The 144,179-nt window shown below is 37.8% G+C and overlaps 4 protein-coding genes across 12 annotated transcripts; 1 reads left to right on the forward strand and 3 right to left on the reverse strand.

Annotated features, from left to right (window-relative positions):
* Positions 1-502: 502 nt before the first annotated feature.
* Positions 503-76,039, reverse strand: LOC106093274 (ninjurin-A). 7 transcript variants are annotated; one of them, XM_013260326.2, is made up of 5 exons: positions 75,900-76,025; positions 53,131-53,753; positions 1,442-1,511; positions 950-1,275; positions 503-879 (listed from the first exon to the last, which is right to left on the reverse strand). In XM_013260326.2, the coding sequence occupies exons 2-5, from the start codon at positions 53,221-53,223 to the stop codon at positions 697-699; spliced, it is 672 nt and encodes a 223-aa protein (XP_013115780.2). In that variant the 5' UTR covers positions 53,224-53,753; positions 75,900-76,025; the 3' UTR covers positions 503-696. The 7 variants fall into 7 exon arrangements, with proteins under 7 accessions (XP_013115780.2, XP_013115775.2, XP_013115776.2 ...); XM_013260321.2 differs by having other exon boundaries at positions 504-879; positions 950-1,323; positions 75,942-76,039; XM_013260322.2 differs by having other exon boundaries at positions 504-879; positions 950-1,323; positions 75,950-76,033.
* A 10,659-nt stretch (positions 76,040-86,698) lies between these two features.
* On the reverse strand, positions 86,699-89,062 carry LOC106093275 (RNA exonuclease 5). Of its 2 annotated transcripts, none has more exons than XM_013260327.2 (3): positions 89,005-89,062; positions 88,719-88,934; positions 86,699-88,646 (listed from the first exon to the last, which is right to left on the reverse strand). In XM_013260327.2, the coding sequence occupies exons 2-3, from the start codon at positions 88,893-88,895 to the stop codon at positions 86,817-86,819; spliced, it is 2,007 nt and encodes a 668-aa protein (XP_013115781.2). In that variant the 5' UTR covers positions 88,896-88,934; positions 89,005-89,062; the 3' UTR covers positions 86,699-86,816. The 2 variants fall into 2 exon arrangements, with proteins under 2 accessions (XP_013115781.2, XP_059216799.1); XM_059360816.1 differs by having other exon boundaries at positions 88,994-89,011.
* A 5,106-nt stretch (positions 89,063-94,168) lies between these two features.
* On the forward strand, positions 94,169-95,157 carry LOC106093273 (mitochondrial assembly of ribosomal large subunit protein 1). The gene is made up of 2 exons (XM_013260319.2): positions 94,169-94,554; positions 94,610-95,157. Exons 1-2 carry the CDS (start codon positions 94,233-94,235, stop codon positions 95,047-95,049), a joined length of 762 nt encoding a protein of 253 aa, XP_013115773.2. The 5' UTR covers positions 94,169-94,232; the 3' UTR covers positions 95,050-95,157.
* LOC106093272 (rhythmically expressed gene 2 protein) lies at positions 95,053-114,518 on the reverse strand. 2 transcript variants are annotated; one of them, XM_013260318.2, is made up of 3 exons: positions 114,130-114,518; positions 96,453-96,538; positions 95,053-95,722 (listed from the first exon to the last, which is right to left on the reverse strand). In XM_013260318.2, exons 1-3 carry the CDS (start codon positions 114,285-114,287, stop codon positions 95,157-95,159), a joined length of 810 nt encoding a protein of 269 aa, XP_013115772.1. In that variant the 5' UTR covers positions 114,288-114,518; the 3' UTR covers positions 95,053-95,156. The 2 variants fall into 2 exon arrangements, with proteins under 2 accessions (XP_013115772.1, XP_059216330.1); XM_059360347.1 differs by lacking the exon at positions 114,130-114,518 and adding an exon at positions 96,674-96,777.
* Between the last annotated feature and the right edge of the window lie 29,661 nt (positions 114,519-144,179).

Consider the following 144,179-nt stretch of genomic DNA (forward strand, 5'->3'; position numbering starts at 1 on the left):
AAATTTGATATATGGAGGTCCACTGACCCCCAAAAATACCCCTATTCCGGACATATTTAAGGCCGTACTAGCACCTCTAAACAGGACTTATTTCCTGGTCATGCCAGCATAGGTCTAAAAATAAATAAGAGAGTGAAAGAAGGCGCAGCGGAGCGGGCCCCGTAGTAGATATATAAATTAAAAAACAATTCAATTAGGGATTTTGTAAGTAGCACTTAGATTTTCTTTGTCGTGGTTATTTTTTAATATTGTGAGCGCAGAACAAGCCAATTACTGGTCTAGGAGTATGTCCACAGTGGCATGGGTCGGATTAATAGCCGCTCCCTCTTATCAACATAACCTAACCGATTTCCATATTTGATTTCTGAAGCCCATATTTTTAAAGTACATACTATTTTCTTTTTTTTTGTTTCAGACAAATGCTGTAATAACTTTATTTAAAAGTACTTACTTAATATATTTATGAACTACACTCTAAGTAAGCAAATATTATATTGCTTTTACTCTTTTGTGTAAATTATTTCGAAATGTTCTGCGAAATATCGTTGGGATTTTTAATTCTATTACAAAAAAGTTTTATAAGTATATATAACATATATATCCTATTCTACGATTCGAAATGCATATTTCACTATGAATCTTAAATGTAAGACAACATACAATATTTATGAATGTACTATAGAATTCTTAAAAATTTCAATTTTGGGTATTTTGTTGCGCTGGTTCGGCAACGCCAAACGATGAAATGAAAACGTTTACCACGGTCACAATAAAAATGCCTATGACTGTATAATTGTTGACTTTGTTTGCGTGACAAATGTCCTTTTCATTTTTGATGTTGTATCGGCTGTTCATTATGAGACCAACTCCTACAGCAATCTAGAGGGTAGAAGGACATACCAACAAAATTATGGTTTTTCCTTGTAATCTTCATAGTTTCAGAACTCACCTGAAATATAATACTTATGGAAATAAATATCAAGCTTGGATAGTAGTAGGGATGTCGTCCGTATGATTCCAAAACGTAACGCAATTGGTTGGCATTCGCTGAGAGTAGAGCCAAATCCATCATACCTTGGGCCAATGTTTTTTTATGCTGATATGCATTTACGTCTGGTATTGGCGTCTCTACTCCGTTAATGGTTACCACACCTGGTCCATTGTAACCAGGAAAACTAAAGCTAGGACGTCTAGATGGTTTCGGAGGAATGTGCTCTTCAACATCTGGTACTCCACCGTTGGGCAATAATCCATCATCTACACCCATGCGGGGACCTACAGCAAAAGGACGATCATCATATTCATCTTCATCAGCTTCGGAAACTAGCAAATCAAGAGCAGAGGCAAACAATATAAAGCAAACAGAAAATGAAGGAAAGCTAGCGTTACTACCATACAAATCAAGTAATTAATAGGTTGCGAAAGATGAAAAATGACTCACTGGATTTGGGTATTCTCGGTACACGGCCATCGATAAAGTCTATATCATCCAATGAAAATGGATGCGTAGCCTGGAATAGGAAAAGTTATATCAAATTAATTAAAGTCTAAAAGTGGAAAAATTTTGATTTGATTTTTAATGTTATTTCGTTTATTGTTTATATGATGGAAATAATGAACTATAGGATTAAACAATATACATAGGAAGGTTTATTTTAAGGTCTGTGAATGTATGTTTTGCACATAATAATTAATTTTTTTGGGCCCAACGCACAGTGGGAGAAATCGAAAAAAAAACTAGCAAAAAATATGCTGTGTGAGAGCGGGTAGAGATATCTTTTTATACCCACCTCCATAAGATAGGGGTATACTAAGCAAGTCTTTCCATATGTAACACCTCGAAATATCCGTCTATGACCCCATAAAGTATATATATACTTGATCGTCTCGTCGTTCTGAATTGATCTAGCCATGTTCGTCCATCCTTTCGTCTGTCGAAATCAAGTTAGAGGTCGAACACGTAAAGCTACTTTTCTCCGATTTGGCTGAAATTGTGCATGTAATGTTTTGTTATGACTTTCAAAAACTGTACCAAGAACGGCCAAAATCAGTCTATAACCTGATATAGCTCCCATGTATACCGGTCTCTCGATCATCCTTGTTCGGTTCCTAGAAACTTTAATTTTGTCTAAATTTATTTTGTATACATTTTTAGCATAATCCATGGTGGTGGGTTCATATTCATTCGGCCCGGCCGGACTTAGCACGCTTTTACTTTTTATACCCTCCACCATAGCATGGGGGTATACTAATTTCGTCATTCTGTTTGTAACACCTCGAAATATGCGTCAGAGTCCCCATAAAGTATATTCTTGATATGTATATATTATTATATATATATTCTTGATCGTCATGTCTTTAAAGTCTATCTTGTCATTTCCGACGGTCAGTCCGTAAGTCCGTCCGTCCATCTGTCTGTCGAAAGCACGCTAACTTTCGAAGGAGTAAAGCTAACCGCTTGAAATTTGACACAAATATTGCTCTATTTTCTGTTTCTATTTTTCTATTTTTTTTTCTATTTCTCCCACAGTGCAACCTTTTGTCAATCTTTGTTGACGTCTTCAGGGGATACATATGCATTTTTTTTTCTTCTTTATATTGCAGCTCGGGAATTTATGCTGATTTTGTTCGTATCCTCTTTCCTTTTCATTGCCCATGCAACTACAGACTCCCATGGTATATATGTATATATATATATATATATATATATATATATATATATATATATATATATATATATATATATATATATATATATATATATATATATATATATATATATATTTGAATTATTCAATGGTATTACACCTACAGTGAATTCAAAGAAAATCGGTTCAGGCCAATAGCATAGCAATTCTTATCCATTATTGTAAAGAAATAACGTGTAAAAAAATGACAAATGTGATCCATGGTGGCGAGAATATACTCTGAAAAAAAGTTGGATCAACATTTAAAATTTTTCCTTATTCGCACGATTTTAGCAATGAAAACGAGCAAAAGAACCAAAAGTTACAAATAATGATCGGAGATTGATTCTTATTCTACTTCATTAATGACTGTCCAGTTATAATTTTTAAATTTTTTTTTTTATAAATTTAGTATCTTTCCCAAAAAAAAATTTTTAAAGACGCTCCTATTTGTAAGGTTTATTGTACGCCTTTAACTACGATTCACAGTCGCCTCGTCCTAAGGTCAATTTTCTAACCATCGATATTGCGACCTTAATTTAAATTTTTGTCTTTAATAACAAGATCTATTAATCTACCATTTAAAATAAAAAATTCTTAATATTGTGGAAAAATTTTTTGCGCATTTTTTGGTCTTAAAATCTTATTTAGATTCCATTGCAGGATATTGTCCGGCTATAGACCATTTCGTTCAATGTTTTCTATTCAAAGAATAGCACAGCAAAGAACTCTTAAAAGTAAGGCCAAATGTTTGATGTTGCTCAAAAACATTTATCCGGCTTTCTGTATCGCGACTTGATTCATAAGCGCAACAGAAAACAATTAAAATATTACTTCCCTCATTCAAATCCGACTTACGCAACAATGCCAATAGCAACAAACAAACTCAATTTTGCGAACATATTTGTTCTCTGCACTGAGAGTGCTGTTTTGTGTATAGGCAGTGATACCTACACCACATGCGACGTGCCTTGTTTGTTGCTATTGGCTTTGTTAGATAAGTTGGATTTGAATTAGGGGAGTAAGATTTTACTTGTTTTCTTGTTGCGCTTGTGAATCAAGTCTTCATAAAGAGCCCTGTTCAGATGTGTGTTTTGAAACCTACTCTAGGTGGGTTGGTTTGCAAAGTACCGTGTTTTTTTGCAGATAAAAGCCAGAAGTTCTATGAGCGTGGAATACTAAATTCGCCAGGAAGATGGCAAAAGGTTATCGAACAAAATGGCAATTATATATTTGATTAAAGTTCATTCAAAGTTTTAGTAAAAATGCATTTACTTTCTTTGAAAGAATCCGCAATTAGTTTTTAGGCAACCCAATATATATATATATATTTCGGTTCATATGACAGCTATATCAGGTTATGTACCAATTTGGACCATACTTGGCACAGTTGTTGGATATCACGACAAAACAAGTCGTGCAAAATGTCAATCCAATCGGATAAGAATTGCGCACTCTAGAGGCTCAAGAAGTCAAGACCCAAGATCAGTTTATATGACAGCTATATGAGGTTATGTACCAATTTAAACCATACTTGGCACAGTTGTTGTATTTCATAACAAAACACGTCGTGCCAAAATTCATTCAAATCGGATAAGAATTGCGCCCTCTAGAGGCTTAAGAAGTCAAGACCCAAGATCGGTTTATATGGCAGCTATATCAAGACATGGATCGATATGGCCCATTTAACATAATAACCGACATACACTGATAGGAAGAATTTGTGCAAAATTTCAAGCGGCTAGGTTTACTCCTTCGGAAGTTAGCGTGCTTTCGACAGACAGACGGACGGACGGAAGGACGGACATGGCTAGATCGACATAAAATGTCTCGACGATCAAGAATATATATACTTTATGGGGTATCAGACGAATATTTGGAGTAGTTACAAACAGAATGACGAAATTAGTATACCCCCCATCCTATGGTGGAGGGTATAAAAATTATCTTTTAGTAGCTATTTATATCTAAAAATAAACTGATCCAAACCATATACGACACGAATATCGAAAAGCCTAACATAAACCACTGACCTAAATTTCGGCGAAATCGAATTATAAATGCGCCTATTATGGCCCCAAAACCTTAAATCGAGAGATCGTTCTATATAGCAGCTATATTCATATCTGCACCGATCTAAGCCAAATTGGAGAAGAATGTCGAAAGGCCCAACACAACTCACTGTCCCAAAATTTTGGCGACATCGTACAATAAATGCGCTTTTTATTGGCCCGAAACCTGAAATCTAGAGATCGATCTGTATGGCAGCTATATCCAAATCTGGACCGATCTAGGCCAAATTGAAAAAGGATGTTGATAGTCCCAACGCAACTCACTGTCCCAAATTTCTGCCACATCGGACAATAAATGTGCCTTTTATGGGCTCAAAACTATATGGCAGCTTTATCCAAATCTGGACCGATCTGTGCCATATTGCAGAAGTATGTCGAGGGGGTTTACTTAACTCACTGGCCCAATATATATATATATATATATATATATATATATATATATATATATATATATATATATATATATATATATATATATATATATATATATATATATATATATATATATATATATATATATATATATATATATATATATGTATATATATGTATGTATATATATATATATATATAGGGTGATTTTTTTGAGGTTAGGATTTTCATGCATTAGTATTTGACAGATCACGTGGGATTTCAGACATGGTGTCAAAGAGAAAGATGCTCAGTATGCTTTGACATTTCACCATGAATAGACTTACTAACGAGCAACGCTTGCAAATCATTGAATTTTATTACCAAAATCAGTGTTCGGTTCGAAATGTTTCTGTCGAAAGCACGCTAACTTCCGAAGGAGTAAAGCTAGCCGCTTGAAATTTTGCACAAATACTTCTTATTAGTGTAGGTCGGTTGGTATTGTAAATGGGCCATATCGGTCCATGTTTTGATATAGCTGCCATATAAACCGATCTTGGGTCTTGACTTCTTGAGCCTCTAGAGTGCGCAATTCTTATCCGATTGAAATGAAATTTTGCACGAAGTGTTTTGTTATGATATCCAACAACTGTGCCAAGTATGGTTTAAATCGGTCCATAACCTGATATAGCTGCCTGATATAGATGCCATATATCTATAGCCCGATACAGATCCCATATAAATCGTTCTCTCTATTTTACTTCGTGAGCTCCAATGGGCGCAATTCTTATACGAATTGGCTGAAATTTTACACAGGTCTCCAACACATAATTTAATTGTGGTCCAAACCGGACCATATCTTGATATCGTTTTAATAGCAGAGCAACTCTTTTCTCATATCCTTTTTTGCCCAAGAAGAGATGCCGTGACAAGAACTTGACAAATGCGATCCATGGTGGAGGGTACATAAGATTGGGCCCGGCCGAACTTAGCACGCTTTTACTTGTTTAATATAATATCAGCAGACAGTGTTTGCTGATATGAGCAGACTAATTTTTCTGGGTGTACTGTGCGCCGCACACTGTTGCCCTTTAGTTTATTCGTTAAACGAATTTAGTTAGAGTTAACAAAGAGCTCAAATATTTTGTAGAGAGGTATATTTTAATGTAATATAGAAGAAAGTGGAGTATGGTCCAAATCGGTCTATAAGCTGATATAGCTCCCATATAAACCGTTCTCCCGATTTAACATCTTTATCCTCCAGAGGGTGCAATTATTATCCGATTTGGCTGAAATTTTACACAATGTCTTCCGTCATGACTCTCAAAAACTCCGCCAAGTATGGTTCAAATTGGTATATAATCTGATATAGCAGCCATATAAACCAATCTCTTGATTTGAGTTTTCAAGCCCATAGAAACCGTTAACTTTAACTAACGACTTTATCCCTGAATTGTGTTTTTCGTTTTACTGATTTCCGGTCAGGCGACTATAGTAGAATTTTCCGGCGAACGTTTTTGTAGAATATTTTGACATTCTACAATCCCAATTTAAATGTGTTTTTAACCCTGTTTCCCAAAAAGGGACTGAAAAAACATTTTTTGCAAAATAATCCAAAATATTGAATTGAAGCAAGTTTGTGCAGCTAAAATTAAACTTTTTTGATTCAGTACACTTTATTGAAGAACACGGAAAAAATAAGGGCGTCCCAAATTGGCCCTTTTAGATTCACTTTGCTGAAAAGTTTAATTTAGATAGTTATTGTTTTAGTTTTGCCTCTTATTTAGAACTGAGGGTACTAACCATATTTTCAAGTCTGCGACACCTGTCGTTGACAAATGAGCTTAAAGTTATGTCCTCTTTAAGATCATACTTTATTTTGGGCCCCACTTCATTAGTTAAAAAAACCTGCGTAGGAAAACATTGATTAGTTGAAAGGGACCTACAATATAAACATTTTAATCCTCATATTTGAAGAGTTTTTTAAAAGATTTGTAAAAAATTCATAACAATTTTCGATTTTTGTCCACCGGGGCAACACTGTGCACCATTGCGACACGTGTTAACGTTAACCGATCGTTATAATATTTCATTTCGCCTATTGGGATCAATGTTGGCACTCAAGAGAATTATTTTCTATCAAAATTTATGAAAATCCTTCCAAACCAGACAAAAACCTACTAAATTTTCTACAAGCCAGAAATGTGGTATAGTGTGTATTTTTAGCCCCCGCCGAACAGTATTCTCTACAAAGTATTAGATCGTCGTTTCATAGAGGATCTTGACGTACCCTTCGTCAGATTGTTGAAATCACTGTACAGCCTTATGTTCAACAAGTTAAGTTCGGCGGGGCCGAATCTTGCGAACCCACCACCATGGATTCTGCTAAAAATTTACACATAATAAATTTAGTTGAAGGCCATAATTTTATTCTACATACACAAATTTCTGTCAAACCAGCAAAAATTAAAGCTTTCAGGGACCGAACAACGATGATCGAGAGACCGGTTAACCTAATAGACTGATTTGCACCGTATTTGGCACAGTTATTGAAAGTCGAAACAGAACACCGCGTTCAAAATTTCAGCCAAATCGGACAAAACTTGCTGCTATTAAGGGCTCAAGAAGTCAAATCGGAAGATCGGTTTATATGGGTGCTATATCTAAATCTGAATCGATATGCCCCATTTGCAATCACCAACGACCTATATCAATATTAAGTATCTGTGCAAAATTTCAAGCGGCTAGCCTTACGCGTTCGATCGCTATCGGGATTTCGACAAGAATATATTTCGAATATTTCTAGGTGTTAGAAACGGAATGACTAGATGAGTATACCCCCATCATATGGTGGTGAGTATAATGAGGATCAACTAGTTGAAACCCCGAATAACATGTCCTATATATCAAGAATGAAAGGTGTTGTCAGAGTAGAATAAACTGTATTATTGTCACAAACTCTTGCAAGAATCCATCACAAGAACATGTATTTTTATTGTAAACAAAGTCCAACGTTTTTTTGAAAAGAAGTTTACTTGGCGAAAATTTTCTTTATGTCAAACGAATTATTTTTTGCGTGTATGCAGTTTTCCGACTAAAGGCATTGAATGCACAAAACCCGCATTTCCTACCCAGATTTACGAAATTTAGAAGAGATCCCTTAACACTCGTACCAGTCATAGTCAATATCAAAACTTGCGCAATCCCATAAAACCCATGCGGTTGGGGCGCTGGTCCAGTAACCCGCCCCGCCGAGAACTACTATGAGAAACAAAGGAATAGTAAAAACGTACCCCCCCAACGTTGACGACTCCAGTAACCCGTCCCGCCGAGAACTACTATGAGAAACAAAGGAATAGTAAAAACGTACCCCCCCAACGTTGACGACTCACGTAAACGAAAAAAGCACCATGATTTGCGGATCTGCACCTGGAATGTCCGCACTCTTTATAGAGAAGGTGCAGTATACGCGCTGGCGGATGTATTGGAGAAGTACAAGGCAGATATTACCGCCTTACAGGAAGTGCGATGGACTGGGAATAGCGTCACTACAACACCAAACTGTGATGAACTATACTATAGCTGCCATAACACGAGGCATGATTTGGCTGTGGATTTATGGTTAGTCAGAGACTGAAACACCTTGTTTCCAGCTTTACTCCGGTGGATAAGAGGCTAGCCACAATCCGCATAAAAGCCAAATTCTTTAACATCAGCCTTATTCGTGCCCATGCCCCGACGGAAGACAAAGACGAGCAGACCAAGGATATTTTCTACGCCTAGAGAGAGAATGACCGCTGCCCCGCCCATGATATTAAAATCGTTCTGGGAGATTTTAATGCGAAAATAGGGAAGGAAGAAATTTTGGGTCCAACAGTCGGAAAGTTTAGCCTCCACGAGATAACGTCCAGTAATGGGTTGAGGCTGATAGATTTCGCCGCGGCAAAAAACATGGTAGTTAGTAGCACCAGATTTCAACATAAAAATATCCACAAATCCACATGGCTGTCACCCGATCAAAACACGAGAAACTAAATTGATCGCGTTGTGATAGATGGAAGGCATTCATCCAGCGTGTTGGATGTACGATCGATCCGTGGAGCGAATATAGATTCGGATCATTACCTTGTTGCAGCAAAGGTTCGCACCCGTTTGAACATGGCGAGGAAAGTACGATCTGACACTGCACGGAAGCTGGACATTGAAAAGCTGCAGACACAACAAATGGCAGCGGCATACTCCACTCGACTGACCCAACTGCTTGATGAAAGCACTACTTGATCCGATGATATAATGGCGCAGTGGCAAATTATTGTCCACTCCATGGAAAATGCCGCGAAATCCAAAATCCTCCTCCAAAAAAACCATGGTACGACCAAGAGTGTCGAGATGCTACTGAAGCCAAGAATGCGGTATATAGAGAAACCCTGCAATCAGTAACAACGCGCCAGATGAAGGAGAGGTATCGGGAGAAAAGGAGAGAGGAGAAACGTCTATTCCGCAGAAAGAAAAAGGAAATGGAAAGACGTGAGTGCGAGCAAATTGAGATGTACAGGAGTCAGAATGAAGTCCGGAAATTCTACCAAAGAATTAAACACCAAACCGATGGCTTTCTTGCAGGTACATCCTCCTGCAGAGACAAAGAAGAAAATCTGCTAACTGACACAGACAACATGCTGAGGATATGGAAAGAACATTTTACCCAACTGCTAGTGTCCGATGTTGGAGGCGAAGAGGATACCGCAGAACCAATCCCTGATGATGGTATTGAATGTTTACCTCCTAGTCAGAATGAGGTCCAAGTAGCAGTAACCCGACTAATGAACAACAAGGCAGCAGGAGCCGACGGATTACCCGCTGAACTATTTAAGACCGGAGGCGACACGCTGATAAGGCGTATGCATCAGCTTATCTGCGCAATCTGGCTAGAAGAACGCATACCCGATGATTGGAACCTCAGCATACTATGTCCCGTCCGCAAGAAAGGAGACAAGACGGAATGTGCCAACTACAGAGGAATATGTCTCCTCCCCATCGCATACAAGATACTCTCGAGCGTACTGTGTGAAAGATTAAAACCTAAACTCAATGAGATAATTGGGCCCTATCAATGCGGCTTTAGACCAGGTAAATCCACCCTAGACCAGATATTCACACTGCGCCAAATCCTGAAGGACAAATCAACACCTACCACCTCTTTGTTGACTACAAAGCCGCCTTCGATATTCCTTTACATTCAAAGGTATTTCAAGCCATGTTTGAGTTTGGTATCCCTGCAAAATTAATAAGACTCTGCAGGATGACACTTGCTGATACGCGTTCCTCAGTAAGAATAGGAAAGAATCTCTCCGAACCATTTAATACCAAACGAGGTTTCAGACAAGGAGACAGCCTATCGTGCGATCTCTTTAATATCCTGCTGGAGAAGATTATACGAGATGCAGAAGTAAATAGATATGGCACATTTATCACAAAGGAGCACATGCTACTTGCCTATGCCGACGATATTGATATCATAGGTCGGTCACCGGAAGTTGTAACTGCAGCCTTTGAAAGAATCGAAAGAGAGTCAGTGAAAATGGGTCTGGCAGTAAATGGAGATAAGACGAAATGGATGGTTTCCACTCCCAAAAAGCGTTGCACAACCGAGCAGATAAAGAACATGGAGAAAGTTGGGAACCACAACTTTGAGATAGTCAGTAACTTTATCTACCTTGGCACCGCCGTAACCGAAACGAATGACACCAGTTTTGATATAAAGCGAAGAATAATACTGGCAAACAGATGCTACTTTGGATTAAGTAAGCAGTTTAGAAACAAGGCCACCTTTCGACAGACGAAGACTACACTTTACAAGACACTGATACTACCCGTGCTGTTATATGTTCCTGAAGCATGGGTACTTGTGAAAGCAGATGAGGCAGTGCTTGGAGTATTTGAGAGAAAGATTCTTCGTAAAATTAAATATATGGACCAGTTTGCGTTAATGGAGAATATAGGCGTCGTATGTCGACGATAGCATAGTTACAAGTATCAAAATACAACGACTGCGTTGGCTAGGTCATGTTGTGAGAATGGAGGATGAAGCTTCAGCAGAGAAGTCTTTTGAAGGCAAACAAGGCGGCACACGCAAACCGGGAAGACCAAAAGCCCGATGGAAAGATCAAGTTGTGGGAGACATTTCGATACTTGGTGTCAGAGATTTTAGAATGAGCGCAAAAGATCGAGGCGCTTGGAACGCAATTCTACGTTCGGCTAGTGGAAGAAATATTCTGTCATAGCCAATTAAAGAAAAGAAGACAGATGCTACTCGCCTATGCCGACGACATCGATATCATAGGTCGGTCACCGGAAGTAGTAACTGCAGCCTTTGAAAGAATCGAAAGAGAGTCAGTGAAAATGGGTCTGGCAGTAAATGGAGATAAGACGAAATGGATGGTTTCAACTCCCAAAAAGCCTTGCACAACCGAGCAGATAAAGAAAATGGAGAAAGTTGGGAACCACAACTTTGAGACAGTCAGTAATTTTATCTACCTCGGCACCGCCGTAACCGAAACGAATGACACCAATTTTGAGATTAAGCGAAGGATAAAACCGGCAAACAGATGTTACTTTGGACAAAGTAAACAGTTTAGAAACAAGGCCACCTCTCGACAGACGAAGATTACACTATACAAGACACTGATGCTACCCGTGCTGTTATATGGTTCTGAAGCATGGGTACTTGTGAAAGCAGATGAAGCAGTGCTTGGAGTATTTGAGAGAAAGATTCTTCGTAAAATATATGGACCAGTTTGCGTTAACGGAGAATATAGGCGACGTATGAACCACTAGCTGTATGAGCTGTAAGACGACATTGGCGTTGGCTAGGTCATGGCAAACACGGTGGTACACGCAAACCGGGAAGACCAAAAGCCCGATGGATAGATCAAGTTGTGGGAGACACCTCGAAACTTGGTGTCAGAGATTTTAGAATGACCGCAGAAGATTGAGGCGCTTGGAACGCTATTATACGTTCGGCTAGTGGAACAAATATTCTGTCATAGCCAATTAAAGTAAAATAAGTTGCTACAAAAGAATATATAATGAAAAGCCAGATTAGGTACCGTTGAAAAGAGGGTAATGATATTAATCCGCCCCATACCACTATGGACATACACCTAAGCCAGTAGTCGGTTTGTTGTGCGCTCTAAATACTAAAAAATTACCTCGAAATAGACTATCTTAGTCAGAAATTCCGTGCCACTTACAAAATCCTTAGTTGGTTTCCATACCACGCCCCTAAGTTGGTTCATGTGTGGTACTGTGTCCTCATCTAAGTACGGATGTCTATTAGCCGCGAAAGCCGGACAATAACATGGGAAATGCTACAACGTCTCCTCATCTTCCCCACATGCCCTACACATGCTATCACTTGTCGCAACGATTTTGCATAGAGCTCGTGGTCCTATGTGTCGCGTTATGATACCGAAAAATATACTGACCTGCTCCTTCTTCTTTCAGTAATAGCCTCGTCTTCTCACGATCCAGATCTCTCCCATATTAAACATAACAAAATGTTTTATTTATCTGATGGCATTATTTGGTCAATGAAATTTCTTATTCATCACAAATTTTTGCATGATTTTATCATAAAAGTTCCTTTTATCGTAAGAAAGCATCAAAATTTTCACAGAAGTAGTTTACTTGTCGAAATTTTCATTCGTGTCTAATGATTTTCTTTTCCTTTGGTATCACAATGGACTAAAATGCAGGCTGCAACTTAAACCTTACATTGTCACCTTTTTTCTAGTTTTTCTCCGGTGGATAAAAGGCTTTGTGGGAAGTATGTAGAGATAAAGCGTAAAACCCAGTTTACCGATCTTTTAATGATATACAGATTAACAACCGTATTCACAAAACTTAATGCTGCTTTAAAATGGGTTTATTATACCCTCCACCATAGGATGGGGGTAAAATAATTTCGTCATTCTGTTTGTAACTACTCGAAATATTCGTCTGAGACCCCATAAAGTATATTCTTGATCGTCATGACATTTTATGTCCATCTAACCATGTCCGTCCGCCCGTCTGTCTACCGAAAGCACGCTAACTTTCGAAAGAGTGAAGCTAGTCACTTGAAATTTTGCACAAATACTTCTTATAGGAGTAGGTCGGTTGGGATTTTAAATGGGCCATATCGGTCCATGTTTTGAAATAGCTGCCATATAAACCGATCGTGGATCTTGACTTTTTTAACCACTAGAGGGCGCAATCTTTATCCGATTTGCCTCAAATTTTGCATGAGGTGTTTTGTTATGGTTTTCAATTACTGTGCTAAGTATGGTTCAAATCGATTCATAACCTGATATAGCTGTCATATAAACCGATCTGGGGTCCTGATTTCTTGAACTTCTAGAGGGCGCAACTTCTATCCGATTTGGTTGAAATTTTGCATGACATGTTTTGCTATGACTTCCATCAACTGTGCTAAGTATGATTCAAATCGGTCCACAACCTGATATAGCTGCCATAAGCCGATCTTGAATCTTGACTGCTTGAGCCACTAGAGAGCGCAATTCTTATCCGATTTGGCTGAAATTTAGCATGACGTATTTTGTTATGATTTCCAACAATGGTGTCAAATATGGTTCAAATTAGTCTATAACCTGATATGGCTGTCATATAAACCGATCTGGGATCTTGACTTCTTGAACCTCTAGAGGTCGCAATTATCATTCGATTTGTCCGACGACGTGTTTTGCTGTGACTTCCTACAACTATGCTAAGTATGGTTCAAAGCGGTCTGTAGCCTGATACAGCTCCCATATAAACCGATCTCTCTATTTTACTTCTTGAGCCTCCAGAGGGCGCAATTTTGGCTGAAATTTTACACAGGTCGCCAACATATAATTTAATTATGGTCCGACTCGGAACATAATTTGGTATATCTGCAACAGCATAGCAATTATTTTCTTTTATTCTTTCCTTTCCTTTGTTTGCCTAAAAAGAGACACCGGGAAAAGAACTCGACAAATGCGATCCATGGTGGAGATTCGGCCCGGCCGAACTTAGCACGCTTTTACTTGTTTGACAGTTATAAAAGGGAAATCTGTCAAATGAATCTACTTTAAAACAGTAATAATTTTTTTTTTTTTTCAAATATTCCCTCCTTAACATTTCATATTATAAATATACTAGCTTACCCGGGCCCGCTCTGCTGCGCTTTCTTTTACTTTATATGGCACAAAAGTTTTCTTGGAATATTTATTTTCGACAATTAAAGAGCTTTTAGGGAAATACCATGCTACGAAAATAATATACCGCTTGACTAGCAGTTTAACAAAATAGGTGCTTTTATCTGAATCCCATATGATCTTTATTGGTCTACGAATTTAAGTTTGGATGTAAGGTGTACTTTGTTCTTAAAATACTTTATTTCAATCCTATATTCTCATGATATCTGATTTAGAGGTGTTTTCGGGGGTGAGGTGGTTCCCCAGACACTTGGCCCTGAAAAAATATCAGCATCGTGCTCTTCTTTTAAATACCATTTATTTAAACCCCTATTGCCATTGGTTTAGGGGAGGTTACACGATGAGCAACACATGGCGCTAAAATAGATTATCAAATTCGTTTTCTAATCCCAAATATTTCATTTGAGCTATATTTGGCATGGTCGAACAATTTTTACCCTTTGGCGGGTGTTTGGGGAAGCGGTGATGCCCTAAATACATGGTCCTACATTTGTATATCAAATTCGTATTCTACTCCCAAATACCTTTATTTGAGCCACATATTGCGATCGTCAGTAAAAAATTGCTGTTTGTGGGTATTTTGGGAAAGGAGTAACCCACAGAAAATTGGTCCGCAAAGTGGGTATCAATTCTGGCTCTACCTTCCAATACCTTTCATTTAAGCTCCATATTGACATGGTCGGTAAATATGCCCGATTTAGGGGTGTTTTGGGGAGTGGGGTGGTCCCCCAAACACTAAGCCCAACAGCAACGTGCTCTATTCTCAGATATCTATATATAATTTATTTGAACCCCATATTGCCATTGGCGTCAAAAATGGATATCAAAATCGTTTTCTAATCTCATTTAAACTCCTTATTGCAAAAGTCAGCAAATATGTCCGGTTTGGGGCATTGGCCCTAAAAACTAAAAATATTTAGTCCCACTCTCTTTAAGACCCAAATTGTCTTGGTGAGCAAATACGTCCTATATGGGGGTTGTTATGGTGGTGGCACGTCACCTAGACGGTTGGTTGCTAATATTGATGTCAGATACGTGGTCTACTCCCAAATACCTTTAATTTGAGCCCCATATTTCCATAGTTAGTAAACATGACCGCCTTGGGGGGTGCTTTGGTGAATGGGCGGCAACTCAGCGAGTTGGCGTTGAAAATATATATCGGATTCGTGTTCTACTCTAAAAACCCTCTTATTTGAGCGTAATATTGCAATGGTCAGAAAATACTTCCTATTTGGGGAGTGTTTTAGAGGATGGGGCGGCCACTCAGTGAGTTGGCTTTGAAAATATACATCAGATTCGTGTTATATTCTAAAAACCTCTTATTTGAGCCTCATATTGCAATGGTCAGAAAATACTTCCTGTTTGGGTGGTGTTGTGGGGATGGGGTAGCCCCATACACACTTTTCCCAAATATTGATATCAGTATCGTGCTTTACTCCCAAAGACCTTTCATTTGAGCCTCATATTGCTATGGTCGTAAAGTTGTCCCCTTTGGGGATGCTTTTGGGGAGAGGCGGTCCCCCAAATACTTTGTCCCATATTTGGGTATCAGATTTGTATTCTACATTCAAATAACTTTTATTTAAGCCTCATATTCTCATAGTCAGTAAATAAGTCCTGTTTGGGGGGTGTTTTGGGAAAGGGGTAGACCCCCAAAAACGTGGTCCAACATTTGGATACCAGATTCGTATTCTACTCGCAAATGCCTTTCATTTGAGTCCCATATTGCCATAGTCGGTTAATATGTCCGTTTTAGGGGTGTTTTAGGGTTGGGGTGGTCCCCCTAACACTTCCGATATGCTAAATACCTTTCATTTGAGTCTCATATTGTTGTGATTGGTCTAAATATATTGGGTTGCCTAAAAAGTAATTGCGGATTTTTTTAAAAGAAATAAATGCATTTTTAATAAGACTTAGAATGAAGTTTAATCAAATATATAATTGCCATTTTGTTCGATAACCTTTTGCCATCTTCCTGGCAAATTTAGTTTTCCACGCTCATAGACCTTCTGGCCTTTATCTGCAAAAAACTGAACCAAGTGCGATTTTATAGCCTCACCATTGCCGAAAGTTTAACCATTTAAGGAGTTCTGCAAAGACCGAAATAAATGGTAGTCTGATGGGAAGCAGCTCAAAATATACCACACCCTTCTAATCCCACGAAACAGACAGCATATCCTTCTTTTGGTGGATATCAGCCTTTGAAGTGGTTTGAGCTGGTTCACCATGCTTGGACCATGATCGTTTTCGACTAACGTTGTTGTTAACAATCCATTTTTCATCTCCAGTTATGATTCGTTTTAAAAACGGATCGAATTCATTGCGTTTAAGGTGCATAGAACATGCGTTGATTCGGTTTGTTAAATGAATTTCTTTCAATACATGTGGTACCCATATTAAAATTGAAGCCAAACAAACAAATGTAAACAAAATTTCGCGCACTTTTTTCTAAAGCAAGCTAAAAGTAACAGCTGATAACTGACAGAAGAAAGAATGCAATTACAGAGTCACAAGCCGTTGAAAAAATTTGTCAACGCCGACTATATTACTACTATATTACCGACAATTACTTTTTGCGCAACCCAATATGTTTGGTAGGTTTTAGGATCTAGGTACCCCATCCGAAATTTGGGTACCAAATTTTTATTTTTGGGGTATATGAGAGCACACAAAATGTCGCTTAAATCGCACCACCCATCTCCGAGATCTGGTGTTTCTGAAATTATGGTAAGGGGAGGGTCCGACCCCTTTCAGGTATCAAAAAATGTAGTACCCTATTTTCATCATCATGCACCATCTGTGAAAATTTCAAGAAAATCGGTTCAGCCGTTTCTGAGTCTATGAGGAACACACAAACAAACACAAATTGATTTTTATACCCTCCACCATAGGATGGGGGTATTTCGTCATTCTGATTGTAACTACTCGAAGTATTCGTCGGTTGGGATTGTAAATGGGTCGGTTGGGATTGTAAATGAGCAATATCGGTGCATGTTTTGATATAGCTGCCATATAAACCGATCTTAGGTCTTGACTTCTTGATCCTCTAGAAGGCGCAATTCCTATCCGATTGGAATGAAATTTTGCACGACGTGTTTTCTTATGATGTCCAACAACTGCGTCGAGTATGGTCCAAATCGGTCCATAACCTGATATAGCTGCCATGTAAACCGATCTTGGGTCTTGACTTCTTGAGCCTCTTGAGGGCGGAATTCTTATCCGATTGGAATGAAATTTACCATGACGTGTTTTGTTATGATATCCTACAACTGTTTCAAGTATGGTTCAAATTGGTCATCAACCTGAGCCTTCAGAGGGCGCAATTCTTATCCGATTTGAATGAAATTTTGCACGACTTGTTTCGCTATGACTTCCAACAACTATGCTAAATAAGATTCAAATCGATTCATAATCTGATATGGGTGCCATATAAACCGATCTGGGATCTTTACTTCTTGAGACTCTAAAGGTCGCAACTATTACCCGATTTGCCTGTAATTTTTACGACGGATCCTCTCATGACCATCAACATACGTGTTTATTATGGTCTGAATCGGTCTATAGCCTGATACAGCTCCCATATAAATCGATCTCTCTATTTAATTTCTTGAGCCCCCAAAGGGCGCAATTCTTATTCGAATTGGCTAACATTTTACACAGGTCTCCAACATATAATTTAATTGTGGTCCGAACCGGACCATGTCTTGATATGGCTCTAATAGCAGAAAAAATATTTTCTTTTATCCTTTTTTTGCCTAAGAAGAGATACCGGGAAAAGAACTCGACAAATGGGATCCATGGTGGAGGGTATATAATGTTCGGCCCGGCCGACCTTAGCACGCTTTTACTTGTTATATATAAGATGGGATGGTCTTTTAGTTCCTTTGTAAAAAATTGTGTGCAATTCTTCTCCAAAATTTTCATTATAGGTTTATCAATTTTATTTTTGGGTTCTGAATGAGTTTTGGTGCTCACACAATACACAAATGAATGTACAGATTTTTAATCCCACTGTTTACAAACATCTTTCAGTTTTTATCGCTTTCCAGAAATTGAGTTTTACGCCATGTGCTACATTTTTTAAATACTTTCTGAGAAGTCTATACATGCATTTGATTATTATAGAAGATTAAAACTGTTTCTTGAGTAAAATAATTTTTTAAACCCACCACTGAAAGATGGGGGTATATTCATTTTTCATTCCATTTGTAACACTTTTGCATATGTATTTCGATTTCCGACCTTGAAAAAAATTGGACAACATAACACATGTATTTAAAATATTTTAAAGGTAATAAATAATCATAAATTAAATAATTAAAACAAGAAAATATACCACCAAAACTTATAACTAATATCACAAACTAAATGCTTTAATGATTCAGTTGCAAAACTTTAAAGCGTTCAGTTCTACGATAGTAGTTACAAGTTTATGGGCAAAGCTGCAATTATAGCTATTTAACACATAACATATGGTTTCAAGGTCTTATTCCGTCTCTTATCTCTTTATTTACCAAAGCGGCTCCTATAGCGGACCCTATTTGCAAAACCCTATTCGATATTTAATTTGCCATTTTTATACCCACCACAGAAGGATGGGGGTATATTCATTTTGTCATTCCGTTTGCAACACATCGAAATATGCATTTCTAACCATATAAAGTATTTATATACTTAATCGTTATACAAATCTGAGACGATCTAGCCATGTCTGTCCGTCTGTCTGTAAAAAGCACGCTACAAACTTTCAAAACTGAGAGAAAGCAGATTCCTTTTTTGTCCATAGACAGATTAAGTTCGAAGATGGGCTATAGCAGACAATATCTCGATATAGCCCCCATATCGACCGATCTGCCGATACACCACCACTGTGGTACAGGGTATTATAGATTGGTGCATTTGTTTGCAACGCTAAGAAGGAGAAGAACTAGACCTATTGATAAGTATACCGATCGACTCAGAATCACTTTCTGATTCGATTTAGCCATGTCCGTCTGTGAGTCCATGTATTTTTGTAATCAAAGTGCAGGTCGTATTTGTTGTCCGATTGTCACGAAATTTTGCACATGTAATTTTTTTGGCCCAAGGACAAACGCTATTGATTTTGATCGGTTCAGATTTAGATATAGCCCCCATATATGTCTTTCATCCGATATGGCTTTTTAAGGCTGTAGAAGCCACAATTTTCGTCCGATCTTCACAAAATCTGGCATTGGGTATTCTATTTGAGGTCTACATATGTGTGCAAAATTTCATAAAAATCGGTTCAGATTTAGATATAGCTCCCGTATATATCTTTTATCCGACATGGACTTTTATGGCGGTAGAAGCCACAGTTTTAGTCCGATCTTTAAAATATTTTGCACGAGGTGTTTTATTTAACGTCCTAATATGTGTGGAAAATTTCATAAAAATCGGTTCAGATTTAGATATAGCTCCCACATATATCTTTCATCCGATTTGGCTTTTTAAGGCTGCAGAAGCCACATTTTTGGTCCGATCTTTACAAAATTTTGCATGAGGTGCTTTATTTGACGTCTTCATATGTGTGCAAAATTTCAGAAAAATCGGTTTAGATTTAGATATAGCTACCTTATATATCTTTCATCCGATATGGCCTTTTAAGGCTGTAGAATCCACAATTTTCGTCCGATTTTGCATGAGACGTTTAAATTGAAGATCCAATACGTGCGCAAAATTTCATTCAAATCTGTCCTAATTTAGATATAACTCCAATGTGTATATTTCATCCGATATAGACTTTTATGGCAGTAAAAACCACAATTTTGGTCAAATCTCTACAATCTAGGGCGTAAAATGCTCTATTTGACGTCCCAGTATGTGCCATTAAAATTGGCACAGGATTCGATATAACTCCCATATAATCGTTTATCCGATATGGCCTTTTCAAGATGTGGAAATCCAAATCTTTTGTCCTATGGTAGGAAAATCCTACAAGGTTCTAAATTGCTATTTCAATTGGTATCCAAATTAAAGTCTGACTAGATTTCGAGATAAGTTCTACATATAAAAAGTACTACATGCACTAGGTGGTGTAGGGTATTATATAGTCGGCACCGCCCGACTTTTGCCTTTCCTTACTGGTTTCAATTTGCTTCAGATCGGTCCAGATTTGGATTTAGCTTCGAAATATACCGATCTGCCGATTAAAGGTCTTGGGCCCATAAATGGCGAATTTATTGTCCGATTTCGCTGAAATTTGAGACAGTGAATTGTGTTAAGCTCTTCGACAACCTTTTTTAATTTGGCCCAGATCGGTCCAGATTTGCGTATGGCTGCCATATAAACCGACCTCTCTATTTAAAGTCCATAAAAGACGCATTTATTTTCCGATTTCTCTGAAATTTGATATAGTGACTTATGTTAGGCTTTTCGGCCTCCGTATCCTAAATGGTTCAGATCGGTCTTTATTTAGATATTGAACAGTGACTTGTATTTATTAGACCACCCAATGTCCGTGCCAAATTTGGTCAAAATTCGATATAGCTGTAAACTTTTTACTTGTTCTGATCGATTTATCAACTTCTTCGAACCAATAACCACTTTCAGCCTCTAGAGGGCACAATTCTAATACGATTTGGCTGTAATTTTGCTATTGGATTTGCTATTGGCTATATCGTGTTATGGACCGTTAAGAATTTCGCCTTTTATATGGCAGCTATCAAAACATGGGCCGATATGTCCCATTTACTATCCGAACTGACCTTCACTAGCGCCTAACTTTATTCCTTCGAAAGTTTGCGTGACTCGACAGACGGACGGACATGGTTAAATCAACTGTCAAGATTATCAAGAATATATACCCTTTGTTGGGTCTCATATCAATATTTGGATGTGTTACAAACGGAATGACGAAATTAGTATACCCCATCCTATGGTGAAGGCTACAAAATGATTTTTTACAATTTGAGAGAATCAACAAGTAACAAGTAAAAACGTACTAAGTTCGGCCGGGTCGAAACTTGGAAAGCCACTAACATGAATTCCGCTAAAAATTTACGCTTATTAACTCATTTTGTATTTTAATTATTTCCTAATCCATCAAAATGTGTGTTAATCGAAGCTTGTAGGGTCATAAGAAGTCAAATCCGTGAATTGGTTTGTATAGGTGCTATTTCATTTTATAGATCGATTCAGATCCTACTCGGCACAGATATTGGAAGTCAGAACCGAATCCAATTTTGCGCCAAATCAGATGCGGCCAAGGGGCTCAAAAAGTCAAAACGGGGAATCGGTTTATATGGATGCTATATCCAAATCTGAGCCGATATGATACATTAGCAATCTCCAGTGACCTACATCAATAAGAAGTACATATCTGTACAAAATTAAAAAAAAACTAGTAAAAGCGTGCTAAGTTCGGCCGGGCCGAATCTTATATACCCTCCACCATGGACCACAAAGAATAATGGATAAGAACTATTGGAGCTATATCAAGTTATAGTCCGATTCGGACCATAAATTAATTGAATTATGAACATTGTAGATCATTGTGTAATATTTCAGGTAATTCGGATAAGAAATGCACCTTGTAGGGGCTCAAGTAGCAAAATCGGGAGATCGGTTTATATGGGTGCTGTATCAAGCCATACTTAGCAAAGTAATTGGAAGTCATAACTAAACACCTCATGCGAAATTTCAGCCAAATCGGATGAGAATTGCGCGCTCTATTGGCTCAAGAAGTCAAGATCCAAGATCGGTTTATATGACAGCTATATCAGTTTATCAACCGATTTGAATCATACTTACTACACTTGTTGAAAGTGATACCAACACACTACGTAAAAAATTTCTCAAGAAGTCAAGACCCAAGGTCGGTTTATATGGCAGCTGTATCAAAACATGGACCGATTTGAACCATACTTAGCGCAGTTATTGGAAGTGATACCAAAACACCACGTGCAAAATTTCAAATGGGACGAAAATTGCGCGCTCTAGTGGCTAAAGAAGTCAAGATCGTTTTATATGGCTTCTGCATCAAAACGTGGACTGATTTGGCATTTACAATACCAACCGACCTAGCTTTACTCCTTCGAAAGTTAGCGTGCTTTCGACAGACAGACGGACGGACATGGCTAGATCGACTTAAAATGACATGACGATCAAGAATATATATATTTTATGGGGTCTCAGACGCATATTTCGAGGTGTTACAAACAGAATGACGAAATACGTATACCCCCATCCTATGGTGGAGGGTATAAAAAAGTTAATATGTCCCTCTCCTATGTGACTCCGATTTAGAGTCACGGACCAAAAACAAAACTGAAAGCCTATGTCTACTCGTATCTCTACAAACATTGCTCAAAAGGTGCAATTTTTTTACTTTTTGGGCTTATGGAGGCCTGTGCGTAGGAGGGTCTAATATATCCCACTGTTTGAAGTTTCATTGAAATCGGAGCCCTAACTACATCAAGGATTAATTGGCAGTTTCGATTTTTTAATAGTACGACTAAGGTGCGGTTTTCCATTCACCATAATGAGCAGAACTTTTTCAGTGAGTTTAGGGCATTCTCATTATTAATGGACCAGTTCGGTACTTGTTCATAGACATAGCCCCCATTTAAAACGGTGCAGCCGATTTGACTTTTTGACCGCATGCGAAAAGCAATTCTTATCTAATTTGGGTAAAGTTTTACATATTAAGTTTCGTGCTAACTTTCAAGATTAGTGAAAAGTATGATCAGAATTGATTTATACTCTGATATAGAAACCGGTCGTCCGTTTTGATTTCTTGAAATCCTGAAGTGTAGAATCATTTCGCGATATGGCTTGAATTTTTATTGTTAATTTCTATTGTTGCTGTTCTAATTATCAATATCCATGCCAGCTGCAGTCCATGGCCCAAAGCGGTGTAATTACCATATAAACCGATTTCCATTTTGTCCTCTTGAACGCCTATAGACAGCAGTTCGTATTCAAATTAGACGAAATTATACATTTGAACCTCTTTCTGCATTCCTACATCCTTTTAAAGGGTAGTAGGTCCAAGTGAAGAAATTCATCTTGAAACTAGGGGCCAGAAATTTGAGATTAATGCAGAGTGTCGAATCGCTTGGAAATCTATTCTGAGTTCGACTAGTGGAACAAACCTTCTTTTATAACCAATTAAAGTAAAGCATAGTAAGGTCTTAACGATTTCATTTAGAAAGAAAACACTGAAAAAAAGTTGTCACACAATTTAGGATTTTCCTTATTCGTAGGATTTTAGCAATGAAAGCGAGCCAAAAACCGAAACTTTAAATTAAAATTCTGTCATTAAATTTAATTTAATTTAAACTTAGCGTCTTAACTTAAATATACTTTTATATATATTATACTTTTAAAGCCACTCCTATTTGTAAGGATATTTTGCGTCTTTAACTACGGTTCACTGTTGCCTTGTCTTAGGGTCAATTTCCTAACTTTCAACGATATTTCTACCTTCATTTTAGAATGTTGTCTGACGTAAATAAACTGCTCTGAGCTCTGAAAGACTTGGTGCGAATGATCAAAAGAGAGAGCTCCCTTAATTGGGCTCGAAGATTCACTGAACAGGCTACCCCAAAGCTACACGCCTAGAATGCATCCCCAAAATAACTAAGGCGACCAATAGTAATATACATTTGCTAATGTCGCTTAGGACAGTTTGGTGATGGTAATTGTCGACAGGGGAGGAGAACAGCGCTGCATACCTAGAAACACTTGGTAGTCAATGGACTGTCCTCTGTATACTTCGATGTCCTTGCAGATTTGACAGGACCTTCTCCAGTTGGTGACGATGCAGGCTGGTCTCGTAGACCTAGAAGAAGTTGTATCCACGGATAAGTGGTGTGCACGTGAGAGATTTTTCACTCGAAAAGTAGGAAAAAAATAGACGAAAAATTAGTACTCTGATTATGGTGAGGAAAATGGCAAAACAAATTATAGTGGCAACCCTTGAAGTCATTATGGCTACCATTGCCGGCAACGTTTTCGTTTATTTTATCGGTTTAAATGGTTAGTTTTCTTTATTTCTTTCCAAAAATAAATTAAATATAGTGCAGATTAAAAAAAAACGTGTTTTGGTACGAAAAAAATTTGATTGTAGTAAAATTTTTTTCTCGATTCAATTAAAAATGTTAGCTACTCAAGTGCATACCTCAACTACGGATTCAACAAGTTGAAGCAGAATTGGTAGAGAAGCGGTGGGGCTGGGGACTGTGTAGACGACTCAGCAGTTGTTGATTAATACATGTCTGAGGAACTATTGGGTTGCTCAAAAAGTAATTGCGGATTTTTTAAAAGAAAGTAAATGCATTTTTAATCAAACTTAGAATGAACTTTAATCAAATATACTTTTTTTACACTTTTTTTCTAAAGCAAGCTAAAAGTAACAGCAGATAACTGACAGAAGAAAGAATGCAATTACAGAGTCACAAGCTGTGAAAAAAATTGTCAACGCCGACTATATGAAAAATCCGCAATTACTTTTTGGGCATCCCAATATTAATTATATTTCTAAAGTCTGGTGGATTGCAGGACACTAAAAATCCCCCCGCCACGATCAAAAGAGGAAGCGAAGGCGTCGAGACGGGACATGACAAGTCCTGTGTGGGTGGGTCATCCGCTTGGACTGGGCTCAAGGTGTGCGCCTGCGCGGAAAGCAGGAACACAAAAGGTACTTCGATAAAGCTACTAATGAATCATCTAAGGTGTAATCGTCCACACCGTATCCAGGGTCTTGAGGATGTGTGACTCCACAGCTTTCTCAACCTATATTCGTAAGAAAACTCATCATGGCAGACGCAGACGGCGAGGCTAACGCAACAGTGGTCGAAATTCTGAGTCCTAACTATGGTTCGGTTCCTGCACATAAATCTCCAACATTGTAAATCAGCTTTGGTGGCACTACATGTCCTACTAATGGCAGGAGGATTTGACGTTGATCTCATCCAGGAACAATGGAAGTTCGGAGTAATGATTCGTGTACTAAGAATTCCTGGATTTGACTACTCATGAGCGGGAAATGGGAGACACAAGGGTGGAGAGACCCTCGACCAAACAGAAGAAAGGCGAATTGGGATAAATTTCGGCACACATTATGAACGACTTCCCCCTCTTGACCCGAAAAGGAAATAGAAATTGCGGAGGATATAGATATATTGGGTTGCCCAAAAAGTAATTGCTGATTTTTTTAAAGAAAGTAAATGCATTTTTAATAAAACTCAGAATGAACTTTAATCAAATATACTTTTTTTACTCATTTTTTCTAAAGCAAGCTAAAAGTAACAGCTGATAACTGACAGAAGAAAGAATGCAATAACAGAGTCACAAGCTGTGAAAAAAATTGTCAACGCCGACTATATGAAAAATCCACAATTACTTTTTGGGCAACCCAATAATAGTCAAGAGAAACACGATAAAAAATGTTGACTCCTTTAAATCGCCAGGCCCTGATGATATATTACCGGTTGAATTACAGGCTGTTCCAAGAGACTGACTTATTGGCTTAGGGAGATATACTCTGCTTGTATCAGCATATACCTGTGTGATGGAGGGACGCACAGGTCATTTTAATTCCAAAAGCAGGAAAACCATTCCACACGCAAGCGAAAGATGTTCGTCCTATTAGTCTGTCATCCTTAATGCTGAAGACTCTTGAGAGTTTAATAGAAACATATCTTAGGGCAGAAATTCCTAGAGATCGCCTGTCTCGGCTACAGCATGAATTTAGTAGGGACAAGTCCACTGAAACAGTCCTTCACGACCTAGTCGGCTACAAAGAGGGATCTCTCGCTGTCAAGGTATGAGGGTACTTTCTTACGATGCTACAACCAACGTCAATCATGAAGGAGCTGCAGTTTCTTGGCATCAATTCTACCGTAAGAAAGTTTATTGATAACTTACATACTAAAAGATCCATTACTGCAGGCTGGGGATCTGAAGATCTACAAAGAAAGAGGCACAACTCTAGAGGGTGTACTTTCTCCTCCACTTTGGAATATAGCCATTAACAATATGTTATTGTCTCAAAAAGAAAAAGGTGTAAAAGTGGTCACGTATGCTGATGATGTGGCTATTGCGGTTAGAGGAAAGTTGCCCAGCACTCTTAGAATATACTTCAGAAAGCCCTAGGTTTGACGGCAAAGTAGGCTACCGAAAATGATCTACGCATAAATCCGTCTAAAACTGAAGTTGTTCTTTGCAGTAGTATATACAAATTACCCACAGACGCTGCCATTGCCACTTTTTGATAAAACAAGTAAAAGCGTGCTAAGTTCGGCCGGGCCGAATTTTATATACCCTCCACCATGGATCGCATTTGTCGAGTTCTTTTCCCGGCATCTCTTCTTAGGTAAAAAGGATATAAGAAAAGATTTGCTCTGCTATTAGAGCGATATCAATATATGGTCCGGCTTGGACAACAATTAAATTATATGTTGGAGACCTGTGTAAAATGTAAGCCAATTCGAATAAGAATTGCACCCTTTGGGGGCTCAAGAAGTAAAATAGAGAGATCGATTTATATGGAAGCTGTATCGGGCTATAGACCGATTCAGACCATAATAAACACGTATGTTGATGGTCATGAGAGAATCCGTCGTACAACATTTCAGGCAAATCGGATAATAATTGCGACCTCTAGAGTCCCAAGAAGTCAAGATCCCAGATCGGTTTTTATGGCAGCTATATCAGGTTATGAACCGATTTGAACCTTATTTGATACAGTTGTTGAAAGTAAGAATAAAATACGTCATGCAAAATTTCAGCCAAATCGGATAGGAATTGCGCCCTCTAGAAGCTCAAGAAGTCAAGTACCCAGATCTGTTTATATGGCGCTATATCAGGTTATGAACCGATTTGAGTCATGCTTGGCACAGTTATTGGAAGTCATAACAAAACACGTCGTGCAAAATTTCATTCCAATCGCATAAGAATTGCGCACTCTGGAGGCTCAAGAAGTCAAGACCCAAGATCGGTTTATATGACAGCTATATCAGGTTATGAACCTATTTCCACCATACTTGGCACAGTTATTGGATATCATAACAAAACACGTCGTGCTAAATTTCATCCCAATCGGATAAGAATTGCGCACTCTAGAGACCCAAGAAGTCAAGACCCAAGATCAGTTTATATGGCAGCTATATCAAAACATGGAGCGATATGGCTCATTTACAATACCAACCGACCTACACTAATAAGATGTATTTGTGCAAAATTTCAAGCGGCTAGCTTTACTCCTTCGGAAGTTAGCGTGCGACAGACAGACGGATGGACGGACGGACGGACAGACGGGCGGACATGCCTAGATCGACATAAAATGTCGCGACGATCAAGAATATATATAGTTTATGGGGTCTCAGACAAATATTTCGAGTAGTTACAAACAGAATGACGAAATTAGTATACCCCCTATCCTATGGTGAAGGGTATAAAAAAGACACTGTAGCACTATTCTTGATAGAACCGATTGGAACTGCAATATCCCTGATAAAAGAAGTTACATAGACTTCTATGGATGGTTCCAAACTAAACGCCCAGGTGAGCTTTTGGATGTACTCTGAACTGGGACTGGTCACATCGAGAAGGTTAGCCGACCGCTGTGGTGTGTATCAAAGAAAATCCCGGATCCCGGTGTATCAAGGAAGTAGTGGAATGGCTAGGATATATGTCTAAGATATATAGCAGCCATTAAATCTCTGAGGAACATATTTCTGAGTGACAACCTCCATCGCCTGTCGAATATTTCTCAACGAAATGACTGAATAGTTCAAAATTCACCTGTTCTGTGTGCCGGGCCACAGAGATATCCCAAGGAAATATGATTATATATATATACCTGATATAGCTCCCATATAAACCGATCTTTTGATTTGACTTCTTGAATCCTTATAAGCCGCAATTTTTCTCCCATTTGGCTGAAATTTTACATCCGGTGTTCCGTTATGACTTTCAACGACTATGTCAAGTATGGTGCAAATCGGTTTATAACCTGAAATAGCTCCCATATAACTGATCTCCCGATTGGACTTCTTGAGCTCTTACAAGCCGCAATTTTAGTCCGATTTGGATCAAATTGAGTATGTAGTGTTTTGTTTTGACTTCCAACCACTGTGCCATGTACGGTCCGAATCGGTCTATAACCTGATATAGCTCCCATGTAAACCGATTTGAATTCTTGAGGCCTTAAAAGCCCCATTTTTATCAGATTTGGCTGAAATTGAGCATCCGCCAGAATGAACTCCTTGCGGACTCAGACAACGATGCTAACGCAACATATGTGGAAATTCTGAATCCTATCGCCCAGTTTCTACAGAAAAATCTCCAAGATTGTAAAGCCAATTCGGCAGAAATAAAGGTTCTTATCAATGAACGAAGGGCGTGTGGAAAAGGGATACCAGGGAACCATGGAGTAGACGTGCTCGCAAGACTAGGAACAACCTTACACATTCTAGAGGATCTGGTATTCTGTGGGAATGTCTCTAGTGTTATCTAAGCGTAGTCTTCAGGATCAGGTACAAATAACAGATGGTCACAAAGGGGGGTTGTGAAGATTCCTAATTTATGTGACCCAATCAAGACTTGACGAGGTCTACCGCTTTGCAGTCTCTCGACGTCTCAGTTATTATGTCCGTTATGACAGGTCACTGTGTGAACGTTAAACATGCTGACGGACTAAAGGTTACCAGTAACGATTTCTCCAGAAGCTGTAACAATGTCGAGGAAGAACAGCATTTGCTTTGAAAACATGTCTTAATTAGCGTGTGTGAACTTTCGCAAGTTGTTGGGCTTTTTAAAGCAACTTCCCCTGTTCTTGTGCTATCATAATGGACAAAAACGTCTAAGTGAGTCTGATGGCAAACTGCCACTTAAACCTTACCTATATAAGATTCGGTCTGGCCGAATATATCTTCTTTCGTCTGAGATAAAACTAATTGCAGAAATAATGTCGTACGTCTAAAGTTTTTTAGAATATAACTCAGAGCGAATTCTAATAATAAATTTTAAAAAGTATACACAAATAACCTGAATTTAATCATTAAAATCCAATGTTCTTGTTATTTATTGCAATATATTGGGCATGAATCATACGCAGTTGCAGTCGAAAATTGCTTAGAAAAATAAGTAATATTTTTACGTAATATATTGATGTAAAAAGATTTTAAAAACTTTTAAACATTATGAAACGTACTTTAGCCGTATTTTTAGGTAGGCCTTCGATTTTTTTATGTTTTAAAATTGCGAACTCAAAATAGTGCCAATGTAATTACTAGATTGTCTTAGGAACATCACAATCTTTATACCCTCCACCATAGGATGGCGGGTGTGTACTAATTTCTTAATTATGTTTGTAACACATCGAAATATTAATCTGAGACCCAACAATGTATATATATTCTTGATCGTCTTGACATTCTAAGTCGATTTAGCCCTATCCGTTCGTCTGCCAAAAGCACGCTAACTTTCGAAGGAATAAAGCTAGGCACTTGAAATTTTGCACGAATACTTCCTATCATTGTGAGTCGGTTGGGATTGTAAATGAGCTATATCGGCCTGGATATTGACTTCCTGAGCATATAGAGGGCGCAATTCTTATCCGATTTGACTGAAATTTTGCTATGTATGGTTCACAATCTGATCAAAATCCCATATAAACCGATCTCGGATCTTCAATCCTGGAACCGCTAGAGGGCGCAACTATTCAATGATTTGACTTAAATTTTGTGGTTGGTTTTGACCTTCAACAACTGCGCCAAGTATGGTACAAAACGGTTCACCACCTGATACAATATCCCATATAAATCGATCTCCCGATTTTATTTCTTAAGCCCCTGTAGGGCGCACTTCTTATCCGATTTGGCTAATATTTTGCACAATTAATTTCACTTTAGTCGTTAATAGCCAAACCAAGTATGGCCCCAATCGGTTCATAGTTTGGGATAGCTCAAATAGCATGGCAATTCTTATCCATTATCTTTTGTTTCCTATATCAGCCAAATAATCGACAAATGCGATCCATGATGGAGGTTATATAAGATTTGGCCCAGCCGAACTTAGCACGCTTTTACTTGTTTTTAAGAATGTTTGATGAAGGGAAAATTGCCCAAGAATCTTCAATGAATGTTTATCTTCTTATGGATATTCTTTAACATTATAATTTTCATTTAAAATAAGTATCATCTAAAAAACGCGTAAAATTAAACAAGTAAGGGCGTGTTAAGTTGTAATGGTATTTTCTGTATTAGAGAAATAAAATTTCCAAGTTTATGATGACATGAGAAACAGCACGTTATTTGGCTAGGACTCGCCGGTATGGGTAGGGTTCTTTTTCTCATTCTCATCTAAAGGACCATTTACAGGAAAAATTTAAACGTGCAACCTAAAAGCGGACGGACTTTTGACCACTGAAACTTAAAACAAACAAAAATAGGGTCGTAGCATTGCTTGAGATCATCCGGTGTTACAGATCTCTAAGCCCACTCACACCAATGTTCCTTGACTCCATAATATCTTTTAAAGATATTATGAGATTTCAATAAGTTTTCTACTCCATTTTAATACTTAGATGTTCGTAATAGTTTATTTTAAACAACAATCATATTCGTAGGAAAAATGTATATGCTTATACCATGGTTTATATAAAGAAAAATAGATCAGGTAAAAATATGAAAAAGTGAAAAAAAATAACAACAAAAAAATATAGTAACGAAAATTATCAAGCTAATGGCCGTAAATAATTATTTCGAAATTCAAAACCACAATTCGTACTTAATTTAATCATATGTCTTACATACTAGGACTTACCCATTCACTAAGCGCTGCATAGGCCTCTGCAATCACCAACGATGAATGGAAACTTAGTTTAATAAATATAAATGGTAATGGGTGTATACTACGAAATAAATATATAGACCAACACTCAAATAAAAACAAATTATGGACAAAAAAAAGTCGTCAAATTACAACAAGATTTACAAATGGTAACAAATTATTTCTTAATTATTTGATAATTAAAGGAAATTAATTAGAAAAATTAAGAATAAAAAAAATATGGATGAAAGTTGAGTAATAACACGATACAACACACGTGGGGTGGAATAACCCAAACGTGTACAAGACAAAAATGTAAACGATCAATTGCTTCGCTTTCAACTTTGTTTTTCGGCACAAAGTTTGTAGCACATCTAAATCCCAAAAATGTCAAGGTGGTTGATATCAATTTTACCGGGAGTATTTAGAGTTGATGGCATGAAATTACAAAGGGGGTAAATCAAAGGCCCATCATGCCTCAAATCTACATGAGAAATTAAAATAGTCATTATCACAACCACAAACAGATTTTAATTCGCATTAAATACCTTTCTCAGTGTACTAGCTGGACAAATAAAAAAAATCTCACAAAAATCCAAGAATTCATAAAACCCACTTGGGTAGACCTCAATAGAAAAATTGCTCAATCGCAAATATTATTCCGCCTTGATTTGAAATAAATGTGACTAGACACCGATCTAGACTGTTACTCGGAGTAAACTTCTCCCTCCTTTTGTCTATTAGCAAACAATTTACGTATGTCCGTCACACAACCTTTTAACTCAAAACCACCTTGATAAATAATTGTATGATTAAGCCTTGAGTTTCATCACCAGTCTCGTTCCCTTAACAGAAACTCTTCTTTAATTGTCATTAATAGTCTTTAATAAAAACGCAAGAAGAAAGAGAAGTGAAAAGAAAAAAAAACAAGAGGAATGTTATAGAAATGAATCTTGTCTTAAATATCAGCCTATCATTCGCATTAGACTACTCCCACTCCCCATTCATCAAAGCATACACAAGAGACTAACAAACAAAAACAAGAACATTAAACAGATCGAATCATCGGACTCTCTTCCTCAACTATTGAAATAAAGTGGGTGGCAAAGAGGGGGGGGGGGGGGGGGGATGCAATGGTTGAGTACAGAATAAATTCCAAAACAATGGAAAGTGGAGAGCGGAGACCAAAGTTGATTGTTTTTATCATGCTATTATTGCAGAATTCAATTACCTACAGCGGTCAAAAAAAGTATTCATCATTAGCAAAATTGATAATAAATTCACTTATTTTGGGTAATTGAAGAAAATTTAAAGTAAACAAATAATGCAGTTTTATGCAATAGTTTATTTTTCGTAATATGTTTTAAAATAAATTCAAAAAATAAATTTAATTAGCGCAAAAAATGCAATTTTTATATAATAACACCAAAAACAGAACAAAAAAAGTATTCATCATTGATGTGCTATCATCAAAGTCAAATTCAAATATTATTTGGGAATCCCCCTTTTCTGTTTTATTTAGTAAAGGAGGCTTTGCCCTTGACAGCAAATATTTAATTTCATTGAAAATATAGTTTTTGTCAAAATGGGTCGTAAGCAAAACGAGGTTTCTGATGAGGTAAAAGTTTTGATAATAAAACACCACAGGAATGGTTTAACTCAAAAAACTATCAGTGAAATATTAAATAGACCACGATCTACTATACAATCCATCATCAGAAAGTGGACAGAAACGAAAACTGTTGACAATAAACCAAGATCTGGTCGACCAAAAGCACTTTCAGTTGGAGATGTGCGTTGGCTAGTGCGGCAAGTTCAGAAAACTCTGAAGACAAATGCGACCATTCTTCGTAAAAACACTATGGAATATTTAGGGAAGGAAGTTACTACACAAACAATTCGAAATACACTCAAAAGGCATAGTTACAGAGGAAGAACTGCACGTAAGAAGCCCTTTATAAATAAAATAAACCGAGTGAAAAGGCTAAACTTCGCAAAAATGTATGTAAAACAGCCCGAATCATTTTGGAAAACAGTCATTTTTGCAGACGAGAGCAAGTTTAATCTTTTTGGGTGCGATGGAAAGGTCATAGTGTACAGAAAACCAAATACAGAGCTTGAAGAACGAAACACAGTTGCTACTGTAAAACATGGTGGAGGTGGTTTAATGGTTTGGGGGTGTATGGCGGCTTCAGGAGCGGGAAATCTTGAAATTATTAATGGAGGAATGGATCATAAGTATTACATTGACATTTTAAAGAGGAATTTAAAAGATAGTGCTGTAAAACTTGGGCTTGGTAAAAACTTTCAATATTATCAAGATAATGACCCCAAACATTCTGCTTTAAATACCAAGATGTGGATGCTGTATAACTACCCCAAAGTCATTAAAACTCCTCCTCAAAGTCCCGACTTGAACCCAATTGAACATCTTTGGGAACATCTCGAACGCAAATTGAGAACGCGCAATTTTTCGAGCAAGAGTCAAATGCAACAGGTGATAATGGAGGAATGGACTAATATAGACCAAAATATAACCGCTAAATTAGTCCAATCGATGTCAAACCGTTTAAAAGAAGTTATAAGACGCGGTGGTCGAATAACAAAGTATTAATTTTTTTAAATTATGTTATTTATTTTTTTGTTTTTTTGCAATGATGAATACTTTTTTTGTTTAATTTTTTGTGTTCAGCTGTAAAATGGCCCTTTTTGTTCCAATAAATACTATTTTTTTCTTTAAAAACAATGAAATTGTGTACATATATATCACACAAGCACTACTGCATCATTAGTTTAATATGTTTTTATTCCAATTGTCTTTTGTAGACTTATTAAAAAAAAAAAACATTGAATGATGAATACTTTTTTTGACCGCTGTATTTATAATCCGAAAAATGCATAGGGAAGGAACCCATCACAAAGCAGTCAATCTTCCTTTATTAAAGGCCGTCAAACCGCGCCAGAAATACCCACATATATAATAAACATAAGGCCTATATAAACGGTTCTTAATAAAGAAGGGTTGACTGGAAAGGGTGATTTAACTATGCTCGCTTGGTTTCAAATCTTTTCCATGGTATGTACCAATTACGTTGCCCTCCAAATCGGATATCTTATAATAGCAGTTACCTACTTTCTTAATTATTCTACATCTAAGAAACTTCGGCGCTAATTTCGCATTATATTTCTCCGATTTCTTACTTAAAGTAAAATTCCGTCTATACACCTCATCACCTTCCTTATATTCGATAGGGCGGGATCTCAAATTGTAATGCCTGCTATAATTGTCGTATGCGTCTCTCATATGTTGCCCTACTTTCTGCCGAATTATCTGCAATTTATCTGAATGTTCCATGTTCTCACCTATTTCCAAATTTCCTAAATTCCGTAATAAATCGTAGGATTTAGCATGAGTCACCATCTGATTGCCAAATAATACATAAAATGGTGAGAATCCTATGCTTGTGTGAACCATACTGCGCAGAGCAACAGCCATATCGCCAAGGTGATTGTCCCAGTCACGTTGATCACATTTCAGGTACGATCGAATACCAGCCAGTATTGAACGGTTGAGTCTCTCCGCTGAGTTCGATTGAGGGCTGTAAACGGCCGTAAAAATATGCTTTATGCCATACTTGGACATCAGGTTTGAAAAAAGAATGGATTTGAATTGTGACCCATTATCTGTCACAACAAATTCGGGGACACCGAAAGTGTTAAAAATCTGGGTCTCCAAAAACTCGTATATCTCACCAGCGGTAAATTTCCGTATCGGCCTCACAAAGGGATATTTCGTAAAATGATCAAGCACCACAAAAATGCCGATGTTCCCATTTCTTGACCTTGGATATGGTCCCAAAAAATCCATATACAGCCTTTGAAATGGACGTTCCGATTTAATTTGGTCCCCTATCAAAGGTCTAAGAATTACGTTTGGTGATTTGGACTGACTACAGATTTCACATTTCGAAATGAAGGCCTTTACTTGAAGGGCCATCTTTGGCCAAAAAAAATTACGACGAAGCTTGTGCAGCGTCTTCCCAACTCCTCCATGCATCGATGTTGGTGGGCAGTGAGCTCTTCGAATAACATCCTCTGTAAGACTCTCAGGCACCCATAGTTTCCATTGGGAAATTTCGTCAAAAGGTTCCGTGGGCGAGAATTGTGTCCTCCTATAAATGTACTTATCCACCACTTGTAAATCTGGTGTAGAGTTACTCCCTTGGACTCTAGCTCGAAGACTACTATATTGCTCATCATCGAAAGCCGGAGAACCTAAATCAAGCTCGGGTTCCACCAAGTCCTTGGTGATAGCATCGACGGACATTCTCGACAAAACATCAGGAACAGTATTTAGTGAGCCTCTACGGTGCTCAATCGTAAAGTCGAAACGTTGAAGCTTTAGAGACCAACGCGCGAGTCTTCCGTTTAAGTCGGCTTGACGCATAAGCCATCGAAGACTCGCGTGGTCGGTAACAATCTTAAACGGCAAACCTTCAACGTACTCTCTAAACTTCTCAACACATTTAACCGCTGCCAAGCACTCAAGCTCTGTGATGGAATAATTTCTTTGAGCTCTGTTAAGCTTGAACGAGTAGAAAGCGATAGGTCTTTCGATACCCTCTTCGTTCTCCTGTGCCAATACCCCTCCAATGCCCACTGTCGAGGCATCACACTGAATTACAAACGGCTTGGTGAAATCAGGTGTAATTAATACGGGCGCTGAAGTTAAGCACTCCTTCACAGCATCAAAGGACCGCTGGGCCTCCATTGTCCAAGTAAATTTGACCTTCTTCCCTGTCAAATCTGAAAGAGGTGCCGTCAGAGTCGAAAAATTATCGATAAATCGCCTATACCAACTCGCAAGGCCAAGAAATCGGCGAACTTCGCGAACTGATCTTGGGGCCTGTAAATCTCTAATCGCAGATACCTTGCTGGGGTCCGTCTTTATCACACCATTCCCAATAACATACCCGAGATATCTCACCTCCCTAAGGCACCATTTACACTTAGCTATATTAAGTGTTAATCCTGCCTTACGAAGAAGAAATGCAACATCAGCAAGCAGTTTCATGTGATCTTCAAAGTTCTGGGAAAACAATAACAAGTCATCCAGGTAGATGAAGACGCGATTCCTTAGATCTGCAGGTATCGCCAGGTCCATAAGCCGGCTCATTGTCTGAGGGGCGTTCGTCAAACCAAAAGGCATTACCTTAAACCTGTAGAGGGGCCGGTTCGGAACAGTAAAGGCTGTCATATCGCGAGATTCCAGAGACAGGGGAATTTGCCAAAAGGCGTTTTTTTAGGTCCAACGATGTGATAAATTCCGCCTTCGGTAGTCGTGATAAGATGTTATCAATTTTGGGTTGAGGGTAAGCGTCTCGAATGGTGACGGCATTCAGTTTCCGAGAGTCTAAACAAAGACGCACCTTCCCGTCCTTCCTCACTAGCGTCACGGGACTACTCCAGGGACAATTCAGAGGAGCCTGCTCAATTACCCCCAAGTCCAACATGCGGTCTACCTCGTCATGTATCAGTTTCTCTATCGCCGGGGAAACTGAGAAATACCTTTGCTTTACTGCCCTTGCATCCCTTTCAACCTCTATAACATGTTCTATCAAAGTGGTCCTTCCGAGGCCATCATGTTCAAATGAAGGAAATAATGCAATGGTACGTCTTAATTTATCCGCCTCCTGAGAAATGAAATCATGAGTCAAATGCCCCCCTGTTTCAGGTGTAGCTCTCACATCCACCTGAGATATTTCCATATTCAAAAGTCCAAAGGCCCTCACAAAATCAATGCCGAGGTACAGATCGTCCTTCAAGTCTGGTATAATATAAATCCTAAGATCTCGATATATGTCACGGAAAAATACTTTGGTGTCCACATAGCCAAAAATTCTATATTTAGAACCTCCTGCAGCCGAGACCCATTCATTCAAGCGTTTATATACAAAATCGGTGTTCAGCAAAGTCTTCGCAGCATTTCCTGATATACAGGTAATCGTAGCGCCGGTATCGACAAGTCCTACCAATTTCATATCAAATAAGTTCAGTCTTACATACGGTCTAGTGTCACTATCAACAGAATTGAATGCGGCTACTGATCTCAAAAGACGTTTTCTATCAACCATGACCCGTTTCCAAAAATTCCGGAGGCGCAAAGTATTCCGTGCCGGGCGTTGCCTGATGTAACTATAAACCGATGGTGTCTCGGGGGACTCACCGAAAATCCTACTACGTACCTGTTGGTATCTCAAAAGTCTTTCGTGGTAAGGTAAAATAGGTCTTAATGTCGGTAGTTCATTATCAAGATAATTGCGGTTGTCACAAGTCTGGGTAGATTTAAATAAGGTCGGATGGGAAGAGTCTATTTTTTCGAGCGGTATCCGCTCGCAAATCCGTTTCCCGAACCCTTACAATTGTCACAGTTAGGCTTCACAACGTTCTCGGCACCACAGCCGTAACAGAAGAGCGTTCTCTCTTCTACACAATCTATGAAACGGTGGCCGATCTTCCTGCAGTTCCAACATATCACTTCTTTGACCTTACTAATCTCCTGCACGGATGAAGGCATGGAATCGAAATCAATATCACATTCAACCTCTTTCACCTGTTTCTGAAACTGACGCGTACTCCTATCCTGCTCAGTAAGAAGAACTTCGCGTCTCAACACAAGCGACCTCAAGTGATCTACAGAGGAAATAGTAACATAGAACAACTCCTTTCTTAATTGCGGCCTTAAATTACGGACTAACATTTCGGTCATCTCTGTCTCAGAAAGTGGTTTTCTCAATCTATCACACAACTGGAGGATAGAGGTGTAGTAACTCTCAAAACTTTCACCTAATTGCTGTTTGCGGTCACGTATCATCTCTAAAATATCACTATCAGACAAATGGTCTGCAAAATGCATTCTAAGTGCTCTGCAAAGGGGGCCCCAAGTCACATGAGGTACGATCGCCCTATACCGCCAATACCATTCTCTTGCACGACCTACCAACAAAATGTGAAAGTAGTCACACACTGGCTGAAAATCTCCACCCAAATTATCACAAGTCAGAGTTTGGATTATAAACAAAAATTTCCCAACCGGAAATGTCGAGGAATCCCCATCGAACCTAATATTCCACCCGTTAAGTATGGCAGATATTTTGCTGCTATTCGTCAGCAATGCCGGGGGTTGAAGTGAAGGCACACCATAATGTGGATTTTGAAAATTCAGACCAACTGAAGCCGTAGGCTGGGGTTGAATGGGATGAATCGTCTGCCTAGGCCAATCCGGTTCATTATTTAAGCTAAGCTCGTATAATTTCTGCGAAAAACGTTCAATCATTTCACGTATAGCCGATATCTCCCCACGTAATTCCTCTGTCGCCGACGCATTTGGCGATGTATCGTTTCTATTAACAACGGTAGAGTGTCGAATCTCACTTTCATTTGGACCAAAATGAGAATTTGGAGGAGCATTCCTCCTCATATTTCGGGTTTGTACACCCGTATTACCACTATGCAAATTATAATCTGGTACGTTGTAAATTGAAAGTGAACTATTGTTCACGTGAATTAGATAACCTGATTAATTATGTTTATTAAAAAAAAAACAATTGTTTTTTTTTTTTTCTTTCTTTTATTTATTTATTCGTCGACTTGCGACTAAGAGGATGGAACTAAGACTAACTTTTACATTTTTAATTTACTTATTCTACAGGTATTATTTGTTAATTAATTATTGCAGTGTTAGCATAAGTTTATTTTAAATGAAATTTGATTAACACACTTTTGTAAATAATTGTATACTCAGCTCCAGACAGTTTTAACTGGAAAAATAAAATAAAGTCAAACTAAAGAATGTCAAATTCACTTATGCTTACAGTGCAATAATTGTACACGTTTTATTAGCTAATTGTTTCCAAGAACTTATCAATTTTATCAGGGGTAGTATGATTATACGTAACTACTCCCCCCTTTAGACTAGAATTCTCCTGAATTCTTTTATTTAATTTTACAGTTATATATTTATGTTTTGTTATGATTATGAAAATTAAAATAATTATTACAATTACTATAGAAATATTACATACATATGTTATTTTAGTGTGGTATTTTAATTTTCCGATATTTCTTACATTGTATTGATGTTCTTTTTCAATTTGTTCGAACGATATCTTATGTTTAAAATTTTGAGTTTTGTTTGTATTTTCAATTATTTGTCTTTCTTTTGTAATTTCTGCAATATTTGAAAAATAATAATCTTTTATCCTAACTGAACAATTATTAAAATTAATTAAATAATTTCCATTTAACAAAATTTTTTCAAAGTTACAAGTTTGATTTACAGTCGTGTTTATTGCATTTTTAATTATAATTGTGTCTATATCTAACTGTATAATTTCAAAGTCTTTATTTTTTATCAATTGACAATTATTCTTTATTAAACAATGATGACTTAACTTTAAATCTTTTAAATGTTTATTCTCTTCAAATTTATAAGTTTTATTTTGAAATTCAAAAAATCTTTCCATATTAGATTCTATTTCATTATTTTCATTATCTGGTATTGGTACAATAAATCTTAATTTTACTGTTATAAATTGTTTAGGTATTTTTATTCCAAACACAAGATAAGAGTTGTTAAGAAATGTTGTTCCAAACTGAATATATTTAAGTTTGTTATAATCTATTTCATATTTTCTTATTTCTCTACTTGTTAAAATACTTGGGTGTACAATCCCGTATTTTGCAGAAATTACATTGTCTTGCAAATGCTCTATCTTATTCTTAATTAATTGTATATTAGTCAATTGTTCTAAGTATAAACTTTTATTATTTTCTTCCTCTAAAAATTTGTTTATAGAGTTTAATTCTTGTTCTATTTTCTTTCTATCATTCTTAATTACCATCTTTAAATGACTTAAAGTTATATTGAAATAATCATTAATTACAATCTGTTGATTATTATTTTCCTTAATTTCATTAATATTAAGAAGATGTTCTTGTATGTTCCGTCTGTCTTCATCGTCCATCGTCCCAAATAACCATTTGGTCATACTTCCTATACCGTTAATTAGTCCACGTCTTTTTCTATTTTGTTTGGGTATCAACGTCATTAATTTATTTCTGGCATCTAATAGTTCTAACTCAAGTAATTCTTTGTTTTCGATTTTCATTAGAATAATGTTATCTGTTATGTCATCTAAAATTGTTTCAATTTCGTGAAGATTGATTATATGTAAAATTATGTCCGATTCATTAACAATTTTCTGATTTCCCATGCAAATGTCCATATATCCTCTTTGTTCTGTCAGAAATTTTGTAGTAATTATCCCTCTAGTCTGTGGTATCCATATTAGTATCATCAGTATTGTCCAAATCTGCAAATTTCAAAGGTCTTTTAATATTGCACGGATGTATTCGCTCCAGTTTTGTCTTTTTATATTTCGGTTGTTCCTTATGTCGGACGGCCTTATAATTTTTTATAAACCCTTCTTTTCTATTTTCCTTATAATCTTCTCTAGAGTTATTTATTTTATCTATTATTTTTCTTTTACTGTCCTCTAAATACTTTCTAACTTTATTTTCATCCATTTTTCCTTGTTGAACCTCTTTAGGAGTACATTTAATAGTTGAGTGATATCGTTCGTTGTAATTTCTAATTGATCTCTGAATTAATTGTTTCACCGGTATTTCCTTATTTGCTTTATACATTATCCTAAACTTTTCCGCAATTGTGTTGTGAAATCGTTCTATGTCGGCGTTTCCCGTGTGACTATTAGGTTTGGTCAGATGCAATTCTATATTTTCATTGTCTAAGAATTCCTTTAGTCTAGTGGCTTTAAATTCATTATCGGCTATTATTTTCCTTGGTTTCCCTACCTTTGTAAAATGATCATCTAATTGCTCCATTATTGTTAAATGATTTCTATCATTCAATGGATACGCTGCACCGAATTTAGAAAATTTATCAATTATTGTCAAAAAATGAAATCTTTTAATCACATATGTGTCAATATGTATTATTTCGTTTTTCGTCGACGGTGTTTCTGTGTATGAGAATTTCAATTTAATTGGATTTCTATCATATTTTATCTCCTGACAAACTTCACATTGATTTATAACTAATTGAATTAGTTCCATTAATCTTGGGTAATAAATTTTATTTTTTATTTGGTTATAGGTTTCCTGTATGCCCGAGTGCATACTTTCTTTTACATGATATAATGATATCTGTTTCACCGCCTCCACTTCTGTTTCTATATCTTGAGCCCTGATAGTGCATTTAATAAATTCCACTTGTTTCTCATTAGAGTACATTTCTATTAGTTTTTCCTGAACAGTATTATAGCTTCTCTCCGATACTTCCGAAAATATACCTATTTTTCCTTTGGTAATATACTTTCTAAATATTTCCCCCATTTCGTGAAAATCACTTTCCGCTATGAAAATTATCCTTTTATTATGTAAATGTTTTATTTCCTGAACTTTATCATTTGTAAGTATAATCTGTGTCCTGTACTTATTCACTATTTCTTCTTTTATAAAGAAATGATCTTGTAAATTTTCATCAGCTGAATGAATTGTAATCATTGATACATCATCATCATCCTCAATATTATTTATTATTCTCAATTCTGAATTATTCTCCGAATTTTGTACCTTATCTGAAATGGTATCATCTTCATTATCTTTCTCAATTCTACTTAGAAAATCTGCCACCTTGTTTTCCTTGCCTTTTATGTATTCTATATTAAAATCGTATTCTCCTAATTTCAAAAACCATCGCTGGTGCCTGGGTGACATGTCTTTCCCTCTATATTTTGTGTGTAAAAATCTGATGGGTTGGTGATCCGTAAATATTTTAAATTTTCGACCATAGAGGTATGGTCTCAAATAATTAACGCTCCATAATATTGCTAGAAATTCTTTGTCCGTTGCCGAATAATTTCTTTCGTGATTGTTAAGCGTTCTTGATGCAAAACAAATTGGATGTCCCTCCTGTGACAGGACAGCACCGATTGCGTAATTCGACGCATCTGTAGTTAATGTAAATTGTCTTTCATAATTTGGGTATCTTAAAATTGGATGAGAGCTAATTAAAGATTTTAATTTTTCAAAAGCTTCTATGTATGTAGGGTCCCTTAAATTTATTTTTACACCTTTCTTTAAGTATTTTGTTATTGGCTGTGCGACTTTAGCATAATCTCTCACAAATTTTCTATAATATCCCGTTAATCCCAGGAAACTTTTGATTTGTTTTTCTGTTTTAGGTAAATCTAATTCTTGAATAACCTTAATTTTATTGGGGTTTGGTTTTAGTCCTTCCTTTGTCAGAATATGCCCCAAAAATTCCGTCTCTCTTTTCATGAAATTACATTTGTCGATTTGTATTTTTAAATTTGCCCGTTCCAATACCGTGAAAATGTCCGTTATGGCTTTAACGTGTTCCTTAAGAGAAGTACTAAAAATAAGTATATCGTCCAGATAAACTACACATGTTTTATTAATGAAATCTCTTAGTGTTTCATTCATTAATCGTTGGAATGTCGCTGGGGCATTTTTTAACCCAAACGGCATTCTTATGAATTCATATAATCCGTGAGGTGTCACAAAAGCTGTTTTCTCTCTGTCCTGTTCTCTTATTAGAATTTGATGGTATCCCTTGGCTAGATCCAAGGTAGTAAAATATTGTGCTCGTCCTAGTTTATCTAAAATTGAATCTATGTTCGGTAGTGGATATTTATCATCGATCGTCACTTCATTAAGCTTCCTATAATCTACCACTAATCTATATTTACGCTCTCCAGAATTATCTATTTTCTTGGGTACTACTATTAATGGGCTTGAATATCTTGAACAACTTTTCCTAATTATGCCCTGTTCCTCCATTTCCCTGATCTGTCGTCGTACTTCTTCTTCATGTTGTGGCGGATATCTGTATAATTTGGAATTTATCTGTTCATTTGTTGTCGTTCTTATTTCATGTTTTATTGTCATTGTACTTGTCAATTGGTCCCCTTCTTTAAAAAATATTTTGTCGAATCTTCTTAAAATTCTCGTAACTTCTAAATGCTCCTCTGCATTTAAATGATTCAACTGAATTCTGTCCAAGTCAACTTCCAGTTTTTCCAATGAACATATTTCCAAATCCCTATATGGATTAATTAAAAATTTTGTAATCTCGTTATTAAATGTTATGTGTCCGTCTATTAAATTTATCATCGTGTTAAAATGGTTTAGTAAATCAACTCCTATAATAAAATTGTACTTTCTTCCTTTTAACTCTTGCATTTTCCACTTAATTTTTGTATAATTTGGTAAGTTAAATTCCATAGGTGCGTCAGTTATAACTTCAAATTTAATTATGTCCTTCCTAGTTATGGTGCTAAATTCTATAGGTTGTTTTAGTAAAACTCGTTCAAAATCTTTTACCTTACTGTCAATCAGGCTTAAGTTTGCGCCTGTATCAATCAAAGCTTTATATTTCCTTTTATTAATCGTAATGGTTATGGTAGGTAAACAATCGGAGGTTGTTTCCGAAAAAAATTATTTTGTCTTTGGTCTTGTCCGTTATCCTGATGTAAATTTGGTTCAGAGTTTCCTACTACTCGATAATTATCTACTTCTATATTGTCTATTTCCATAGGTTCCTGCTGGTCTTGCCTAGGTTGATTCAAGCGATTTTGGCTGAAATTTGGTCTAGGGTTTCCTACCTGTTGCTGAAACCTTCTGAAATTTCCCGACATATTATTATAGTTACTTTGTTGGACTCTATACTGTCCTGAATGATTAAAATTTCCATTTTGATTCCTATTATTATAGTTATTATTATAACTGTTATTTTGTTGGACTCTATACTGTCCTGAATGATTAAAGTTTCTATTCCTATTATAGTTATCGTTATTATTATTATTATAGGTTTTATTATTATCATTATTATTTCGTTCTTGTCTAATATCCGACCTAAAATTATTTTGTCCTAACCAATTCCGTTGATTATATCCCTGGTTATTACTGTTAATCTGCGGATTAAAATTATTCCTATTTTGCGACCGATTTTGTCTAAATGTTACGTCGTCTTTAGTCCTAAACTTCCTATATTCTGGCCTAATGCATGTGTCTTCAAATCTCCTTCTTGTCAATATTTTTAATATATCATTAATGTTTCTTTCTTCATAAATTTTGTCTAACAGTGTACCTTGTGTCATTTCCTTAACTGTATTTACTAAAAGACTGTCCACGTTTGATAAGTCAATATAGTGGTCATTTCGGTAATAAACTATTAACTCATCTGCCTTATATTTTAGATTCTGCAACTCTATTATTAATTCACTTACCGAATTTACTTTTAAGTTGGCTATCATCCTATATATATTGTGTGGTTCCACGTTCGGTCTATACCTTAGTTTTAAAGTCTCCTTGATTAGTTGCCAGTTGTCCGGTGTGGGTATGTTTATTATGACGTTTTTAGCTTGTCCCTGGATTATTTTATAGAATATTGTTCTTATGGCCTCTTTCTTAATATTTTCATCTTGTATAGTTGACAGCAAGTACTCAGTGCTACTAAAAAAGCTGTTCACCGTTACTTCTCCGGTGCCGGTGAAAATGGGTAGATGATTTATCGTTTTTAAAATGTTGTCTTTTGCATTATTTGATTGTGTATCATATAACACCGGGTTACGCTGTTGTTGTTGTAGTTCTTGTGTTTGCTGTTGCAATTCTAGATATGCTTGGCGTAACCGTTCCAATTGTTGATCCTTTCTGGCTAGTTCTTCTGCCACATTTACGGATGCGATGTGAGCTTGTTCCTCCATTCTTCTTCGTTTGTCGAAGACTTTTTGCCTTTGCGAATACACTTTTAAAAGAAAAAAAAAAAAAGGATTGACTTCCTTTATCTAGTGGTGTCCACTTAACTTAAATGTTCACTGCACTATTGTTTATTTTAGTGGTGTTCAATTTTTTGAATTATTCACTGCACTATTGTTTATTTTAGTGGTGTTCAATTTTTTGAATTATTCACTGCACTATTGTTTATTTTATAATCCTGGAGGGTCCCGTAGGATTCGCAGAATTTATTTAATTATTTATAATTTAGGTACGTTTCACTGGATCCTTTTTAATTCCTAAAGGATCCTACCGACTGCGCCAATTAGATAACCTGATTAATTATGTTTATTAAAAAAAAAACAATTGTTTTTTTTTTTTTCTTTCTTTTATTTATTTATTCGTCGACTTGCGACTAAGAGGATGGAACTAAGACTAACTTTTACATTTTTAATTTACTTATTCTACAGGTATTATTTGTTAATTAATTATTGCAGTGTTAGCATAAGTTTATTTTAAATGAAATTTGATTAACACACTTTTGTAAATAATTGTATACTCAGCTCCAGACAGTTTTAACTGGAAAAATAAAATAAAGTCAAACTAAAGAATGTCAAATTCACTTATGCTTACAGTGCAATAATTGTACACGTTTTATTAGCTAATTGTTTCCAAGAACTTATCAATTTTATCAGGGGTAGTATGATTATACGTAACTCGTGTGCCTGACATGCAGGGCATTCAGGTCTAGTCTCCAAATACTTAATTAAACATTCCTGGTGAAAATGATGTCTGCATCTGGTAGATAACATTGGCCTCAAATTATCTAAGGCATTAGAACAGATTTTGCAAATTGATTGATTCATTTTCCTTTTTTGATTATTAAATAGTTCATAAATCGATTCGAAATCTTTGAGAAGCCATAAGGGGATGGAAATGGAAAGGTATACACATATATACGTTTCTTTGTTTTGGCAATGCTATAACTCTAAATGTAATTAAATGGCTGATTGCTTGCAATCATTATACCTCTTTCATAATCGAGTTGGATATTCGTAGCCTTCTTAGAAATGCTATGGTATTCTCCGAACCAAACCGGAAGAGATAACAGATGAGAAATCAGAATGGGCTATTGTAGCTAATCAAAACAATAGAAATCGGACTAGTATAAAAGGCTTGCAAAGGTCTAGGTAAACAGTTATCTATAAAACTTTTATCCAGCAATTCTCTAAGAAAGTTCAAATATACGGTCCAAATTTCTAAAGAGGGAAAAAAAACCGGACAGAACAACAGGTAACAAGGTAGAGTTATAGAGTTTACAGATTTTATTGTCCTATCACGGCCCCACGTTGGGCGCCATTTCTGTAATGGTATTTTCTGTATTACAGAAAAAAAATTTCCAAGTTTATGATGACATGAGAAACAGCACGTTATTTGGCTAGGACTCGCCGGTATGGGTAGGGTTCTTTTTCTCATTCTCATCTAAAGGACCATTTACAGGAAAAATTTAAACGTGCAACCTAAAGTCTAAGAAAGTTCAAATATACGGTCCAAATTTCTAAAGAGGGAAAAAAAACCGGACAGAACAACAGGTAACAAGGTGGAGTTATAGAGTTTACAGATTTTATTGTCCTATCACGGCCCCACGTTGGGCGCCATTTCTGTAATGGTATTTTCTGTATTACAGAAATAAAATTTCCAAGTTTATGATGACATGAGAAACAGCACGTTATTTGGCTAGGACTCGCCGGTATGGGTAGGGTTCTTTTTCTCATTCTCATCTAAAGGACCATTTACAGGAAAAATTTAAACGTGCAACCTAAAAGCGGACGGACTTTTGACCACTGAAACTAAAAACAAACAAAAATAGGGTCGTAGCATTGCTTGAGATCATCCGGTGTTACAGATCTCTAAGCCCACTCACACCAATGTTCCTTGACTCCATAATATCTTTTAAAGGAACCCCGAAAATTCTATCCCTTATGGCTCTCTTTAGATTTCAATAAGTTTTCTACTCCATTTTAATACTTAGATGTTCGTAATAGTTTATTTTAAACAACAATCATATTCGTAGGAAAAATGTATATGCTTATACCATGGTTTATATAAAGAAAAATAGATCAGGTAAAAATATGAAAAAGTGAAAAAAAATAACAACAAAAAAATATAGTAACGAAAATTATCAAGCTAATGGCCGTAAATAATTATTTCGAAATTCAAAACCACAATTCGTACTTAATTTAATCATATGTCTTACATACTAGGACTTACCCATTCACTAAGCGCTGCATAGGCCTCTGCAATCACCAACGATGAATGGAAACTTAGTTTAATAAATATAAATGGTAATGGGTGTATACTACGAAATAAATATATAGACCAACACTCAAATAAAAACAAATTATGGACAAAAAAAGTCGTCAAATTACAACAAGATTTACAAATGGTAACAAATTATTTCTTAATTATTTGATAATTAAAGGAAATTAATTAGAAAAATTAAGAATAAAAAAAATATGGATGAAAGTTGAGTAATAACACGATACAACACACGTGGGGTGGAATAACCCAAACGTGTACAAGACAAAAATGTAAACGATCAATTGCTTCGCTTTCAACTTTGTTTTTCGGCACAAAGTTTGTAGCACATCTAAATCCCAAAAATGTCAAGGTGGTTGATATCAATTTTACCGGGAGTATTTAGAGTTGATGGCATGAAATTACAAAGGGGGTAAATCAAAGGCCCATCATGCCTCAAATCTACATGAGAAATTAAAATAGTCATTATCACAACCACAAACAGATTTTAATTCGCATTAAATACCTTTCTCAGTGTACTAGCTGGACAAATAAAAAAAATCTCACAAAAATCCAAGAATTCATAAAACCCACTTGGGTAGACCTCAATAGAAAAATTGCTCAATCGCAAATATTATTCCGCCTTGATTTGAAATAAATGTGACTAGACACCGATCTAGACCGTTACTCGGAGTAAACTTCTCCCTCCTTTTGTCTATTAGCAAACAATTTACGTATGTCCGTCACACAACCTTTTAACTCAAAACCACCTTGATAAATAATTGTATGATTAAGCCTTGAGTTTCATCACCAGTCTCGTTCCCTTAACAGAAACTCTTCTTTAATTGTCATTAATAGTCTTTAATAAAAACGCAAGAAGAAAGAGAAGTGAAAAGAAAAAAAAACAAGAGGAATGTTATAGAAATGAATCTTGTCTTAAATATCAGCCTATCATTCGCATTAGACTACTCCCACTCCCCATTCATCAAAGCATACACAAGAGACTAACAAACAAAAACAAGAACATTAAACAGATCGAATCATCGGACTCTCTTCCTCAACTATTGAAATAAAGTGGGTGGCAAAGAGGGGGGGGGGGGGATGCAATGGTTGAGTACAGAATAAATTCCAAAACAATGGAAAGTGGAGAGCGGAGACCAAAGTTGATTGTTTTTATCATGCTATTATTGCAGAATTCAATTACCTATTTATAATCCGAAAAATGCATAGGGAAGGAACCCATCACAAAGTTCGGCCGGGCCGAATCTTATATACCCTCCACCATGGATCACATTTGTCAAGTTCTATGCGCAGTATCTCTTTTTAGGCAAACAAAGAATATTGAATAAGAACTGTTATGCTATTGGAGCTATATCAAATTATAGTCTGATTCGGACCATAAATGAATGCTGAGCATTGGAGAAGTCATTGTGTAATATTTCAGTTCAATCGGATAAGAATTGCGCCTTGTAGGGGCTCAATAAGCAAAATCGGGATATTGGTTTATATGGGAGCTGTATCAAGCTATTGATCGATTCAACCATATTAGACACGCATGTTGAAGGTCATAAGAGAAGCCGTTGTACAAAATGTCTGCCAAATCGGATGAGAATTGCGCCCTGTAGAGGCTCAAGAAGTCAAGATCCCAGATCGGTTTATATGGCAGCTATATCAGGTTATGTACCTATTTGCGTCATACTTAGCACAGTCATTGGAAGTTATAACAAAACACCTTATGCGAAATTTCAGCCAAATCGGAAGAGAAATGCGCGCTCTATTGGCTCAAGAAGTCAAGATCTAAGATCGGTTTATATGACAGCTATACCAAATTATAAACCGATTTGAATCATACTTGGCACAGTTGTGGAAGTGATACCAAAACACTACGAGCAAAATTTCAGTCAAGTCAGAGAATTGCGCCCTCTAGAGGCTTAACAAGTCAAGACCTAAGATCGGTTTATATGGCAGCTATATCAAAACATGGACCGATTTGAATCATAATTAGCGCAGTTTTTGGAAGTGATACCAAAACACCACGTGCAAAAAAATCGGATAAAATCTGAACCGATTTGGCCAATTTACATGGACCGATTTGGCCAATTTATAATCCCAACCGACCTACACTTATAAAAAGTATTTGTGCAAAATTTCAAGCGGCTAGATTCACTCCTTCGAAAGTTAGCGTGCTTTCGACAGACAGACGGTCGGACGGATGAAGATGGCTAGATCGACTTAAAATGACATGACGATCAAGAATATATATACTTTATGGGGTCTCAGACGCATATTTCGAGGTGTTACAAACAGAATGACGAAATTAGTATACTCCCATTCTAAGGTGGAGGGTATAAAAAATACAATGGTATTAACTTCGTTATTCCTTAATTACTCTATAAAAGATCTTGTTCTACAACACTGCGCAAATTGATCCCACTGTGTCGCTTTAACTGTAAGTCCGATATTTATAAAATTTTACACATTTGAATTGGTGTAGGAAAAAAAACGTATCATTTGCTACATGTGCTTTGCAATTTAAGATAAATTTAATATGCAATTTAGTTTTTTCTTAATATTTGTGGCAGATTAGGATCAGTTTTCTATTTTTAACATCAGAAAATATAAATTGTTAGGCTGCTAAAAGATTTTTTTGAGTGTAGTAAAGCTATCTTTTGGAAAATTAATGATTTACACTTTTTATGCGTATTATGCTTTCTTGGTTCGGAAATCTATATTTCGGCATGTTGCAATAGCAATTAATATATCTCTATCGTACGGTTTTGGATAAAACATGGCATTTTGTAACTTCACAGTGAACCAAATTTCCGATGTCAGACCTTTCTGTAAAAATTCTGAACTGCGACAAGATCTTACTGAAAACGTTCAGAATTGAATGCTTGTCTGAAGGATTTTTTTTAATAGTTCTAAAGGAAAAAAAAATTAACGATATCTGGTAGTCTTGCTGTAAATTTTTTTTTAATTTCTTCTTCCGACACATCGAAAAGACTTCTGAACGATTTCTGGACTTTTCTTCTTTGGGAACTTTTTTTCGACTGTTCTGAAGAATTCTGAACGATGTCTGAACTTCCTATCGTATGGTTTTTTATTTCTTTTCTTCCGACAGTTCGGTAGAAATTCTAAACGATGTCTGAACTCTGTGTCGGATGTTTTTGTCTTTTTTGTGCGTGTTCTACACATATTAATTTGTTTGAACCGTTAGGAATCTTTATTCCATGCTGGAGACATTTCTTCTTCTTCTCCCGTTCGAACTCGACTATATAAAGGAGATTCTTTAGGGAATGTTCAAGAGCAAATTTGCAATTTAAACCGTCGGAAATCACATTCAAATGATGTAGATTTTTTCAGAATTCGATAATTTGGAAAAAAACACCGGAATTCTACAAATTTTTACACCAGAATTCGGTCAGAAATCGATACGACGAGTCGGAAAACAAATCCGTATTCATTAAGACTCATCATCAGAATTCTGTCTGAAGTCTTAACGACAAATCTAAGTTTCCTTCCGAATTTCCCATAATTTTGTTTCAGGATTTGGTGCGAAGTGTCGGCAAAAATATCAGATTTGCCTCCGACATTTCGTTCCGAAGTCGTTACAACCACTCCATATGTTTTTCGTTAAGAATTCCGACAGACTTCGGAACCGAACTCGGGTGAATTTGCTGCATTTTCGTACAGACTTCTGACCGAATTCTGAACGCTTGGTTCACTGGGTTCCCCGCTAACACTATGATCCCACTATGTCTAACGTCCGACATTTACGGCGTGTCGGAGGAATGTTTTGTTTAGTTTATTTTTATTTTTGCATAGACACATTTCGTTACCACGTGTTTGGAATCTACACAAGTGGTGAAGGGAGGATATTTTCTTTTTTTTGGAATTGCGTGTGGTGCCACTAACTGTTGCCTTGGAATTTTTGCTTTGTTTGATCAGTTGTAAGACATTCGTCTTAAGGCGATGGGAGAATGGATTGAGGATAGGAACAGCTCATACCATCGGGGTATAAGCGACGATAGGAAACCTGGAAAGAAGGGAAGGGGTTTCCGATCGGATACCTGAGATGAACCTTGAAGTCAAGTGCGATGCAATGCTGCCATCGGCACAGCCTTGGATTGACTTAACCCTAGTATTGCCATCCGGAAGATCATGTTACATGGATGGATCAAAGCTAGAGGACAGAGTGGCCCTGGGGCTTACATGGAAAACCCAGGGATTGAGATCTGTTTTAGACTGCCTGACCATAATACGTTCCTGCAGGCGGAGATCCGGGCGATCACGGAATGCGTGAAGTGGTGTGGTGCTAACACGAGGACGTCGAGTGTAAACATCTTTACCAACATTAAAATTGCCATAAGGGCAATAACAACCAGGACAGTAAGGTCGCGTACAGTCTTGCAGTGTAAGAAGGAGATTAACACCATCTCTGAGGATGGGAAAATCCACATCGTTTGGGTGCCGGGCCATAACGGAGTAAGGGGAAATGAAATGGCAGAAGATTTGGCGGTGAAGGCCAGAGGACTGCCGTCAATAAACTTCGTTAACCCGAAGCCTTTCGGGTCGACGCAGTCAGAGTTAAGGGAGTGGGCGACGAATGCGCATGCAACATTGTGGAACAGCGAAGCGGTCGGTAGGACGGGATCCAGATCGCGGGGATCCAGATCGTGAGAAGACGAGGCTATTACTGATAGCTATTGGTATCATAACCGAACATATAGGACTACGAGCTCACTTATGTAAAATCGGTGCGGCAAGTGATAGCATGTGTAGGGCATGCGGGGAAGTTGATGAGACTTTGGAACATTTCCTTTGTCATTGCCCGGCTTCCACGTCCAACAGATACCGGTACTTAGATGTAGACACAATATCAGACATGAACCAACTTAAGAACTTAGGGGAGTGGTATTGAAAACAATTAAGGGTTTTGTAAGTAGCACGGAATTCCTAACTTAAAATTTTCATTTTTGAGGTTACTTTATAGTTTTTAGAGCGCACAACAAGCCGATTTCTTGCTTAGGTGTATGTCCATAGTGGCATGGGGCGGATTAATATCTGCCACCTCTTTTCAACCTAACCAAGCCTAACCTAAGACACCCGGCGGCAAAATCGTTCTGAAATCGGATCGATTCGTCGGCAAAATCTTCCGCATTTTGTAAGACATTCGTCAAGAAATCGGTCCCAATTCGGTACGACGTAAAACTTCCCATCCGAATTGTCGAAAATTTGCTCCCACATCGGTCCTATATCGGTACGATATAGCGGTAAATATATCAGATTTCCCTCAGCCATGTCGACCCGACAACATGACAACCACTTCTCACGTTTTTAAACACGATGTCAGTAAGACATCGGATTCGATATCGGACGATTAATCAGTTTGTCGGACCAAATTCGACAAATTTTGTTAGCTGGGTTATTATGTTCTACTAATACACTGACGAAAATTCACTTGTCAACCTTTTCAAAAACTCGAAGAAACACTGGTAGATCAGTTTCTATTATTTCGATGGACCAACGTTCAAAGATCAATTTGCCAGAACTTTTTCTACATCATAATCATTTAATCTCGTAAAGATGTAATGCAATAACTTCAAAGATTCATAGTTCAATCTTACCGCCCATATGGTCGGATGCGCTAATGAGTTTGATGTTTTATTCATTGCACTGTGTATTGATATTCTACTTTGTGAATCAATTTTAAAAAATTTTTAGAATGTAAAAAAAATAACTTTGCATCGAATGTTAATTGATACCATTAAAATACATTATTGATGAAACAATTTGTAATGCACATACATCATACAAAGCTGTTGTCTTGATTTTTTTATGTAGTAAATAAAAGTTTTAAACGCTTACATGAGGATCGATATTGGTGTCTGTTGGACTAGCAACTTCGTGACTTGATTTGGTGTCGTTCATCTCCAAAGTAGTATGAGGTTGAATCGCCATTTAAAACACCGGCGGCGAAGTTTGTTCTATTGATTTTAAATATTAGACACTCACAAGATTTTATCATCCAACACAAAATTTCTCCAAAAAACCAATATCCAAAGATAGAAAATAAAATTCACAATTCTTTCGTATGTGTTAATAATTATGAGACTTTGGTGGAGAATACATTATCACAGGTTTTCTTCTTTTATTGTTTTTTTTTTTTTTTTTATTTTGTCTTGCTTTTTTTATTTAAGACGCCAGATTATTTGCTTATTTTCTATTAACCGTATAGTATTGTCGTATTTTAAACAGCATTGCTGCTTGTGGCTGTAGTGAATGTTTTTGTTCTTTTTATATTTTTGCTTCTTGACTTACGACTCGCCAATTGAAAAAAAAAAACAAATACTGAACAGCCGTTGTTGTTCTCGATGGTAGGCAACTTTCACAACTGATCGACAGTGTTGCGATCTTACAGATGCTTGCTAGCCGGTGTTTACTTTTAAGATTTGCAATGGGGGATTCACTGGTTCTGTGGAGATCATTTGCTAAAAGAGAGGTTAAACTGTTGTGACTTAAGTTGAAAGCTATGAGATTGTAAGAATCTCTTAAAAATGTAGCCATCATGACGAAAGAAGAAGGAGCTCTCTTTTGGTTTATTTTACTTATAAAAAGTACATATCCAAGAAACGATGCATGTGCCGAAAAGGGGATATTTTTCGTAATATATGTTTTTTTTTTTTGAGAAAAGATAACTAACAATACATACACACGTATGTATATTTGTGGTCAAATTAATTTTGTCAATGATTAATCCCAAAACTAAATGAGTAAATGCAAATTTTGCCCATGAACATTCCACTAAGGAACAGGGGCAAACTTCTCACATATCAATGAGTGCAGTCCGATTTAAGTTCAAGCTCAATGATAAGGGGCCTCCTTTTTATAGCCGAGTCCGAACGGCATGTCACAGTGCGACACCTCTTTGGAGAGAAGTTTAACATGGCATAGTACCTTACAAATGTTGCCAGCATTAGGAGGGGAAAACCACCGCTGAAAAAAATTTTTTTTTTAATGGTCTCGCCAGGATTCGAACCCAGGCGTTCAGCGTCATAGGCGGACATGCTAACCTCTGCGCTACGGTGGCCTCCGACTTAATGAGTAAATACCCATAAATATTAAATAAAGTAACAAATTTAGACACTCGTAGAAAAAAGAGAAGTACAAGGCAGATATTACCGCCTTACAAGAAGTTCGATGGACTGGGAATGGCGTCACTACAACACCAAACGGTGACGAACTATACAATAGCTGCCATAACACGAGGCATGAATTTGGCTGTGGATTTGTGGTTAGTCGAAGACTGAAACACCTTGTCTCCAGCTTTACTCCGGTGGATAAGAGGCTAGCCACAATTCGCATAAAAGACAAATTCTTCGACATCAGCCTTATTTGTGCCCATGCCCGGACGGAAGACAAAGACAAGTAGACCAAGGATATTTTCTACGAGCGCCTAGAGAGAGAATATGACCGCTGCCCCGCCCATGATATTAAAATCGTTCTGGGAGATTTTAATGCGAAGATTTGGAAGGAAGACATTTTTGGTCCAACAGTCGGAAAGTTTAGCCTCCACGAGATAACGTCCAGTAATGGGTTGAGGCTGATAGATTTCGCCTCGGCAAAAAACATGGTAGTTAGTAGCATCAGATTTCAACATAAAAATATTCACAAAGCCACTGGCTGTCACCCGATCAAAACACGGGAAACCAAATTGATCACGTTGTGATAGATGGAAGGCATTCATCCAGCGTGTTAGATGTACGATCGATCTGTGGAGCGAATATAGATTCGGATCCTTACCTTGTGGCAGCAAAGGTTCGCACCCGTTTGAACATGGCAAGGAAAGTACCATCTGACACTGCACTGAAGCTGGATATTGAAAAGCTGCAAACACAACAAATAGCAGCGGCATACTCCACTCGACTGACCCAACTGCTTGATGAAAACACTCCTTGTTACGATAATATAATGGCGCAGTGGCAAACTATTGCCCACTCCATGGAAAATGCCGCGAAATCCGTACTTGGGTACCGGAAGCCTCCTCCAAAAAAGCCATGGTACGACCAAGAGTGTCGAGATGCTACTGAAACCAAGAAAGCGGCACATAGAGCAACCCTGCAATCAGTAGCAACGCGCCAGATGAAGGAGAGGTATCGGGAGAAAAAGAGAGAGGAGAAACGTCTATTCCGCAGAAAGAAAAAGGAAATATAAAGACGTGAGTGCGAGCGAATTGAGATGTACAGGAGTCAGAATGAAGTCCGGAAATTCTACCAAAGAATTAAACACCAAACCGATGGCTTTGGTGCAGGCACATCCTCCTGCAGAGACAAAGAAGGAAATCTGGTAACTGACACAGACAACATGCTGAGGATATGGAAAGAACATTTTACCCAACTGCTAGTGTCCGATGTTGGAGGCGAAGAGGATACCGCAGAACCAATCCCTGATGATGGTATTGAATGTTTACCTCCTAGTCAGAATGAGGTCCAAGTAGCAGTGACACGACTAAAGAACAACAAGGCAGCAGGAGGTGACGGTTTACCGCTGAACTATTTAAGACGGGAGTCGACACGCTGATAAGGCGTATGCATCAGCTTATCTGCGCAATCTGGCTAGAAGAACGCATACCCGATGATTGAATCCTCAGCATACTATGTCCCGTACACAAGAAAGGAGACAAGACGGAATGTGCCAACTACAGAGGAATAAGTCTCCTCCCCATCGCCTAAAAGATACTCTAGAGTACTGTGTGAAAGATTAAAACCTAAAGTCAGTGAGATAATTAGGCCCTTCTGTGCGGCTTTAGACCTGGTAAATCCACCAAATCACGTATAAGGCAGTTACATCTATATCTGGACTGATCTGGACCGTAGTGAACAAACATGTAGAGGCGCCTTACATAACTCGCTGTAAAAAATTTCTGTGAATTTGGATAATAAATAATACCTTAATTCGGCAGATCTGTCTCTATGGGGGCTATATCAGGGTATAGTCCGATATAGCCCATCTTCGAACTTTACCTGCTTATGGACATTAAAAGAATATGTGCAAAGTTTCAGCTCACCAACTTTATTTTTCAAGGCTGTGGCGCGATTTCAACAGACAGACGGACGGACATGGCTAGATCGTCTTAGATTTTTACGACGAATATATATATTTCGATGTGTTGCAAACAAAATGACGAAATGTATGGTGTATGTAATGGTGGGTATTAAAATAATTAAAATAAACTTCTTTAATTTTTCAGAAAATGGATTCAAACCAAATCTTAATGGACAAACCTTTGGGATCTTAACAAAAAGAACATAAGTTTATCATCCTATGGTGATAGCACTGCAAATGCAAATTTGCCCATGAACATTTCATTTAGGAACAGGGGTAAACTTTTCACATATCAATGAGTGCTGTCCGATTCAAGTTTAAGCTCAATATTGAGGGGCCCCCTTTTAATAGCCGAGTCCGGACGGCGTGCGACACCTCTTTTTGGAGCAGTTTTTACATGTCTGCCATACCAAATGATACGAGAGTTGCCTTTTATATTTCGAGATTAGAGAACAAAAACAAGTATTAATCATCGAAAATTGCTTTATTGTTTTTGAAATATTCCCCATTGAGATCTATACACTTCTGCATGCGTCTGAACCAATTGTCGAAGCACTTTTACCACTCTGATTGAGGTATCTCCAAAACACGAATTCTGAACGCATCAACCCCTTCTTCAGGTGTTCTTCAGGTGTCGAAAAACGTTGACCTAAGTTTTTACGTACGGGAATAAAGAGAGGTCATTCGATGCCAAGTCAGGACTATACGGCGGATGACTCATCGAATCGACATTTTAGTGCTCAAAAATGCAGTTGCTTGAGCCAATGTGTGAGAGCTCGCATTGTCGTGGTGAGGAGTCATCCGTCTTAAGCGGTTGGTTTTCCTGATTTCATGGAAGACAACTGTAAATCAAATGGTTGTGTACCACTTAGAATTGACTGTTATGCGTTGTTCTAGAGGTACGATTGCGACATGTCCCGATTTCCCTAAAAAACAGCAAAACGATCATTTGCTTGAAAGTGCTTCGTGCGCGAGCAACTTTGTAGGATTTGGCTCATCTTGAAACACCCATACAGTTTGCATACAGACTGCTGTTTACTTTCGGGCTCATATGCGTAAATCCACGATTCATCACCTGTCACGATGTTATAGACGTGTTTCGAACCACCGCGATCTTTGGAGCATTTCTTTCAACCAATCGACACGACCCTTCTTTTGAGCGATTGACAAATTGTGTGGGATCCAACGCGAATAATTTTTTGACGTTCAAATGTTCGTGCAATATTGAATGTATACTGGTCCCACTAATGTCTTAAACTCACGAAGGTCACATGACAATCTTGCAATATCAGTTGACGCACAGCATCAATGGCTTTTGGAACAACAACTAATTTTGGAGGACCTTCACGAAAATCGTCTTGGAGTGAACTACTACCTCGGTTAAATTCACCATACCATCGATAAACACTAGTCCTTGATGGAGCTTCATCGCCAAAAATGGAATTAAGTTCATCGATGCACTGTTGTTAAGTTAATCCACGTCGAAAGTTGTAAAAAATAATCGCACGAAAATGTTCGGGATGAATCTTTTGAGTTACTGTAAACAACACAAATAGCGCTCGTATGTCAAAAATTCAAGCTTTACGATAGAGTTGTCAGTAGGCAGATTGCAACACAAGGGTTGTCCAATCCTGAAATATACGGGCAACGTCTGCGCTACCATGGCCTCCTGATAGGTTATGCATTAGGTTCCGCCGGGCCGAATCTTATACAGCCTTCAAAATGGATCGAATTTTTAAATGGACAAATCTTTGGGATTCTAGCAAAAACAACATAAATCCACCGCCCTATGGTAATAGGTATAAACAAGTTAAAATGCGTCAGATTCTGCCGAGCCGAATCTTATACACCCTTTAAAATGGAAAGAATTTCCAAATGGACAAACCTTTGGGATGTAAGCAAAAATAACATAGGTCTACCGCCCTATGGTGATAGGTATAAACAATTTAAAATGCTTCAGGTTCCGCCGGCCCGAATAATATACCCCCTCCAAAATCGATCGAACAACCGAATAGACAAATAAAGTGATTGGTTTATGCCAGGGATCTCGAGCGAGTACCTTGTTTTCGATCGGCTCCAGCAACAATTTTTTCGTCCGCTCTTTTTTATTTAAATTGATTTTATATTTTTCAATGTTCTTCTTAACCCATACTCGTAAGACAAGTGGTACATTAATTTTGTCATTTTATTTGAAGTACATAGCAATCTATTTTCACCTCCGAACATATGTATTCTTGATTATATTGTAGCATATATCGGGCTTTATCCTTTTATAACCCCACATACTCACATCTCCCGATTAACCGTCTCAAGTTCATAAAATCCGCCTTTTTTAAAATCGCCAGCATAAGATCGGATTTAGATTGTAATTCTTGAGATCATAGAGGGCGCATTTCTTATCCGGTTTAGATGAAATTTTCCATAACAGCTTCTTCTATGACCTCTAATATCGTTGACAAGTATGGTCTGAATATATCTATAACTTGATCTAGCTTCCATATAAACCGATTTCCCGGTTGTACTTCCTGCACAGTAACTTCTGCTATCACTTCCCACATTCATGCTAAGTGTAATTTAAATCTGTCCGCAAAGAGATATAGCTTTCATACAAACCGATCACACGATTTGACTCCATAAGCATATGGTAGGTGGAATTTTAAACTAAATTTTTTCATATGGTATTTCGTTATGACTTGTATAACCTACACCTCTACTGTGGTACAGGGTATAATAACTCAATAAAATTGCCTGTAACATCTAAAAGGAGAAAATACAAACCCATTGTTAAGCGTACCGATAGACACGGAATCATTTGCTGATTCGATTTAGCCATTTCTGTCTGTCCATGTTTATTTTCGTACAAAGTGGGGAATGCATTTATGATCTGATTTTCTTGCAATTTGGCTTTTAGAGCCTAGAGACGAAGACCATTGAAATTGAAAGGAATCGATTCAGATATATCGCAAACACATATGTACAATATATCCCATTTATGTATGTATCTCCCGATTACCTCTTTAAGATTCAAAACCGATTTAGATTTAGATATAACGGGTGGATTTGCACAAACTTGTTTAATGACCTGTCTTTAAACCTTTGCGGAAATCCTTTAAAGTCGGTTAAAATTTAGATCTTTTTTATACCCACCACCGAAGGATGGGGGTATATTCATTTTGTCATTCCGTTTGCAACACATCGAAATATCCATTTCCGACCCTATAAAGTATATATATTCTTGATCAGCGTAAAAATCTAAGACGATCTAGACATGTCCGTCCGTCTGTCTGTTGAAATCACGCTAGAGTCTTTAAAAATAGAGATATTGAGCTGAAATTTTGCACAGATTCTTTTTTTGTCCATAAGCAGGTTAAATTCGAAGATGGGCTATATCGGACTATATCTTGATATAGCCCCCATATAGACCGATCCGCCGATTTAGGGTCTTAGGCCCATAAAAGCCACATTTATTATCCGATTTTGTTGAAATTTGGGGTAGTGGGTTGTGTTAGGCCCTTCGACATCCTTCGTCAATTTGGCTCAGATCGGTCCAAATTTGAATATAGCTGCCATATAGACCGATCCTCCGATTTAGGGTCTTAGGCCCATAAAAGCCGCATTTTTTATCCGATTTCGCTGAAATTTGGGACAGTGAGTTGTCTTAGGCCCTTCGACTTCCTTAGTTAAATTTGCTCAGATCGGTTCAGATTTGGATATAGCTGCCATGTAGACCGATCCTCCGGTTAAGGGTCTTAGGCCCACAAAAGGCCCACATTTATTATCCGATTTTGATGAAATTCGGGACAGTGAATTGTGTAAGGCCCATCGACATCCTTCGTTAAGTTGGCTCAAATCGGTCCAGATTTGGATATAGCTGCCATATAGATCGATCCTCCGATTTATGGTGTAAGGCCCATAAAAGCCACATTCATTATCCGATTTTGCTGAAATTTGGGACAGTGAGTTGTGTTAGGCCCTTTGACATATTTCTTCAATTTGGTCCAGATCGGTTCAGATTTAGATATAGCTGCCATATAGACCGAATTCTTGATTTATGGTTTTGGGCCCATAAAATGCTCATTTATTGTCTGATGTCGCCGAAATTTGGAACAGTGAATTAAGTTAAGCCCCTTGACATACTTCTGCAATATCGCACAGATCGGTCCAGATTTGGATATAGCTGCCATATAGACCGATATCTAGGTTTTAGGTTTTGGGGCGATAAAAGATGCATTTATTGTCCGATGTCGCTGAAATTTGACAAAGTGAGTTTGGTTAGGCTCTTCGACGTCCTTCTTCAATTTTGCCCAGATCGGTCCAGATTTGCATATAGCTGCCATATAGACCGATCTCTCGATTTAAAGTTTAGGGCCCATAAAAGAGGCATTTATTGTCCGATTTCGCCGAAAGTTGGGACTGTGCTTTGTGTTAGGCTTTTCGACATGTTTATGCAACTTGGCCCAAATCGGCCCAGATTTGGATATAGGTGCCATGTAGGCCGATATCTCGATTTAAAGTCTTGGCCCCATAAAAGGCGCATTTATAATCCGATTTCACTGAAATTTGACACAGTGACTTAAGTTCGGCTTTTCGACATCGTGTCGTATATAGTTCAGATCGGTATGAGGTATATGAGTATAAGATATGAAATTTTCACCGAATTTTGATGAAAGGTGGTTTACATATATACCCGAGGTGATATCCAAAGTTCGGCCCGGCCGAACTTAACGCCTTTTTAGTTGTTTTCCTTACTGGTTCATCTCTGCCACATTTATCCCATAACTTGATATAGCTCCCACTTCCGATTGGACATCTAAAGAGCCCACAAGCTCAGTTCTAATCCGAATGCAAAAAAAAAATCCATTCGAACTTTTACTAAGACCATCAATTATTTAATTTTTCAATGCGATTCGAGAACATCAATAATCGATCAATGGTTTAGGATTGGGCTGGCCTAACTCAACATGCTTTTTGTTTTAAGAATTTAATTTAGATTTCTCTCCGATTAACGCAATTGTATCATTTACTACTATTGTGATATAGTCTGGTACATTACAGATTTCTAAATACAAATCCAAGTACATCTATCAGTCCATCTTTTTTTATACCCACCACCGAAGGATGGGGGTATACTCATTTTGTCATTCCGTTTGCAACACATATCGATTTCCGACACTATGAAGAATATATTTTCTTGATCCTCGTAAAAATCTAAGACGATCTAATCATTTCCGTCCGTCTGTCTGTTGAAATCACGCTACAGTCCTTAAAAATAGAGATATTGAGTTGAAACTTCTGAAGATGGGCTCTATCGGACTATATCTTGATATAGCCCCCATATAGACCGATCCGCCGACCTAAGGCCTTAGGCCAATAAAAGCCACATTTATCATCTGAATTTGCTGACATTTGGGACAGTGGGTTGTGTAAGACCAGTCGACATCCTTACCTATTTTGGCCCATATCGGTTCAGATTTGGATATAGCTACCATATAGACTGATCTCTCGATTTAAGCTTTTTGGGCCATAAAAGGCGCATTTTTCATTTCACCGGATTACGACGAAAGGTGGTTTGCATATATACCGAGGTGGTGGGTATCTAAAGTTCGGCACGGTCAAGTTTAACGCCTTTTTACTTGTTTTGACTCAAAGATGAAACCTTTCATAATTGGAAGAAATCGGTTCTCTAATATGTTTTGTACAATGGAGATTTAGCTTCGACGAAAGCTAACTTTAGAAAAAAATTGACTCCCGCTCCGGCAAATATAGCCCACTATGCTCGCTTTCGCTCGGCTTCGAATTCCTGTTTAATACTAAACTAGCCGAACCGGGCCCGCTCCGCTGCGCCTTCTTTAACGCTCTAATATCTTTTTAGGATAGGGACACTTCGCCCCGAATGCGGATATAGAATTCGTGGCATTGTAGCCTATGATGCAGAACGTGTTCGAATCCTGACGAGAACATTGGACAAAGCGGTGTTATCTCCTCTTAATGTTGGCGACATTTGCGAGGTACAATACCATACATGGTCATTTAAAACATTTTCAGCAAAGAGGTTTCGCACTGCGGACTCGGCTATAAAAAAGGTCCCTTTGAACTTGAATCGGAAAGCACTCATTGACGTATGAGAATTTGCCCTTTCTTGATTCCTGGTGGTAATGTTCTTCCATTGGGTAATGTTCTCATTAGGGGTGGGATGGCACCTCAGACATTTCGACTCAAATATGGATATAAAATTCGTGCTGCACTTCCAAATCCCTTTAATTTGAGCCCCATATTGCCATGACCGGTATATATGAACCGTTTGGAGGATGTTTTGGTGCTGGCACTTTACACTGCAAATAGATATCAAATTCGTTCTTTATTCCCAAGGGGAATGAAGTTTAATTTAGGGGGTGCTTTACGGCGTAACCCAAAACACTTGGCTCCAAAATTGGATACCAAATTCGTTTTCTACTCTCAAATACCTTTGCTTTGAGTCCCATATTGTCATATTGTGTCAAATAACCCATTTGACGTATCTTTAGGAGGAAAAGCGCCACCTAGACTTGAACGCAAATTTTAATGTCATATTCGTAATCTACTCCCTAATACCTTTCATTTGTGTCCCATATAGCCATGGTCGGCTAATATGCCCATTTGGGGGTGGGCGACCTCTCATTACCTAATGTTTTATGCCATATTTGTAATCTACTGCCTTATACTGTTCATTTGAGTCCCATATTGACATGAACTTCGAATATATCTGTTTAGAGAAGTTTTGGGATTGGGGGGGGGGGGGCGCTGGATACCTTCACTATTGATTTTGGGTTGGGTTATTGGCATAATGGGGGAGGGATCCCCTTCCGATATCGAAAAATTATATAGCCTATGTTTCATTCCAGACCAACCAACACAATATGCAAAATTTTTGAGATAATCAGTTCTGCCGTTTTTCAGTCTATACGCAACAAACAAACCGAGTCCCATATAACCGTGATTGGTTATATGGGACCAAAATGGACGTTTTATGGGGGTGGAGTGACCCCCTATACTTAGACATGAATTTGTATGCTAGATTCGTTTCTACTCCTGCATACTTTTCATTTGATACCCATATTGTTCTTATCGGTCCACTTTTGATTTTGGGAGGTGTTTTTGGGGTAACGGTGGAGGGTCCGCCCCCTTCCGTTATCAATAAATTATAAAGCCTTTTCCCGACTTCCTGACCACATTCGTAATCTGAGTCCCATATTGTCATGATCGTCAAATATACCTATTTAAGGGTTTTTGGGGCTGGGGCGGCCACCCAGGTACTTGGACCCAATTTTTGGGATAAGGGGGAGGGTTCACCCCTATCCCGATATCAAAAAATTATATAGCCAACCTACACAATCTGTGAAAATTTCAAGGTAATCGGTTCAGCCGTTTTTGAGTCTTTACGGAACAAACAAACAAGCGTACAAACAAACACAAATTGAATTTTTTATATAAGATTTTGATATTGCATTGAAATCCGTTGTCCATTCCTAACAATACATCATAATCAAATGTTCAAAGAAATAAAAACATTGCATCCTCCACATACTGAAGAATACAAATCGGGACATCCCTTTATAAAGTTTCTATTTTATATCAATCATAATTCATATCTATTTCACTGACTTACGACACCAATCGACCTACACTCGTAAGAAGTATTTCTTTATGCGTTCGTTTGAAGAAGTGGGCTTTCAATATTTATAATTTTAAGTGCAATACCATAATCCAAAGGTATCAGGCCTGTTCCGGTTTTCAAATTCGCAAAACGAAAAATTTTTCTTCTTTTAATATTTGTTATCACTTGAGGTTCTATGTTGAAATTTTATATGGTTTGCAAGATATGAGGCTAAGAAAATCATTCGTTTTCGAAAACTGGAACAGACCTATATATATGAATGCTAAATAACTTTACTTTTAAATATTTTTATTTGAAATCCCCAATTGTCATGATTGTACATATATTACATATTTGGAGGAGGGGCATCGGCAAGACATTGGCTGTCACATTTAAGACATATCATTTGATTTCTTTATTAGCAGATTTCTCGATTAGTTTAAATGGAGGAAAATTCTTATTAGATGGCATGGTTTATCCCCGCTTATTATCGTCGTTTATTAAAACATATGGTGTCATCATTCAATCGGAGGGACAAAACTAAAGAGGAAGAACGCAACATATTAATTCAGTGATTAAACGCCTGGTTGCAAAATTTGCTTGGTATTTTAATAAAATCACATATGTGAACCCCGAGAAACATTTGCAAATGCAAATTTTGCCCATGAACATTCCACTAAGGAACAGGGGCAAACTTCTCACATATCAATGAGTGCTATCCGATTCACTTTTAAGCTCAATGATAAGGGGCCTCCTTTTTATAGCCGAGTCCGAACGGCGTGCCGCAGTGCGACACCTCTTTGGAGAGAAGTTTTACATGGCATAGTACCTCACAAATGTTGCCAGCATTAGGAGGGGAAAGCCACCGCTGAAAATTTTTTCTGATGGTCTCGCCAGGATTCAAACTCAGGCGTTCAGCGTCATAGGCGGACATGCTAACCTCTGCGCTACGGTGGCCTTCGAGAAACATTTATTTATGATTAAAATCACTTTTTTGTTTTGTTGATATTTGATTTTTCGGATGAGTGTTGTTGTTGGTCAACCTTAAAATACAAAGCATTTATCGGGTACATTTTCACATAAAGGTAGGTACTAAGATCCCTCACTGGGCAAGTTTTCACAAAAAATTGTTTCCTTATTGTTGAAATCCCCAAAAAAGCGTTTTTTCTAATAAAAAGGCATATAGCCAACACGCCCATCATATGTTTTACCGCCAGCATTATTTTGGTAAATTATGTTGTTTGCGTTGTGTTATCCCGAAAAATAAAAGGGAAAGGGCTTTATTTGCACACAATTGTTATTTATTTAAAAGAAAATTAACGATAATGCAACGCGAATGCTACAAAAACTTCTTTTTTTATAATGTTGGCCCAAGTTGAAAAACGTTTCGTCCACGCATTCATTAAGAATGCCAAATTTTCACTCAGTAAAGAAGTTAGTACCACAAATGAAATTGTTTTCATAGATTTTTTTCACTATTTTTTATATGGAGTTTCACTGTGAAAACTGAAGTTAATACCCACCTTAAGGTAGCAAATCCGCAAGGTACAACAAACCTATTGTATGGTATAACAAGAGTATGATACCAGATTTTCATATTATAAATAATTCCACATTAAGACACGCTATTCAGATTAGAGATACTGTTTCGTAGTCCGTGGGCTAGTTCTCAAAATCCATTTGTGGTAGTTCACACCAGTACAAACAGTTTGAGAGAGGAATTAAAACAAGTAAAAGCGTGCTAAGTTCGGCCGGGCCGAATCTTATATACCCTCCACCATGGATCGCATTTGTCGAGTTCCTTTCCCTGCATCTCTTCTTAGGCAAAAAAAGGATAAAAGAAAAGATTTGCTTTGCTATTAGAGCGATATCAAGATATGGTCCGATTTGGACCACAATTAAATTATATTTTGGAGATCTGTGTAAAATGTCAGCCAATTCGAATTAGAATTGCGTACTTTCGGGGCTCAAGAAGTTAAATAGAGAGATCGATTTATATGCGAGCTGTATCGGGCTACAGACCGATTTAGACCATAATAAACACGTATGTTGATGGTCATGAGAGAAATCAAATCGGATAATAATTGCGACCTCTAGAGGCTCAAGAAGTCAAGATCCCAGATCGGTTTACATGGCTGCTATATCAGGTTATGATCCGATTGGAACCTTATTTGACACAGTTGTTGAAAGTAAGAATAAAACAAGTCTTGCAAAATTTCAGCCAAATCAGATATGAATTGCGCCCTCTAGAAGCTCAAGAAGTCAAGTCCCCAGATCTGTTTATATGACAGCTATATCAGGTTATGAACTGATTTGAACCATACTTGGCACAGTTGTTGGATATCATAACAAAATACAACGTGCAAATTTTCATTCAAATCGGATAAGAATTGCTCACCTTAGAGGCTCTAGAAGTCAAGACCCAAGATCGGTTTATATGACAGCTATATCAGGTTATGGACCGATTTGAGCCATACTTGGCACAATTATTGGATATCATAACAAAACACGTCGTACAAAATTTCATTCCAATCGGATAAGAATTGCGCCCTCTAGAGGTTCAAGAAGTCAAGACCCAAGATCGGTTTATATGGTAGCTATATCAAAACATGGACCGATATGGCCCATTTACAATACCAACTGACCTACACTAATAAGATGTATTTGTGCAAAATTCCAAGCGGCTAGCTTTACTCCTTCGGAAGTTAGCTTGGTTTCGACAGACAGACGGACGGACGGACGGACGGACATGGCTAGATCGACATAAAATGTCGTGACGATCAAGAATATATATACTTTATGGGGTCTCAGACGAATATTTCGAGTAGTTACACAGAATGACGAAATTAGTATACCCCCACCCTATGGTGGAGGGTATAAACATAAGCGTTCTCACAAAAACTATCGTTTCCTGTAAGAAAAACCGCGATCCAACAGTTCAACCTGACAACTTTAAAAAGTTAGTAGGTTAGGTTAAGTTTGAAAGAGGGTGCGGATGTTAATCCGCCCCATTTCACTATGGACATACACCTAAGCCTGTAATTTAGTAAGTCAGAAAAATTTAACATATCTCTGTCCGTTTAACAGAGATGTTACTTCTGGCTTTTATGCGGGCAATAGAAGTTGCATAGACTTCTATACGAATGGTTCCAAACAAGACTATCACGTGAACTTTGGGGTGTATTCTGAAGAATTAGGACTGGTCATATCGAGAAGGTTACTCGGTTCTTATTTCTTTTAGAACTTGTGTGATTTTGCGGATGTGAACATTCGCAAGTTGTTGGGCTTTTTATAGCGATCTGGAAGGTTATTTCCAATTAAATCGTCCCGTTATATTATCGCGACAAGGAGTACTTTCATCAAGCAGTTGGGAAAGTCAAGTGGAGTACACCGTTGCCATCTGTTGTGTTTGCAGCTTTTCAATGTCCAGCTTCCGTGCAGCGTCAGATCGTACTTTTCTTGCCATACTCAAACGGGTGCGAACCTTGTCTTCAACAAGGTAATGATCCGAATCTATATTCGCAACACGGCTCGAACGTACATCTAACACGCTGGATAATTGCCTTCCATGTGGCTTTGGGAATTTTTTATGTTGAAATCTGGTGCTGTTAACTATCATGTTTTAATAAAATCTAATTCTTTACCTTATTTGCCATTGAAGTAAGCCTTTAATTTTGTAGAACTCATCGTTATGATAAATTTTCCTCCTATAGATTAAGGACTATTTGTCGTGAGAAACTTCAAAACACTTCAAACAAAAGTATCCAGGATTTTTTTTTAGGTTTATCAGTCGAATTCTAACGTGCTGACCTTTGCTTCACGGTGGCCTCTCTTACTTTTCTACAGAAACATGTCGAGCTATACGTGTAAATAGTGCAATGAATATGAGGGCTGCTATATAAATTCCTGACCTAATAATGAAAATGCAATTTTTTATCATGAAAAATGGTTTTATTTTTTTGAAGTATCCTCTAGCATGATTTATACACTTTTACATGCGCTCATACTAATTGTTGAAGTTCCTTTTCCTCTCCTGTAGGGGCACCTCCAAAATAGTGTTATTAAACGCTGCAACAGCATTTTCGGGCCTGTTCTCAAAATCCATTTGTGCTAATTCCCTAAAGGCGTTAAATCGCACTATCTAGGCGGCCAATTGAACGGTCCGAACGTGAAATAAAATGTTCACCGAACTCGCCTCTCAGTAAGTCCATGGTTACGCGTGCTGTGTTCAAACCACATATCATGCAAATCAAACTCTTGCATTTTGGGCAAAAAAAACGTTGGATATCATCTTACGATAGCGCTCACCACTCACAGTTACATTACGATTCGGATTATCTTTGAAGAAGTACCACCCAATGATGCCACCAGCCAATAAACCACACCAAACTGTGATTTTTTCTGGATGCATTGGTAGCTCTTGCAATTCTTCTGGCTGATCTTCACTCCAAAATCGATAGTTCTGCTTATTTACGTACCCATTGATTACTTAGCATGAGTTGGCGAGGCGACTTTAAATTTACTATTACTAGAAAAGATTTAATCTGTTTAGTTTGAAAATCTGGTACGATACTCGATTACATAATTAATAGCATTAATGTTGAAACAAATAAAAGCTTGCTATGTTCGGACGGGCCGAATCTTATATACCCTCCACCATAGATTGCATTTGTCTTTGCCCGTTATCTCTTTATAGGCAAACAAAAACAAAGGAAAATGGATAAGAATTGCCATGCTATTGGGGCTATATCAGCTTATGAATCAGACCACATTTGTCAAGTATGTTAGAGGTCATAGAAACAGTCACTGTACAAAATTTCAACCAAATCGGATAAAAATTGCGCCCAATAGGGGCTCAAGAAGTATAATCGGGAGATCGGTTTATATGGAAACTATATCTAAATATGGGCCGATATGGCCAATTTACAACTCCAGCCGACCTACACTAAAAGGAAGTATTCGTGCAAAATTTCAAGCGCCTAGCTTTACTCCTTCTGAAGTTAGCAAGTTGCTTTCCACAGACGCACGGACGGACATGGCTAGATCGACTTTCGACCAATATTTCGATGTGTTACAAACGGAATGACGAATTTAGTATACCCCTATCCTATAGCTGAGGGTAAAATAAGATTCGTATCAGTAGTATTCATTTCTATATTTGAAAACAATGCATTTAAATGTAGAAGTACATACATGTACGTAAGTCTTACAAGTAATAAAAATATTATCAGGAATACAATTTTAAATTTATCAACCGCATTTTAAACCACAAAGCCTTTTTGAAGTCGTAATTTTTTTTTTTGTACCGGCATTGAAATATGCACACAAATTTAAATTTCTAGTCTCAATTGGATTAAATGAAACATGGTAGTTGAATAATGCAATGTATGATGAGGAAGTTAATTTCCAAAATGAAATCGAGGACGCTTACTGTTACTTTTCCTGACAGATTGTATACAGCGATATTTTTTTAATTCCCTCAAGGATTTCAGCGGATAGAAGGCGAGTTAATCGAGAGATAGATAGATGCAAAATGTCAGCCAAATCGAATGAGAATTACGAACCCCATTCAGATCATACTTGTTGTAGATTTTGGAGGTCGTGCAAAATTTCATGCAAATCGCGTACGAATTTTGCCCTCTAGAGGTTCAAGGAGTCAGATCGAGAGATAGGTTAGTAAGGTATTACAAACGGAATGACAAGATTTTTATATCCATCCTGTGGTGGAGGGTATAACAGTTCTTACGTTAAGAAATCTATTTTATTGAAATTTAGGTAAATTTGATTTTCATACAATTTTGCAATACCATTCCCCTAAAAATGTGATTGACAAAGCTAATTTCTTTCACATACATGTCTCAAATTAAGAGAAATACCTGCAATATATAATAAAGAGCACTGCGCTCTCGTAGAACTTTTAAGAGGCAATGATTAACAACGCCAAGCAATGCCGGTAAGAGAATAGCCAATGGCAATTTTTGGGTTTGCCATGACAATAGCCATTACGTCATAGTTTGCATTCAAGTTTTCAATCTGCTTCAAGTTCTCGGTCTTGTGTACAAATACAACGTCGGGCAACTAGTTACAAAATGTGGGGAATTCCGAGGCAGCATTGGCGGCATATTTAACTACTTATAAATCACTTTTGCTTTAATACAGACCTCACGCCAAAGCATATACATTTATGTATGTATGTAGCAAACAGTTACCATTTTGTGTATACCCTCAAAAAATGTTTACAATAAAAACAAACAAATTGGTAAAAGTGTCCCAAACGGACATGTAGACCGATCGGGACTCAAATAAAAGGTGTTTGAGAATACGAATATGATATCAACATTTGGCTACAGGTATCAAGGTGTCGTCGATCCTCTCAACATCCCCCTCTCCTAAAACCACCTTCGCCAAATGGAAATGTAGTTCGACCAGGGTAATATGGGACTCAATTCAAAGGTATGCAAGTGTAGAGTAAAATGTTGCTTTCTACATTCGGTAACAAGTGTGGAGGCCAGCCCCACTCCCAAAAGAACATGCAGGCAATATGGAACTTTGGGCAAAATGGGACTATTAAAAGTCATTGGAAGTAGAATATGAATTTGATAGAAATTTTAGGCACCAAGTATCTGGGGGACCGGTTGACCCAGAAACAAACCGCCAAAACGGACATCATGAAGGTCGACCGGGACAATGTGGAGCTAAAAGAAAAGTCTTTGGATGAGAATACAAATCTGACAATAATACTAGAAATTAAGTGTCTGAGGGCCGCCAAATATGCCCCAAGAGGACATTTAAGGACTTTGAGAATAAATTATGAATCTGATATTCTAAATTGGGGACAAATGTCAATACGCCCGCCTTAAAGCACAAAAACTCTCAGTACCGGAGGCGAGTGATGAACCCAAGACTCGTTGATATCTAGCAATCTTGTTGCAACTTCTGCTACATATGTGGGTGCATTGGCACCTGTGGTCAATACTACTAATGCGGAAGCGCACAACCAATCATTGGTCTAAAACGAGAGTAAAAGACGAACAAACTAGGGGAAGGCGGTTGCCTACCCCCCATTTAAAATACGGATGATTTAACCAGCTCTCATTCGGATAACGAAATGTTATAAAACCATAACTCAAGCGAAATCATACGACGCACAATGTTAAATAAGGGTTTTCATTGATTAGTCTTTATTGAAAATCCCTCTCAAATACCTTACTTTTTATACCCACCACCGAAGGATGGAAATATTATATTCATTTTGTCACTTCGTTTGCAACACATCTAACTATTCAATTCCGACCCTATGAAGTATATATATATATATATATATATATATATATATATATATATATATATATATATATATATATATATATATATATATATATATATATATATATACATATATATATATATATATATATATATATATATATACTTGATCGTCGTACAAATCTTAGACGATCCAGCCATGTCCGTCCGTCTGTCTGTTAAATTCACGCTATAGTCTTTCAAAAAGAAGATATAAAGCTGAAACTTTGAACAGATTCTTTTTTTTCTGTCCATAGTCAGGTTCAGTTAGTAATTTTTATTTTATTCCTCTAGCTAAACATAATATAGATGCCCAAAAGCCTCGATCTTCTCCGCTTCTCCCCAATTTCTGACACCCAGTTTCGACATGTCGTTCTCTACTTGGTCACACCATCGGAGTTTTGGTCTTCCCCTTTTGCGTTTTCTTTTATGATCGCCTGGAAAAGACTTCTTTTCTGGAGCTTCTTCATCCATTCTCTCAACATGAACTGGCCAACGCAAACATTGATTAAGGAAAACCAATCCGAACCGTTGCTTAATTTCTAACATCCCCAAGTCAAGATCTCCTACATCTGCATCTAATATGATCCAGATCGGTCTGTATCTTAATATAGCCCCCATATAGACCGAACTTCCGATCAATGAGGCCTTGACCCATTAAAGCCACATTTATTACTCGATTTCCGTTAAATTTAGCACAATGACTTGTGTTGGGACCCTCGTCATCCGTGCTGAATATGGTCGATATCACTCTATATCTTAATATAGACCCATGGCGAAACAATTAAAGGTGGTCTCATATGTACAACAGCCACAAATCATATGGTGCAATCCGCCATTTTGCCATCAAGCTGATCGACGGTTCCCCAACATACACAAAGAAATTTGTGTGCGTGTGTGCGTACATGAGCAGAGAATATGAGAGAAAGAGGATGACAGTAAAGAGAATGCAAACAAAAATCTGACATCTAAATACCGTCAAACCTGGCCGGGTGTTAACAGCTGTTCGAGTGACACCACCTCGTTAAATCCGCCTTGATTTAGAACGATCCCCCATATAGGGTATTATGCTCATAAAAGCTGAATTTTTTCCCAATTCGTGCCATATTCATGCCAAATATGACTCTAATCGGTTTTTATCTTAAAATAGCTCCAACACCGACCGAGATCTCCCGATTTAAAGTCTCAAGCCAATAATGGCCGCAGTTATTGCCCGAATGCGCTGAAATATAACACAGTGAGCTGTGTTCGGCCCCCTCGTCCATGTGGGGTATGGTATAGGTCGGACTATATGTGGGTATAGCCCCAAACAGATCGACCTCCCGATTGAAGTTCATTCAACCATAAATAGCGTATTCATTCGTCCCTTTTGCTGAAATTAAGTAGAGTGAGCTATGATAAAACCCTACACATTATCCCGAATATGGTGTAGATCGGATCATTTTTGGATATAGCTGCTATATATATTGATGTCCCGATTTATGGTCTTGAACCCAAATATAGACTATCTTATTACCAGATTTCGCTGAAATTTTGAACAGTGTATTCTGGCGAGTTTGATCCAGATCGCACTATACATCTATAAAGCTGCTATAGGTTCAGAATCGTAATATTTTTACCAGATTTTTAACGAAATGTTGTTAATATGTAGCGGAGGTGGTGGGTATCCAAAGTTCGGGCCATCCGAACTTTATGACTTTTTACTCGTTTTATAGGGGAGCTGTATTAGGCTATAGACTTATTCAGACCATATTTGACACGTATGTTGAAGGTCATGTAAAAGATAATAATTGCGCCCTATAGAGGCTCAAGAAGTCAAGATCCCAGATTGGTTTATATGGCAGCTATATCTGGTTATGAACCGATTTGAACCATAAGTTGCACCATTGTTGAAAGTTATAGCGAAACCCGTCATGCAAAATTTTAGCGAAATTGGATAGGATTTGCGCTCTCTTAAGGCTTAAGAAGTCAAGACCCCAGATCGGATTATATGACAGCTATATCAGGTTATGCACCGATTTCACCCATACTTGGCACAGTTGTTGAAAATCATAACAAAACATCTCATACAAAATGTCAGAAAAATCGGATAAGAATTGCGTACTCTAGTGGCTCATGAAGTCAAAATTCATGATCGGTTTATATGGCAACTATATAAGGTTATGGACCGCATTGAACCATACTTGGCACAGTTGTTGGAAGTTGTGACAGAACACGTCATGCAAAATTTCAGCCAAATCGGATAAGAATTGCGCCTTCTAGAGGGTCAAGAAGTCAAGACCACAGATCGGTTTATATGACAACTATTTCAGGTTATGCACTATGCCATACTTGGCATAGTTGTTGGAAGTAATACCAGAACACCACGTGCAAAATATCAGTCAAATCGGACTAAAATTGATCCCTTTATTGGCTCAAGAAGTCAAGACCCAAGATCGGCCCATTTACAATCCCAACCGACCTACAACTATAAGAAGAATTTGTGCAAAATTTCAAGCGGCTAGCTTTATTCCCTCGAAAGTTAGCGTGCTTTCGACAGACAGACGAACGGACGGACATGGCTAAATCCACAAAAATTGTCATGACGATCAAGAATATATATACTTTATAGGGTCTGAGACGAATATTTCGAGGAATTACAAACAGAATGACAAAATTAGTATACCCCCATCCTATGGTGAAGGGTAAAAAAAAATCAATTTGTGTTTGTTTGTTTATGTGTTCCTTATAGACTCAAAAACGTCGGAACCGATGTTCACAGAGGGTGCACAATGATCACGTTGTGAAAATAGGGTACTAAATTTTTTGATATTTGAAAGGGGGGCGGACCCTCTCCCTTACCCTAATTTTCAGAAACGCCAGATCTCGGAAATGGGTGGTGCGATTAAAGCCAAATTTTGTGTGATTTCTTATAGTAACCTAAAAACAAAAATTTGGTACCCAAATTTCGGATGGGATAGCTAGGGAAGCCGCCACACCCCAAAACTTACCAAATATATATATAGACCAATCACGACAATATGGGACTCAAATGAAAGGTATTTAAGATTAGAAAACGTATCTGATATCCAATTGTCGGACTAAGCGTTGGGGGGACCACCCCAACCCCCAAAACACCCCTAAATCGGACATATTTATCGACCATGGCAATATGGAACTCAAATGAAAGGTACTTACGAGTAGAATACGAATCTGATATCAAAATATGCGACCCTCCCTAACAACACCCCCAAACAAGACAAACAAGACAAGATAGAAGGTATTTTGTGTAGAATACGAATATGATATCCAAAGTGTTTTGGGGCCTCCCCAAAAACACACCCCTAAGAGCACAAATTTACGATCATAGCAATATGGGGCTCAAATGAAAGGTCTTTGGAAGTACCCCACGAATCTGGTATCAATATTCGGGAAAATTTTTCTATGGGCCCAACCCACACCATAATACCACCCAAATAGAAAATATTTGCTGACCATTTCAATATGGGGCTCCAATAAGAGGTACTTTAGAGTAGAATACGTAGCTAATATATATTATCAGAGAAAGTCACTGAATGGCCGCCCCATTCCCAAGAACACACCCCAAACCGGACATGTGTGACGACTATGCAAATATGGGACTCAAATGAAAGATATTTGGGAGTAGATCACGAAATTCATACCCTGTTACGGGACCACGTTTCTGGGGGTCCTTCTTACTCCCGTAATTCCCATAAGAATATCGGGCTCAAATAAAGTCTCTTAAGATTGAAGTACATCTAACATCCAAACTCAAATGACCCTAAACCCTTTGATCGAATTCATAAATCAGTAAAGGGATTCAGATAAAGGTATTTAAATTGTTTAACTGTTAGCGAAGCGATATACATATAAATACTATTTTCGTAGCATGGTACTTCACTAAAAGCTCTTTAATTGTCGAAAATAAATATTTAAAGGATAATTTTGTTCCATATATAGTAAAAGAAGGCGCACTCGTTTCAATTTATTTATGAATGACTTGTTTGGAAATTCGTAGGTGTTATACATATTTTCTTAAATAAATACAAAGGTGCCTTAATTTGTACGTCGCTTGTTTATTTGACTGTTATTTCAATGCCCTTTTTTGGACAATCTTTTAAGGATGACTCAGCCGGATTTTATAGCAGGCAGTCCGCAAAAATTGCAAAATTGCTAAGTAGCCGGTAATTATTATGCCAAAGTCTGAGTTGAGTTTTTAATAAAGTCATCAATTTTGTATGATTTTGAATGATTATCATATTTAACACTATTTTAATTATTTATTAAAAAATTATTAATAATTTAGCTTGTTGTTTTGTTTTCCTCACTAGCCCATCTCAACGAAGCCAAGTACATCCATTTGAATGACTGTGTAGACCAGTTTCCACTATAACAACTGAGAACCAATAGGGCTATTTTGTATATGCAATAGTTTCTCTTTTCGAGAGCCACTTTTATAATTTTTTTACTGAAGCTATTTAAAAGGCCCTTCGTTTTTTAAATATTGTTGATCATTAATATATTTCAATATACAAGCATTGAACATAAAGTCGCATTAATTGCGCATCATTCGTTTGAGTGAAAAATCAATTACACTATAAGATTAAGAGACTTTTTATTTTTGTTAATTAACTACTTTCAGACTTTGTGTAAAGGCAAATTAATGTACTTGAATATTTTTGCTAACCGACACTATGGAAATGTGTTCTTATCACGGAAAAGGCACGATGTGAACTAAAACAATGGATTGGCATGGACATCCACAAATCGCATGTGCCAAAGGAAAGACTCAAAACAAACGCAAAAATGGAAGCACATTTTTCAGAGAAATTACTTGAATGCCTTAGTATTGTTGTATACCCAAGAAAAAAATTGTAGCATGCTAAAAACAAGAGCGCGAATTTTGTGAACGGTGCTTGCTTAAATTATTTTTTGATTATTGAAATTTAAACGAAATTCAACAAATTCACCACGGGAGTTTTTTAGCTACGAAAGCCGGACAATGACATAGGAAATGCTCCAATATCTCATCATGTCGCACATAAGCCATACACATGCTTTCACTTGTTGTAGCAGTATGTTGTGTTCTACCTTTCGTCTGCTTTGTTCTGTTGAATATTCAGATCCAGGAACTCTGCGACTGAGGTGACGTGCGTCCAGAGGGATCTGCGATCCGACCCAGAATGTATCCTCTAAGATACATTACCCCCTTAGAATGTGCAATTTTCATCAGGTTGGGCGGAAATTTCGTAGAATTATATCTCTAATGACTTCCAGCTGACTTTGTTAAATTTGGTTTTATGTATTCGGTCTGAGCATTGATATTACTTCTATAAACATAATTGGATTTCCTGATGTTTACTTCTCATTATCGTCTGAAGTCTGATGGAAAATTAACGATATTATCGATACTGAAGATATTTATTATTAGAAATATCGAAAACAACGAATGTTGAGATTATCCAAAACTATGCCGCAGCAGTGCCTCGCACTCGAAATCAAGTGTCGTCTTGAGTATCCCATTCGAAACCTCTTCCATTCTATTTGGATTTCCTATTATCGTCTCGATTATACCGCGATATTCTGACTTACAAGACGCAGCAGCTGCTTCATACTTAATCTGTTTGTCTATGGGCAAAATATCTAGAGTGGTCTCCGAGTGGGAGTTGTCGTCACCACACCCTCTATGCCTTTACAATCTGTTGAACCTGTTGTATTATCTGTATGTTGCATTTTTTCTTCACCGCACTCCACCAATTGTTAAATTAATATACACTTATTTTCGTCTACCTTAACTACACAGTAAAGGTGAAATTTCAATTCTCAAAGTGAACAGTAGTGTAAACAAGTAAAAGCGTGCTAAGTTCGTCCGGGCTGAAACGTATATACCCTCCACCACGGATCGCATTTGTCAAGTTCTTTGAATAACTTTTTTAAATATAAATGAGCTAAATAAAGTTATTGACCAATATGGACCGTACTTGCCATACCGTACAAGGCATAGAAAATATTACCTCCAAAATTTCAGGCAAACTGCATAATAATTACGCCCTAAAGAGACTCAGAAGCCCAAATTGGAAGATCGGTTTATAAGGCAGCTATATCAGGTTATGAACCGATTTAGATCATACTTAGCACAGTTGTTGGAAGTCATACCAAATCGATATGTGCAAAATTTCAGCCAAATCGGATAAGAATTGCGCCGTCTAAGAATCAATAAGTCAAATCAGGAGATCGGTCTATATGGTAACTATATCAGGAAGTAGAGTGATTTAGACCATACTTAACACAGTTGATGGAATTCATACCAAACCATAAATGTAGAATTTTAGCCAAATCGGATAAGAATTGCGTCCTCCAAAAGCTCAAGAAGTCTAATCGGGAGATCTGTTTATATGGCAGCTGTTTTAGGTTATGGACTGATATACACCATACTCAGTACAGTTTTTGAAAGTCATAGCAAAACACTTTGCGCAAAATTTCATACAAATCGGAAAAAAATTGCGCCCTTTAGTCTAGTCTCATGAAGTCGAATTTGTACAAATATGCTGCCGATATATATTATGGTCGAGTACTCACATTGAAAGAGACAATTTTTAAGAATGGAAGTTTCGACTGAGTTGTTGTATTTGCCTTAGGTTAGTGTTAAGAGGCAGTTTGTCATCAGACTCGCTTAGACGTTTCCGTCTATTGTGATGCCACAGGAACAGGAGTAGGAAGATGCCTTCTAGTTCCTACCGTTGACCCCATCCAGATCGCTGCGTTTGCCTTAATAACAACCCTCGGTAAATGTTTCCTTTGGGAGGGGGGAGACTCGAATTTTGGGATTCCGTTTTTTACACTTCCAAATCAAATATTGGTGTGAGAACCGAATAAATTCTCGATCGCCATGACATTTTAAGGATCCGTCTCTCTGTTGAAATCTCACTAATTTTTATCGATTAAAGGCGAAATTTCACAATTCTTTTTGATGTACATCAGTTGAGATTGCAAATGAGCCAAATCCGGACTGATCTTCCTATTTGATGCCGATTAGACGATCATTTAGAACCGACTTTTGGTATCGACTTCAGCGAATTTTGCTCTTGATCATTTGTAATTGTTAGACCCAAAACGAAAAATGGGGTATTTATTCAATCATTTACTTACAATATAACGGGAAGGAGATCTCAAAGACCCTACATCCTCAATTTTGGCAAATCTATAGCAATACCATGGCAGACGGATTAACCCGGGGGAGTCCTTCATCGGCCAAGGGCTGCCGATGAAGGACTCCCCTACCCGCCACCCGATTTTTTTTTTTTTTGAGTTTTTTTATACGGACCTTTGCCCAAACAATGCACCTCAAATTCATGTTCCAGAAGATAAACATCTGTGCCGCATATAGATATTAATTGAAAATTTCAAAAATTTTCAATAATTTTTTAATAGATCCAATTAAATAGTGATTGAAAATTTTTAAAAGAAATTAAATGAAATTTTCAACAGTTTTTTTAATTGAATATGCAAAATTTTTAATGGAAAATTTTTAAATTAGTTTTTCAAAAACGGTGATGATTATTATTATTATTTTACTGATTGAATCAGTTTCAATTAAAAAGTTAATTGGATCAATTAATTTCGTGATTGAAACCAATTTTTATTTTTTTTTTCTGTATAGAACCGCTACTGAATGTGACGCGGTACGCTTCTGAATGAGACACTTCCAATTCAGTTTCCTGCCCAAGATCACTCCTAAGTGTTTGACCTTGTCATATATCGAAATCGTTCTATTGAGGAAACGTGGTCTTCCCTGGATTAGCATTGAGACCCATATGCTATAGTATGCACAATCGTATGCCATCTGCCTTTATGCCCTTTCGACAGTTTTGCATAGCTGGTTCGGATCCATACCCCTTAGAAATATTATAACATCGGACGGATTCAAATCCCACCTTAGTCAGCATCCGTAAAAGGTCATTTATAGTGTTCACCCATAGAAGTGGCGATAAAATGACCCCGTGCCTAGTGCCACTTTCTTCCTTTAGATTTGTGGCGTATCCACATTTATTATTCTCAATCGTTTAAATTATTTATTTTTAACAAAGTAGGTTAAGTTTTCATTTTCTTTGTTAGTTTATATAACACTTTTGAGTTTTAAAAAATATGTTAGATTGAGTAGGCATTGGATTGTCATTTTCTTTTCTTTACATGTTACAGAAAAATTGGATTTATTCGAAAAAATATAAGTGACATGTCAGGAAGCAAAATTAAAAATATTCATAAATTTGTTAATTGTTTGTGTTTTATTTCGTTTTGCACCCTTAACCACGTCAATTGGTGACCCCGACTACACGTTAAAGCACATAAGACAATGTTTCATTCGCTAACCGGAAACGCCAGCAGAGCCCTAGATAATCATTTTGAAGAAATCATTCCTGGAATGAATTCACCATTGGCTCATGGTAATATTACGTCAAACTCTATAATGACCCGCTACCAACAGGCCCAGTGGAGGTTTTAAGAGTTTCAGTGAAAATTCCACCATTCTGGCGCAACAATCCAGCATTATGGTTCAAACATGTCGAAAGCCAATTTATAACATCTGGAATAACATCCGATTCAACCACATTCCATACAATTGTTGGTTCCATAGACGCAAGCGTTGTTTCGGAGGTAAGAGACCTTATTCTCAATCCACCAGAAACAAATATGTATGAAACGCTAAAGAAGAGTGTTCAAGCGGTTGAAGCGTTTGTTGCGTGAAATGGAACTTGGCGATAAAAAAACCATCAACATTACTCCGTGAGATGATCTGTTTAGCCTCTGGTGAGGTTTCGGATGAATTTTTAAAATCTATCTGGATGCAACGACTTCCGAAGCAAACTCAAGCAATTTTATCGGTAAGCAGTGAATCTTCAAGCAATTTGGCGGCTATGGCCGATAAGATTTCTGAAACCGCAGAATCATGTGATGTTAGTGCTATATCCTCAAGAAAACCGACAGAGTCGACACAAATTCAGGATTTAAAAGCCAAAATTGAAGAAATAACCAAGAAGATCGAGGCACTCGCAAATCAATCAAGAAGCCGATCAAAATCAAGAGGCAGGTCACAGAGTAAGTCACATCATAAACCTTTTTGTTGGTATCATTATAAGTTTGGTGATCGTGCTACCAAATGTGTGCAGCCCTGATCATTTGTGCCAAATTGTTCTCCGGAAAACAAAAAGGCTCCTCATCATCGGTGACGGATGAGGACTGCCAACAGATATGTCGCCTTTTTGTTCGTGATACAAACCCAAAATATGAGTTTCTCATCGATACTGGTGCTGATGTATCTGTATTCCCGGCTACCTCAACTGAAAAACGCCAAAACCCATCAAGTCTTGAATTAATAGCAGCTAATGAGTCCCCTATTAAAACATTTGGTATAAAAACTCTTACCTTAAGCCTTGGCCTCAACCGAAAATTTACCTGGAATTTTATCGTTGCCAGTGTTAACAGACCAATAATTGGCGCTGATTTTCTTAGCCACTTTGGGTTATTGGTTGATGTAAAGAACAATCGTCTGATAGATAATACGTCCAGATCAGAAAGTATAGCAACGTTATTTTCGGGATCTTTAAATTCTGTAAAATCAATTTCAAAAAACTCAGAATTTTGTAAGCTTTTTCTACAATTTCCTGAACTGACGCAAAGTGACAATCGTATTTCACCAGCAAAGCATTCTGTGAAGCATGTTATCCACACAGAAGGTCCACCGGTTCATGCAAAAGCACGAAGATTGTCCCCTGAGAAGCTCAAAATTGTAAAGCGTGAGTTTGATTTGAGCTGCAACAAGGTATATGTCGTCCTTCGAAAAGTTCCTGGGCAAGTCCGGAAGTCAAATGGAGAGTGGCGTCTATGCGGCGACTACCGCCGTTTAAATGCTGTTACCACTCCCGACCGCTATCCTGTTCCTCACATACACGGTTTTGGACACATGTTGAGCGGTAAGCAAATATTTAGTAAAGTGGACCTTGTTAAAGCATATCATCAAATACCAGTTGAAGAATCTGACATTGCTAAGACTGCAATTATAACTCCATTTGGGTTATTTGAGTTTCCTCGAATGAGCTTTGGACTTTGTAATGCAGCTCAGTCTTTTCAGCGTTTCATACACGAGGTCATACAAGGTTTGGATTTCTGTTACGCCTATATAGATGATATCCTCATTGCGTCAAACAACAAAGAGGAGCACTTGGAACATCTCAGGATATTATTTTCAAGATTTCGAGAGTTTGGTGTTACTATTAATTACTCCAAGTCGGTGCTCGGAGTTGCAGAAGTCGAATTTTTAGGATATGTAGTCAATTCAGATGGTACCAAACCTCTGCCATCCCGCGTAGAAGCAATCAAAGGCTACAAGTTGCCAGAAACTGAAAAAGAGCTGCGAAGGTTTTTAGGAATGATACATTTTTATAGACGATTTATTCCTAATGCAGCACATCAACAGTCAAAACTTAATGCAATCTGTTCTGGAAATAAAAAGGGAACGAACGCAAAGATCCAATGGACAGAGGACTTGCTTGAAGCTTTCAAGAAATGCAAGAACTCATTAGCTGATGCAGCTCTACTTGTTCATCCAAAACTCAATGCTCCGACATCTTTGTGGATTGATGCATCGGATACAGGAATGGGTGGAGTTTTACAACAATTTATTAGCGGTGAGTGGAGACCCATAGCATTTTTCTCAAAGAAATTGAGCTCGTCTCAAATGAAAAATAGTGCATATGACAGAGAACTTCTCGCAGCATACTCAGCCCTTAAACACTTCCAATATTTTTTGGAAGGAAGAGAGTTCTTTATTTGCACAGACCACAAACCCCTAATATATGCATTTAAACAGAAACCGGAGAAGGCAATCCCACGGCAACTGCGACACCTTGATTACATAGGACAGCATACTGTCGACATAAGACATATTTCCGGAAAAGATAACACAGACGCATTGCAGACGCATTGTCTCGATTGGATGCAGTATCATTACCATCACCTTTGGATCACAACGAATTGGCTCGTTCGCAAGAGTCCGACATAGAATGACAACAATTACTAAAAGTTAACACATCTCTTGTCTTGAAAAAAAAGGTTGTCCCTGGCTCGAATGTTGAAGTTTACTGTGATGTGTCAACAAAAGCAATACGACCATATATAACCAAACATTTTCGCAAGCCTCTTTTTGAATCACTACATGGAATATCTCATCCAGGCATCCGAGCAACAACAAGCATGTTTAAAACTCGTTTTGTTTGGCCATCAATATCTAAGGACCTGCATGTTTGGACCAAATGTTGTATATCCTGTCAAAAGGCAAAGGTTAATCGCCACGTCAAGAGTCCTCTTGGAAATTTTGAGTTACCAACGGAATTTTTCAAAACATCAGCATCGATTTGGTTGGTCCGCTACCTCTATGTCAAAATTTCAGGTATGTTCTCACTTGTATTGACAGATTTACCAGATGGACCGAGGCTATACCCTTGACAGACATAACAGCAACAGCCGTTGCTTCAGCATTTCTGTCAGGTTGGGTTTCCCTATATGGAGTTCCGTCATCTATTACAACCGATCAGGGAAGACAATTTGAATCTGCTCTCTTTCGAGAATTTTCGCGGTTATTAGGAGTAAATGTTACCCATGCAACACCTTACCATCCGCAAAGCAATGGCCAAATTGAAAGATGGCATAGAACAATGAAGGCAGCTATCAAGTCATACAAGTCGCAGAATTGGGTAGAAATTCTTCCTGTAGTTATGATGGGTTTGCACTCGGCAATTATTCAAGATGTTGGTTATTCTTCTGCTGAAATGGTTTTTTGTACCAACCTCAGACTTCCTGGTGAGATATTTGATAACGTTAACTCCAAATATTCAGACAATTGGATCGATGAATTTCATAATAATATGCAAAATATAAGACCAACTCCTGGAATAAGACATGAAAAACATACAATTTTTGTACCCATGGATCTACTGAAATGCTCACATGTTTTTGTAAGAAATGACGCAGTTCGAAAACCTCTACAACCTCCCTACGAAGGCCCATTTCAAGTAATTTCGCGGAATAGTAAGATATTCAAAATTAGACGAGGCCAGGATGAAAAGGTTATATCCATCGACCGGCTCAAACCAGCCTATCTCTTAAATGAATCAGAGCCAATTCAAGTTCCGGATACTTCAAGCAATTTACAAGGAACGTCAACAATGAAATTACGACCCGGAAAGAAAGTATCATTTGCTTCTGGAGTATAAATTTCGTTTTCACTAGGGAGGGGGTACTGTGGTGTATCCACATTTATTATTCTCAATCGTTTAAATTATTTATTTTTAACAAAGTTAGTTAAGTTTTCATTTTCTTTGTAAGTTTATATAACACTTTTGAGTTTTAAAAAATTTATTTAAAAGATTGAGTAGGCATTGGATTGTCATTTTCTTTTCCTTACATTGTACAGAAAAATTGGATTTATTTGAAAAAATATAAGTGACGTGTCAGGAAGCAAAATTAAAAATATTCATAAATTTGTTAATTGTTTGTGTTTTATTTCGTTTTGCACCCTTAACCACGTCAGATTTATGCCATGAGACCCACAATGTATAGTACCGGTCCACCTGGTACTGGTCTAAGGATTGGATCAGTGTGTCGGTCCGCACATTGTTAAAAGCCTCTCGATGTCAATGCATACCGCCAATATGTACGTCGTGGCATCGAAGAATTCTTCTATTTTTTGCACAACCTCGTGCAGAGCGGTCTCCGCCGACCTTCCCTTGACATAGTCATGCTGTTTTATTGGAGCAGTTCACTGGATGTCCTACTCTTTCTCACAGTGTCCACAATACGTTGCATGATTTTGATTAAAAAGGACGTAAGGCTTCTATTAGCCTTGCTGAAGGCAAGGGTGGTTGTTGTTGTAGCAGCGTGTTGTACACTGAGGCGGCAGCCCTTGCCGTTGAAGGACTTCATCGGGGCATTTCGGTACGTACAACCAGCTGCCATAGGATTGGTTGTTGTCTACAGACCTAGGTCTGTAGGACTTTGGTCAGGTTTTCGGAGTATATGTATATATATATATATATATATATATATAAGTCCTAGGCACGCTGTTAAGATATCAGTCTGGTGGGGCGCCAGATCGTTGGCCTCCTTCTGTAGTAGCGCCGGAAATATTCCGTCAGGTCCAGGTGACTTAAATGGCTTGAAGCTCATCAAGGTTTCCTTCGACATAAATTCTGTAATGATAAGCCTTCGATCAATCTCATTATTCCAAGATTCCGGTGGCTCCGTGAGTCCCGTCGTATCCTGGAGAAAATTAGTCTTTTTCAAAAGCCTCAACATGTCCTCCGTTGTCTCTGCTCTCACTCCCACGTCGTTTTGTTTTGACATGGGCTTTTGAGAGAAACTTTTTTCATTTTAGCGGCGTCATTAACGCTATCGACCTGTTCGCAGAAAAGCATCCAGGAGGCACGTTTGGCCGCATGATAATCTTATTGTATTTTTTGAGCCGTGTGTTATTAGATCGTTAGTATACAAGAATTCTGCCAGGGCTTTGACCCTCTTATTAATGTTAATAAGTAATGTAGTCAGAGTTCGCACCGCACCGTATTAGTACCTCATTTCCTGTCTGTTTTGCCTTCCTCACCAGCCGTTGCAGCTTTGACGTGGGTGGCGGTGTCGGAGGGCCGAAACAGAGATAAAGTGATGCCAGATATTCTCCACCGTCTCCCTGTCTCATCACTGTTGCATCCGACGTTGACAACTCTGGGGAAAATATATAACTTAAAATTTTAACGCAGGTCCTAGGCCGAGTACCATGGCATGGCCCCCATAAAGATCGATCCTCCGATTGAGGACCTTTCTCCCATAGACAGGTAATTTTTACCCAATTTTCTGAAATTAAATATCCTCCCCGAATATGATGCAGATCGGATCACATATGAACCCATATAAGACCCCTTTATTACCCGATTTTGTTGAAATTTTGAAGAATGATTTGTGACGAGTTGGTTCAAATTCGAACCAAATGTCGATATAGCTGCTGCAGATTCATAATGGTGCATTTTGCGCAATTAAATGTGGATATAGCGATCCTCGTAAAGCTCAAAAGCCCGTTTCGGTTCATTGGACCGATCGCCAACGGTCATTTAAAGACGCCGATAACTCACCTTCTCATATCAAGCATCACATTGCTTGAGTCTTTTAGCCGGTGCCACCCGTCGTAGTCATCCCGTACCAGATTTTAACGAAATGATGATACCCAAGGTTGTAGGTATCCAATGTTCGGCCCAGCCGAACTTAATGCTTTTTTACTTGTTTTAATTTTTGTTGTTGTTTTTTTTTAGTTGGACTGTAGCCAGTGGGCGGTGTTGATTCACCTGTCACTGCACGGCCTGATGTCTCAATATGAGGATCTCTGCCTATCCTTATCTTCCCAATCTTGAAAAAGACAGCCTTGGTCCCCTAGGGCTCCATGCCTTTAGTCTCAGCCAAACTTGTCACGGAGACTTGATGATACCAACCACAAGGAGAGTTCCGTTTCTCTGTGACCAAACCATGGTTTTGCTAGCCCAGTATCCCAATATGCGTTCCGTCGCGAATTTACTGCCCATCCCTTGATGAAGACCGTCTTCTTTGTGAGCTTGGGGATGTTCATCTTTCTCACCGGGTCGAGCTTTGCGCCCTCCTAGGGAGTGTGGATACTTCCGCAACATAAAGATGTCCCCTCTAAACTCGCAGCTCATCATTTGTATGGATGGACTCTCTTCAGAGTTTCACACATGTTCGAAAAATTCGCTCATTAGCCAGATCCTCCACTAGGGATCAATAATATGGTGGAATCCTACCGCATGCACTGCCGATATTGATGGCTGCATAAGTCAGTTCATCAGGGTGGCTCCTTACCTCCTAATTATACGGCCTGTTCTGGTTTTCGAATTCACATCTTTGCGTATATTTTTAAATACCCAATGCTTTTAAGGTTTAAAAAAACTTGGGATTATTTTTATTGGATAGAAATTTTAATAAATTCATTTAAACTTCTTTTCAACAGAATTATACGGCCTGTTCCGGTTTTCGAATCCACATCTTTGCGTATATTTTCAAAAACCCAATGCTTTAAAGTTTTAAAATAACTTGAGATTCTTTTTTCTTGATAGAAATTTTAGTAAATTCAATCAAACTTTTATTTAACAAAATTGGAAGAATTAAGGCAAAGGAAATCGTTCCCGTATAAATATTTATATTTGTGTATATTTTTAAAGAGAGCAAAAATATGTATGTATTTTATATCAACTCAGATTGACATTTCGAGCTGTTGCAAACAAAACAAGATTATTACATCCCATTCCTAAGATGGAGAATATGAAAGAAAAACAAAGTTAATTAGTTTTTTTTAACAGATATTGTTTTAACTGGTGATTGGTGAATTTTATTGACGTAAAATACAAATTTTAGTGCTTTTTGTACATTTGTCATCCAGCGTAAATGCATCTTCAGCAAACTAAATAGTCAAATGGTGATCAAAAGCCACATCAGCAACGTTTCGCTTAATGGCGATGTTTGCCATACCAGTAGAACACTCTTTCGCACCGCCCATCAGTACTACAAGAAGTCCTTTGTGTGCCATACTTTTCCAGATTTTTGCTACCCATTTGTTTATATTCTCCACTGTTCCCTCAAACGTGGAAGCGAGCATATCTTCAGGGGTAAAATGCAAATTACATATCGTTAAAGCATTTTCCAAAGCAATTTCTCGACACTTTCGCACAGCCTCTTTGTTTGAATTAACTTCATCCACACGAACCGGCTTTACTGCATTGTCCGGAAAGGCTTGTTCGGCTTTTTCAATCAAATTTTGAACAATCGAAGGCAGTGGCTTTGACGTTATGATAGCAGTATGACGGTCTCTTTTTGAAGCGTGAGCCAGCATATTATTACGAACTGCCTCGCCACTAGCAGCCAACATTATGTCTTGAAGTCGTTTCTTTTGTATCAGTACTTCATCGCCAAATTCCAAGCTATTGGCTAACTTTAGTTTTACCAATTTCAAGCAAGAGATGGAATCTTCTGTGGAGTCATGGCCGGAAGCATGTTCTTGAATGGTCTCCTTCAAAAACTCAAAAGCCAACTTTTGCAATCTGGCTTTACTTTTCCTCACACCACTCAAATTAAAGCAAACACTTGTGTCTATACAGTACGGATGCATCATGCGCATTGCATTCAAATCACAATTTAACGATTGCCCCACCAATATGGCGTCATCGGGAAGAATATCTCGAACTTCATGTTGAACTTCTGACAAACGTTTGGTAACAGTCCTCATCATTTCCGCTGTTATGCCCGAAAACTGTGTGAGATAGTCTATAATTTTATTGTCTGGCCGTACCATAGATTCGTAAACGGTTTCAAGATTTTCATTCACTATTGATATGCGAGTTAACTCATTTACCCCACTTGAAGTGTGACACATTTCACAATCTACACCGAAGAGAGGACTGCGATTCGTAACAGGAGCATATTGCTTTCGTGTCAACATGTATGAATTGTACTGTTTGCTTAGCTCCCCACGCAGGGGCATAGGATAGCCCTCCTCGATCATCTGCAAGGCGGATAAGAGGAGCTTTGTCCTGGGAAATTTGTCGTTGGGATGTAAATCTTGCACCACTTCCTTGTTTTCTACGGGAAATATTGACTTTATTATCAAGGTTGGATCTTTGTTCAATTCAATGGCTGCTTCCAGAGAGCCATGGGTCTTGACATACTCGAAGGCCTGCACATTTGTCATGGGAACTTGTATTAGTTCCTCGGCCATAACAAACCCATCTTCCTTAACATTTTGCGGCATAATAACTTCCAAGCTCGATTCAAAAATGTTGTCAAGTTTTTGAAATTTGCCCTTATTCGAGAGATAATGGAAGAGTGACAAACCATCCAGACAAACGACCACTGTATGGGACAGACTATCAGGTTCGTCAAAAAAACACCAACGTTCAGGTTTGCACGGTGACTTTCTGCCTAGCAATGCCGCCATTACCAAGTGTTGAATGTCAGTCAAAAATAAAGGTTGTCTTTGTGCCTCATCGACGATAAGAAGGGCCTTTTCTCCAGCTTCTCTGAGCCTCAAATAGGGTACACTTTCTAAAGCCCGCTTCCTTTCACGCAGTTCCTTCTTCAACAATTTATATTGATCTTCGGTCAAATTTAGTTTCAGCATTTCCTCACTATCGGTTGCATCGCTTAGGGTCTTTGACGTTTTTTGTTTCTTAACAATTGGTTCGTCCACATTACTGGAATCGGCCTTCTTTTTACCCTGTTTCTTCTTGTGTGTAACCTGTATTGGCGACATAAAGCAAATCATTAAAAAAACAAGAGATAGAGGCAATGCTGCCACAATTGAACATACCTTGGTGAAACCATCATCGTTTTCAGCACCATTGTCTCTACTCGGTTCAATCGTTCTTTCAGTCATAATCTCCTCTATTCGATCCTGATCATTTGACTTGACGAGACTGGCTAATGCTGCCAACTTCTTTTTCTTTTTCTCCTTGCGTGCAAGTTGTTTGGAGCTCAATGAATGCATCCCTTAACAATGTACTAGCGTTGGTCTCTTTTGTAACTGCTACAATTTAAAAACATCCACTTAATTGATTTAAGTTGTAATTTTGAAGTAACATTTACTTTACACGAACCCAAGAGCTATTTGGTAAATAAAAAAGAACATGTGGATTTTAATACAACAACATCAACAAAAGAAGATGGAATATATATATCGATAACAACTGCTTGCTGCTCAAGAGTTACTGCAAATGCAACGTGTAGACAACCGGCGACATAAAGCCCGAAACTGAACAAGCGTTGTGCTACATTTCGCGCGTAGCGTTGACGTCGAAAAAGATAAAATACACTTGGGGTGTTTTATTTGGTAGCTAGTGGATTCGCTAGCTTAAAGTGAGTTTTCTGTTCAGCTTTTCAGGCGGAATGCTTAGAGATAGGAGATGGGTAAATACCCAAAAGGTATTTACCCGGTAAATTGGGTAAATACACGGGTACTTACCCATTTACGCCCAAAATCTGCGTATTTATAATTTTGCAAAAATCGTATTTTTTTCAGAATACTCAGCTATAATGTAATGAGCCTATAAAAGGAGCATTTTTCATCCTATTTCGAGGAAATTTGGAACAACGAGTTCTGGTACCCCTCTAAACATTTTTTTGAGCACCATCCAGAGCAGACAATATTTAGATATAGCTGCTATATAGATCGATCTCCCGATATAGGGTATTGAGCCCATAAAAGGAGCATTTTTCATGAGATTTTGATGAAATTTGAAACAAAGTGTTTTGGTACCTATTAACCTTTTTTGTTGAATATCGTCCAGATTGGGCCATATAGGGAATGTGAACCAGATTTGAACTATTAGGTACAGAGTACATAAAAGTCGAAGTTCTTATCTGATTGCTACGAAATTTGCAGCAGTAAGATTTGGAAGACCTCTACACATTATTGGCAAATGTGGTGCAGATATGACCATATTTGAATATAGCCCCAGGTTCAGCGGTTAAAGGCAATCAAACTAATGGTATATTTTATCCATTAATCAACTATTAACAACTATATCCACACCCCGGGTTCGAACGTTAAAGCAATTAGCAAACAAACTAATGACAAACATATTTCATCCAATAATTAACCATTAACAACTATATCCACACAGAAAATATTTTACATGATCATGTTACACAATTGGATCAAAGCTAGAGGACAGAGTAGACCTGGGGGTCTACATTGAGAACCGAGGGATTGAGATCTGTTTTAGACTGCCTGACCATAATACGGCCCTACAGGCAGAGATCCGGGCGATCACAGAGTGTTTGAGTGGTGTGGTGCTAACGCGAGGACGTCCAGTGTGAACATCTTTACGGACAATAAAATTGCCATTAGGACAATAACAGCCAGGACGGTAAGGTCACGAACAGTCTTGCAGTGTAATAAACTTGGTTAACCCGAAGCCTTTCGGGACGATGCTGTCCGAGTTAAGGGAGTGGGCGAAGAAGGCGCAAGCAACATTGTGGAACAGCGAAACGGTCGGTAGGACGGCGAAAATCCTATGGGGGGATCCAGATCGTGAGAAGATACGGCTATTACTGAAAGGAAGCAAGAAAAAGGTCAGTATAGCTATTGGTATCATGACGGAACATATAGGACTACGATTTCACTTATGTAAAATCGATGCGGCAAGTGATAGCATGTGTAGGGCATGCGGGGAAGATGATGAGACGTTGGAGCATTTCCTTTGTCATTGCCCGGCTTTCGTGTCTAATATATACCGGCACTTAGGTGGAGACACTATACAAGACATAAACTAACCTAGGGGAGTGGCATGGAAACCAATTATGGATTTCGTTAGTAGCACGGTAATTCAAGTAAGTTAGGAATTCTAACTTAGATTTTCTTTTCGAGGTTACTTTTTGTTGTATTTTGAGTTCACAACAAGCCGATTACTGGTTTAGGTGTATGTCCATGGATCGGATTAATATCTGCACCTTCTTTTCAACCTAACCTACCCTAACAAATTGTATCCACAAAAAGTTAGATTTTGCTCCCTTTTTTAGGTTATGTCATACAAAAATAACATACTAGTGTGATAGCAAAAATGATGAATCGTATGTAAAATGACATTTTGACACACATAATGAAATACCAATAATACATAAAAAATGGCATATCATAAGACAAGAACATGCAGTGTGATAGAACCTTAAGCGGATTTTCTCGCATAGTTTGTATTAAGGCGGATTCAAAAAGGTGGTCTCACACGAGCTGCTGTTAACAACCGGCTCAGTTTTGGATGGTACCATGTTCGTTTTTCACCGTTTGAAACCCACACCCAGAGAAAAGTTGATACGGTATTGACAGAAAAGCAACACCGTATGGTACAAAAACAATACCGGATGGTTTGAATGAAACTTAAAATGATAAGTACCGTATTAATACCAATCTGTTATTGGTTTTAATACCAATCTGTTATTGGTTTTAGTACCACACCGTTATTGATTATTCCACCCCCTAATGAACAAAAAAAAAAAAAAAACTTTCAAAATAACTTTAATCTAATTTTATTTCGACCAACCTCAATTCTTTGTGTTCAACAATTGATTCCATGTCCATTGATTCCCAGAAGTGGTTTTCATATGAATACACCAACACAGCATCGTTTTCCACACAAGAGACTAACATGTTTTTGATATATAATGTCCTCAGAATCTGTACTATTTCCATTTGCTCCGCTTTTGAGTATTTGAACAGGTTTTTACGCACTCAAATTTTATTAAAACATTTTATTTATTTGTATAAAGCACAAAAACACTTCTGAAACGATGACAAGAATACAAATGTGACGCCTTCAATTCTTAATAGCCTCCTTTGTCTGGTATTGAACTGGTACCAAACGGTATTACAAATCTTTGCCAATGATGCGAGCAAAATAATACCAGGTGATAATGCCAAAGGACCGTAATTTTTCTATCAGCGCGTGTTTTTCGCGATTGCTTTTTTGAACACTACGCAAATAGCAATGATAAAATAACAATTTTATTAAAATTTTACCATATGCAATGTGGGAATGTCCTACTGAAATGAAATCAGTTTTTTGCTTTAAAATCTTTTATCTAAAAAAGTAATCGGTTAAAAACGAATATAGTACCAGCCTTATGAAGGTATTAAGACATCAGATTTTTGTTTGCATTCTCTTTGTTGTTATCTTCTTTCCCGCATACCCTGCTAACATTTTTTATCGTGCGAGTCACTAAATCTGCTCTCAAGGAAGTTGAATTACTAATTAGTACCTCTGTACAGGAGGAAACGTGCCACTTGGCGATATAAACCCATGAGTGACTAAAAAAGTCTAAAATTCAATTATCAACGTCATTAATAAAAATTTTTTTTTTGCCTATTGTTTTTTTACCTTTTGGAGTGACGCTTAATTTTATTTCTCTTTCAAATTTATATCTTTTTCAAATCGAGATTAATAGTCGAAGATTTTATTTGCAATGATTTTCCCTGACTAGAATTTGAACAGCCAACCTTAAGATTGTGAGGGGTACGCTATCCCTCTGTGCTACGGGTCTTTCTTCATTGCAGTAGGCTAAGTAAACATAGATTCTCTTGTGTGGGGTTTTTTGAGTTAGCGTCCAAAACAACAACAAAAAATCTATTTTAAAATTTTTAACAATAACAGTTGATTATAAGAACAGTTGATTATAATGTATTTTGTTGTTTTAAATCATGAAATCTCTACACTATCATACAAAAAGGATCTTAAAAAGTGATAATTCTGGGAGGGAGTGAGAAAGTCACTTCCAAATGTTTGGAGGGTATTCTCTGCTCATGTACACAAACCTATACACAAAGGCACACAAATTTCTTTGTTGGCAAAACGGCGATCAGCCTGAAGACAATATGGTGGATGATTTGTGGTTGTTGTACAAATGAGACCACCTTAAATTGTTTCGCCATGAGTTTGTATGAAGAAAAAAGCTATTTCCAATTCGCTAAGCGGCTAATCTTGTCGCCGTCATCATTCAATCTGAATGACAAATCTAAAAGCGGAAGAAGCAATATATTTATTCAATGATGCAAAAATCTAGAATGCAAAAATTGCTTAGGAATTTAGTAAAATCACATTTATGAACTGCCAAAACATTTATTTAATATTAAAAAGACTTGTTTTGTTGATATTTGACTATTTGTGATTTGTGTCAGAGCTGCCAACGTTTAAAGTACAAAGCATTTAGAGGGTAGAGCATTATATTTTTTACATAAGCTAGCGAATCCGCTAGATTGGAATATAAAACAAATCAATAATCAAACTGTTTTGTTGCTTATGTATGGAATACCGGATCAAATAAAACATCGTTTTAAGATCTTAGAAAAAAAATTACATCTGTGTTAACAAGCATTTGATATTTAGATTTATTGCAAATTCAAAACAAAAATAAAAAAAAATTTACCCATCTGTTCGCATGACCTCACCTTATAAGGGCATCCTGCCTTTAAATTCCTTAACAGAATGAGTGCGTTGAGGAGCGTCGCGTTGAAAAATGTAACTCTGTGAACAAATGGTAAAATAGCAACTCGCAAAAGTTAAACAATTTCCAACTTTAACGACCAAAAAACTGCTTCAATTGTGGCAACAGCGAACGACGCTCGGTTTCTAGCGTCAAAGTTGAAAATGTTCTTATTTTTCCTCGTTGTTTTTGTGAAATTTATGTGAAGAGTTGCATGCTTGCAACGCGACGCTCAAAACCAAAGCTCAATGTCCCCATTATGTTTAGGCCTTTTAAAGGGTTGGTATTCTATTCTGCTTTCGGAATAGCCGCGGAATTTTTTAATTGTTTCGTGAGCAAAATTTGACACTCAACATATGCTTTTGTCTCCATACATAAACACATTTCTCTATCCGCACTTATTGTTTTCTACATTTAATTATTTTTCGCAAATAAATTAAGAAAATCGAACCATTGAAACCATTAAAACATACAAAAATTGTGCCGTCAATGGTTTCAAGTGTTACCATTTTGATTAGTTTTGTCATTCTCCTCACCAATAGCAAAGTTCTAATTTCGCGTTTATTTTTAACCAACGTTTCGCCAACGTTGTTTTTTGTATGAAGTTTGACAGAATTCTGCTTGAAAAGCTGAACAGAATACTTAGCTTAAGCTAGCGTATCCACAAGACTGGCAATATTTTATCGACAACTTCCTCACGGACCAATTTGAACGATATGTGTTAATGTGAGACCGGTCCATTACTCGCTAAAATCGATAACTGTTGCTACACAAATCGAGTTTTGTCAATATATGTCGTGTGTGAGATAACATCGTCATATGTTTGAATAATAATTTGTAACGAAACATAATGCTTAGTGTTCGATTATTTCGTTTAATTAACGATAAACGGTTGAGCGTGCCATTTATACGTTGTTTCCACCATGAATTTAGCAAACCCGAGATCAAAACTGGTGAAGGAGAGAAGAAAAACAACAAGACTTCCACTGGAGCCATAACGGAGGAGTCAACGGAATCAATTCTTACCGGAGCAATGAGCCAAAAATTTAAGGTATTTCGTGAAGAGGAATCACCAGAAATCATTGATGTTATAGAGGAGCGTGAACGCTATCAAACCGAAGATGATGCTGATGACATGTATGATGATGCCTACATGGGGCTAAATTTGAAAAGTAAGACCTTCTTGGCGTGCAGTATATAAATAATTCAAGTATTTTTCGATTACAGGAGGAATTCATGGTGTCTTTGACGTTGAAGATCTGGTGGACGTTTTACGAAGAGAAAACGCCGAGGACATCTTTGTTTGTTCAGTACCCAAAGAATTGAAGTACGTTGATTATATGGTGGTCTGTAGTGGGAGAAGTTATCGCCATATGTTGGCTACGGCTGAATTCGTACGCCGCATATTTAAAATAAAAAGGCAAAAGGGTGATACTCTACCTAAAATTGAGGGGGAGAAAAGCCGTGATTGGATGGCAATGGATTTGGGCAATATTACCTTGCACATATTTTCACCTAAGGCCAGAGAAACCTACGATTTGGAATCGTTGTGGGCAATTGGCGTACAATTCGATAAAGAATTCAACAAACCAAAGGATCCATTAGTAGAGCTTTTTGAGAAGCATTCTACTCTGCTGACTGACATTAAACTTGCGAATCAATCATAATAATTTGTGGAATGTTGTATGTTATAATTTGCAAGAAATTGGTTTTCACATAAAATTAGAATAAAATACATTATGTACATATATATGAAAAAGATTTGTGTACAAAACTACCACGTTATACTATTTGTGGCAAGTTTCCTGTGGAAATCGTATAAACTAGGAAAGACAAAACTTGCATCAATTTTGTCTTCACCGTATTTTGCAGTTAAGTAATTAGCGTTTTTCTCATGAACTAATGCTGCATTCCAGCCTGCGGATTTTGCCGCAATATAGTCAGTTGTGGGACCATCCCCCACATGCAGACATTGCTCAGGCTTGAGATCGTTTAGATTTGATGCTCTCATGGCCATATCGAATATCTCTTTGTTGGGTTTTTCAACTTTGCAGTCATATGAGTTGAGAGCGAATTCAAGGAAATGATCAATTTTCAAGTTAACCAACAACTTTGGCAGGCGAGGATCAAAATTAGAAATGACTCCCATTACGAACGGATATTCACCTCTTGCATTTTCTCTGGCCCCTAATTGCTGCTGCATGCGTAAATAGTTAAGGAGATCAACACTACCATTGCAATGCTGCCAGCAGGATGAGGTTTTGTAAAGCTCCAGTAGATGTTTGGTAAAACTATCGATTTTATCCTCCGGTATTGGCGATCCACTTTCGGCAAATGTATCTGAAATTTAAAAAGAAAATCAATGCAATTACAATTTCATTATTTACGTAGTCAAATGCAAATTTGCCCATGAATATTCCACTAACAAATAGCGGAGAGAGAAGTATCACATATCAATGAGTGCTGTCTGAAACAAGTTTAAGTTCAGTGATAAAAGACCTCCTTTTTTTGCCGAGTCCGAACAACTTGAAGTAGAGCGACACCACAGAGAAGTTTAAACGGCTGATTACCTAAAGTAAATGCCTCACATAGCTGTGAGCACCACACAGGCTGGAACATTGAGGTGCAATCTGTGTGGTGTTCATTGCTGTCACGAGAAGCTTAGCTGCGAGCTACCGGGCGCGTCCACAGGTTGTGGATAGTGGAATGCTCCATACAGAATAGCTGCTATGGCAGTTCGTTCAATTAGCGGTATCTAGCGGAGAATCTCAGTGAGAGGTCGGGCGGCACCGGATGTTGCATGTTGGTCGATATGACAAGGCGAGTTATTGGAGTCTTTAAATAACCAATGGCCACCTTGTTCCCCCGTCGATCGAAACGAGCTTGCTCACATACAGGAGCTTGAAGAGGATCGCCACCTCCACATGAAAATTTGGCTACAACAACAACAACAACAACTACCGCTGAAATTTTTACTGATGTTTTTGCCGGGATTTGCGCCCAAAAGTTTGGAGTCAAAGACGGAAATGCTAACGTCTTAGCTACGGTGGCTAATAGTAACCGCACTCACTTGATATTAATTGTCTCCACCATTGATGCCATTCCATAAGAGCTGAATTCCTTCCGAAGTTGGGATACCAACGGTTCATCTTCTGCCTGCAATTAAAGTGAAATTGTTTTTATTTAAGAGTATTTTTTTAATGACCAAGTTAACAAATTTTTGTATTTAAAATGTGATCTCGAAAGCGAAAAGGTTGCTAAAAGAACTGCTTCTACAGATATAACACATACATTTTTTTTTTATCAACAACGAATTTGTTCTCAAGAATAGTGATATGCTATTTTCTAGTAAGTTTGTGTTTCACAGCGAAATCATTATTTTTTCACAATAACTTTTTTTAAACAAATGATTTATTGAAAATCCATTGCAGGATATTGTTCGGCTTTAGACCATTGTTCAATGCTTTCAGTCAATTGTTTCTAACAACAAAGCACACTTTTGCTGACTTTTAAATGTTTTTGCCATACTATTCTTTGCATAGAAAGCATTAAACAATGTCGAAAGCCGGACAATTCCTGCAATGGAATCTCAGTAAGATTCTAAGACCGAAAATGAAAGCGCAAACAGACAACACAAATGATTTATGATGATTTAATTCAGTGAGTTGCATATAGGAACCAAAACTGCATATTTATGTAAAGAAAAAATAGAAGTCGACAGCAACCCTTCCGACCATATTTCCGTTCTAGGCTCTTATATAGACCGACCGAAGAGGTTAGTATGTCCGCCTATGACGCTGAACGCCTGGGTTCGAATTCTGGTAGGAACGTCAGAAAAATTTTCAGCGGTGTTTATCCCCCTATTGCTGGCGACTTTGCCGATGAAAGACTCCATCGGGTCAATCCGGTACGTACAACCGGCTGCCATGGGATTGTGCATTTGCAAGAATATACCGCCATTTTCTTCTTCTTTTTCTGCACTATTAAATCATCGGCACGGGGCGACCTTTGTCAATGGGAAGCAATTTTTTTTGTTTTTAGAAAATTAAAATTTCCCGCGGAAGGATCTGGTACTAAGTCATGTAAGATTGGCGGGGCAGATACATAGCTGACGTAAACGTGTTGTCCCCGGTCACACAAAGGACACACATCCGGTACGTCCGAAACAACTTCATGCAATTAGCCAATTGAGGCGGTTGCATCTGCCGGAACATGGTTAGTCAGAACCACTGTGGTTTGCCGAGGGAGGTTAACTCCTTCAGGTGCTGTGGGTGACGGCTGGCTTCCAAGAACGCCATTCATATGGTAGCGGAACTTTCACGCCGTCGTGTATGCTATTCTTTTGCTGTAGTTGTAGTTACCATATATTTTAATGTAAATGTAGCGATCTCGTGAAGCTGCTTAGGATCGTTGCGGTCCATAGGACCAATCGCCGCGGGAACAAAGTGTCATTGGTTATTAAAGTCACCAATAACTCGCTATATTGTTGTTGTTGTAGCAATGTATTGTACACTGCGGGAACAGTCCTTGCTGATGAAGGACAGGTCAATTCAGTACGTAAAACCGGCTGCCTTCGGATTGTAGCCGCATTCTTGTTGTTGTAGCCACACTGCAAGTATGCATGTCGATTCTTCTTTACTTTTCTTCTCTCTGAGATCATTCTGACTCGAAAGTGGTTTCCAGATCCAGCTCTGCTGTCGGATTATTTTAATCCGCCCCATACCACTATGGACATATACCTAAGCCAGTAATTGTGTTGTTAAGCATTTAGATATTTTTCTTTATGCTCCTCCCGGGGCCAGCCCGCGTAAGTTCGGGAGGTTTTCTCGATGGCAGCCCTATAGAAACTATTAAAATAGACTTTCACAGTGCTACTTAGCCCTAAGGATCTTAGTCTATTCGCTTATATGGTCGTTGCTCATTATTTGATGACGTCCTGTGATGGTCTTTAATTTGACTGGTTTGTTCCTTGCCCTTTCGCAGTTCTTAGTAGCGTGGGTCGACATTAAAGGACAGTTGTTGAGGGTTACTGCCAAGTTTTTGGGTGCCACACCTTTGGGGACGCTTGTCCGTCGACCTGTATTTCAAGCTCTATAGTGTAATCAGTTGTCCAGGTGGTGAATAGTGTTTGCTGACTATTTAGTGGGGGAGATTTTTGAGGTTAGGGCTCCTTCAAAATTCTGCCAAGTCCCTGAGGCACATACTGCTGTTATAAAATGGGGTTTATTCAGTGAGAGATAAAATAAGACTGCGCCAACTACGATATACACAGAGAGAATTTTTCTTCATAAATGCAATGATCGGGTTTCATAACCTTTTGTTCATAAATATTATGAAAAATTTTATTATAGTAATGCAAAAATCATAAATATTATGAAAATTCTTAATGAAAGAAAATATATGAATATGATCGTTTATGAAAAAAAGTTATTATATTTATGAAACTTTGTTTTATAGATGTAAAGAAACTTTTCATAATATTAATAATTTTTATCATAAATATAAAAATTATGTTATTGATATATGTCCATGTGGGTATACAATGAGAATTGTCTCATTGTGAAAATTTGATGGGGGAATTTTTCAAGTCAAGTTCAAATAACCTCCTTAATGTATACTTGAAAGAGGTTCAGAATTTTGTCACTATTTCTCGTGTGCAAGAGGAAGAATGAAAAAACACACACGCATACCTACATGCATGTTTTACATTACAACAATGCACAGATAGATCTCTGCGTCATTCAATCTACGTAAAATCTTGAAGCTATTGGGTATTTTTAACTTTGCAGTGAATTGAAAAGCGTAAAAAGTAAGTACTGTCGATAATATAGTGTTTTCGTGCAAAGCCTCGATCTTCTGCGCTCATTTTATAATTTCTGACACCAAGTTTCGAGGTGCCTTCCACCGCTTGATCTTTCCATCGGGCTTTTGGCCGTACCGGATTGCGTTTACAACCGTGTTTGCCTTCAAAAGACTTCTTTGCTGGAGCTTCTTCATCCAATCTGTCAGCATGACCTAGCCAACTCTGCCGTTGTATTTTGATTCGTTTAAATATGCTATCGTCGTCATACAGCTCGTGGTTCATACGTCGCCTATAATCTCCATTACCGCAAACTGGTCCATATATTTTACGAAGAATCTTTCGCTCAAATACTCCAAGCACTGCCTCATCTGTTTTCACAAGTACCCATGTCTCAGAAGTATCTAACAATACGGGTAGTATCAGTGTCTTGGTGGTCTAGTTTCTAAACGGCTTACTTAATCCAAAGTAGCATCTGTTTGCCAGTGTCTGGTGCCATTCGTTTCGGTTACATTTTTAGGATCATCCCGAACTGGCTGTCGCCTGTACGAGAAATTGAAGCCTAAGAACTTAGTACATGCAAATGCAAAGTTAAGCCATTGATAGACCATCAAAATTTACACAAAAAAGGTAACCGTGAAGCAATATTTTTCCAACTTTGGAACACTTGTGCTCGTGTTCAGCGTCGGTTTTATGTATCAGAACGATCCAGCCTTCCCAGAGGCTGGTCAAGAATCGCTACCCCCTTCCACATGTAAGTGTGACAACAACAACAACATAGTACCTAAATATATGTATAAATTTTTTCTGAATAAATTTAACTCAATATCCTAGCTTTTGTTTTAGCTTTTCTTTATTATAGACTAGCTGACCCGGGCCCGCTCCGCTGCGCTTTCTTTTACTTTATATGGAACAAAAGTTTCCTTGGAATATTTATTTTCGACAATTAAAGAGCTTTTAGTGAAATACCATGCTACGAATATAGTATATCGCTTGACTAATTGTTCAACAATATAAGTGCCTTTGTCCGAAATTCATATGATCTTTATTGGTCAACGAATTTAAGTTTGGATGTAAGGTGTACTCCATTCTTAAAATACTTCATATGATGTCTGATTTAGTGGTGTCTTCGGGGGAAAGGTGGTCCCCCAGATACTTGGCCCTGAAAAATATCAGCATCGTGCTCTTCTCTTAAATACCATTTATTTAAACCCCATATTGCCATTGGCTTAAGAGGAGTTTACAGGATGAGGCGTTCCCAAACACATGGCCCCAAAATAGGTTATCAAATTCGTTTTCTAATCTCAAATACCTTTCATTTGAGCCATATATTGGCATGGTCGAAAAATTTGTTTCCTTTGGGGGAAGGCGCAGCGGAGCCCGGGTCAGCTAGTATGTTATAAAGTTAGGGGTCTCAGCTCTGCGTTTTAAGAACTCGAAGGGTTTTCCCAGTTTTTTTCTTTTTGTAAAAAATACCAATATTGTACTTCACAGATCTTCTATTAGAGTATACACAATTTATAAACGTTACACTTAAAACGCATCTACATTAAGTCTTCTTTCCATTACAGTAAGCTAAAATTGATAGTGCTGGGCCAAGTTTTCTGTATAGAGACGAAACAATAAAATTACCTTTTTTACAAAAAAATGCCAAAAATTTACTTTTTTGCTATTTTTTGATTTGTATAACTTTTGACTGAACAATCGGATCTTAGCATATATCGCGACAAAAAAAAAAATAGTAAATTTTATTAGCTTTCCAAATCAGTTAAAAAATTCAGAAATGCTTTCAGAAGAAAAATTTAAAATCGGTTCAGAAATGCTTTCACAAGCATCAAAATAAGAGACCAGGCTCTGCGAAAAAAGACTCCAGCAAAAAAAAAAAACTTTGAAAATCGGACCATAAATGTGCTTTTTGGCAGCCCGAACAAAATTTTGTAGGTCCGAGGTGACCAACTTTGAAGGCCTACCAATGGGCGCCTGGGTCTTCTAGGGCCCTGAAATTTTGCATATAAACTGGATAAAACCTCAGCTTTAATCATGTAATTTCATGAAGATAACACCCTCCGTTCCAAAATGGCAGACTTATTTCCACTTATTTGTTTTGACATCCCACTGTGCATCGCTTGCAAATTATTGAATTTCCTTATCAAAATGCTTGCTCTGTTAAGAAAGATCATCGAGCGCTTCTTCTTCTTCAGCGACAAAGCTCATTTTTGGCTCAATGGGTACGTATATAAGCAGAATTGTCGATTTTGGAGTGAAGATCAGCGAGAAGCATTGCAAGTGCTACCAATGCATCCAGAGAAAATCACAGTTTGTGCGGTTTATGGGCTTTGGCATCATTGGACAACACTTCGTCAAAGATGATGCGAATCGTAACGTAACTGTGAATGGTGAGCGCTATCGTGTGATATCCAACTTTTTTCCCAAAATGCAAGAGCTTGACTTGCATGGCACGTGGTATCAACAAGAAGGGGCCACATGCCACACAGATCGCGTAACAATGGAATTATTGAAAGGCGAGTTCGGTGAACATTTTATTTCACGTTTGTAAAGGGTCAATTGGCTACTTAGGTCGTGCGATTTAACGCCTTTACACTATTTTTTGTGGGCTATGTTAAAGCTTATGTCTATACAGACAAGCCCGCTTCAATTGACGCATTAGAAGACAACATTGGCGCATTTATTCGTGTGATACCGGCCGAAATGTTGGAAAGAGTATGCCAAAACTGGACTAAGTGATGGACCATTTGAGGCGCAGTCACGGTCAACATTTGCATGAAATAATCTTCAAACACTAAATTATATGGACCGTACTATTGATGCAAAAAAAGATTTTATGATTTTTTCTGAATTTAAGGTGCTTTTTTCTTGAAAAACTTTCCTATAGCACTTAAAAAATCACACTGTATATTCGATAAGCAGCTCACACATTTTTGTTTATATCCGAACTTATCCGTATCTGGCAATGTGCATTAGCATCACATCCTACATTGAGGCTCTTTTTCTCTGCAAAAGACTCTTCATTCTTGTAAAGAGTAGTTTAACACGTGTTAAACTACTCTTTACTAGAATACGGGCTTTGTGTCTCCCATTCCCCGTAACCGTGAGTAGTTTAAATCCACGAATTCTTAATTCACGAAACATTCTTCCGCACACCTATGATTCCTGGAAAAGAAACACGTCCAACTTCCTCACATCAGAAGGACCTTTAGTGCCGCCGAAGAGGCCTTACAATGGTGGGGATTTATTTGCGAAAACCGGACCATAATCAGGATTCAGAATTTCCACCACTGTTGGATGACCCTCATCTACAGAGTTTGTCAGAAGTCATGTCATGATGAGTTTGCTTGTCATGATGAGTTTCCTTACGCATCCACTGGCAGTTGAGAAAGCAGCGGAACCACTTTTCCTCTGGACACAAGACAATTGCGGTGTGGATGATTCCTTATCAGATGCTTCACTAATTGCTGCTGCTGAGTTACGCCCTTCTCTGCTGGCGAACACCTTGAGCCTAATCCACCTACTCAGGGCTTGTCGGGTCCCGTTTCGACGCCTTCTCGTTCTATTCCGACAGTGGCAGAGGGACTTTCAGTCTTCTGCAATCCTCCATACTTTAGAGATGTGATCGATAGGTCCTCAGAAAAGTGTTCAGCAACAACGGCTGAGTCGTCTTCTGATTCCCCAACCTCACCGCTTCTATACATCTTCAGTTTCAACTTGTTGAAACCATAGGATACAACTCCTTCAGACTTGTTGAGGTCTGCGAGACAGCCGGAGTTTAGTACGAATACAGCATGCCCCCGGTAGCCATCAGCCTCATCCAATCTTCCAGTCGGTGATTAGAGGATTTGGATAACAGTCCCACAGTCTCCTAAGTATGGATTTGGGATCTGAGGGAATCCTTGGTATCCAAGCGTGTGCTATTGGTCGAGAAGAATAAGACAAGAATATGTTCCTTCATGACTAAATCCAGTGCTGCGCCTTGTCAGTTCTGGCCAATATACTTCAGCGCGCAGCGATACGTCTAAATTGAGCGTTGTTCCCCGATGGCAATTAGTTTGTATCGGCACTGATACCAACCTGCATCGTCGCAGACTGGATGAAGCCCGCAAGTACATCAGATTACAGATGACGGTCCATTGACTATCACACTCTTATTGTTTTTATGTGTGTCACCTTGTTCTTCCCCTGTGTCGACAAATACCATCACCAAGATGTCCCTAGCGACATTAGCAAAGTTTCTTGCATTTCAGAACGTTTAATAATGCAATAAATATGTTGCGTTCTTCCTTAACCCCTGGGAAATTTTTGAGCGAAATTGGGCTCAGGACCGGGGCCCTCTAAATTATTTTTCCAAAGACAAAACTTCAAAGAAATTTTTTCTAAAGAAATTTTTTGAGATTTTTAACATTTTCCTAAAGACAAAATTAAAATTTTTTTAGTGAAATTTCCTAGCGACATAGATTCAATGAAATCTTTACTCAAATTACAAAGAATTTAATTTTTTTTTAAGACAAAAATACAAAAATTGTTTGTGTAGATACGACTTCAGTTAATCTTATTCTATATGAAAATTAAATATTTTAGCTCAGGCCATTTTTTTTTCTGAACACAGAATAAAAATAGTTTTTTTTTTTAAAATTTTCAGTGAAAAATTCTTTGAAGCCAAAATTGTGCCAGTTTAATAAAATTTTCTATAAAAACAAAATATTAATGGAATTCTCTCTAAACAAAATATTTAATTGCAATTTGCTCTAAAGAAAAAATGTCAATGAAATTTTCTCTTAAAGGCTGTTCGTTTTTCACCGTTGAAAGCTCTTTTTTGGTGATTTCTGTTTTGAAACAATATACAAATTTCAATGATAAGGAAACAATTTTATTAAAATTTTACCATATTTACACTGAATGAAACCAGCGAGTTTTTGCTTTAAAATCTTTTCTTATCTAAAAAATATAGCGAAATACCTTCCTTCAGTTAAAATTTCTCTAAAGAAAAAGAAGAAAAAAGCGTCACAATTCGGTGAAAATTGGATAACTTATGCACCCAAATTCGGCACGGACATTGAGTGTTCTAATAAACTTAAGTCACTGTTCAATTTTGTAGAACAAAATATTGGTCTTTTTGGCAGCTGTATCCAAATATAAACCGATTAGCACCATATAAGACACGCAGCTTATGTCACTGCGTCAAATTACAACGAAATCGGATAATAAATGCGCTTTTTATAGGGCCAAGACTTTAAATCGAGAGATCGTTCTTTATGGCATCTATAACCACATCTGGACCGATCTGGACCAAATTAAACATGGATATAATAATCATCCTTTTTTTATTATAACTCCACTACTATATCCGTAGATATATCTTAATGGGGGCTGGTCTCGATCATATTTTATTCAGGTCCCGAGAACTCATATACAAGTAACATTTTCAGACAATAAATCTGCTTTTATGGGACTAAGACCCTAAATTGGAAGATCGGTCTATATGACAGCTATATATATATATATATAGTCTGATCTGACTTATATTTGGTTCGGATGTCGGGAGGCTTAAAAAACGCGCTAGTTCAAATATCAACGAAATCGTGAAATAAATTAAGCTTTTTTTACACCATATCGGTCTATATGACAGGCTTAAAAAAACGCACTAGTTCAAATTTCCACGAAATCGTGTAATAAATAAAGCTTTTTTTTACGGCATAATGGTCTATATGACAGCTATATCTAAATACAGCCGATCTTACCATTTTTGGGTCAGATGGCAGGTGGCTTAAAAAACTCTCTGATTCAAATTTCAGCGAAATCAAATGTGGGTTCTAGCCCCTTAAACGGCAAATCGCTCTATATGGCAGCTATATCTAAATAAAATATGATCTGAACCATATTCAGATGGCATGCTAGGAGACTAAAACCAACTCACTGCTTCAAATTTCAGCGGACTTCAAATCGGATATAAAATAAAGCTCATATGGGCCTCAGATCCTTATCGGCAGATCGGTCTATATGGCAGCTATATAAATATAGTCCGATCTGAACTATATTTAGTTCGGATGACGGAAGTCTTAAAGAATCTCACTGTTTCAAATTTCAGCGAAAATGGGTAATAAATAAAGCTTTTATGGGCTTCAGACCCATTATCGGCAGGACGGTCTATATGGCAGCTCTATGTAAATATAGTCCGATCTGAACCATACTTGGTTCAGATGTCGGGAGGCCTAAAATTACTCACTGTTTCAATTTCAGCGAAATCGGATAAAAATAAAGCATTTATGGGCATTATACCCTTAATCGGCACATCGGTCTATATAGCAGCTATATCCAAATATGGTCCCATTTTGGCCGTTCAAGAACTTAACCAGCGTGCATCAAATAGACGTATCTGTGCCAAATTCGTTAAATAGTCCTAAAATTTTTCGACGATCCGAAATATAAAAACTTTGTAGGGTCGGAAATTGATATTTTGATGTGTTGCAAACGGAATGACTAAATGAATAAATAAATATTTCAATAAAATTTGTAATTAAGATAAAATTTCAATACATTTATTTTCTGAAGATAAGAATTTTATAAATCATTTCTAAGAAAAATTCAAATAAATTCACTAAAAATAAAATTAAAAAAAGAAAAATTTAAAGACAAAATTCAAAAAAAAAAAATCAGTCAAAACAAAATTTCTATGAAAGAATTTTTAAAGGCAAAATTTCAAAACTTGGCCCAGACGGCCCCCTATTGCAATTAAATCTTTTTTAAAGACAAAATTGTAATAAAATTTTTTCTAAATTTCTGGTTTTTTATAGACAAAATTTCAATTCAAATTTTTCTTAAGAAAAAATATCAGTAAAATATCCACTAAAGATAAAACTCAAAATTATTTTTTCAAAGGCAAAATATCAATAAATTTTTTTTAATGAAATTTTCTCTGAAGACCGAAATGTAAAATATTTTTTTTTAAAGAAAAAATGTTTGCGATTTTATAAACAAAATATTATTAAAAATTTCGTTGAAGTTAATATTTTTATGAATATTTCTCGAAAGACAAACATTTAACAAAATTTTAAATACTATAAATTTGGGGAAAAATGTACCAATTTTGGAATTTTTGATTTTCCTTCAAGAAAATCTTGATATTGTTATTAATTTTTCATTTTTATTCAAAAACAAGTAAAACGGCGTTAATTTCGGCCGGGCCGAACTTTGAATACCCACCACCTCGGGTGTATATGGAAACCACCTTTCGTCAAAATCCGGTGAAAAATGCATACCTTATGCCCCATAGCAGCTATATCGAAATATGTTTCGATTTGGACCAAATACTAATAACTACAAGTCATTGTTCAATTGTGTACAACAAAATATTGGGCTTTTTAGTAGTATATCTAAAAATAAACCGATCTGAACCATATACGACGCGGATCTCGAAAAGAAAAGTGAAATCAGATTATAAACTCGCATTTTATGGGGCCAAAACTTTAAACTGAAGAATATCGATGGGCCTAACACAACTCACTGTGCCCAAAACCTTAAATCGAGAGATCGATCTATATGGCAGCTGTATCCAAATCTGGACCGATCTGTGCCATATTGCAAAAGTATGTCGAGGGGCTTAACGTAACTCATTTTCCCAAGTTTCAGCGACATCGAAAAATAAATGCGCCTTTTATGGACCCAAAACCTTAAATCGAGAGATCGGTCTATATGGCAGCTACATCCAAATCTTAACCGATCTGGGCCAAATTGAAGACTGATATCGAAGGGTCTTACACAACTCACTGTCCCAAATTTTGGCAAAATCGAACAATAAATGCGCCTTTTTATGAGCCCAAAAGCTTAAATTGAAGGATCGGTCTATATGACAGCTATATCCAAATCTGAACCGATCTGGACCAAATTGAAAAAAGATGTCGAAGAGCCTAACATAACTTATTGTCTCAAATTTTAGCAAAATCGGATAATAAATGTGCCTTTTATGGGTCTAAGACCCTAAATCGGCGGATCAGTCTGTATGGGGGCTATATTAAGATATAGTCCGATATAGCCCATTTTCGAACTTAACCTGCTTATGGACAATAAGCAACCTCAACGTTTTCAACGTATGGACAACGTTTCACCTCAATATCTCTATTTTTAAAGACTTTAGCTGGATTTCAACAGACGGACGGACATGGCTAGATCGTCTTAGATTTTTACGCTGATCAAGAATATGTATACTTTGTAGGGTCGGAAAAGGATATTTCGATATGTTGCAAACGGAATGACAAAGTGAATATACCTTCGGTGGTGGGTATAATAAATACACATGATGGTTCATTTAAATTGCTAAAGTTTTCGCATTGAAATGCTTTGGTACCATAACAATTTTACGAAAAATGATTTTTTTAAGGGGTACGTAGGAAATCTGTGGTGAAAATTGACCAGTCAAAAAAAATTCGTTACTTCCTAATTTGGGAAATCTTTTCAAACAGGTGAGATTTCTATCATACGCCAATAGCCAGCATCCAACAAAAAAAATGATTTTCTGTCGAGCAGAATGTAGGGTTTTTTTTATACCCTCCACCATAAGATGGGGGTATACTAATTTCGTCATTCTGTTTGTAACTACTCGAAATATTCGTGTGAGACCCCATAAAGTATATATATTCTTGATCGTCGTGAAATTTTATGTCGATCTAGCCATGTCCGTCCGTCTGTCCGTCCGTCCGTCCGTCCGTCCGTCTGTCTGTCGAAAGCACGCTAACTTCCGAAGGAGTAAAGCTAGCCGCTTGAAATTTTGCACAAATACTTCTTATTAGTGTAGGTCGGTTGGTATTGTAAATGGGCCATATCGGTCCATGTTTTGATATAGCTGCCATGTAAACCGATCTTGGGTCTTGACTTCTTGAGCCTCTAGATTGCGCAATTCTTATCGGATTGGAATGAAATTTTGCACGACGTGTTTTGTTATAATATCCAACAACTGCGCCAAGTATGATTCAAATCGGTCCATAACCTGATATAGCTGCCATATAAACCGATCTTGGGTCTTGACTTCTTGAGCCTCTAGCGTGCGCAATTCTTATCCGATCAGAATGAAATTTTGCACTACATGTTTTGTTATGATATCCAACAACTGTGCCAAGTATGCTTCAAATCGGTCCATAACCTGATATAGCTGCCATATAAACCGATCTTGGGTCTTGACTTCTTGAGCCTCTAGAGTGCGCAATTCTTATCCGATTGAAATGAAATTTTGCACGACCTGTTTTGTTATTATATCTAACAACTGTGCCAAGTATGGTTCAAATCGGTCCATAACCTGATATAGCTGCCATATAAACCGATCTTGGGTCTTGACTTCTTGAGCCTCTAGAGGGCACAATTCTTATCCGATTTAAATGAATTTTTGCACGAAGTATTTCGTTATGATATCCAATAACTGTGCCAAGTATTGTTTACATCGGTCCATAACCTGATATAGCTGTCATATAAACAGATCTGGGGATTTGACTTCTTGAGCTTCTAGAGGGCGCAATTCCTATCCGATTTGGCTGAAATTTTGCATGACGTATTTTATTTTTACTTTCAACAACTGTGTCCAATAAGGTTCAAATCGGTTCATAACCTGATATAGCTGCCATATAAACCGATCTGGGATATTGACTTCTTGACCCCTCGAGGTCGCAATTATTATCCGATATGCCTGAAATTTTGTACGATGGATCCTCTCATGACCATCAACAAACGTGTTTATTATGGTCTGCATCGGTCTGTAGCCCGATACAGATCCCATATAAATCGTTCTCTCTATTTTACTTCGTGAGCCCCAATGGGCGCAATTCTTATACGAATTGGCTGAAATTTTACACAGGTCTTCAACATATAATTTAATTGTGGTCCGAACCGGACCATATCTTGATATCGTTTTAATAGCAGAGCAACTCTTTTCTTATATCCTTTTTTGCCTAAGAAGAGATGCCGGGAAAAGAACTCGACAAATGCGATCCATGGTGGAGGGTATATAAGATTCGGCCCGGCCGAACTTAGCACGCTTTTACTTGTTTTTATAAAAATTGGTTAAAATGTCTTTTCTTCAAATGCGTCTAAAAACAATATTTGTTTAATGCTGTTGTTGTAGCCACATTTGCATATGAAGGTGGCGATCCTTGTCAAGCTCTTATAGTCGGTCGTTCCGTTCTATACGACCGATCGCAGCGGGAACTGGATGGCCATTGGTTATTCATAGGCGCCAATAACTCGACTTGTCGTATCGAACATCATATGCACTCAGTATTTAAGCAAGAGCCGGTGCCATCCGGCCACTCTCTGAGACTTTCTACTCAATACCGCTGTTTGTTCGCGACTGCAGCTACATCGTATTGAGCATTCTACTATCTGCAACTTTCTCGTGATAAACTTCACTAGTACTGACTTCATTTACAGCGAAAATGCCTATTAAATTATTGCGAAATCCGACGGACTCTTTTTCTTTGTCAGACCACAAACAAAAGTCAAACAACAACAAACAACAAAGACAACAGTATTGAAGCAGAGTATCGGCTCATTTAATTACATTTTTAATTAAAATTGCGCGAAATTTATCCTGATGCAGCGACATGTCGCTACTCAGAGAACTCAGTACCACTTACACGGATTGTGTTCGCATTATCTTCGTCACCATTTTTTATAGTGCGTTTCGACAGTTGCAAATTTTGCCCATGAACATTCCATTAAGGAACAGGGGCAAACTTCCGATTCAAGTTTAAGCTCAATGATAAGGGGCCTCCTTTTTATAGCCGAGTCCGAACGGCGTGCCGCAGAGCGACACCTTTTCGGAGAGAAGTTTTACATGGCATAGTACCTCACAAATGTTGCCAGCATTAGGAGGGGAAAACCACCGCTGAAAATTTTTTCTGATGGTCTCGCCAGGATTCGAACCCAGGCGTTCAGCATCATAGACGGACATGCTAACCTCTGCGCTTCGGTGGCGTTTCGACAGTTCGTATGAAAAGTCGAAGTCAGTATTAGGCTTCACGAAGAACACCACACAAATTGGAGCTGGGATATTTGTTTAATGCTTTCAGTTTGTGTGCGTAGTATTTTGTGGAAATAAATAGCATTTAAAACCCATTGTCGAAATAAAACCCTTTTGGTATTATTTAACCAGTTTAAGACAAATTAAAACTACTGGAAAATACATATTTTTTGTAATATTTAATAAAAAAATCGTCATAAAAATACCTGGCTAGTATTTTCGCCGAAATTTTTGACTAAATAATTGCATATCTCAATCTCACTACAAAACCAATGGTGAATGTTTGGAAAAAAGCAGCGAAATATTAAAAAGAAATATTTAAAAATAGAAAAATGAAAAAATAACTAACGGCATTGCTAGAAAGTTCTTCATCCGAAGTTGAGAATGCGATGTTTACCGTATTATTATTGTAGGTTGAAATTACTACATAGGGACATATGAATATGTTCGATTGAAAATGCAAAAAGTGTAACACTATGGGTTGGAGCGACATTTTCAAAATGTTGTCCCGTATAAGTGTAACATATTTTACAGAATCGAAATACCCGTAGGATATCTGCACAAAAATATCTGATAGGCAAGCAATACAAAGTTTTGACAAGCAATACAAAGTTTAGCTCTTGGCTTATGACCAAATGTCATCGCCGATGAGTGTATCCCCGGACCCACTAGTGACTAAAATTGCACATAAAAAATTTTAAATATTTTTAGCCATTTCACAGTTACAGATGGATTTTGAGAATTTTTCGATTTCGAGCCACAGTAAGGAGGGATAAAGCTATACGCTTGCAAGTTTGCACAAATAATTCCTATAAGTGTAGGTCGGTTGGGATTGTTAATGGGCCATATTGGTCTATGCTTTGATATAGCTGCGTAATTCTTATCCGATTTGGTTGAAATTTTGTATGAGGTGTTTTGTTATGATTTCCAACAATTGGTCTAAATCGGTTCAAAACTTGATATAGCTGCCATATTTACGGATCTTGACTTCTTGAGTCTCTAGTGTGCGCAATTATCCGATTCTGCTGCAATTTTGCATAAAGCCTTTTGATATGGCTCAAAAATTTATATAGCTCCAATATAAACCGATCTCCTGATTTGAATTTTTGAGCCTCGATGGCACAATTCTTATCCGATTTGGCTAAAAAATAGTTCAACGACTTCTTCTTTGGCCTTCCACATACGATTTATTATCTGATATAGCTCCCATAAAACCGATCTCCCCATTTTGCTTCTTGAGCCACAATGACTTCTCCAACATCCAAAACAAGTGTGGTCCGAATCGGTGGATAACCTGAAATATCCATTATCCTTTGTTTGCCTATAAAGAGATATAGATATAGGACAAAAACTTGACAAATGCAATCCATGGTGGCACGCTTTTACTGTTTTTACCTGCACTTATTGTTTAAAATAAATAAATTTACAAAAACTAATAAAACAAACAAAAATTATGCCGGAAATGGTAGCCATAATGGTTTCAAGCGTTGCCAATAATGTTGTTCGCCATTTTCCTCACTACCAGCAGAATTTTATATCCTCCACCCTACTAATTTCATCATACCGTTTGCAACACCTCGAAAAATTCGTCTAAGACCTCATAAAGTATATATAATCTTGATTGTCTCGACGTCCTGAGTCGATGTAGTCATGTCTGTCAGTCCGTCTGTCGAAAGCACGTTGACTTTTGAAGGAGTAAACCTAGGCACTTGAAATTATGCACAAATACTTTTTATCAGTGTGGGTCATTTGGGATTGTAAATGGTTCCTATCGGTCCATGTTTTGATATAGCTGCCATATAAACCGATCTTGGATCTTGACTTCTTAAGCCTTTAGAGGGCGCAATTCTTATCCTATTTTGCTAAAATTTAGCATGACGTGTTTTGTTATGGTTTTCAACAACTATGTTTTGTATGGTTGGATATAGCTGCCATATAAACCGATCTTGGGTCTTGACTCCTTAAGCCAATAGAGGACGCAATTCTCATCCGATTTGGCTGAAATTATGTATGAAGTGTTCCAAGAACTATGTTTTGTATGGTTCGAATCGGTTCATAACCTGATATAGCTGCCATATAAACCGATCTTGGATCTAGACTTTTTGAGCCAGTAGAGGACGCACTTCTCATCCGATTTGGCTGAAATTTTGCATGAAGTGTTCTGTTATGACTTCCAACAACTATGCTAAGTATGGCGCACATCGGTACATAACCTGATACAGCTGCCATATAAGCCGATCTTAGAGTTTGACTTCTTCAGCCATTAGAGGGCGCAATTCGTCTCCGATTTTGCTGAAATTTTGTACAACGGCTTTTTCTTTGACCTTCAACATACGTCCAATATGGTCTATAGCCTGATACAGCTCCCATATAAACCGATCTTCCGATTATGCTTCATGAGCCCCTACAAGGCGCAATTCTTATCCGAATGGACTGAAATTTTATCCAATGACTTCTTCAATGTTCAGCATTCAATTCACTTATGGCCCGAATCGCACTATAATTTAAGATAGCTCCAATAGCATAACAGTTCTTACTCATTATTCTTAGTTTGCCTAAAAAGAGATACCGTGCAAAGAACGCGATAAATGCGAGCCATGGTGGAGGGCATAAAAGATTCGGTCCGGCCGAACTTAGCACGCTCTTAATTGTTTATATGTAGAGTTTTAATTGCGAAAACTTTAATTCAAATATATTTGTTTTTTTTTTAACTTATTTACGAAATTTTTTTTGCACCAACACCATACTGCCTTTACATGACACTTTCCACCTTTTTTATTCATTTTCTTTTGATATATATATATAGTGTTTGATAGTTGTCCCTGCGAAAAGAGGTCCAGAGAACCAAACCTAATGGGCTAAATCCATTCTGAATAATAACTGAACTGCTCCAGATATTTTCTACTAATTTGTATTTGACGTTATTTTCTTGATTATAGCATTTTTAAATATAACTTATACCATGTTTCCACTAGGAGCAAATCTAGATTTGAGACGAGATTTCGGAAATCTCGTGTTTTGCAACGAGGTTTTCCATACATTTTCAATGTGAGCAAAACTACTTATTTGAGGGGATATGCAGGAAATCTCCTTCCAAATTCAAATGCAATACTACGTTTGCCTTGAATACCGGTTATTATTAGGATTTTCGGGCAGCACTTTTTCTTAGCATCTGACAATTTCTTATTGAAATTAAAAAATTTAATAGTAATTTAATAAAATCGTTTCACAAACTTAATTGCTGACCGCAATGTACATATATGCTGAACACAATAAAAATGCTAATCACAATAAAAACGCTGTCAAAAACGTCACTATTGACCGCATAAATCGTAGTGGAAACGGGTTTTGGAGATTATCTCAAATTTGGGCTCTGGTGGAAACATGGCTTTTCATTGCTAAAGCTAGAGAAAAATTTTAATTGTTTCACAATTCTATAAACGCTTATAACCTACATAGCACTGGTAACATCAATTCAATGGTGGCTAGGTAATTAACATTTTTCTAATGTAATATAGTTGAATGAACAATTTTACATAATCGATTCAATATTTAATAAAAAATGAACTATCCATTACAACTCATTGTATACGAGGCTTATTTAGATCTGTGTAAAAAATACTCATTATAAAACACTTGCACCGGTAGTCACAAAACTTAGATAGGTTTATTTCCCAGTTCGATATAGTAAATCTCTCAAATACTCCTACTTTATGTTTTGTGAATATGGACATTATACTTCAGTATTGCAATAGGGGTGACCACCAAATACTTTCTTGTCAGATTTGTTTGTTTTTAAAATGGATATCTAAAATTATATTTTCTATTCGCAACACGAGCAGTATCCTCCTAATATGCCCTTTGTTTCATTTTCACAATATAATTTTAAAAATTTTAATTGCACACCATTTGTTCACCTAAATTACGCACCAATTTGAACGAAAATTTGTAACCAAATCATTATTGTTACATCGGACACCAAACAGAGCCCCAATTTCACCGTATTGTTTGCCCGGAGAAGAACGGAATTGCAGCAAAGTGTTCGTTACATCGAAGGTGATTAAACGTAAACGTCCTAAGCTTGACATATTTTGCCGCCTTAAATTTCAGCACGTCTCGTGTTTGTCAATAGCCGCGAAATGTTTAGACCAGACACTATGCCAAACGATGGTATTTGGCAGTACAAAGTCAAGTTTTTGTAGGGTTTCAAGAGCAAAGATAACCGATGACGACGACACCCACTCTGGCTAACGACTGATTGAATCTACTCAGGACTGGGAAGCAGAGAAGTGACACGTCCGAATCTACACTCGCTTTAATCAAAATCAGCTTGCTTACAATAATGGAATATGGAAAACAAATCGTATGAACTCGTATGTATGTGTGAGCATTTTATGTAATGTATCGTTTTCCCCGCCCGGGGTATTCCGTACACTCATTGGCATGCCCTACGCTATGCAATTTTGGTTAGACATTTTTTTTTGTTATTGAATGTTGGAAAAGTTTTTTTTCTAAATATAAGGTTAACAAGTAAAAGCGTGCTAAGTTCGGCCGGGCCGAATCTTATATACCCTCCACCATGGATCGCATTTGTCGAGTTCTTTTCCCGGCATCTCTTCTTAGGCAAAAAAAGGATATAAGAAAAGATTTGCTCTGCTATTAGAGCGATATCAAGATAGGGTCCGGTTTGGACCACAATTAAATTATATGTTGGAGACCTGTGTAAAATGTCAGCCAATTCGAATAAGAATTGCGCCCTTTGTGGGCTCAAGAAGTAAAATAGAGAGATCGATTTATATGGGAGCTGTATCGGGCTATAGACCCATTCAGACCATAATAAACACGTATGTTAATGGTCATGAGAGAATCCGTCGTACAAAATTTCAGGCAAATCGGCCTCTAGAGGCTCAAGAAGTCAAGATCCCAGATCGGTTTATATGGCAGCTATATCAGGTTATGAACCGATTTGAACCATATTTGGCACAGTTGTTGGATATCATAACAAAATGGATAAGAATTGCGCACTCTAGAGGCTCAAGAAGTCAAGACCCAAGATCGGTTTATATGGCAGCTATATCAGGTTATGGACCGATTTGAACCATACTTGGCACAGTTGTTGGATGTCATAACGAAACACGTCGTGCAAAATTTTATCCCAATCGGATAAGAATTGCGCACTCTAGAGGCTCAAGAAGTCAAGACCCCAGATCGGTGTATATGGCAGCTATATCAGGTTATTGACCGATTTGAACCATACTTGGCACAGTTGTTGGATATAATAACAAAACACGTCGTGCAAAATTTCATTCCAATCGGATAAGAATTGCGCACTCTAGAGGCTCAAGAAGTCAAGACCCAAGATCGGTTTATATGGCAGCTATATCAGGTTATGGACCGATTTGAACCATACTTGGCACAGTTGTTGGATGTCATAACGAAATACGTCGTGCAAAATTTCATCGCAATCGGATAAGAATTGCGCACTCTAGAGGCTCAAGAAGTGAAGACCCCAGATCGGTGTATATGGCAGCTATATCAGGTTATTGACCGATTTGAACCATACTTGGCACAGTTGTTGGATATCATAACAAAACACGTCGTGCGAAATTTTATCCCAATCGGATAAGAATTGCGCACTCTAGAGGCTCAAGAAGTCAAGACCCCAGATCGGTGTATATGGCAGCTATATCAGGTTATTGACCGATTTGAACCATACTTGGCACAGTTGTTGGATATAATAACAAAACACGTCGTGCAAAATTTCATTCCAATCGGATAAGAATTGCGCACTCTAGAGGCTCAAGAAGTCAAGACCCAAGATCGGTTTATATGGCAGCTATATCAGGTTATGGACCGATTTGAACCATACTTGGCACAGTTGTTGGATGTCATAACGAAATACGTCGTGCAAAATTTCATCCCAATCGGATAAGAATTGCGCACTCTAGAGGCTCAAGAAGTGAAGACCCCAGATCGGTGTATATGGCAGCTATATCAGGTTATTGACCGATTTGAACCATACTTGGCACAGTTGTTGGATATCATAACAAAACACGTCGTGCAAAATTTCATTCCAATCGGATAAGAATTGCGCACTCTAGAGGTTCAAGAAATCAAGACCCAAGATCGGTTTATATGGCAGCTATATCAGGTTATGGACCGATTTGAACCATACTTGGCACAGTTGTTGGATGTCATAACAAAACACGTCGTGCCAAATTTCATTCCAATCGGATAAGAATTGCGCACTCTAGAGGCTCAAGAAGTCAAGACCCAAGATCGGTTTATATGGCAGCTATATCAAAACATGGACCGATATGGCCCATTTACAATACCAACCGACCTACACTAATAAGAAGTATTTGTGCAAAATTTCAAGCGGTTAGCTTAACTCCTTCGGAAGTTAGCGTGCTTTCGACAGACAGACGGACGGACGGACGGACATGGCTAGATCGACATAAAATTTCACGACGATCAAGAATATATACACTTTATGGGGTCTCAGACGAATATTTCGAGTAGTTACAATCAGAATGACCCCCCATCCTATGGTGGAGGGTATAACAAATGAAATGAAGCAAATATTTTATAATACCCACCATCATATACAAATACTAGTTACTTATTTCCCGAACATGAAATTAAGGAACTGGGGAAATTTTTCACATACCATTGGTAGCTGCCCGATTGAACACAAAGACGTTTCTACATCTAAACAAAAATATCGCACACCTATAGTTCGCCCTAAGGATAAATATCTTCCCACAATAACAGTATAAATTTCCTTATTGTCCTTTTCTAAGGATTCCGTTACCTCTTATTTGAATGAAACTATCTATTATTTCTCCTAAACAGACTATAACAAATGGAATTAATTTTAGGGTTCGACCGGTTCGACTAGGCTACAATCTTTGGAGTCATTAGATGATATGCTTGAAAGTTTTATTCTATTTAAAAAAATTGAATATCAATGCCTGTTCCGAAAAATATCTTTAAGAATATGGGTCCCCCTGCTATTACGGGAATGAAGAATGAATTAGTATCTAATTCAAAATATTTTTGTGGTTTTATAAAATCAATGCCTCGATCTAATGATTATTCAAAGAGGTGACATTTTGGAACGGATTAAGGTGGATTAATAAAGGTGAGCCCATGCGAACAGCTGAAATCAACTGCCTTTTTGACGGTATTAAGATGTTAGTTCTGTGTTTACATTCACAGCAAACTACTCCATTTCTTTTGCACGTTCTCTTTGTTTGCATTTCTCTTACTCTCATTTTACTTGCAGACATACACATGATTCTTTGGTTGCGTTGAGAACAATGTCAATTTCGAAATGACATCTTGATGACGAGATGACGGATTGCACCATCGTGTATTCTTGAATACTGTGCAGAAAATTTTGCACTTCCTCTCTTTGTCCTGGCGCGGGATGAATATGAGCACCACACGGCTTGGAAGTCTGAGCTTCGTTCATCGTCATTAAGAGAAGCTAAACTGAGAGCTACCGTACACGTTCAGTCGCGCAAAATCAGCGATATCAAGTGGAGAGTCTTAGTAAGATGCTGGGTGGCACCGGCTCTTGCTTAAATACTGAATGCCAGTGATACTCGATATGATAAGGCGAGTTATTGGTGCCTTTAACTAACCAATGGCCATAACGTTGCACCTCGATAGTCCGGCTCGCTCGGGACCGAGTTGAGCACGGAAAATCGAAAACACGGTTAATAGAGGTTTTTTCTTAAATTACATTATTTATGTGTTTTTATTGATTTCTGGTAGTACCTTACTGAGTTTCTATGATTTTAATATGAATTGGTATATAGAAAGCTTTTAAAATAAATATTTAAAGTACTTATGTAAAGTTGTTTGATTTTGTTCGTGTATTCTTAATTTTTTTTTGTTAAATTGATGATTGATTGATCGATGTACCTGCATTACATCTTTCTCTGAAATTTATGAACACTATATGCCTTTATTGCTTTAGCTTATGGAGGATTTCTGTTTTTTTTTTTTTTTTTGAGTTTACTTCGTCTGATTCTTCGGAATCCCCATTAGCCTCGTAATCCTCGCTTTGCTGAGCCGTATGCCATCAAATACAATAGCGCAGGATGTGACATCGCCATCGACCTCCATAAAATAGAAAGTGAGTCTCTCCATAAATTATTATTAATTTAATTATAATTTCATAGCAAAAATAAACTATTTAATTAAAAAAATTATTGTAAAAAATGTTTGGCTTATTAGTGAAAGCTGAAAAAATAGGATATGAACAAAATATAATGGATAAATTCCAAACGCAATAAAATGGAGAGCATTGTAGAAACTACGCGTGGTACTTATAAATATAATTAATATAATCTTATTATGATTATTATGGATAATATACTATATCTATATAGAGATTATATTGACTTGAAAACGGTGCCAGATTTCGTGGTATTATACGCAAAATGCTAAGATTAGTATTTATTACGATTCATTTTAAATATGTATATAAATTTATTTGTTTACAATACTCTTTACAGGCCATGTCCCCGACAATGAAGAGGGTCTCATAATGGAAAAGACAATTGTTCTTTTTTTTCGGAGCCTGAGATCATTAAATAAGCAATACATATATTTTTAAGCAATATATTTTAAGTTTTATACGCAATTCAATCCAATGAAATAACAAGTTTTTTATTCATGCGAAAAATATGAATTATTTATATTTATTAAAAAAGTAAAAATGCCTAAAAAAAGCAACTTTAAAATAATTGGATTAGGCAGTTAATAACCATTTTAATTAGATGATTGTTAATCAATAATACAAATTCCTTTATAGCACCGATGTCAGCAAAATTTTTAATTGAATGTACAAATTTCTTAATTGAACCTAGTTTTTAATTTTTTCTGCATAGGAATGGTATACAGAAAATATGAGGTGTTCTTCTGCTAACCCATCTTTTTAGATCCACAGATTCCACGCCTACCGGGATGCATCGTTTAGTTAGTAAGTTATTAATAAACTATCTTACGGAGAAATGTTATCATTGTATATACCTTGCCAGCGAGAGAACCTTGTATGTATGCGACTAGGTCGTGAAAGGGTTCTTTCAGTGGACTTGTCCTTATTTTATACATGCTGTTGCCGAGCGAGGCGATCTCCAGGGATCTTTTCCGTAACCTATGTTTTTATCAACCTCTCTAGAGTCTTCACCACAAAGGATATCAGATTACTATGACGAAAATCTTTTGTCTTCGTGTGGTAAGACTATTCTGCTTTTTGAATTAGAATGACCTTTGTGTCCCTCCATCCCACAGGTATATACGACAAGCAGAGCAAATCTTGGTTCCTTAGACCAACCAGTTCTGGGGTTCACCATGGCGGTCGCTGTTTGATTCTTGACTTGGCTCTTGGACATGATTACACAAGCGAGTCATTCAGAGCCTTCGTGATCCGCTTGACCATTACGTCTGTGTCCTCTGCAGTTTCCACTTCTCTATTTGGTCTAGAAGGGATAGTCGTGCAGAATGTGTGCCGAAATTTATCCCGTTCCGCCTTTCTTCTGTTTAGCCGAGGGACCACTTCTGCAATATTTTAACCAAAGCGGAATCTAATATAGCGATGTTCAGAGAAGCTGTGGTCATCCAACACTTCCCAGTCGAATATGCTTCCGCTTATATCTTCCGACACAAATGAGACATCACCCCTTTCGTTTATATCCAAACTTCCTTATATCTAGTGAAGTGCAATGACATCACTTTCTACATTGAGGCTCTTTTCCCTACAGAAGCGACTTCAACAAGCAACTTTAGGCTTGAAGGCGGTATCTTTGATTCGTGTGTTATGCATAGGAAAGCCAGCCAGTAATGACACTTCTTAATTCCAAGGCTGGCTACTACTGAGTCTTCAGTGCTTACCAACGGAAGAAGAAAAACAGTTATGTCCACATTCACAAAATTTAAAGATTTCCTTTATAGAATTGTTAAATAAACTAACTATTAAGCTGTTTTAAGTTTTGTGAATATGGGTGTTAAACTACTCTTTACAAGAATACATTCTCTATGTCTCCCATTCCGCGTACCCGTGAGTAGTTGAAATTCACAAATTCTTAGTCCACGAACCATTCCTCCTTACACCCATGGTTCCTGGACAAGAACCACGTAAGATCCTCCTGTCATCAGAAGGACCTTTAGTGACGCCGAAGGGGCCTTACAATGGTGGAGGTTTATGTGCAAAAACCGGACCATAGTCAGGATTCAGAACTTCCACCACCGTTGGATCTTCTGAGTCCGCCAGGAGTTCATCCTCACAAAATTCATTCGATCTTGTCATGAAACTCTTCATGACGCATCCAGTGGCAGTTGAGAAAGCAGCGAAACTACTTTTCGTCAGGACACAGGACAATTGCGGTGTGGACGATTCCTCTTTAAATGCTACCCTAACTGCTGTTGTCGAAGTACATTTTGCTCATGTAAGTAATAGTTGCACAACCTGGAGCATCTCTTCGGATCAGTCACCGTTGTTTAAGTTATGCTACAAAGCTTCAATTACTGTACCCTACTCTTGACTTTCAGATTCAGTTCCGCGTTTCTGGCGTGTACAGAATCGAAAACTAAGGTTTCCAAAAAGTTAGACCAAAATAATTGGTTATTGGGGGCGTGGCATCCTGCTGCAAATCACACATTTTATAGTATTTTAGAAAGATCTTAATTTTTGTGTAAAATGAAATTACGATTTCTCGCAAGCTTTCAATGATGATAATTTTGTTTGTTACATACACAAAAAATATAGATCTGAATATGATCGATTAAATAAGCTATTGACTTATAAAGACTTTTTCAAACAGGGTGTTAACTTTTTTAATAATTGTTTACATAGAAATTTGATTTTCTTTTGTATCACGGCAAGTAATTGCTAAACAAGGCATAAGTTGAACATATTTTTAATTGTACGAATTAAATTGTTATCTAATAGTATAAATTGTTGTTGTTGGTCAAGATTAAATTGTGTTCCCTTTCACACATTTGTATTGCATCAGACCCAAAGTAATTATAATTTCAAAGTAAACAAATTTTGTGGAAAACGTTACGCTGAGTTAGTGAAATCGGAAAAATCAGGATGTGAACGAATGTGTTATTTATAAATATTATCTTATTTTAATATTGGGTTGCCCAAAAAGTAATTGCGGATTTTTCATATAGTCGGCGTTGACAAATTTTTTCACAGCTTGTGACTCTGTAATTGCATTCTTTCTTCTGTCAGTTTTAAGCTGTTACTTTTAGCTTGCTTTAGAAAAAGGTAAAAAAGTGTGTAAAAAGTATATTTGATTAAAGTTCATTCTAAGTTTTATTAAAAATGCATTTACTTTCTTTTAAAAAAAGCGCAATTACTTTTTGGGCAACCCAATAGTTTATTATCCATATAGAGATTATATTAAGTTAGAAAACGGCGCTAAGGACGGGATATATCAAATGTGGCTCTAGAATTCGAGGTATTGTATGCCAAATGCTTAGATTGGTATTCATTACAATTAATTTTCAATATGTATATAAATTAATTTGTTTATAATGCTCTTTACAGATCAAGTTCGCGACTATAAAGAGATGCTCATAATGGAAACGACAATTTGTACTCATATTTCATGTTTTATACGCAATAAGATGTTTTTTTCTTCATCTGAAAAATATTTCTTATTTATTTTTATTAAAATAGTAAAAAAGTGCTTTAAAGAAAGGGCAACATTCAAATAATTGGTTTATGGATTTAATAACCACTTTAATTGAATTATTGAGCTAATCGTAAATCCAAATTTGCAAAATTGTTAATCATACAAATTCCTTTATAGGTCCAATTTCAGCAAATTTTATAATTAAATGTAAAAATTTCTTAATTGAACCTAGGTTTTAATTTTTTCTGTGCGTCAGATATAGGTCTTACGCACTAAAATATCAATGAATTTGAATAAAGTTTTAGCAGCCTATGATGGTGAGTACACAAGCTTCGGCTTCGACCGAACTTAGGGGTTTCTGTTTACTTGTCAACAATGTGTCTGTGTTGTCTATTCATAGAAAATTTATGGACTTTGAATAACTATACTATATTCGGTCTGATTTATTTTGCACTATACCATTGCAAAAGTGAAACTGAGCTATTAAAGACTTTAACTTAAAGATTAGCGTAAAATGGAAGTATTTCCTACCTTAACATGATATTCTGAGCATTAGCAAGTACAGTTTATAAAACAACTGCATTTTTTTATACCCTCAACCATAAGATGGGGGGTATACTAATTTCGTCATTCTGATTGTAACTACTCGAAATATTCGTCTGAGACCCCATAAAGTATATATATTCTTGATCGGCATGAAATTTTATGTCGATCTAGCCATGTCCGTCCGTCTGTCCGTCCGTCCGTATGTCTGTCGAAAGCACGCTAACTTACGAAGGAGTAAGTTAGCCGCTTGAAATTTTGCACAAATACTTCTTATTAGTGTAGGTCGGTTGGTATTGTAAATGGGCCATATCGGTCCATGTTTTGATATAGCTGCCATATAAACCGATCTTGGGTCTTGACTTCTTGAGCCTCTAGAGTGCGCAATTCTTATCCGATTGGAATGAAATTTTGCACGACGTGTTTTGTTATTATATCCAACAACTGTGCCAAGCATGGTTCAAATCGGTTCATAACCTGATATAGCTGCCATATAAACCGATCGGGGGTCTTGACTTTGTGAGCCTCTAGAGTGCGCAATTCTTATCCGATTGGAATGAAATTGTGCACGACGTGTTTTGTTACGATATCCAACAACTGTGCCAAATATGGTTCAAATCGGTTCATAACCTGATAAAGCTGTCATATAAACAGATCTGGGGACTTGACTTCTTGAGCTTCTAGAGGGCGCAATTTCTATCCGATTTGGCTGAAATTTCGCAAGATGTTTTTTATTGTTACTTTCAACAACTATGTCAAATAAAGTAAAAGTCGGTTCATAACCTGATATAGCTGCCATATAAACCGATCTGGGATCTTGACTTCTTGAGCCTCTAGAGGTCGCAATTATTATCCGATTTGCCTGAAATTTTGTACGACGGATTCTCTCATGACCATTAACATACGTGTTTATTATGGTCTGAATCGGTCTATAGGCCGATACAGCTCCCATATAAATCGATCTCTCTATTTTACTTCTTGAGCCCACAAAGGGCGCAATTCTTATTCGAATTAGCTGACATTTTACACAGGTCTCCAACATATAATTTAATTGTGGTCCAAACCGGACCATATCTTGATATCGCTCTAATAGCAGAGCAAATCTTTTCCTATATCCATTTTTTTTGCCTAAGAAGAGATGCCGAGAAAAGAACTCGACAAATGCGATCCATGGTGGAGGGTATATAAGATTCGGCCCGGCCGAACTTAGCACGCTTTTACTTGTTTACTTTAATACTGTTATCTGTGTTCCCACTAATTTATTAATATTGCAAATATGGTTGATGTACTCAGTATTTTAATTTTTGTCATTCCATTTGTAACACACGAAATAAATATTGGCGATATTCTAAAAAGAATATACAGTTAAACCTCGATTATCTGGTTTGCTTGGTATCGAGCTTAGCACGAAAACACGGTTAATAGAGGTTATTTCTTAAATTTCATCATTTATGTAAATAGTTTTATTAATTTACCTGACTCGATTCCCTTGTCCAATTTTGTTGAAATTTCATTTATTCATTATTCAGAGAATTTATATTCATTTCCGATTCTATAAAGTATATATACTCTTGGTCCTCGTAAAAATCTAAGACGGTCTAAGTATGTCCGTCAGTCTGTCTGTTAAAAGAAGATTTTGAGCTGAAACTTTGCACAAATTCTTTTTTTGTCCATAAGTTTGTTAAGTTTGAAAATGGGATATATTGGACCATGTTTTGATATAGCCTCTATGTAGATCGATCTCCCGATTTAAGGGTTCAGGCTCATAGAAGCTGTATTTATAATCCGATTTGGCTGAAATTTGGCGCAAAGATTTGTGTTAAGATCCTCGACAACTATATCAAATATGGTTCAGATCGATCAGTATCATAATATAGCCCCCATATAGACCGATCTCCTGTTTTTAGGTCCTAGACATAAAGCCACATTTAGTATCCAATTTCGCTGAAATTTTGCACAATAACTTGTGTTAAGATACTCGACACTCGTGCCGAATATGGTCTCGAATCGGTCTCGATTCACCCAAAAATAGCACACGTATTTCCCGGTTTTGCTGAAATTAAGTAGAGTAAACTATTTCCATTTCAGCTATATATCTGCTGGATATAAAGCTGAAATTGGAATTTTCCAATAGATTTGTCGTTTATTCTTGTAGGGAAATTTGTTTACAACTGGAAATGTTTTAGATTAGAATTTTTAACTAAAGTCCTTACAATAAATAGTAAAAAGTTGCTGCGAAAAAAACACAATACCAGCCTTAAAGCAGAAAAAATATTGTCTCAATATCTACCGAGACCAACGTTTAGTCCAATGTAATTAATCTATTTTTCACCTGTTTCAGTCGTATTTTTAATTCAGTGCACCTTCCATTCTACACCCCATCAGTCCATCAACACAACGTTGTTTATAATTCCAGTCGCAGATACGCCATGACTCTATCGCATACTTCAGTACCGCAGTACTTCTTCTTCTTGCATGAGTAAAAGGGGGCAAACAATTTCTTAAACCTCGTTTGCCTTTTACGATTCTAGTTCATCCTTCAATCCAGACTATACCTGGGAGAAGACTGCCTAAACTCTTAGCCTGTAAAAGCAAGACTAACTCCATCTTTCTAGCGTTTACGCTCGCTTGACAATCTTCAGCGAAGGATGCGGCAGATGCCAGAGCCCAATTTTTTGAAGTTGAGATCGTGGGCAAAATCAGATCTTGATAATTGCATTCAAAAGCATGTTAACTAACCAATTCAGTTCCCTTACCTTTTTACTGGTTCCTCAATACACCCTAAGTGGTATTGTTCAATGCACCTTTGATGTTCAAAAAATCAGCCAAGGTAATGTAAGCATGTTGGGTTCTGCAGAAGTAGGATGCCTTGAATTTATACCTAAAGGCTGGTATAATGTTCGCTATTCGCGATTGTTTTTTTTAGATAATAGGTATTGAAGCAAAAAACTTGCTGACAGTAGGACATTCTCTCATTACTTAGGATACATTTTAATAGGAATATTATGATATCACTGAAATTTTTTAGTGTTTCCAAAAGTAATCGCGTAAAAATATTGATTTTCAATGCGAAAAGCGAACATAGCATCAGTCTTAATATGCGAATCCAAAATCTCTGTGAAATGTCTTAACGAAGAGGCTAACTTATCACCGTGAAGTCCTTGGCTGCGGTATATTGCAGCAAATCATATAGTTAAAAAAGGGTACCGTCGCGCAGAGGTAAGCATGTCCGCCTTTGGCGCTGAAAGCCTGGGATTGAATTCTGGCGTGAACTTCTGCAAAAATTTTCAGCGGTAGTTATCCCCTCCTAATGCTGACAACATTTGTGAGGTACTATGCCATGTAAAAACTTCTCCTCATAGAGGTGTTGCTTTGCGGCATGCCGCACAGTGGGAGAAAATCAAAAAAAAAAAAAATAATAAAAATATGCCGTTTGAGAATGGGTGGAGATATCTCTTTGAAGTGGTTAGAGCTAACGAGATCATGTGCAAAATTTCAAGGCCGGGCGCCTTTTGGCAGGCTCCTAAAGTTGGTCACCTCGGTATTTCGAAAAATTGTGCAAGCTGCCAAATCTTCTTTTATGGTCCAATTTTCAGTCGGATTTTCAAGCCAACAAAAAAAGTCCGCTTGAGGTCTCCAATAACTCCACTGGTTTCGGAGATATTTGACTTAATTTTTTTTCAATATGCGATGGCATTTGTGATTCGATTCTCATTTTATGCATGATTTGGGTTTGTGACAAAATTTACAACGACTTTGCTGCGACAAGTGTCTGATTATTCAGTTAAAAATTATACAGTTTGGAAGTAAAAAAAATGAAAAAGAGTGTATTTTTGCATTTTTTGGTCAAAACAAAAGTATTTTCATTGATTAGTCTTTATTGAAAAACTTGCTCACTACCTACATTTTTATGCCCACCACCAAAGGATGGGGGTATATTCATTTTGTTATTCCGTTTGCAACACATCGAAATATCCAATATCCGTCCCTATAAAGTAAATATATTCTTGATCAGCGTAAAAATCTAAGACCAAAAATCTAAGCCATGTCCGTCCGTCTGTCTGTTGAAATCACGCTACGGTCTTTAAAAATAGAGATGTTGAGCTGAATCTTGCACAGATTCTTTTTGTGTTCATAAGCAGGTTAAGTTCGAAGGAGGGCTATATCGACCTATATCTTGATATAGCCCCCATATTGACCAATTCGCAGATTTGGGGTCTTAGGCCCATAAAAGCCACATTTATTATCCGATTTTGCTGAAATTTGGGACAGTTAGTTGTGTTAGGCTCCTCAACATCTTTCTACAATTTGGCCCAGATCGGTCCAGATCTGGATATAGCCGCCATATAGACCGATCCGCCGATTTAGGGTCTTAGGCCCATAAAAGCCACATTTATTATCCGATTTTGTTGAAATATGGGACAGTGAGTTGTGTTGGGCCAGTCGATATCCTTCCTTATTTTGGCCCAGATTGATTCAGATTTGGGTATAGCTGCCTTATAGACCTATCTCTCGATTTAAGTTTTTGGGCTTATAAAAGCCGCATATATTGTCCGATTTCGCCGAAATTTGGGACAGTGAGTTGTGTTAGGCCTTTAGACATCCTTCTTCAATTTGGCTCAGATCAGCTCAGATTTGGATACAGCTGCCATCGCCAAAATTTGGGACAGTGAATGAAGTTAAGCTCCTCGACATTTTCTGCAATATGGCATAGATCGGACCAGATTTCGAAATTTGGGACAGTGAGTTGTGTTAGGCCACTCCACATCCTTCTTTAATTTAGCTCAGATCGGTCAAGATTTGGATATAGCTGTCATATAGACCGATCTCTCGATATAATGTTTTTGGCCCATAAAAGGCGCATTTATTGGCGCGGAAATTTGGGACAGTGAGTTGTGTTAGGCCTCGGTTTAGATTTGGATAAAGTTGCCATATCAACCGATTTAAAGTCTTGGCCCCATAAAAAAAACATTTATATTCGCTGAAATTTGACACAGTGACTTATGTTAGGCTTTTCGACATCTATTTCGTATATGGTTCAGATCGGTCTATATTTGGATATGGCTGCCAAAAAGACCGACATTTTGTTCTACACAATTGAACAATGACTTGTACTTATAAGACCACTCAATATCCGTGCCAAATTTGGTCCAAATCGGAACTTGGATAAAGCTGCTATGGGGGCGTATATAGTATGCATTTTTCACCGGATTATGACGAAAGGTGATTTACATATATTCCCGTGGTGGTGGGTATCCAAAGTTCGGCCCGGACGAACTCAACGTTTTTTTACTTGTTTTCTTTTTGTTGGAGAAGATGCGTTTTCAGTGAAAACGCATGACGAAAGGTGATTTACATATATTCCCGTGGTGGTGGGTATCCAAAGTTCGGCCCGGCCGAACTCAACGTTTTTTTACTTGTTTTCTTTTTGTTGGAGAAGATGCGTTTTCAGTGAAATTTTAACAAGATATGTCAACTTAAATGGGTGCTATATGTACTGCCAAATAGGCATTTCTTTTTTTTTTAATTAGAAAAACGCCCGAGGTCAAAATTTCCAAAGCCCAGATCCCCCAATTAGGCACACTTACACTTTTCACATTTTCTGACTTCCAAACTGTACAACTTTTAACTGAATAATGAGATGTGGACACTTGTCGCGGCAAAGTCGTTGTAAATTTTGTCACGAATCCAAGTCATGCATAAAAATATAAATCGAACCACAAATTTCAAAATATGAAGCAGATATCGGCCAAGATTGCACAAAAAAATTAAAGTCGAATATCTTCGAAACCAGTGGAGATATTGTAAACCTCAAGCGGGCTTTTTTGTAAGGATTTACGAGCACTATCCAGTAAAAAAACCAGACCATAAATGAAGATTTGGCAGCCCGAACAATTTTTCGTAATACCGAGGTGACCAACTTTAAGGGTCTGCCAAAAGGCGCCCGAACAACACGATCTTGATCACCTCAGCTTTAATCATTTCAAATTTCTAAGAAAAATCCCGTTCTCATACGGCATATTTTTTACTAGTTTTTTTTTCGATTTTCTTCCACTCGGCTATAAAAGGAGGCCCCTAGTCATTGAGCTAAAAACTTGAATCGGACAGCACTCGTTGATATGTGCGAAATTTGCCCCTGTTCCTTAATGGAATGTTAATGGGCCAATTGGCAAATTGCACAAAGTTAACGTTCTAAGTTGCGATACAGACAACAAGCTTACAATTCTATTTTTGACAAAAGGTCTTAGATTTATGAATTCTAAAGTGTTGCAAACGCATTGACCAATCTTACATGTCATTCTTTCCGTAGCGTAGAACTGAATATGTAGATTTTCCAATTTGCCTTAAAAACCCAGCCATTGTGCATCGGGATGCATGCACTCGCATTATTTGAGTGTAACACAAAACAAAATTATAATAAATAAAATTATAATGAAATACAAACAGTGCCTATTTATATAGTCAAACCCCTATTTTTGCTTAAGCCATTTAGACAGTGTCGTAGTCATTTAAGGCATCTATTACACCAGCTGATTTAACTTGTGCTTATAATGTCATGAAATCCAAATGACTACGCCTGCGGCAAAAACATGTGTCTCTGATTATCAAAAACAAACCAATATTGGAGAGAATGACATGGCTTATCAACTAGCACTGGCGAGTTGACGCTGTTATCAACAATTCGTGCACCATTGCACGTCATTTTTAATCACAATTTAATAACATCCAGTAGCTGTAATTGTAGCATACATTTTTGTGGTCCTTAAACCTACCTAATTGACTTCCAGTGAAATAGCAAGGGAGTAGGAGTTTCATTTTGATAAAAAAAAAAAAAATATAGGTTGGCTACTACAATCGTGCGTAGTTTATGCCAAATATATTTTGTTTAAATCAGATATGTGTACTGGAGTGATACTCGTACTACAGTCACTTAATTTACAAGAAGTAGATAACACTCACCAGCTAATGCATGTGGGGCTTATCTGGTGAATGCACTCGGTAGAATTTTGGAAATTCTACTTTATTTCTTGTTCTGGTCATTGTCAAATGCTAGATGCCATCAAATTCATTTCGGTCAGACCTTTCGTTGGAAATTGTAAACATACAATTTTATTTTTGTTTGTTTTGAACCGATATTTGTCATCTTTTCACAAATGGTACGTAAACTGAGATACTTCCATGAAAACCTGGTGCTCAAATGCAAGGTAGTTGAAAGCAGAGTTTAAATCTGACAATATAATCTAATGAAAACCCTATTTTAACACTAAAACAGTAAACCTTGAAATCCGCTTTCATTCAATTTGGAAATGAAAGCTAATGGAAAATATGTAAGAGATGTAGAATTTAGCCTCAATGACGGAAAATTTTGAAGTTGACTTTTATACAAAGTCTGCCGATAATAATAAACACTGTCTTCTGATTGCTAGCAATATATGTCGCTCTTTTCTGCAATAGTTCTGCGGTTGCACATTTGCCCATGAACATTCCATTAAGGAATAGGGGCAAACTTCTCACATATAAATGAATGCTGTCCGGTCCATGTTTAACCTCAATGATAAGGAGCCTCCCCTTCGGAGCCGAGTTCGAACGGCGTGCCGCAGTGCGACACCTCATTGTGGAGAAATTTTTACATGACTGCAATGCAATTTTTTTCAAATGGCGAAGTTCCTCACCCATTAAGCCAGAATTAAGAGAAGATGACCATCACAAAAAAAAAATTCTGACGTTCTCACCAGGATTCGAACCCAGGTGTTCTGTATCATAGGCGACCATGCTAACCTTTGTCTTTAGGATTTTATTTTATTAAAGTTCATTAAAATTTTCTGTTAAGAAAAACTAGTGAAAGTGTCCCAAGTTCGGCCGGACCGAATCTTGGGAACCCACCACCATGGGTCCTGTTAAAAATGTATACAGCAATATAAATTTAGTTGAATAAAAATAAATAAATAAATAAATACATAAAATAAATTTAGTTGAAGGGCATAATTTTATTTTACATACCAAACGTCTATCAGACCAGCAGAAATTAAAGTTTCTAGGAATTTAACAAGGATAATCAAGGGACCGGTTTTAATGCGAGCTATATCGGGTTGTAGACCGATTTGGACCGTATGTGGCACAGTTGTTGGAAGTCATAGCAGAACATTATGTCCAAAATTTTAACTAAATCGGGAAGTCAAATCGGACGATCGATTTATATGGGAGCTATAACAGGTTATAAGCCGATTTCGATCGTAATTGGCACAATTGTTGGAAGTCATAAAAGAACAATATGTGCAAAATATCAGCTAAACTGGACAAAAATTGTCAATTGTAAGGGATCAAGAAGTCAAATCGGGAGATTGGTTTATATGGGAGCTATGTTAGGATGTAGACTAATTTGAACCGTACTTAAAGCAGAACATTACATGCAAATTTTCAGCCAAATCGGACAAAAATTGCGGCTTCCAGCGGCTCATGAAGAGAAATCGGGAGATCGGTTTATGTGGGAGCTATATCAGGTTATACACCGATTTGAACCGTGTTTAACACAGTTATTGGAAGTCATAACAGAACACTATCTGCAAAATTTCAGCTTTATCGGACAAAAATTGCGGCTTCCAGAAGTCAAATCGAGAGATCGGTTTATATGGAACCTATATCTAAATCTAAACCGATATGGCCCATTTGCAATTCCCAACGACCCACATCAATATTAAGTAAGGTCAAATTGACTCAGAATGTCGAGACGACCAAGAATATAAAAACTTTTTGGGGTCTTAGGTCAATATTTCAAAGTGTTACAAACGTAATGACTAGATTAGTATACCGCCATCCTATGGTAGTGGGTATAAGAATTTGTTTGTGTCTTTAGAAAATTTTAAGAAAATATCAATACAATCTTGTCTTTTAAAATTTGTTTAAAATATTTTCTTAAAAATTATTTTATAAAAACTTGCCTTTTAAAAGTTTTTATTGAAAACTACTTTAGAAAAAATTGCATTAAAATTTAGCTTAAAACAATTTCATTAAAAGTTGAGGTTTATGCTTTAAAAAATTGAATTAAAATTGTATGCTTCATAAAAATTTTGTCTTACAAAATTGCATTGAAATTTCGTTTTTGGAAAAATTTTATTAAAATCTTGTCTCTATATAGAACTGCGACCAACATCTGAATATATTTTAAGAGTTAGAGTGTTGGCGGAAATGTCGATTCCGACTCTTTTCTACTGTTCTACTGATTTCGTTTATATAAAGGCCAAACTCATCATTATCATCATTCGCAACATTTCTTTAAATTCTAACAACTTTTCCATTTATTTTTTGAAATCGCATTACCCCTCTTGCCCCATATATGCATATGAGGACTCCTGCAGCGAACCTAAGCCTAGCTCATTAACTACACGCATTTTGTTTAAAGCGCAACAACAAACATCCGGGAGCCCAGGATAGCCAGCAACAGATCAATACGCTTATTAACAATCAAACACCACTGAACATTTTAAAATAGTAATGCTTGTGTGTGCGTGCAGTGATCGAACCATAGCTTGCCAGTTGTAAGAGTATGTGGTCAATGACTCCTGCTAACGAACATGTTGAACCCAACCGCAAGTTCCATTGCACTCACATGCATTCGCCACGTAAAACAGAATTTAAGTCATGTAATACATAAAAAATATATTTACATAGGCCATTCGATTAAAGGTTCTCTAACTTTTCTTTTGCTTAAAATCGAGCTCTACTTTCTTTCTTTCTACTAGCTATCAGCATCTACCTCAACTTGTACTAATAACCTGTTTGTCGATGTAGAACGGTTGCCTGGGGGGCATCCCATGCCTAAAAGAACTAGGGCGAACAACAGTAAGATGGGTCCAAGAACCTTTGCTAATGTCGCTAGGGACAGTTTGGCGATGGCAGATGTCGACAAGGGAGAAGAACAGGGCTGCATACCTAGGAATAATTGAAGTTGAATAGTCAATGGACTGTCATCAGTATACTCCGATGTTCTTACGGAATTTCATGGGTCTCCTCCAGTTTGTGACGATGCAGGCTGGTATCGGGGCCGATACAGACTAATTGCATTCGTGGATCAACGCTCAATTGAAATGTATCGTTGTGCTCTAAAAAGGATTGGTGAGATCTGGCCAGGAGTAGCACTGGATTTATTCAAGAAGGAAGATATTCTCGACTAATGGCGCACGCATGGATTCCAAGGACTCCCTCAGATCCTGAATCAATACTTGGAAGACTAAGGGAATGTAATCCCTATCTTTCAACCATCGACTGGAAGATTGGATGAGGCTGATGATGACCGGAGACATAAAAATTCGTACTAAACTCCGGCTGTCTCGCAGTCCTTAATAAGTCTCGGGGAGTTGTATCGTGCGGATTCTGTTTCAACATACTGAAGGTGTGTAGAAGCAGTGGGGTTGGGGAATCAGGAGACGATTCAGCAGTTGCTGCTGAACATTTGCCTGAGGACCTATTGATCACATCGCCAATGTCTGTCGGATTGCAGGAGACTGAAAATCCCCCTGCCACAATCGAGACAGGAGGGGATGGCATCGAAACGGGACCCGACAAACCCTGTGTAGCTGGGTCATCCTGTTGGACTGGGTTCAAGGTGTGCGCCAGCGGGGAAGGACGGAACTCAATAAGTACTTCGGCAGCAGCAGCTAGTGAGGCATCTAAGAAGGAATCGTCTACTCCGCAAGTGTCCAGTGTCCCAAGTGCTTTCTCAACTGCCACTGAATGCGTAAGGACACTCATCGTGACAGGGTCGAATGAGTCTTGTGAGGATGAACTCCTGGCGAACTCAGAAGATGAGGGTAATCCAACGGTGTTGGAAGTTCTGAATCTGACTACTAGATATAACCTGTGTATCGGAAGATATAAGCGCATGGCCACAGCTTCTCTGATCATATTTACATTAGTTTCAGCCTTGGAGAAAATACAGCAGTAGTGGTCCCTCGGGTAAACAGAAGAGAGGCGGATTGGGATAAAGTGAAAAAGGAAGTGGCAACTGCGCAGGATATAGACATAATGGTCAAGCGGATCACGAAGGCCCTGAATGACTCGCTTGTGTCAGCATGTCCTAGTGCCAAGCCAAGGAGCAAACAGCGACCGCCATGGTGGACCCCAGAGCTGGTTGGTCTAAGGAAGGACGAAATTCTCCAACGGACAACTTGGCGTCAGAAGAGGTTGTCACTGGTATGCATTCGTCGGAGGTTGTTGAGGAAATTGAGTCTGAGTCGAAAATCTTTTGAGCGATAAGAAGTTTCGACTCCTTTAAGTCGCCAGGCTCTGATGATGTATCACCGGTTGAATTACAAGTTGTGTCTGATAGACTGGATCCCTGGCTTAGGGAGATATACTCTGCTTGTATCAGAATGTCATATATACCTGTGGGATGGAGGGACACGAAGGTCATTTTCATTCCGAAATCCCTACTACATGAAGGCGAAAGACTTTCGTCCTATTAGTCTGTCGTTCTTTATGCTGAAGGCTCCTGAGAGGTAAGTAGAAACATATCTTAGGGCAAAGATCGCTGGAGATCATCTGTCGCGACAGCAGCATGCATAAAGTAAAGGCAAATCCACTGAAACAGCCCTTCACGACCTAGTCGGTTACATTGAGGGTTCTCCCGCTGTCAAGGTCTTGACATTGAAGGTGGTTTCAATAATGAAAAACCGACGTGATTCATGAAGGAGTTGGTGTTTCTAGGCATCAATTCTACCGTAAGAAAGTTTATTAATATCTTACTTAAAGATGCATTACAGCAGACTTGGGATCTGTGGATCTAGAAAGATGAGTCATCAGAGGAACTCCTCAAGGAGGTGTACTGTCTCTTCTACTTTGGAATATAGCTATTAACAATATATTATTGTCTCTGGAGGAAAAAGGCGTAAAAGTGGTCGCGTATGCTGATGACGTGGCAATTGCGGTTAGGGGAAAGTTACCCAGCACAATAATGGATATACATCTACATGCGAAAATGAAGTGGACTACCGAAAGTGGTATACGCGTAAATCCATACCAGACAGAAGTAGTTCTTTTCATCAGTTCTTACCTACAGTGGCACCTGTTGAACCGATTGGAACTACGATATCCCTGGTAACAGAAGTTATATAGACTTCTATAAGGATGGTTTCAAACTAGACGACTAGGTGCGCTTTGGGGTGTATTCTTAAGGTTTAAACTGGTCATATCAAACAGGTTACCTGACCTCTTTAGTATATATCAAGCGGAGATCCTTGCAGTTAAGGAAGTGGTGGAATGGCTATAATGTCATAACGACGATTAACATAAATATTTTTTCAGACAGCCAGGTAGCTAAATCGCTGGAGAGCGTGTTTATGAACCCAAAAATCGCCTTCGACTGTCATAGATCTCTCAACAAGATGGCTGAACAGTTCCAAATTCACCTGTTCTTGGTGCCGGACCACAGAGATAACCCAGGGAATTGTAAAGCGGACGAGCTTTACGACGAGGATCAAGCCCGAAGGGCAACAAAAGAGGGGGCTGTGAGCATTCCAAAACTAAGTGGCCTAATCTAGGCTTGAAAGGGTCTACCGCCTTACTATTACTGGCTAAAACACACGTTTTAGCCATGACAGGTCACTGCCTAATCGGAAAACATACCGACAGACTAAAGGTTGTCAGTTACAACTTTTGCAGAAGCTCTGAGGACATCGAAGAAGAGGAGACTATAGAACACCTCCTGTGTGTAGCGCACTGGCAGTCAGAAGGCGATCCACTTTAGGTTCTTTGAGAACCCGTCTGATTTAGAGAACCTGTCTGATGTGAACGTTCACAAGTTATTGGGCTTTTAAAAGCGATCTGGATGGTTCAATGGTGGGAACTAGAAGGCATGAACGAAAACGTCTAAGTGAGTCTGATAAGACTAAGACAGTCAGTCAGAAGGAGGTCAGTATAGCTATTGGTATCATAACAAGACACATAGGACTATGAGCTCACTTATATAAAATCGGTGCGGCAATTGATAGCATGTGTAGGGTATGCGGGGAAGATGATGAGACGTTATAGCATTTCCTTTGTCATTGCCGGCTTTCGTGTCTAACAGATTACGGCACTAAGGTGAGGACACAATACCAGACGTGAACCAACTTAGGGGCGTGGCATGGAACACAATTAAGGATTTTGTAAGTAGCACGCAATTCCTAACATAGATTTTCTTTTTCGAAGTTACTTTTTAGTTTTTAGTGCGCACAACAAGCCGATTACTGGCTTAGGTGTATGTCTTTTCAACTTACCTAACCTAAGACCGTCACTTAAACTTAACCTTACCTTGCAGCAAACTAAATGAACTGTGGAACCTTTCGTTTGAGAAGTCTTTCCTTGTCTTGTTTATATAAAAGAACATTTCTGTACTATTTTTGCAACGTGAAGGAAATACTTGTGCAAAATTTTGGGAAGGTCGGTTGTTAAATACGCTTGCCAAGGCTCTAGCAGCGAAAATCGGGCGACGCATATACATGGGAGCTATATCTAAATCTTAACCGATTTATATGAAATTCACTATTGATCAGAAGAGTCAGAAGAGAAACCTTCGTGCTTTTTTTTTCGCGAGGATCCGTTGGCAAATGACGATATTACTGCACTATTAGTCCAAATCGGATGAACATACATGCGGGAGCTATATCCAAATCTTAACCAATTTCTACCAACTTCTAAAAAATTTCTACCGTCTCCAGGCTAAAAAAGATGGCTGTAATAAATTTGTACACAAATTAAAATAGACAGATAGCTAAATCGAATCAGAAAGTGATTCTTATTCGATCGGTAAGCTTGTTAATGGGTCTATCTCTATTCCTTGTACAACAGTAGTGGTGTATGGTATAAAAAAATTAAAAACTTGCACCCGTTTTTTGAATAAGCTCAGTTTACGAACAGTTTGAAAGTCCGTATTCATAAACGTAGCACCAAACAAACTACTACACATCTACACTCAACCAAATTTGTTATTCAAAACAGCAAAAATGTTTGCTAAAACACCAGTTTTTGTCTGCTGAAAATGGGTAAGCAGACATTACTGCGGTTTCAGCAAATATAGGGCTGTTGTATTAGCAAACATTTCGGTCAACAAACAAATCAACAAACAAAATCTGCTGTTATGAATGCAGAAGCCTGAGCATGCTACTTTCTATGATTGCCTGTTTCTTGTTTTGATTACTTTTGTAATTTTTTTAGAAATGTTGTTGAAAGAGATGATTTTAATTTGTGGAATATTACTGTAATGAAGCTGGCTGGCTGTTCAATAGATTCGTTGTACACATGACATCGCATCCATTGGTATTCATTTCGAAATGTGGCTGAGCTCGGTCAGTTTTTTTATACCCTCCACCATAAGATGGGGGGTATACTAATTTCGTCATTCTGTTTGTAACTACTCGAAATATTCGTCTGAGACCCCATAAAGTATATATATTCTTGATCGTCGTGACATTTTATGTCGATCTAGCCATGTCCGTCCGTCTGTCCGTCCGTCCGTCTGTCTGTCGAAAGCACGCTAACTTCCGAAGGAGTAAAGCTAGCCGCTTGAAATTTTGCACAAATACTTCTTATTAGTGTAGGTCGGTTGGTATTGTAAATGGGCCATATCGGTCCATGTTTTGATATAGCTGCCATATAAACCGATCTGGGGTCTTGACTTCTTGAGCCTCTAGAGTGCGCAATTCTTATCCGATTGAAATGAAATTTTGCACGACGTGTTTTGTTACGATATCCAACAACTGTGCCAAGTATGGTTGAAATCGGTCCATAACCTGATATAGCTGTCATATAAACAGATCTGGGGATTTGACTTCTTGAGCTTCTAGAGGACGCGATTCCTATCCGATTTGGCTGAAATTTTGCATGACGTATTTTATTTTTACTTTCAACAACTGTGTCAAATAAGGTTCAAATCGGTTCATAACCTGATATAGCTGCCATATAAACCGATCTGGGATCTAGACTTCTTGACCCCTAGAAGTCGCAATTATTATCCGATATGCCTGAAATTTTGTACGACGGGTCCTCTCATGACCATCAACAAACGTGATTATTATGGTCTGAATCGGTCTATAGCCCGATACAGATCCCATATAAATCGTTCTCTCTATTTTACTTCGTGAGCCCCAATGGGCGCAATTCTTATACGATTTGGCTGAAATTTTACACAGGTCTCCAACATATAATTTAATTGTGGTCCGAACCGGACCATATCTTGATATCGTTTTAATAGCAGAGCAACTCTTTTCTTATATCCTTTTTTGCCTAAGAAGAGATGCCAGGAAAGGAACTCGACAAATGCGATCCATGGTGGAGGGTATATAAGATTCGGCCCGGCCGAACTTAGCACGCTTTTACTTGTTGTAATTGCTCTACTAATGTGTATATGACTGGCGTGGCCTTTTGTTTCTAAATTTAAAGAAAAAAAATGTGGAAAGTATACATTCAGTGGTGATTATAAACATCCACTGAGACTCACATTTTCATTGGTATTTTATTTTTTCGTCAAACATCCCCTTCGTAATTAAGCAGCATTCATGTTCAGCAAACATCAAACTTTTCAGCAGTCAGCCTGCTGCTCTGAAATTGCAGAACTAATGCTGTAATAGCAGACAGTGTTTGCTATTTTAAGCAGACTATTTTCTATGAGTTTATGTCAATAAGAAGCATTCATGAAAAATTTCATGCGGATAGCCTAATTCGTTCGAACGCAATCGTGATTTCGGCTATCTGTTAAACGGATGGATGGATATGGGTAGACTGATTTAACCCATTAACGACGAATGGGCAAAAAATACATAAGAATATAATTGTCTTCGAAAAATTCTAGCTCAAGTTCGGAAAGAGTAATCTAATGAAATTTGGATTGGTGTAAAGAAGACGTGTGAAACTAACTAAAAAAATTTTCCCGCCATAGAAGGAGAAGGTTTGGGGAAAAATTGGCTTGTCGAAAGTGGGCAATTTTTTAAAGCTCAAAAAATCAAACAAAACTTTTTCTTTTGTAGTATATAATAAAATAGTCATTAAAATCCATTTTTCTTCGCTAAATGAACATAAAATATTAGGAAAAATATTATTTTTTGTTATAAATCATATTGGAATAGGAAATAAAAAGTTTTTCTTTTGTTATCATTTTCAATTTCTTTTTGCCAGTTAGGGCGAAGATCATTAAATTTTACAATTTTTGTTTGTTTCTCTTTCGAGACGAGCTCGAGGAAATGGAAAGCCACAGATCGCAACACACACCAACCACTATGGGACGCGTTTCTTAATTTAGTTTAGAATTACTCATCAGCCATATTTGATGTGACGGCTTCAGGGGTCGTACGTTGGTATAGTGTACTTATACCGAATTTATTGCGAAGACGCCACGCTCGGCAATCCTATATATTAGCTGTACTTTTCCCAATGCATGTATTTTTGTGTAATGGCAGATTTTTTGTCTACCCAATTACACCACTGCCATGGTATACACAAGATTTTTCTCGGAGTCGGCACTGGAGTCGGAGTAGAGCAGTCTTCTTGAAGTCGAGTAAAAATTGCTCGACTCCGCAGTCTTGATTGTAAGGAGACAAATTTAAATACTATGAAAAATGTTTCTTACTTTACTTTAATTTGCTATGACAGAATATTTCTTCCACTAGCCGAAGGTAGAATAGCGTTCCAAGCGCCTCGATCTTCTGCGCTCATTCTTAAATCTCTGACACCAAGTTTCAAGGTGTCTCCCACAACTTGATCTTTCCATCGGGCTTTTGGTCTTCCCGGTTTGCGTGTACCACCGTGTTTGCCTTCAAAAGACTTCTTTGCTGGAGCTTCTTCATCCATTCTCACAACATGCGTGTGACTATGCTATCGTCGTCATACAGCTCGTGGTTCATACGTCGCCTTTATTCTCCGTTAACGCAAACTGGTCCATATATTTTACGAAGAATCTTTCTTTCAAATACTCCAAGTACTACCTCATCTGCTTTCACAAGTACCCATGCTTCAGAACCATATAACAGCACGGCTAGTATCAGTGTCTTGTAAAGTGTAGTCTTCGTCTGTCGAGAGGTGGCCTTGTTTCTAAACTGCTTACTTAGTCCAAAGTAGCATCTGTTTGCCAATATTATTCTTCGCTTTATCTCAAAACTGGTGACATTCGTTTCGGTTACGGCGGTGCCGAGGTAGATAAAGTTACTGACTATCTCAATGTTGTGGTTCCCAACTTTCTCCATTTTCTTTATCTGCTCGGTTGTGCAAGGCTTTTTGGGAGTGGAAACCATCCATTTCGTCTTATCTCCATTTACTGCCAGACCCATTTTCACTGACTCTCTTTCGATTCTTTCAAAGGCTGCAGTTACTACTTCCGGTGACCGACCTATGATATCGATATCGTCTGCATAGGCAAGTAGCATGTGCTCTCTTGTGATTAGTATGCCATATCTATTCACTTCTGCATCTCGTATAATCTTCTCCAGTAGGATATTAAAGAGATCACACGATAGGCTGTCTCCTTGTCTGAAACCTCGCTTGGTATTAAATGGTTCGGAGAGATTCTTTCCTATTCTTACTGAGGAACGCGTATCAGCAAGTGTCATCCTGCAGAGTGTTATTAATTTTGCAGGGATACCAAACTCAGACATGGCTTGAAATACCTTTGAACGTAAAGGAGTATCGAAGGCGGCTTTGTAGTCAACAAAGAGGTGGTAGGTGTTGATTTGTCCTTCTCGGGTCTTTTCCAGGATTTGGCGCAGTGTGAATATCTGGTCTAGGGTGGATTTACCAGGTCTAAAACCGCATTGATAGGGCCCAATTATCTCATTGACTTTAGGTTTTAATCTTTCACACAGTACGCTCGAGAGTATCTTGTATGCGATGGGGAGGAGACTTATTCCTCTGTAGTTGGCACATTCCGTCTTGTCTCCTTTCTTGTGTACGGGACATTGTATGCTGAGGTTCCAATCATCGGGTATGCGTTCTTCTAGCCAGATTGCGCAGATAAGCTGATGCATACGCCTTATCAGCGTGTCGCCTCCGGTCTTAAATAGTTCAGCGGGTAACCCGTCGGCTCCTGCTGCCCTGTTGTTCTTTAGTCGGGTTACTACTACTTGGACCTCATTCTGACTAGGAGGTAAACATTCAATACCATCATCAGGGATTGGTTCTGCGGTATCCTCTTCGCCTCCAACATCGGACAATAGCAGTTGGGTAAAATGTTCTTTCCATATCCTCAGCATGTTGTCTGTATCAGTTACCAGATTTCCTTCTTTGTCTCTGCAGGAGGATGTGCCTGCACCAAAGCCATCGGTTTGGTGTTTAATTCTTTGGTAGAATTTCCGGACTTCATTCTGACTCCTGTACATCTCAATTCGCTCGCACTCAAGTCTTTCCATTTCCTTTTTTTTCTGCGGAATAGACGTTTCTCCTCTCTCCTTTTCTCCCGATACCTCTCCTTTATCTGGCGCGCTGCTACTGATTGCAGGGTTGCTCTATGTGCCGCTTTCTTGGTTTCAGTAGCATCTCGACACTCTTGGTCGTACCATGGCTTTTTTGGAGGAGGCTTCCGGTACCCAAGTACGGATTTCGCGGCATTTTTCATGGAGTGGGCAATTGTTTGCCACTGCGCCATTATATCATCGGAACAAGGAGTGCTTTCATCAAGCAGTTGGGTCAGTCGAGTGGAGTATGCCGCTGCTATTTCTTGTGTCTGCAGCTTTTCAATGTCCAGCTTCCGTGCAGTGTCAGATCGTACTTTCCTCGTCATGTTCAAACGGGTGCGAACCTTTGCTGCAACAAGGTCATGATCCGAACCTATATTCGCTCCACGGATCGATCGTACATCTAACACGCTGGATGAATGCCTTCCATCTATCACAACGTGATCAATTTGGTTTGTCGTGTTTTGATCGGGTGACAGCCATGTGTCTTTGTGAATATTTTTATGTTGAAATCTGGTGCTACTAACTACCATGTTTTTTGCCGCGGCGAAATCTATCAGCCTCAACCCATTACTGGACGTTATCTCGTGGAGGCTAAACTTTCCTACTGTTGGACCAAAAATGTCTTCCTTCCCTGTTTTCGCATTAAAATCTCCCAGAACGATTTTAATATCATGGACGGGGCAGCGGTCATATTCTCTCTCTAGGCGCTCGTAGAAAATATCCTTGGTCTGCTCATCTTTGTCTTCCGTCGGGGCATGGGCACAAATAAGGCTGATGTTGAAGAATTTGGCTTTTATGCGGATTGTGGCTAGCCTCTCATCCACCGGAGTAAAGCTGGAGACTAGGTGTTTCAGTCTCCGACTAACCACAAATCCGCAGCCTAATTCATGCCTCTTGTTATGGCAGCTATAGTATAGTTCGTCACAGTTTGGTGTTGTAGGGACGCCATTCCCAGTCCATCGCACTTTCTGTAAGGCGGTTATATCTGCCTTGCACTTCTCTAATACATCCGCCAGCGCGTATACTGCACCTTCTCTATAAAGAGTGCGGACATTCCAGGTGCAGATCCGCAAATCATGTTCCTTTGTTTGTTTGCGTGGGTCGTCAACGTTGGGGGGTCCGTTTTTACTATTCCTTTGTATGTAAAAAGTTTCATGTAAACCTATTTTTTTCGAATTTATCGCGCAATTCTCTAATCCTCTATAAACTGTTACACTGGTACTAACATAACTTGATGTAGATTTTACATAGTTTTATTTGTTAAATAAACCTATTTTAAGACTTCATTAAGCATAGTGAACACAACCCTTAGAGATTTTTTAACATCCTAAAAGTAATCCCAAATTTTTGTCTTTCAGCAATGAGTTTAACGCCATCCTAAAAGTATGCATATGATATTGTTAATAAAATGTAAAATTGAGTGATTTGTTGTACAATCAGTAAATGTGCGACAGGTTTTTGTTGTATTTCACGCTTCCCTGCATCTGTCAACACACATTGAATGCGTGGCATAATTACACTGTGGAACAAAATTCAACTTTTTCGAAAATAACAGGAAAAACTGCACTGGCAAAAAGAGAAAACACGTGCATCAATGTTCTGAAATTTTACATCTAAAAGTAACCGAACAAGAGAGGGAAGTTCCCCCTTCCGAACATGTTTCTAAATATTCGGCTTACGACAACTTGTAATCCTTTCATTTCAGGTGTATAGTGTATTGGACTGTATTACTAACCATCGACCGATTCACTAAGGAAGTCTTTTTGGTCCCTTTTGTAAAAACTCTTTAAACACTCATTTAAAATGTTCGCTACGAAATTCTATCATAGGTCTCCGTACGTTCCAAAAAACAAAACTAAACCTGAAAGCCAGAAATCAGTAAATATATAAAGTACATTTTAGGGTTAATGTATTATTATTTCTTAGCTGGTGCCAAATTCGCCAATAAAACTACGTGAGACTTTTGAAAGTATGTTTGCCTGCGAATCTTTCTGTCATATTCTACAACATTAAATAATTATAAGTTTTTGAAAAAAAAAAATATTTTCAAAGTTAGCGCGTTTCTTTGAAAATATATTTACTTTTTGTGGAAGTGTAAGACATCACCGAAGCCGATATGTTTTTCCAATTGTCGCTTAATTTTTGAAAATATTTTTAATTTTTTTTGTTGTAGTTGGATAATGGGCCGCCGTCGATAAACCGATAAATGACTTTAACCATCTAAAGATTTGGTCTCGCTGCAAGCAATCGCCCTTGTTTATTGAAATTTCAGAAAATGTGTCCCAACTTGTTGCTTTTGTGGTAAAATATGGGAGCTATTGTATAACAGGTTATAGACTGACTTTGACCGTATTTGGCACTGTTGTTGGAAGTCATAACAGAACATTACATGCAATTACATGCCAAATCGGACAAAAATTGCGGCTTTCAGGGGTTCAAGAAGTCAAATCAGGAGATAGTTCTATATGGGAGCTATATAAGGTTATATACCGATTTAGACCGTACTTGGTACAGTTATTAGAAGTCTTAACATAACAGAAGGCGGGTGATTAGAGGAACGCCCCAAGGAGGGGTGTTCTCACCGGTACTGTGGAACCTCGTGATTAATGAAATCCAATGGATCTCGGTGGGGACGACACGTCGGGCTGTGGGCCGCAGGCAAATTTCTGTCGACGATCAGCGAGATCATATAAGGGCCACAGAGGAGGTTGTCGCGGTAGGCTACCAGAAATGGGTTGATGACCAACCCAGGGAAGACGAAGCTGGTGCTCTTAACGCGTAGATATAAGATACCGGAGTTCAGACACCCGTCCTTGGACGGGGTCACCCTGCGGCTGTCGATGGAGGCGAAGTACCTAGGCATAGTCCTCGATTCGAAACTGTCTTGGAAGAGGAACACCTAGAAAAGAAGCCGTAAGGTACTGTGCGCTTTTTATTCCTGCAGAGGGATGTTCGGTAGGAAGTGGGGGGTGACTCCTAAGGTGATTTATTGGATGTATACGGCGATCGTGAGACCAATACTGGCCTATGGAGCACTGGTATGGTGGGAAGAGGACTCGTGCGAAAGAGTTTGAAAAGGTTCAGAGACTGGCCTGCGTCGGGATCACAGGGACGCTGAGATCCGCACCGCTGGCAGACCTGGAGGCGATGCTGGTTATGCAGCCCTTTGGGGCCTATATTTGGAACGGCGTCGCCTGGGTCGCGCTTAGGCTGAGAAAGCTCGGCATACTGAAGGAGGATGGTTGCGGCTACAGTTTGATTCCGGTTGTTATGGATACGGAGGGTAGACTGAGGAGGATTTCCGACTACCTGGCACCAGTGCCAACTGGAGTGAGGGCATTCGCGATTCGTTTTTCTGAGAGGG

Source organism: Stomoxys calcitrans, chromosome 1 (assembly GCF_963082655.1).
Source record: "Stomoxys calcitrans chromosome 1, idStoCalc2.1, whole genome shotgun sequence".
In the NCBI taxonomy this organism is placed as follows: domain Eukaryota; kingdom Metazoa; phylum Arthropoda; class Insecta; order Diptera; family Muscidae; genus Stomoxys; species Stomoxys calcitrans.

Coding starts and splice junctions, on each gene's coding strand:
- LOC106093274 (XM_013260321.2), bottom strand. CDS start 53,223: ATGGCGATTCAACCTCATACTACTTTGGAGATGAACGACACCAAATCA. Junction 1,512..53,130: donor ACACCAATATCGATCCTCAT/GTAAGCGTTTAA, acceptor TTCCTATTCCAG/GCTACGCATCCATTTTCATT. Junction 1,324..1,441: donor ACCGAGAATACCCAAATCCA/GTGAGTCATTTT, acceptor TTGATTTGCTAG/TTTCCGAAGCTGATGAAGAT.
- LOC106093275 (XM_013260327.2), bottom strand. CDS start 88,895: ATGCATTCATTGAGCTCCAAACAACTTGCACGCAAGGAGAAAAAGAAA. Junction 88,647..88,718: donor ACGATGATGGTTTCACCAAG/GTATGTTCAATT, acceptor TCGCCAATACAG/GTTACACACAAGAAGAAACA.
- LOC106093273 (XM_013260319.2), top strand. CDS start 94,233: ATGCTTAGTGTTCGATTATTTCGTTTAATTAACGATAAACGGTTGAGC. Junction 94,555..94,609: donor CATGGGGCTAAATTTGAAAA/GTAAGACCTTCT, acceptor TTTCGATTACAG/GAGGAATTCATGGTGTCTTT.
- LOC106093272 (XM_013260318.2), bottom strand. CDS start 114,287: ATGTCAAGCTTAGGACGTTTACGTTTAATCACCTTCGATGTAACGAAC. Junction 96,539..114,129: donor ACAAATTTTCGTTCAAATTG/GTGCGTAATTTA, acceptor CTTTAATTGCAG/GCAGAAGATGAACCGTTGGT. Junction 95,723..96,452: donor GTGGAGACAATTAATATCAA/GTGAGTGCGGTT, acceptor TTTAAATTTCAG/ATACATTTGCCGAAAGTGGA.